This window comes from Lytechinus variegatus, chromosome 3 (genome assembly GCF_018143015.1).
Source record: "Lytechinus variegatus isolate NC3 chromosome 3, Lvar_3.0, whole genome shotgun sequence".
NCBI lineage: Eukaryota > Metazoa > Echinodermata > Echinoidea > Temnopleuroida > Toxopneustidae > Lytechinus > Lytechinus variegatus.
In genome coordinates this window covers 22,193,382-22,337,560 of record NC_054742.1, presented here as the reverse complement: position 1 = coordinate 22,337,560, position 144,179 = coordinate 22,193,382, and the positions used below count along the sequence as shown (strand labels likewise).

Below are 144,179 nucleotides of genomic sequence, written 5' to 3'. Positions count from 1 at the left end.
GAAGAGGGGCATTTTAAGGCTTGTTTGTAGGAATCCACGAAGACCATGCATTGTTTACTAACCAAATGATGCGAGCGCGAAGCGCGAGCTGAAAATTTTTGATATTCAGATTAGAAAAAGGGACATTTTAAGGACTGATTCTAGGAATTCATACTTCACCAATCCACTACTGCGAACGTGAGCACGGACGGGAAATGTTTTATATTAAGACCATAAAATGGGGCAATCACTATAAGTAGTCATGAAAAAGAAGCATACTATTAAAACAATATTAAACTCGAAGTGCGAGGAAATATATTTGGCAGTTTGGTGTATGTGGTGTGGTGGTATATGGTATATGATTATATTTCTCGGTAAACAGATAATGCGAGCACCATGAACAATGAAGACATAGGCCCTGAGCAAATTATGTCTCATAAAGTTATGAAAAAAATGTTTCTTATGTTATATAACATAACATAATTATGATATAATATAACATTACAATGAACAATAATGTTTTCTTTCCCACTACGTTTTCTTCCTTTCTCTCTTTTTTTCTCCTTTACCCCTTTTTTTTTTTTTTTTTAGTCAGCCGATTGGGGGGGGGGGGCACGTGCCCCCCATGCCCCCCCCGTAGTTACGCCACTGACCAAAACGTTGATTGTAAAATTGAGTGAAAAATATTTTGATGGTACACAGGAACCTCTTATCCGACTCGACTACAACGATTCAGTCTTACATGGTATAGGTTCGTTGTTGAAAACTAGGCTGAAAACGTAGCCTATAGACTGCCCAATGGGCAATCAATCTGTGCTGAAATCATTGATGTATCACCAGAGTCAAAATGAAGATGAAAATATGTTGTTTGGAAGATTTAATATCATGCAAAATGCAAGAAGCACTAATAAAGTAGGCATATCGGTAGCCCACCTCAGCTATATGGTGAAAATAGGCCAAAAACGCACGATTTCTATGTGCGCACCATATTGAAAAGGGGGCTGAAATCACAGTCTATAATGTCTTTTCCAATTACTGACATATATTTTCTTAAAGTAGAGATATAGATAAAGACAATGATATTATGCTTGAGAGGAAAAATATCAAATAAAGTACACTAAAAAAGAAAATAAATTTCTGAATCGATTTTTTACAATTTTTTATGCGAGAAATCTCCAAAACTAATGATATGCAAATTTCATTACGTAATTTGCATATGTAAACAATAATTTCTGTTCGTGAAATTTTGCATATCTCCTGTGCACTACTTGAACAATATATTGTGAAAGTTTCATACAAAACAAACTTGATTTGGCTGAGATATTCTCCCTTGACTTCATGCTATGTGTAGAATGTCTGAAAAATGGCGAAATAGACCCATTTTGTAGTGACGTCATATATTACGTCATTTCGGAGGGAAGACCACGCATAGAACCCGGCAGCAATGCATTTTTGTAAACTTCAAGGTCCATGCCATCCAGCAATGGGGTCATTTGCTTGTCCGGCTTTCGGTTGAATAAACCTCCTGGGCTGCCGGACTAGTTTGTTTAAAGCAGCAACAAACGAGCAGTCTTAATAGCGCCACCTGAAGTCTTCAACCACTGACATCTGGCCAGCAACATGCACGATTCTGAGCTGTGTAGTCAGTCTCGTAGTAAGTATAATCCCACCTGGATGATAACACACGAATTCACGACTCAATTTATTCATACCGCACTCAAAGTTTCAAACCAAGTACTTTCTTCTGAAAAAAGCCCAAACCCATTTGGGTTTCGCGGTATGAATAAGATTATAGACTAATACATTCTCTGTATTATTGATTGTAATATCAAAATGTACTGTATATCAGACTAGTTATTAATAACAATCAATGAGAAACCGAATAAAGTTTAGGTCAGTTTGCACCCCCTTAAACTCTTTCTAAAGAAAGCACTTTTATAATCCAAAAACATGTTGCGACAATGAAAATAAAAACCCGGTGAACATTATAAAAGGAGTGTTTGGGGAAGGGTATAGGCCCGCCATAGTTGATCTCGAGTTGATGCTCGCCGTTCAAGGTTTAAATGAATCTGCTATATACATTTTTCTTTAGCCTATTTGAATATAGATTTTATTTTCAAGACACATGCGTATAAAAAAGGGACAGTTTTGAAATGTCATTAAAGAAATTGTCTCAAATTATTATATCTATATTTTGATGTTAATCGATGCTCTGAGATGTTATCTTTAAAATGCCATTTAAAAAAAAAAAAAATTTTGTTCATGCTTGAGCGAACACGGGACGTTTTTGTCGGGGTTCAAAAAGAGGCTTACGCCAAAATTGCAGAAATGAGAAATTTTATGATTAGACTTTTGGCTAATCAGCAGATTTCCTCTTAATCTTTTTATTATCTTTGCCATAATTTTCGAATTATGCTGTCAAATTTCATTTACAAATTTATTTATTTACCTGAAATTATTTTCTTTATCATTTTAACTTCTTTTACTTATGATTTTTTGTCATAAGTAAGAAAAGAAGACTTTTTGTCAACCCAAGTAAGAAGATTTGCATTATTAATTGGGAGAATTTGTAATTATTCAAATTCTTTTATCATGTGAAACAAATTATGTTATGGTACCTATAAAAGACATGAATCCTATTTTCAAAGGGTTATTGAATCCTTCACCAGGCTTAATTATGTGCTTGACAGGACAAACAGAAAAGGATTTATGTCTTTCAATGGCAATGGTGTACTGAGTCAATTTTGAAGGAGCAAGATATGACAGATCCGGTAAAATGTATAAAAAAAAGTTGAAAAGCGAGCAAGCAAACGTTCCACTTTTTTATCAAAATATTAAATTTTGTGATTTTGACATAATATTCAGAAAATGATATCATATTTCATTTTTTATGTTTTATTTCATTTTCCTTTCCATTTTTTTTTTCTTGGTCATGATTTTTTTTTTGAGGGGGGAGCACCCCGAGTCCCCACCCATCAGTATGCCACTGTTCAAAGGCACCATAACCTTTGTAGCACGCAATGAAAGGATTTTTTTTTGGGGGGGGAAACACGCTCTCCCATACTTAGGATAAAAAAAATTTCTTGCACAAAAAAGGAATGTTCAAAATTACCTAAAAGAGAACATATTAAAAGGAACAACAACAGATATATTCAAGCAAATAAGTAAATTTGGAAATGAATTTTGTCTGCATAATTCAAAAATTATGGCAAAGATAATGAAAAGGTTAAGAGAAAGTCTGCTGATTTGCAAGAAGTCCGATTATCATATTCATTAATTTTTTATGCAATTTTGGCGCAAGCCTCTTTTCTAACCCCAAAAAAAATATTCCGTGTTCGCTCAAGCATGAACGAAACTAAATCATTTTAATGGCATTCAGAGGATAAGACCTCAGAGCACCTATTGACACCGAAACATAGAGATCATAATTCAAAACAAAAAATTTATAGACTTTTCAAATCTGTCCCTTTCTTTGATACGCACTGTATAGTGATCAGTATACTTACCCATTAGTCAGCGATCTTTCTGTCTTGTGCCGTATTTTTTACCGCTGTCTCTACTGCGGGGAGGGGGCAGTGAATGGAAAAAATGATTAAATTGATTTATCAACGTGATCTGTATTCCTTTTTGTTATCTTAGAATCACATTTTCTTCTTAATTGCTATCTGCTTAAATGGCTGTATATCCCATAGTTGAAATTCTAGTTTCTCAGTCAGGTCCTGCATGGATGTGAGAGGTGGTGGGGGTGCTGTCTGCCACACCCTTTTATTCGGTGGATATGACAATGATTCACCAGATGGCCTCAAATACTAGTTGGAGTATCTAAAAAAGAGAGGGAATGTATACCCACTTTCAGGGGGCACAATAAGGGGGAAAAGGAAGGGGAATGGAAATGGAAGGAAGAAGAAAAACAAAATATGAAATCTAATGAACCGAGGAGTATTTAACTGAGGCGCCGGAGTCAGACTGTCGGATGCTTGGGCGTATATAAGTTTTGGTCCTGGGTGCCCTTTTGCCCTTATAGACACTCCACCAGTGGCGTACCGTGACCCCGAGGAGACAAAGCATTGGGGCACGGCATTGTTCACAAACAATGCAGTGCCCCCCCCCAATGCTTTGTCTCCTCCGGGTCACGGTCCGCTACTGCACGCCACTATGACTTTTCACACAAAATAATTATATCCCCAATTTATAACTTACATAATTGCGTGTATGAAAACACAAAATATGATCTGTGGCGCATATATCTCACAATAAGAGAGTACCATACGCTAAAAGATATATACATGTAATGTTAGAAATGACATTAAAAATATTCCTGTTACCTGGGAATAACTATAAGGAATGAAATGAACAATTACATAGTATATGATCATCGGTTAATCTTGATTAGTACAGACACACACACACACAGACTTTCTTAGAATGTGTTTAAATGTATATTTATTTGGTGATGATGAAATATCAAACTGTGTACACATAACAATACTATTTTACAGGTTCAATTAAACATGCTAGAAATATAGGATGCATTACTGAAAAGGAGAAGAAATTTCCCCATTTCTTCTTAATAAGTGTTGATTTTTTTACTCATAAATTTTAAAATAATTCCAGGCATTTTGCCTATGATAATATTTCCCATGTATTTTTATCAATAATAAGACACCATGAATTATAGTCTAACAGTACAGCTTCAATAATAAAAGGCAGTATTCTGTGTCCATAAAGCACAATAATAATATGCATACCCTCTAACCTTGAAACTCCGTCTTTAATTGAGCACAATGTTATTTAGCTACATATGTGTTGATCTGTTTGATTACTTCGATCATTAAAACAATTCTTTCAACTCAATAGATTTTAATTACATGCGTTTATAAAACTCCTAAAGGCCTGGTAGAACTCTAAATAATTGTAGGAACATAATTATATCAATGTAAAACCATTCCGATTAATTTCACCTTTCCCGCCTTATTTTGTCTTCGTTATAATTTGATTTTTCTTCTTTCACTCAAACTAACTTGTGCCAAGGGTTTCATTCTCCTTGAAGTTCGAACATCTCTACTTGGTTCACCTTCGTTGCTTTATTGTTTCATACAGGGAACATTGAAGTTCTACGATTCGTAAAACTATTTTTTTGTTACACAAGGGTTTCCGCACTGATGAACTGTTTTCATACTGTATACCAAATCAGACCAACGTTGAATTTCAAACCTAATTTCTTATGTTTAATGAATTTAAATCATCTGAATATAAGGTGTTTCCCCCGACTGGTTACGAAATTCGATATCTCTAAATTAAAACAGAACAAAGAGATGTCCTATGGACCACAAGTCGTTCGTAAAGCATGGCCATGGGAAGCGAGGTGCTGAAGAAGCCCCAAGATTTTCTTAGGGCCGGGTGCTGCGTGTAATATTCTCCATAGGCAGCACCCCCCCCCATTTTTTTTTTGCTTGTCAAATTTATTGGGACAAAAATGACCATCATCTTTTAGTAAAACTATTTTTTTTAACCAAATCGTTCCCAGTGTCCTGTCGTAGAGTTTCTTTACCAAACTCAGATAAAATTATCAATGTTCAAGTACAATCATTTTGATTTGAGACCTATTGAATAACCGTTGAATTCCCTCCCAAATAGCAATCTAAATTTTGTTTTGTTGGCAAGATTTGTATAACTCGCAATTTGCTTGCGTATTTTGATAACATGGCAAAAAATATTCAAGTTCACTCAGCACACGAAATAAATATAATTTTTTTTCCATTTATTAAGCAATTACAGAAGTGCGTTTCCGCAATTGTGATGTTCAAATTTAATCAACACAAACAAAATTAATTATAGGGCATGCATAATGTAGTTCGAAAAATTCTTTTCATGTAAATTTTCACAACTCTTGCACCTTATTTTATGATTTCTTTCCTATTATTATAGTTCATAAAGACTGCTGAGTGACAGCTGCAAGTTGCCTTTTGTTTTGCTTTGCTTACGGTCCGTCAAATGAATAAGTATTATACCGTTCGCTTTTCATTCAAAAGGAAATGGAAAGTGAGACTATCACGAACAGTTACGAAAATCACATGTACACAGATAATTCGAAATTTTATTTAATGAAAGTGCATGAATGGCGACTGCGCAAATATACATCAAAATAATTGTTCAAGGTTTTAAATGCGTTTTTTATATGATTCAATAATGAAATTGTTTGCATATAAAGTATTGTTTGGACTTGTTACCCTTTTCGTCAATGAAAATGTAAAATTCGAAATATTGACCAAATGTGATGCTGTATGTGCTATATAAACACGTTATGCATAATTGCTAAAAACATACAACTCTCAGATATATACAATCATGTACTCATACACTTTTTTTAAATACCACAAACTAGGGGCCTACTTTCATACCCCACTGAACAATAGTGAACCAATTTTAATGTTATACTTATCGATACAAACCACAACTAAACCGTGATCTAACCCGATGAACAAAACAAATTTGGAAAAAAGCGTGAGCATAGACAGGGGCGCCGGAAGCGGGGGGTTGAAGGGGCAGATGCCCCTAGTAAAATGGTAGGGTCAAGAAAAACAAGATGATGCGAGTAAAACGGATCATTTTATTTCGCCACGCTTCAGATTATCACAATTCATAATCTGACAATGTTTTTAGCTTTTAATTATCAAATATCAGTAAAAGTAGCCACTGGAAATAAGAGGAGACAAATCGAGGGGTCCTAAGCGACCGCCTCACCAATTAGCGGCGCAACTTAGGAAAAGGGGAAAGAAGAGAAGAAACAGAAGGAAAAAACAGACAGGAGAAAGGAAAGAAAATGAAAAAGAAAAAGAGAGAGAAAAGTAAAGAAAATCCAAAATATGGGAACGGGAGTATAGCAAATAATGAAACTTCAGGTTACTGCATATACTGCATAAAAACTCTTTCTTCTTGCTTTAATTACCTGTTTAATGAGATAGATATCATATTTGATAATTAAGGATGATATGGCGCTTTTTTTTTGTTTCGTTTTCAAGACAGTCAATATTCTAACTGAAATTTACTAATTTCAAAAAGCTTTTATAAAAAAGCTTCATATCCTATTCGCATGAAATATAAGATATTTATCGGGCCAATTCATGATTTCCGGCACGCGTGTTATGATAAGCACATTCGTTTCGCTTCCCAGTTTATGAATTTCTTCGAAAAATATTAGTATTAATATTCAATATAAAAAATCATGTAAGCTAAATTAAAAGAAATATTTTGCCGTATCACCTATACCAATTTGGGGATGTTTCCTCTGCAGACGAGTTTTTTTTTATATAAAGTTCAGCCTCCATAGTTTTGACCTCAAACTTATTCTCAGTCTACACACGTCTTTTAAAATATTCAAACCTAGAAATTCTAACATAAAATATCATTATCCTCAAATATTTTTTCCAAACAAAGATGACACAACTATGTAAACGCTGACTCGCCTTAATCTGCATCTTCCTGTTATACAATATCACTTTCCCTCCTCTCTTTTATTTGCTGGATCGGCCCCTCCTGAAAAATATTATTCTTTCAGGTCTGAATATCAACCATTTTCTGGTCTTGTTTCGCGCTCGCATTTTATTTTGATAAGTAAGACGAATATTGTCCATAACGAAAGATCCTTTTATGCTTCAATATTTTTTATAAACAAAAAATCAGCTCGCAATTTGCACTCGTATTAGGACCATTTTTTTAGGGCGCGATACGCTTCCTATTAAAGATTACATTAATATTTGGAAATCGTAATTTTTAAGGCCTAGATATCCAAATTTTCAGCAAGAGCTTCGCTACTTGCTCTATTGATTTAGTGAGATACGTAATATTTCCATGTATCAAAGACTGCATAAAACGTCCCCTTTCGGATCGGTATATGCAGCTCAATTATTATTATTTTTTTTTTTGGGGGGGGGGTGATTTCTCTGAGGTACCCAAAATGGAAGGTATTTAAAATATTCCGTTTTCAGGAATGAAAATCAACATTATTTTCAGCGCGCGCTATACGTACATCATTAAACAGACACGTATCCTTTTGATTAACTCATACCGAATCATAATGTTTCCTTTGTTAGGCCATAGGCCATTGTAATCAAAATTTGAGCTGGCGTTTTTCGCTCTCAATTAGGTCGTATGAGATACATATTTTTATTTTTACAAATACTGTTATATTCTTGTTGTCGTTGAACGGAATGCGAAACAGTGCAAATGTTAATTGGGGTGAAGAAAAAAATACAGATTACAACCTAAATTTAATTGTTTCCATTCTTGACAAAAATAGAATCATTATACTCTAGCATGTTTCCAAGAAGTAATCAACATTATTGATAAACTATCAATGCTTTTAATGCAGATAAATATACAATAAATGAAACGATCATGAAACCCAATAGCATAACTATGCATTTATAAAGGGTCATGGAGATAGGGCGGGGATCTAACAATATCATTAGGTATGATTTAAAGCAGCTGGAAAACCGACGGAGTTTTGTGCGACATCCATGTCAATAAGTCAAGAAATAGGCCCTAAATTTACTTCAATCCAGCTATTGATTACACGAAATCATACTCTACATTGGAATGAATAAATTTTTAAATATTTGATAATTTCACAGGCTCTTAATTCTGTTACAAATTTTCGTACAATAGTTAATTTGTTTTTGCTATGGATTGGATGTAACGGATATAGGCATTAAACAAATTTGACGACTTTCAAAGTCGTCATACGTCGCTAGGACGTCAAGTAAAATATTAAGACGAGTTTCATGTGTTGTTCTTAAAACTTAGATTAGTAAATTCGAAAGTTTCGTTTCAATTGCATACATACAGACTTGACTTAATACAATTACAACACTGTAATGTTTTATTACCCATTATTTTTACAAGAAAGCAAATTGTAACACTCTTGCCGAAATTTTCTGTTAATAGCCATGTAAATAAATAAGTTGGTAAAGTGAGTGATGTACTTAAGCTGAAGGAGGAGATAGGTGATGGGTCCTCCAATTGTTTGTTGATGAATCTTTATGAGTTGCATTGTCGTAAGATAGTTGTAGGCCACGGTGGGGAGCCATGTTATGAGGAGGACAGCAGTGATGACCAACAACATCAGAGTGACACGGTGTTCTCCCGTGTTAGAGGATGGTTTTGCATCGGTTTTCTCACGTGTAGCACGACTGGCGTTTTCGTTCTTCCCATCGATGTTTGAATGGGACACTGATAAATCATTAAGTCCATTTGAAACATTGCTTACCTTGCTTACATTCATCCTATCGTTGTATTTGTCCTCGAGCTCAAATCCTGGATTGACGCAAGAATGAGCTGCATTGTTCTGAGTGACCAGGTTATTTTTATCAGATACGTTGATATTTGTCATTACCACTGACACCGAGGTGTTGATGCCAGATGCGCTCAGAGAGGATGAGGATAGTTCATTGCCTGCCAACTTGACATTGGTACCTGTACCTCTTTGCCCGCCAAGTACTGTCTTACGAGCCTTCTGTGATGCACGAATCACTAAGAAAATTTTCGAGTAGAGACCTACAACCGTGGTGCAGCAGATCAAATAAATGGCTGCTTGTCCAGACGAGTAAATGTTTGCAACTAACTCGATCTGGCCATACAGATCGCAGATCAGGAGTCGTGGTCCCAAATAGTAAGCATGCCCAAAATAAGCGATGGGAGCACAAATAACAACCGCAAGAAGAAAGCATACGAAAGACACCAAGATACTCGACTTCACACTCCACTGCCTCGAGAAGGGATAGCAGATGGCTCTGTGACGATAAAAAGCTATCATAACAGTCAATAACAATGATGTGAAGATCCCGATACGACTTGAAGTTCCTCGTATTTTACAAGTGATGTCGCTGTTGCCGTAGAAGTATTGTAGCAACTTGAAAACGTTGAAGAAAGAAGCAGCCATGTCTACAAGAGCCATAGCCATTATCGCAACATCGGTTACATTCTTTACCCGACGGCGTCCATATACAACAAGGATCACACCATTTCCTGGGATCCCAAGGAATAGAGAAAGAAATGACATTATTAAAGCCATGTACTTATGCATGATGCTATCACTTAGCAGTCTTATTCGATTATAAGCCAGTATGCAAAGTTGTGAGCAGATGGATAGAAGCACAGACTATTATAGCTACATCAAGCGATAATTTTCTGATTCGTGATGTCTCTGAACTTTTTCTGATTTTTTAAAAATTCAATTACATGACGAAGGCCATTTTACTTTTTCAGAATAGAAAATGATACAGGCATGAAGTGATACGAAAAGTAGATAGAAAGATAAAGCATCATATTGAGAATACTACCTCAAAACGATAGAAGGTGATTGGATGACCATGCTGCCCAATAATCATGCGATGAGCAAGTCTTTGAATGAAGTCTTCTGGTCGTTATTACGTTAATTGACGGACTCGGAGATCTATATTGTCATGCCAACCATGAACCCATGAGCTTTGAAAATTCATCCCCCGCTCACGGACAAAGAGATGTTTTATCAGCTTCCTTTCCCTAATCAAACCGAATGATTTTCTATTCACAATTATTTTTCTATCTTCATCCCTTTCTCTTGTACCCACTGCACTATTATCTTCTTTTGTATTCTTTAATTCAATTGAAAAAAGCCCTCTGATCTTTTGGGTATTTATCTGTCAGACACAATTCTCCGAGAAAAGGAAGGAGGGACTAATGTACTCTTCAAAAAATTTACAATCATCTGCAATCTAAAAATTTTGATGTAATGTAGATTTCAGTCGGGTCGGGTCTATCTTAAATAAATAATCTAAATTAGTGATATATGTTTTAGGCGCTTAAGTGACAAGTGTTATGTTTTATCAGCTTCCTTTCCCTAATCAAACCGAATGATTTTCTATTCACAATTATTTTTCTATCTTCATCCCTTTCTCTTGTACCCACTGCACTATTATCTTCTTTTGTATTCTTTAATTCAATTGAAAAAAGCCCTCTGATCTTTTGGGTATTTATCTGTCAGACACAATTCTCCGAGAAAAGGAAGGAGGGACTAATGTACTCTTCAAAAAATTTACAATCATCTGCAATCTAAAAATTTTGATGTAATGTAGATTTCAGTCGGGTCGGGTCTATCTTAAATAAATAATCTAAATTAGTGATATATGTTTTAGGCGCTTAAGTGACAAGTGTTATGTTTTTTTCTTCAAAATATATTCTGTATGCCCTATTGGGTCTTGATCTAATTTTCTTTTTGGATCTCAACATTTTCTTAATTATAACTTTCTCTGACCCCCCCCCCTCCTTTGGGCTGGCATCGTAGAATTCTACTTGTATCTATATATCTTTTCTAAACCAACATGCTAAATTAATACTGTTTTTATTTCACTGCTCGATGCTCTACTTTACAGATGTAGCCTACATGTACATGTATTTTAGTTCTAGCTGTCTTGACTCAAATTCATGGTGCGCATATTATGTTTATTATCTCTATACAATCATGTAGTAACTAGTATATACTTATCTTGTTTGTATTTCATGTCATATGATTATGAAAACTACAATGTGTTAGGAATGTATGTGGTTTACGTTTTAGACACGTCGACACGCTCTGAAAACATGAGTAATACCATAGAGTTACCAACCGCGTAGCCAGGATTTAATTTTGGAGGGGGCGGTAAGTGCACGCGAAGCGTGCAAACACTTACAGAGCGCGCGAAGCGCGTTCCCTAGGGGGTGGGTGCAGGGAGGGGGAATTTCCCCCTCCCGCGCGAAGCGCGAAGCTTTCGGTGTTTCATAAATTTAAATGAAAAGGAGCCATCTCTCTTGTCTCTAGTACCTATATCAGCTCCAATTCAGTTGACGATTTTGAACCTTGTTTTCAAAAGTGATTGTGAACGCACAAAAAAGGAATACAGTGGAGGAAATTAAAATACTGATAACCCCGCGTGAAGCGCAGAAGCTAAAGCGTTTTATCATTTTTTTCCATGGAAAGGGTCCCGAGAAAAGGGTATTCTCAGAGATATATTGAATACTTCTCTTGGAAAGATCAGAATTGATTACAAACAATTTAGCGACAGTGCATATCTTTAACTCGCAAAACAGAGGAGAAGAAATGTATTTGTCGGGAGGAAAATATTCCTCCCGCTCAAAGCAATGACAATCTGAAATTTCAAAGGGCGGACGTTTCATCAAATGCAGGTATCTTGTACCCCATCGGCTCTAATTCAATTGATTTTCTAATACTATTGAACTTCATTACAAGGAAAATAGTGCGCAAAAAGTTGAAACTTCTGTGATTTATTGAAATTATATAAAAAAGGATGACTAATTTCTTTGACTTATCCTGAAGCGCTTCATTTTTGAATCAAAGAAACGTAAGTGTCATTCAAAATTTCAAACTAAGGGCGCAAAACAGGACAGGAGATGAATGTGCAGGGAAATGACATGAAATTTAATAGAATTTGATAAAGATTGTAATTTTTTTATTCAATACGACACGAATTTTATACCTTCCTCTTTTTGAATTAGGAACCTGTATGCCCCCAAATTATGGTTGTTTAGTAATGAGTTGAAAAGCGGGAGAAAATATAAAGATTTTACCTGCCCGGAGCCGACCAGACCAGAAGTTGCGCGATCAATAAAAAAAGATAACTTCATATACTTCGGCCTAACTTTACTCTAAATCCATGCCCTATATACATTTGAACTTTAACTGGTAAGAAACACATATAGCTGAGGTGGAAAAATAGGGTTAGAGAAAGGGTGGGGGAAACAATGGAGAACTTCAATATTGTCATTCAACCGCGCAGCGCGGAAGCAAAATTCATATAGAATATAGAGCAAGAATGAAGGAGTTTCTCTTTTGAGAAAAATATAAAAAGGAAAAAAAAGACACAAAGCTACCTTTCTCCCCTTTTTCTTTTCTCCTCTCTTTTCCCTTCTTTTTTTTCTTTTTGGGGACGTTTTTTTTTTTTTTTTTTTTTTTGGGGGGGGGGGGGGCGACCGCCCCCCCTGGCTACGAGTAATATATACTTTTTTATGTGCAGATCAAGTGCAGATTATGCTGCGCGTGCGAGCCGGGCTGTGTTTGATTTGAAGCAAGCCCCGCTCTCCATCCTGCACGCTTGCGTTTCTTTTTCTTTTTGTGCTTCATTTGTTATGCTTTTGTTTTACATATTTATTGTGTTGTTACATTTGTTAAAGCGGAATTTATTTTTCACATGTATATTTTGTTAATCAAGTTCATAATAGGTATCTTTGTGATGTCATAGGTATGTACTTAGATATTTTTTCTTACTTTGTTGTCCATTAATGAGAATGGCGGTATTATTGTTTCATATATTTGTTCATGTGTGACTTATTTTCATATTTGAGAATATGGTATCAAAATTACATTCTTTCAGTTGTCGCGGATTACAGGATTTCTACAAGAGGAAAAAAATATTTCATTATATGAGAAGCATTAAGAGTGAAGTTGTTACAGAAAACTCATGCAGACCATCTAGGGATAAGAATCTTTGGAAATCCCAGTGGGGTGATTTAGCATGGTGTGCAAATTATTCTTCCAACAGCAGGGGTGTAGGTATCTTTATTAGGAACTCGGTTTGTGTTAAAGTGATTTCTATTTTTTAAGACCCACAAGGTAGATCTTTTTTTATTTGAAAGGCAGTGTTAAATGAATTGAATGTTACAATAGTCAATATATATTCCCCTAACAAAGATTAATCCTGACTTTTTGCTACAAGTTTTTGCAGAAGTCGACAAATTATATAGTCCGATTTTAATTGTGGGTGAAGATTTCAAAGCAAGGTTTCCACTTTGGCGAGTTAACATCGCGAGTTATGGCGAGTTATAGCGAGTTGCCAAAATGAGGCACTCGCGATAACTCGCATAAAGCTCACCATGAAACTCGGGATAACTCGCGACAACTCGGCATGACTCGGCGGAGCTCGTTCAAGCTCAGGACAACTCTCCTTGAAGTCGTGAGCAGTTTCAAAATTTTTGAACATGTTCAAAAATTTTGCTAACTCGCTGTAACTCGTGCTAAACTCACCTAAACTCGTTGTATACTCGCAGTACTCGTAATAACTCGCCACATCTGAGCATACGCGAGTGCGTTCCGAGTTATCAAGACCGAGATACGAGCATTGCGATCGTTTTACGAGTCAAGTGGAGGTGCCTACGAGATTAGCGCGACTTTAGATCGAGCACCCCGAGTTACAGCGAGTTTCGTATGAGTTTATTCAGAGTGCGTGGCAAGGGCTCAGAGGCATGCCAGCTGAATGATAAATGTCCAGTGATCTATATTTTCCCCAAATATAAACCCCTCAAAAAAAAGTTTGGAAATCTGATTTTGGCCATTAATTTCTCCCAACTCCAAAAGTTACACATTACATATTTGACATCATTTAAAAGGTCATTAGATTTTCTTTACAATGATACCATGCTTGTTATGATCATATCATCACGAAAAAAGCAGGATTCAAAAGTGTTGGATGAAGTTTGAATTGAAAAGCTGCAAAACGAGCAAAAAAGTTTGGAAATCTGAGTTTGGCCAATAATTTCTCCCGACTCCAAATTTTACACACTGCATATTTGATATCTTTCAAAAGATCATTTGATTACCTTTAAAATGATCCCATACTTGTTATGATAATGCCATAAAAAAGAGTAAAATTGAAATGTGTTGGATGAGGGCTGAAGTAAAAAGCTGCAAAGCGAGCAGAAATAATCATGGAGGGTCAATACAGAACATGATTCTTTTGTCTGTGTCAATATAGATGGAAATCCATTGGCCCTGTTTTTTCATTTCATAATGTTTTCTTGTGGTTTATGTTTGTTTGTTGTGTGTTTGCTCGTGCAGAGGTATGTTTGATTCCATTTGAATGTTGATGTTAAGGTGCATGAAAACAATTGCTGAGAATCTCACTCATCATCATGGATGAAAAGAACAGTGACTTTCAATATTATGTCATTTCGCAAATTCTGAATTTTGACCTTGCCCTACATTTCAAGGCACTGCACCTCCATGTAAGCCAAAATCACATCACGGAAAGTATCATTTTAAAGAAAATTAAATGAACTATTCATTGATATTAATTTAACATTGATATTTACTAAAACCAAGGCGGGATTACCGATCAAACTCAAAAGAAACCGCTTAAAAACTCACTCATCACCACGGAAAGAGGAACAGTGACTTTCATTAATGTGTCACTTTGCAACTTAATTTTGTATTTTGACCTTGCCCCACATTTCAAGGCAATGCACGTCCATGTGAACCACAATTATATCATGTAGGGTATCATTTTAAAGAAAATTAGATGATCTAATCATTGATATTAATAACAATTGATATTTATTAAAACCGAGGAGGGAGTTTATTTTAAAGTGAACATTTTAACTGACCCACGCAATGTACACTTACTTTTAAAAAGGCTGTTGCCACTGCATTATTACAACGTTAAACAAATAAGGAGAGAAATATGCCTCGATCCAAAAGATCCAAGAGTTGTGGCCATTCAGGTAGGGAAACAGCGAAAGAAGATGACATTCAAACAAGGGTAGAAGAAGTGCAGGAAGAGACAATTGAAACGGAAGAAAAGTTCAATGACGAGCAAAGCCAAGGTAAAAGAACAAGACATCAAACTAGACAAGGTCCACGTGGAGCGCCTCTGACAGTCTAACCTGCATCACGCTATCCAATATAGTAGCAGTGCTGACTTTGAAAACTACTATAAAATAATTAATTCACAAAAACACCATTCATACAATGATACAATACTACGTTCATTGACAATAAATGACATTTGACCTTGATCATGTGACCTAGTCTTCAGTTGTCAGTGATACTTGATTACCCTATATCCACATTTTATAAACTGTATCTAAACTTTGAAAGTTATGACAGCAATATAGTATTAATCTCCAAAATGGCCAAAGTTCAATAACCTTAAATGACCTTTGACTTTGGTCATGTGACCTGAAACTGGCATGAGATGTTCGGTGATACTTGACTACTCTTAATATCCAAGTTGATGAATCATATCCATAAGCTTTCAAAGTTATGATGGTAATTCCACAAATACCCCCAACATGGCCAAAGTTCGTTGACCTTAAATGACCTTTGACCTTCATCGTGTGACCTGAAACTCTCACAGGATGTTCAGTAATACTTGATTACTCTTATATCCAAGTTTTATGAATCAGATCTATAAACTCTCTAAGTTATGATGGTAATTCAACAGATCACCCGAACATCACTAAAGTTCATTGACCTTTAACCTTAGACATGTGACCTGAAATTCGCACAGGATGTTTAGTGATACCTGATTACTCTTATGTTCAAGTTTCATGAATCAGATTCATAAACTTTCAAAGTTATAATGTTAATTTAACAAATACCCCCAATTATCCAAAGTCCATTGACCCTAATTGACCTTTGACCTTAGTCATGTGACTTGAAACTCAAGCAGGATGTTTATATTCTTTAATAACCTTATGTCCACGCTTCATGAACTAGGTTCATATATTTTCAGTTATGATGACATTTCAAAATACAACAAGCATAACACTGAAAATTTCATCAAAATTTGATGTAAAATAAGAAAGTTATGACATCTTAAACATTCGCTTAATTTCACAAAACAGTTATATGCACACTGGCTGGTATATGAGGAGACTATAAGACGCCATCCATTCACTATTTCTTTTGTATTTATTGTATGAAATATTCTAATTTTCTCCTTATTGTCAAGTGATACAACAATTAATTCCCCCCTGAAAATGTGGAATTAGCATTATTTAATACATAGGTTCAGTCATGTTGGTCCTTATTGTCAAATCTATAAAAAAAACAAATATTGTATAATTCAAACAATAAGAAACAAACGAAATAGTGAGTGATGGACATCATCGACTGTCTTCACCTAGTTGTGCATATCACTGTTTTGTGAATAATAAGCGAAAAATTAAAATATCATAACTTTCCTATTTTATATCCGATTTTGATGAAATTTTCAGCATTATGCTAGTTTCATTTTTCTCTATTTATTCAAGTCAGCATTGGCCTGGGGGTGGACTTGACCTTTAAAGGTCAAGTCCACCCCAGATAATTGTTGATCTAAATAAATAGAGAAAAATCAAAGCACCATAACGCTGGAAATTTCATCAAAATCGGATGTAAAATAAGAAAGTTATGACATTTTAAAGTTTCGCTTATTTAAAAAAAAAACAGTGATATGCACAACTCAATGATATGCAAATAAAATTATGAGACAGCCGATGATGTCCATCACTCACTATTTCTTTTGTTTTTTATTGTTTGAATTATACAATATTTCATATTTTTTTTACAGATTTGACGATAAGGACCAACTTGACTGGACCACATAGTATATACAATGCTAACTCCACATCAGAGAGGAATTGATCGTTGGCTCAGTTGACAATGAGCAGATGAGGATAAAATTAGAATTATTTCATATAATAAGCTTCGCGAGCGCGAAGCGTGAGCGAAGATTTTATACTGTACATTGCCATGAAAGATTAAAAAAATTATTTCCAAGTCTTTCCCTTATCTTATTTTAGTCACTCGCCTTCCTCTTATGTTTTTCCTTCTATTTCCCTCTCTTTTCCCTTCTTTTTTCTTTTTTTTTTCTTTCTTTCCCCTTTTTTCTTTTTTTGCTCCGCCAATGGGGGGGGGGCGGCCCCCTCAGCCCCCCAGAGAGGAATTGATCGTTGGCTCAGTTGACAATGAGGATAAAATTAGAATATTTCATATTTCATATAATAAAATACAAAAGAAATAGTGAGTGGATGACGTCATCAGTCCCCTCATTTGCATATCGACCAGGATGTTCATATAACTGTTCTGTGAAATTAAGCGAAACTTTAAAATGCCATAACTTTCTTATTGTACATCCGATTTTGATGTAATTTTCAGTATTATGTTTGTTGGATTTTTCTCTTCTTCTTCAAATCAATTTTTTGTTGGGGTGGACTTGTCTTTTAAGTTGAAAAAAAATGGAACAGACTATTAACTGCTGGCAAATGAGGAATCTTTCTTTGATTGGTAGAACTTATGTTATCAAGTCGCTTATTTTGCCTCAACTTTTATACCTTTTTTTCTGTTCTTAGTATCCAAGTTCCTTCTAAATTTCCTTCTTAAAGGTCAAGTCCACCTCTGAAAATGTTGATTTGAATCAATAGAGTAAAATCAGACAAGCACAATGCTGAAAATTTCATCAAAATTGGATGTTAAATAAGAAAGTTATGACATTTCAAAGTTTCGCTTATTTTTAACTAAATATTTATATGAACGAGCCAGTTACATCCAAATGAGAGAGTTGATGACGTCACTCACTCACTATTTCTTTTTGTTTTTTTATAGTTTGAATTATATAATATTTCAATTTTTATGAATTTGACGATTAGGACCTCCTTGCCCGAAGCATAAAATGTTAAAATAATGGAATTCCATGTGTTCAGGGAGGAATGAAACTTCATTTCACATGACAATGACGAGAAAATAAAAATATTTAATATTTCATATAATAAATTACAAATGAAATAGTGAGTGAGTGATGTCATCAACTCTCTCATTTGGATGTAACTGGCTCGTTCATATAACTGTTTTTTTGAAAATAAACGAAACTTTAAAATGCCATAACTTTCTTATTTTACATCCGATTTTGATGAAATTTTCAGTGATATGCTTGAAAAAAATTAATTAATAAGAAGTAATGAGCGAGTGAAGTGAGCGAGCAAAAAAATTGACATTTTTATTACAAAAATCCAAGTTCGTGATACATTTTAAAATAATATTTGGAAAATAATGTTATGTTTCACCCTTTTCCCTTCCTTTTCTTTTTTTTGTTATCGTGAATTTTTTTTATTATTTATCTATATTTTCCCTTTTTTTTTGGGGGGGGGCAAAACGCCCATGTCATAACAGTAATTTCTTAGCTTTATTTTTATAACAACATAAATGTGTAATAATTTTATACGCCCTATTAACTTAATAGTGTGAGCGCGAAGCGCGAGCTAAACAATTTTGAAATTTAATGTATTTTGTCCTGAAAATTCAGTTGAACATTCTAGGCAATGTTTGTAAACCTGAAAAAGATGCGTATGTAACTAGATAATCACTGCGAGTGCGAAGCGCTAGCAGAAATTTTTAAAATGCGTTCTGGCCTTGTCGAAAAGGGACATGTTAAGGACGATTTGCAGTTAGCCATTAAGACGATACATATTTCAATGCTTAAATAATGCGAGCGCGAAGCGCGAGCTCAATTTTTTTTGACGTTCCGGTCTAAAAAAATAACGTTCTATGCACTCTTTTAAATCATGAACGGTAGAAGTATATAACCAAACAATTGATGCGAGCGCGAAGTGCGAGCGGAAAAAAGATATTTCAAACCTAAAAACGGGACACTCTCTTCATGTTTTGTAAATCATGAAAAAAATTGGGTATAACTTGGTATCTTCCTACATTAATAATGTAAGCGCAAAGGGTGAGCATAAAAATATTTGATATTCTGATCTGAAACTGGATATATAGGCTCATAATGATTGAAATAGAGAAAAAGCTGCGTATCTGAATAAACATACGTGCGCGTGTTTCAGATTTTAACCTATGGGCATTCTAAATACTTTTTTCATCATGAAAATCAATAAAGCGAGCGCGAAGCTCGAGCTTGAAATATTTGATATTCCAATCTGAAAAGGGTCAATTTAAGCTCTGTATTTTAAGCACTTTGTAGGAAACTTATGAGGTGGATATAAATCAGTTAAAAAGGGTTCTGATATGTTTCATTATTATTACTTTGAGTTTTTACATAGGACAGGGACATTCTAAGAAACATTATGTCATCATATGAAAATTATGACTACCTTCCTATTTCAGTTCCTAAGCGGGAGATGAAACTTGTCGATATTCCATTCTGAAAAAAGGGGAAATTTTCTTTATTAAATTAATATATTATCTATTGATTTAATAAGGCTAATGAGAGCGTGAATTCTGTTGATTTATTGTGGCCTAAAAACTGGACATTTCAAGCACTTTTGTAATTGTAAAGTAAGATGCATGAGTTAATATATTTTCAACAATCAATACGAGCGCTAAACTGTCGTGAAATGGGGATTTTTAGTAGTTTGTTGTACATGTAGAATTAATATTGAGATATACATATCAACTCACCAATCAAAATGCAGGCGTGCAGCTCTAGCTATTACGTTTTGAAAATTTGACCTGAATAGGGATATTTGAAAACTTTATGGAATACAGGAAATAATAGGTACCTGACAAATCAAATTTTGCGAGCGCGCAGCGCGAGCAGAAAATATCAATATTCAGAAGATAAAACATAAATTCTTACATAACACTTTTTAAAATTCAATCTGTAAATGAAACAAGATAATGAAAGTTCGAATATCCGAGCTAAAATATGTTTTGTATATTGACTACGAAATTTCACATATAAGCTCCATATTAAACAAGCCTTATATAAATAATCACCTAACGCGAGCGCGAAGCGTGAGCGAAAATTTTATACTGTACAGTGCCATGAAAGATTAAAAAAATATTTCCAAGTCTTCCCCTTATCTTATTTTAGTCACTCGCCTTCCTCTTATGTTTTTCCTTTTTTTTCTCCTCTCTTTTCCCTTCTTTTTTCTTTTTTTTCTTTCTTTCCCCTTTTTTCTTTTTTTGCTCCGCCAATGGGGGGGGGGGGGCGGCCCCCTCAGCCTCCCCTGGATCCGCCTTATGGACCACTATGCATTTGCCCTATAGCTCAAAAGATGGGTGCAATATCTTCTTGCTCATGTTGATTACAGATATACTTCTACATGGAAATATATTGAATTGTTATTTTAATGGAATCTTTTCATCAAGATTAAACTATTCTTTTGAAAGCATATGCCCCTGAAAGTGTTTTAAGATCTCTTGGATGTACACAACTTGCAGTATCTAACCCATTCCTGACAATATTTCATGGGAGAAAATACATTGCAATAAGTTCTAATGTTCGATAGACACTAAAATTCAAGATTAAAGGGAAAGATTCCCATTTGAGTGAATTTCTTGAAACATCGGTTCAATTATATTTTGTGATTATGAAAAGGTTTCACCCTGTGGCAAGATTTTTTAACTATTTTAATACAGAAGTTTAATGCCAATTTTACTTCATCTAATTTCAGAAAAATGTTTGGTGATCCGGATGATAAGTTCATATTCTACTTATTTTTATTATTGAAGTACTTCATTTTCATAAATTCAGCAAAGTTGATCCAAACTTTTGAGCATTTAGATCTTTTGTTAAGAAACAAAAATAAATTGAATATTGTGTGGCCCCCCAAAAAGACACAAACTCGCGGCTCATTTTAAGAAATGTAAGTTTGAATTATAATTTGTGTCATCTGTACATGATGTATCATTGTATGTATCATGTTTACAGGTTATAAGCATACGAACACTTGCCATCAAAGCTGTGTAAAATATCACGTCTGTGCCATTGCTTAAAACATTCCGGCTTATTATTGATATTATTATCATCATTATTATATTTTTCTTTCTTTCTAATGATGTTATGATTACTTGTAAATAGATTCATTATGTTTTATTTGTTATTGAATTTAATACTTTGTCTGTGTTGACCCAATAAAACGTAAAAATACACAAAAAGCATATTTTTGTCGCTTCATGAGCCTTCACGAGTATTGAGATTATTTTAGACAGCAATTTCTCTTATACTACTAGTACTAGTATAACAACATAGTACCGATTATCATATAACACAATAGCGTAATAGCTTGTCCAGACTGGACAAGCTACAACGATTTTCACATCCTACCGGGTACCTATCTAGCACCTGGGTCGAGAGTGGCAAAGTGTGGACTTTACGCCTGGCCAGTACTGTGTGCGCCTCACCGGCGACTGACTAGAATTATACTCTGGATGTGCACACATTGCGTGCGGGAATGACTGATTGAATTGACCGGGGTAATAATATTCTGTAATAAAAGCGCTTAAAGACGCGTCGTTCCGATGTAACAGCGGATTATTATTATCAAGAGTAATGTTTCATGAAGTCAAATGGCTTGTGGATGCGCCATGGTGTAGCGGTTCTGACTCTCGCCTTGTAATCAGAGGGTCCTGTTTTCGAATCCCACCCTTGCCTAGCGCCCTTTGGCAAGGCGTCAATCCACACTTTGCCACTCTCATCCAGGTGCTAATTAGGTACCGGTATAGGAAACAACCGTCATTGTGGCTGGTTTAGCAAATTTGCGCCTAACACTGGCTGCTTGGAATGCTATAAATCCAGTGACCGGGTAATAATAATTGCCAATATAAATATAAATATAAATGCCAATATTATTATTATTATCATTATGGCTCACTTTCAACGATCGCCTTAATACCTATTTCAAATACATGTTTTAGTTATAGACGTGTCCGGTTGCGTAACTACGGGAGAGGGGCACCGTGTCCCCATTCGTCTAGCCAAAACAAAGCAAAAAATAAAAAATAAAATAAAAAAGGGGGAAAAGGAGAAAAAGAAGGAGAAAGTAAAATCAGCACCATGAGTGCTGATTTTCTAGTTTAAAGGTCAAGTCCACCCCAGAAAAATGTTGTAAAAAGAGAAAAATCAAACTTGCATAACGCTGAAAATTTCATCAAAATCGGACGTAGAATAAGAAAGTTAATATGACATTTTGAAGTTTCGCTTACTTTTCGCACAACTGGAAATGAGACGGTCGATGATGTCCCTCACTCACTATTTCCTTGGTTTTGTTTTTTATTGTTTGAATTACACAATATTTCGTGTTTTTTTTTTTACAGATTTGACAATAAGGACCCACTTAACTGAACTTATATTATAGTATCAAACAATGGCTAATTTCACATGTTAAGGGAGGAATTGATCTTGGATTGTTGAAAATGTACAGAAAATTAAATTATTTGATATTTCATACGATAAAATACAAAATAAATAGTGAGTGGAAGACGTCATCGGTCTGCTCATTTGTGTACGGCTCAGCAGAATGTGCACTTAACTCTTTTGTGAAATTAAACGAAACTTTTTTTTAATAAATCACCTTTTTCATAAAAAAGGGAATCAATTGGTTATCAGTTCTAAACGAACGTAATACAGGGCAACATAAATTGAATACAGTATAGGTATATAAACAAACATAAAACAACAGATAATAATCATTTACATATCAAACGCGTCAATTCAATTCATAACAAAATTCATACTTAGAGTGATTAGAAGGGGGAAAGAGGGGATATGCTATCCCCTAGTTTAACTTAGGTTGTTCTGATTTTAAAATGAGTTCAATGTACTAACATATGGTATTACAAAAATATATGAATTATGCAATTACAAATACAGATAAAGTGTAAATTCACATAAGTATGCTTGAATCTTGAGTTTATATTTTATATAATATAAAAGGTGCGTGATTTTGTTCCGCAAATTGTACGATATAATTATTACAGTCTGGCGTACATAATTATAAACAAGAATGGTTGTAATGAAAAGAGATTAATGATGGGAAGAATGAGGAAGCAAGGGCTGGTGGAAAAGAAATGGTGTGGAAGGAATAGGTTGGAAACAGGGGCGGAAATCTCTCCCAAAAGGTACGGGGGACAAGGGTCTGGAAAATTTGACAAGCAAAAAAAAGGCTATTACCTACATTTAAGGTCATTTCGACGAAAATATATTTGACAAAAAAAGGTCATCTCGTCCGAAAACGCACGTTTTATTCCCATTTTGAGTGGTACATTTTCTTAGCATCTCCAAAGACCAAAAATAGTAGGGGACATTTGATATTGTGTCCCATCTACTATTTTGAGTAGGGGGGACACGTCTCCCCTGGGATTTCCGCCCATGGTTGGAAAGAAGAAAAGAAGTAGTTTTCACCGGTTTCCCACAAAAGGCATCATGCATGGCTGATCGTCAACAAAACGGAGTGTCGAGTGAGTTTAAACGCTAGCCTGTAAAACCTCTTCATTTTATGAAATAATTGAAAATTCAAGCCTTATTTCAAATAACCATAACTTAATTATTTCTTGACCATTTTCTGTAATTGAGGTATCAAACTAAAGTTAATGTTAAACAATGGTAAATCCACATGTTCAGTGAGGAATCAGGCGTGGATCCGGAAGGGGCTGAGCCGTTCCCGGCCCCCCTATTTTTTTGATAACCTGCAGAAAAAGTGTACTCTTTAACTTGATAGAAACTATGAAACACAGAAAGAAAAGTAAGAAAGAGGTATTTTACCCATGATTTGTAATTTCCAGCCTCGTAACGGCCGGCCTGACCTCGAAAGGAAACAAGAAAAAGGTGGGGGAAGAATTGGAAAATAGACTCTACATGTACATAAAAATTTTCGCTTGCGCTTCGCGCTCGCATTGCCTGTGTAGTGAATCCCATTCAGAGGATTAAATGGCACTTTATATATCCAGTTCTGAAATTAATTCGCACACAATATTTAGCTCGCACATCAAGCTTTCATTATTTTGTTTGATCTACACTCCTAATAATGTAACAAAATTTTCAGCTCGCACTGCGCGCTCGCATTGTATAGTTTGTGAAATACCCTCTTTGGAAATTCTTACCAAAATTAGTCTAAATGCTCCTTTATCATGTCAGTATATCAAAAAATTAAGCTCGTGCTTCGGACTCGCATTTAATTGTTTGAGACACACAGCTTGTTCTTTTATTCAAATAAAAACGCGCTCGGACTGTCCAGTTTTGAGGTCGGAATATCAAAAATTTTGAGCTCGCGTTTTGCACTCTCATTATTTAATCTGTGATACTTGTATCCTCTTCATTAATCACTAAAACAGTCCCAATTGAGTCCCTTTTCACGTTACTATAATAAAATTTCGGCTCGCGCTTCGCGCTCGCATTGGGTACTTGAATGCTTATCTTTGTTCATGATTAAAACTACTCAGAATCTTTTGGTCTATAAGGAACAGAAATAAAATATAAAAATAACAATAAAACTAAAAGAATTTAAAACTTCAGTCTTTAGTTAGGACTACCCCCTGAAAAACCAACAAAAATCAGATTATAGCGGCCAATCGAGAAAAATATTGATGAAAATTATTTTCGCCCCCCTCCTATTGGCGAAAGCTGGATCAGCCCCTGGGAATAAACATTTTGTTTCACATGAAAATGAGGAGAAAATTAGAATAATTCATATTTCATGCAATTAATGAAATACAACAGGAATAGTGAGTGGATGATGTCCGACAGTCTCCTCATTTGCATACTGACCACTATGTGAATATATTACTGTTTTGTGAAATTCAGCGAAACTTAGCAGTGTCACCCGGGGGGGCCACTTTTATCCACGAGTGGATACCATGCGCGACCATTGGGTCTCGAAAAGGACCCTAAACACGTAATTTCCATATTCTGAAAATGCACCCCTTAACAAGTATTGGCGTGTGAAACCCTACCCTTAACAAGTATTGGAAACAAAACGATACTCTTGGTAAATATTCCCTGAAATGAACCCCTAAACAAGTACAGGAATGTTTATTATTACGTGTCCTTCGGTCGTCGATCGGCTTTACCTTACTTTGGTTTAGTGCGACCCCACCTTCTACACCTCGCGCAAATAGGACTCTAAACACGTAGTGTTGGGTCAAAAAGGACATCCTTTATAAAACAATTTAATTTTGTTTTATCATCCCCGCAAATTCCACCCTAAACACGTTATTTTCCTAGCGAAATAGATACCCTTTTTTCATTATTTTTGTGTTTTTGACACCCTTATCACGTTACGTACGTAACGTGCCCTATCGTGAAAAGGACATCCTTTTTACGTGTTTTTTTGGTCACGCATGGTATCCACTCGTCAATGTAAGTGGCCCCCCCGGGCAGTGTCATAACTTTCTTATTCTACATCCGATTTTGATAAAATGTTTAGTGTTGTGCTTATATTATTTTTCGCCTTTTATTCAAACCAACTTTTGGTTGGGGTGGACTTGTCCTTTAAGGGACTAATTTCCAAAGAGTGGTCGAAATGGTTTATTTTGGTAAAAAAAAATGGCCGAAATGTCATGAGGATGCAAAAGAATTACATTCTTGGAATCAGCACAACATTTTATCACAGATATTCAACCTTTGATCCCCCATTAAAAATTCTGAAGAAGCCCCCTATCTCCCAGACCATGGAGTAGGTCCCATGCCCAGCATTGGCGGCGGGAGCCAATTTTTTTTTTTTTTTTTTTTTGGGGGGGACGCAGTAAACAAAGTTGACAAGCAAGGGAGGGAAGGGAGGGACTACCAAAATCAAAATTTTTTGACAAGCAAAAAAAAACAGGTCATCAAAAAAAAAAAAAGGGGGAGATCGTCCCCCACCTCAATTTAGGGGGGGGGCACGTCCCCCCCCCCGCCTATGATGACCAGACAAACCCCGATCAAACACCAACCCTCCGACTGGGCCCGTTGCAGAAACAATTAATTGCTATCAATTGTAACTATAATAAAAAAAAAAATAAAGTGTACCGTAACTTGATTTTCAACCAATAAACAGCGCGCATTTGGGACTTACGATTGATTTTTTTTGCTTGCGTTTAAACACTACTCTTTCTGTATATACAGCCTTGCCCTGGCTCCAGCTCCAGGATCAAGAGCGCAGGGGCCTGTTGCATGACGAGATGAGCGATACGTAGGAACGTCCTAGGACCATTCTTCCGAGATAGGAAGATTGGCGACAAATCAGCGCTTTCCGTTTCACGAAGGCAATTTTGTCTTCCAAGTTCGCGACATCGTTTTATATCGATAGTATCGGAAAAATATTTAGTCTTCATCGTCACCTGAACCTTTTATTTAGGAATGACGAGTTTTCTTAAAATCATTTATTTCAATAAAAAGAGATCAAATGATGTTTTATTTATTACTGATTGTAGAATTGATGTATGGAGCTTACTTTATGAGGTAAAAAGAGAAAAAAAATTAAAGATTCACAACATAACTGAATAAAATCGAAATTTTCATTATTTCCCTTATTTAGAACACGGTGTCCTTTTAAAGACACCTTTCATTGATATTTCAACGAAAGAGACCCTTGCCCGATATAAAAATTGATTTAACTTAGTAATTTAGACATTTTAGTAGTTCAGTATTCTATATTTTATAGAATACTTATATATGATGACAATTTTGCAAATTATGCGTTAATATGTTATTTGTTGAGGTAAAAATAGGGTTTGAATGGTGTAAACAAATTCAACAGTGTCTGATTGTATGAGACTAAAAAGGAAAATATGAGAGGCTGCGTGTGAAATATGTAATTTATTTATTTTATTTGTTAGATATAACGCAAGAAATACAAATGTGAGTGTTTAGAGTATAAACATACCTCAGTTGCATGATGAGTATCCGAAGACAAGGAAAATATGAACATTGCTTCAAACATGGCCAAGTAAATAAAGCAGTGCTATGCAATAATAATTAAAACCTAGAAAAAGCTGTGTAATCCGCAATGGAAAAAAATACCGTTAACCGGAAATAATGCTAAAAATTACAACGATCATAAACGTTGGTCATATTTAAAGTTGATCACTGAATTAATGGAAATTTATATAAGAATATAAGGTTTAAGAATATACAAAATATATATAACGTGATTCTTTTGGGGCCTACCCTGCGATTTGAAATGCGCCTCTTCGTATGGACTTTTCATAATCTTTTCTTTGTGAACTTATCTTCATTTATATGATTGTGATGGATTCGTAAGCTATGGGCATAATCTGTATCTTAAATTCAATTAGCTATTTCTGCAAATCTTTGTTTTGTTACATCTCAAGTTATCCCAAATCCATTCAAGAATTGATTTATCAAGCTCATCAAAAATAATAATTATAATGAAAATGAATAAAAACAAATGATTTAGCATGTTTAACATCTTAGTTTTACTTACATAATTACTTTTTAAGAAATTTGTTTTCATGTTGTTTATTAATCTATATTGAGAAAGCATAAGGAGTCAGAGAGGGAGTGCAGCCCATTTCATAGTTCAAGTTTATTTATTTTTTTAATCGAAAAGGGGTGGGGATAGGACGTATAGGGAGAATAAAAGAAAACATATTTTGAAAATATTTGGGCTTACATTACCCTCAGAGAAGTTAAAATGACTTCCGTTTTGGTCGTCTTGTCGACCTGAAAAGTGATGACAACTAGCCCCCATGTAACAAAATAACTTGGCGCCATCCCAGATAAAACGCATCAACCCCCTAAAAAATATGTTTAAAGGTGATATGTCAGTGTGGCTTGCCGTAACCGCATTTTCTCTCATTGCCGACGGTGGCGGGCGGTGTGCAAAGAAGATCATGCCTACGTAGGACATGTCTGGAGGTGTCTTTCCAAGGACCATTCTTCGTATCGCCCAAATCGGCTTTGTGAAACAGTTGAGCGATATCTCGTTCTTACGTAGAACGGTTCTACGAAAGACCATTTCATGCAACAGGCCCCAGATTACGCAATATTGCTGAGTCACTGTATGCTGCGACAAGATAGGGCCTAAAGAAGAGTGTTGTATTTTTGCAAAGAATTTAACGTTAGGTAAGAAAATATTTGGAATACTTTGTTAAGAATTGATATGGGAGTGAACGAAAATGGTGATATTTTTTTAAATGAAACTTGTCTTTAGTTAGTTTTAGATATATTTAAAACAAGGTTTAATATAGCCTCCCTCGGTCAGTACCGTACAGTTCCGGTACCGGTACGTGTTTTCTCGCCTCGCACCTCGATCCTGCCGCAGCGCGGTGCGGCGCCTGGCCTGGGCAGGGCAGATTGTGTTGACAGTATGAGTAGCCAGGCAGGAGGCTTCTAGATCTAGAGAGTAAAAATCATTTACTAACGTAAGCTTACTCTCATACGAAGCCAGGTCTTCCTGGTCATTGACCCACACGACGGAAGCCAAAACCTGAAACTTAGTTTCACCCCCGAGATTTCTACTTTCCTTCTATAAAATCTAAGATCTAGATCTAGCCTAGACCATTATTGTAGACAGGAATAACCGTCGTTTCTGGGGATTTATTCAACAATTTCTGACATTTTACTTCAATCCCCATTCACCGACGGTAATGTGTCAGTACGAGCCTGCATGTGTAATCTGGTCCGACAATTCGGTGGACGGGTTTTGTCCAGATTTTTTACTTCTTTTAGATTCTAAATGACATATTATCTTGGACGAAGGTCCACTATTTTCGTTAGACTCTAATCTTTCTATTGATACTATATACATTTTATAATTCGAAAATATACGTTACCGATGAGTTATTCCCCGGGTTATTCCTTATTTTTTTACTTTCTGCCGGAGAGGAAAATATGGGCTATTTATATGGCAGCCGTCAACGAGTTGTGCTTTTATCAAGGCTTTCCGATTAAATTTTCGATATCTTGGCCAATCAATGCGAGCGACAGGTTCCGAATGCACACACATCGATATGTCCAAGCGCAAAGCAGCGGCACAAATCGCGATAGGTAGCGACTGGTAAATATGTCTGTAATGATGATGACGTCATCCAAGATGGCAACTTACGTTGACCAACGAAAGGATCGAAGATGACGATGTTTCGATCTTCATTTCAAAAGAATTAGCGGTAACTGCGGTCTAAGGTACAATATTTCTGAATTTTAAACATGTTTTCGTAAGTATGGATGTGATTGCTTTTTCATAATATGACATTTTATGTACAAAAAACGATCGGAAAATCGGGTTTCCACTGTTAGATCTAACGTTACTGCTAAAATACGTTGTCTGTACGTACGGGCCTCCAAGCTTTTCTGTCTATGTATTGGTGAGTGAGCCAACGCAGTTCAGCGGAACAACCAAAATACAGAGACTGAAGCTTTTGGTCTAGATCTAGCCCTAAATCATGTAGGACATGGGATAAAACTTCATGTCCAACATTTCTACACTCGTTATTTTTGAACGAGAATTCATAAAAAAATGAGAAAAATATCGTGAAAAGATGGCGGCGTAAACATCAGGCAAGTCTCTTCCGTCTTTTCACGATATTTTTCTCATTTTTTTTATGAATTCTTGTTAAAAAAATAACGAGAGTGTAGAAATGTCGGACATGAAGTTTTATCCTATGGCTATGTACATGATTTAGGGCTAGATCTTTTAGAAGGAAAGTAGAAATCTCGGGGGTGAAAGTTTCAGGTTTTGGCTTCCGTCATGTGGGTTAATGACCAGGAAGACCTGGCTTCATATGAGAGTAAGCTTACGTTAGTAAATGATTTTTACTCTCTAGAAGCCTCCTGGCTAAGTATGAGTAGGATGGGGCACTCATTCAATGAACAAGGTTATGATCCTTGTTCTCAGTTATATCTCCATGTGTGGCAAAATAAGGATGGCAATGTTTGGCTTATTTTCTCTTTTTCTTTGGGACAAATGCTTGATTTTTTACACTGACAGTTTCTATTACACCTATTCGTCCTACGGAACTTGGCCCTTGGCTTAAGTAAATTTGATTCTTTGAATTATTTTTTCTTAATTAGAAATAGAGATTAAAAAATGAAAATTTTCTTGCCATATTATTTTCCACCAATAGAAGGCGTACACAAAAATATGCCAAAAATTCAAGTTTTTGAGCACTCTAGTAAATACAAAAATTATTCCCAAGTTACTAATGAAAAATAAATTGCAACTGTATGGAAATTAGTAATTTTGCACACAAAAGTGATATTTTAATCATCATCACGGCCTCAAAATTAATGCATGCAGCCTTTCTCATCAAATTCCCCGGATTGTGTGCAAATAGACCAAAAGCTTCAGTCTCTGTATTTTGGTTGTTCCGCTGAACTACGTTGGCTCCACTCACCAATAGGCCCTACTGTTTTTTAAGCAAAATTTACAGTTTCATGGTTTCCATTATCAGGGAAATATAAGTAATTGCATACCTCGGACCGGAGTTATTGACAAAAATCCTCTGGATGATCGAGAAATCTTTCATCTAACACATTTTCAACTGAGCTGATGGTTTTTCTTTGCAAGTTGCCATCTTGAATGACGTCATTATCGTTATTAACTTTTTAATGTCTCGATATATCAAATGCCGTCTGCTACCTGTGATCGTAGCGGTTTAGCTCACATGTGAAGCAGATCGTATGATAATTAATATCGAAAGCAATATCGATATCACATTCGTAAATTGTTGACGCCCTCTCCGTTCGTTTGTGAATATTTCATATTTTGGCTGCCATTTTGATTGTTTTTTCCAGTATACCAAGACAAGTAAACATCGGTAAACTACCATTTTCATCAATATCGTTGAAAGCATTTTAATCATTGAATATTAAATATTGAAAGTTTGTAGTTTATAAATCCTTAGAGTGTAAATTTGATGTGTAAAAATACATCAGAGTGTGGACAGATGAGTGACAAAAGGGAGGACGTGATAACACATGCGAGCTCACACGAACACTCTACCGTCGTATAATGGGGATTACAGTAAAATGTCAGAAATTATTGAAATAAATCCCCAGAAACGATGGTTATTCCTGTCTAGTGTGCAAAGTGAATGAGTGCGCAGACATGGGGTACCATTTTTTTTTTCATTCTGAAAATGACTGCCAGAGGTTTTTTTCAAGAAAATCCTATATTTTCTATCATTTTTTAATGAAAAATTCGGTTCACCTACTCATAAATAATATATAGAACATTATTAACTGACAGAATTTGTGAAATAAGAAGATATTCATTTTAAATCTTAACTAAAATTGTCAGATGTGCAGATTTGGGGCCCACCATCATACTAAAAATTGATAAAACTTCGCTTGTAACTTGAATTTTTTCAATGACTTTCTAAAATTGATCATCTGGACACACAACCTGGCCGGACATAGTCTTGAGGACTCCATGATGATTACCATGACTACCGTAGGCCTACATACTTCACTACCGCTACACTACATACGCCATGATTGTGTCTCTAGTTGATAACATTCTTAAACCTAATTTCTTGTACATTCTTTCTAGACAGCTGGCAGCCATCTGTTTCAAGAAGACTTTACATTTTGTTATTTTTCTGAATTCTCGTACACAGATGGCTCCCGATCGTGCACCCGCTTCCTAGTATTAGGGGGTTTGCAATGCAAAAAACTTCCCGACAGGTTCTTTGATTTTTCACTTTATTATGAATAATTACATAAAAAGAACTAGTAGATCCCAGCTCAGTAAAGTTAATGATTCCCTTTTGGCCCTAAAAGCACCAACGTGAAAAAAATCAACTTAAAAGGAAAAAAAAAGCAGTGACTTACTTCAAGTTCGGCTGACGTAAACTCCCAGTCTATCTGATGGTGTTATAATACACAAACATATAGCCATTGGAAAAACTTTTGGGTCGAAACCATTGCATTGGCCAATCAAATCATCCCTTCTGTATCGAGTTGGATTGCTTGTCTCAACATTCGTGATTTGTAGCTGGTTCGCAGTTCCCCACACCTATTTATTCACTGCCAAATCCCAAATGGCAGACGGGAATTGTGCATGACTCGCTTCCCCTATTTTGAGATATTTACAAGAAATGGCAGGGAGTGAGTCTGTGTTGGCTGGTAGAGTTTGCTTAATGTCTTTTTTTGCATGACACGTTTCCTTTTTTACCAGAAAGTGACACAGTTTGTCACTGGTTTTTAAGAGCGAGTATTTATCGCCCGATGGTTCGGGTAGGTGTAGCGGTAGTGAAGTGTAGTGGAGCCTAAACAAACCATCGCCTGAGGTAGTATGGTGATTTATGATGAGATTTGAATTAGCTTGGATTAAGTAGTTCATATGATGCATAAAATATAATTATTCCATTTGTCAAGAGTCATGATTGTAAGATTAGAATGTACATGTACATGTAGGTAATATTTTGTCGAAAGACTCATGTAATTATTATTATTACTATTTATATTATTTTTATAGATGTGACATTGTTGAAGATAGTCATGGGGTCAGACAGCTGGGAGTGGTTCTGTGGGGTCAACAGTTCTGACCTCCACTTCTTTGATGGCTTTGCTTGGAATAAGGACCACATAGCAAACAACACATGCTTTTCAGATGCACTGGATGCTGCCCCACATGCAGTCTTTCTTGTCGTCTTCAGTTTTTTGCTCTTTGTTATGGGATGCTGTACAGGGTACCGAGCTATCAACACCAAGTATCTCCTTCGCTACAAAGGCCATGCCTATAAATGGATGCTTCTTGGTATTCTCCTCCTTGTCCATTTAACTTCCATTGCTGAAGGGATTTTAACAGATGAAAACTACATAAATGGAAGTCAACCAACACAGCCACATTTTTACCTGCCTTCAATCACAGCATTTGTGGCATCATTTATGTCTCTGATTTTCTACCATCACATGGAGTTATGGCAGTGTGCTAGTATGTCATTGGTTTTAATGCTGTACTGGACTCTTTCTATCCTGGGCGAAGTAGCTGTTCTCTTAAACCTGATCAGTCTTGGCCAAACTGGTTATGACTGCATGAGGTTTGATCTTACCATCTGTACCCTTGTACTTTATGGCCTGATTCTCTTGCTAGAGTTCAACATCATCAGAATTAATGTAAGTCATGAAATAGTTTAATCCATTTTGCAATCTTATTTATCATCTTAAAATTAAATATGCAATACATTCATATCATTTTGATTAAGTGGTTGCATAAATAGAAATCATATTTTGAAGTGCTTAGAATTGAGACCAAAATCTGAATTCTAGACAAGTTATTTTGTACTCGTTTGTATTGCTTTTACTATTCTTTACTGTATCCTAAGACGAGCAGTAATGCTGAAAAGATCTTCAGATAATGTAATAGACCTGTATGAAATTTATTCACACAGATACATTCTTGCAGTTTCAACTCTCTCTACTTGATTACTTCTTGTGTGTAAATATAGGTTTGTGGATGCTGCCAGAATGGAGAGAGTAAATCATTACCCAAGGACCTAAGAGGATTAGACATGTATTACCTCGATCAACATGTGAATCTTCTCTCACAGGTATACAATGATACCTTTAAATGGTACTAATGGTCTTTAAACATAAATGGTCAAATAATAGTTTATCATAGATGCTCTACATATATAGCTCTGCTTTACATGAGGCCTACGTGTAGAGCTCTGCTTTACAATACTTTCACAATTACCCTTACTCAAGCACTCATGTACATGTACATGCATGTTAATAGGTCCCCTCCCCTACCACTACTATAAACCATGCATCCATCGTTATTTATGTCTTCACAAAGAAATCACTTGAGTCAAATAGGCACTTTGTGCATCATGACATGTACCATCTTAAACTTATGTTGCCAGAGATATCAGTTGTCTCCATTTAATTGCAGTGACACTATACCAAAGGACAGGGATTGTAAATTACATGTATCTATTTGAAATTCATATGTTGTTCCCTGATAAATCCCAAACAACTTTGTAGCCTTACCTAAAAAGTTATGACTACTATTACTAGTTCTTGCTTATGCTACTACTAATTTAAGTAAGGCAACATTATGACTGAAAATATTTTCATTGTATTTTTTCTTAGGTAACATACTGGTGGTTAAACTGGTTATTGAAGGTGGGTTACAAACGTCCACTGGAAATGTCAGATCTGGGTGATCTACCACTCATCCATGAATCAAACTACAACCATAACAGATTCAGAGATGTCTTTGAAAAAGAAAAGGCAAGTTTTGACATTCTTAAGAACATTTTTCTAAATCATATTCTTGATTTAATTTTTGATTTTCAACAAACATATTTGGCTTTATCCTCCCTTCCAAATATCCTTTCTCTCTTGTCTCTTGTCTTTGTCTCCTGTCAGTTTGAGTTATAAAACATGGGCCTGTTTCTCAACACCTGGACAAGTTATTCATATCTTTACCTACCAACCACTAGTTCCAATCTTACTAAACTTGTTTCACGAAGGGCTTCCTTACTAGAATCCCTTGATATCGATACTATCAGTAAAAAGAGCAGACGAGACATACATGTATCCTTAGTCACAAAATAGCGTAATTAAAAAACAAAAAAATTATGATAAAATTGCAAATATTGTAATGAATTTGGAAATACATCTTTTCAAAACAATAGCAGAGGTAAATTAACCCTATGCATCATACATACTTAAACCATGGAGACTGGAGCATTCAATTGATAAGAAAATGAAATCACATACATGTACATATGGATGTTAAGATCGGTACCCCTGGGATATCAAATTTTGATAGTTTGCGAAAGTAAATCATAATTGAATTTGAATTTATTTTCATACTTAACAAGATAACAAAAAATAACACAATACAAGAAATACATCAGATTACATAGAAAATACAAAAGATAATGGCAGTAAATAAAGTGAAATATGAAGGAACCTGCATAAAAAGCAGAACTTGTAATGTCTGCAGGTTCCTTAAAGTAATTATGATGGTTTATTTTGCAGAATGATGATAATTATAAGGGTTTCTAATGATTCCAAGTATCAAAATATAGTTTGATATAAATTTTTTAAATCTTTAGACATTGAAATAGACGATTTGACAAATTATATGCATTAATTAGAGTTAGAATTTATACTCTTGTTAATAGGGGTCTAGAAACGACAAATAACGGCTCCAGTTATGGGTGGCCTGACGTGGTAGAATCTTTATTGATTCAATTATTGTACTATTTGAAAATGAATGGTTTTGTGGCATTTTACAAAAAGTTTGTATAGTTTCTTTTTAAATATCATTGAATGATCTGTTCCATTTGTTTTGTTATGTAATTTCAACTTCTATGATTGATTACGTAAGATCATGATTTTCAAATTTTGAGGCACTTTTGCTTGTTATAGTCTAGCCCACATGATGCCACTACATCATTAAGAAAGAAGTTATGACAGGTTTGGAGTTGTCATAAATATTTAGTGAGGTTGTTGTACCCGATCTTGGCAATGAGGGCTTTGTGAAACGGTTTGCGGACAAATAGCTCACTGTCTTCAATTTTTTTAAGAAGTTAGACTTATGACGGTGTTGAGAAACAGGCCCCAGAGACCACTGCTAATGCCGGGCACTAGTCCAAATCAAGGCACCAATGAGATAAATAAATTTATTCTGCATATACCTCAGTAATCTTGCAATCTGTGCAAGTAGATTGTGGTCTTGACCCAATTCAGTTGATTGCAGCCACATTATTGCCTACATCAGTGGTTCTCAAACTTTTTTTTCGAAGGGCCAGATGAGACTCGATATAAACTAGAAAGGGCCAGGGTGAAGTGGATACTTATAAGGAAAAAATGTGCACGAAGCGCGAAGACCCTTAGTCGTAGATGCTCTCTGGTGCAATCTGGCCCATAGTTTGGGTAAATTTAATCCAACAAATTTGTAACAGTTTCATATGGAACACAGGCAAAATTAGAAAAGATTTCACAATACAGCGAGAGTCAGTAATGACCACAAAATTGTATTTTGTTAAAAGAAATGTAGATTGTACCTTTGTCAATTTTAACACATACCTGGAATTAAAGAGGCAGATAATGTTTTGTAGTAGGTCTATCGATATTTTTGTAGTCAAAGTCGATTAGCCAACACATTGGCCTTGTGCTCCATTGCGGCAAAATGAAACCATACTGGTTTGTCCATTCTTCATGGAAAACATGATTTTCAGCATCCACCCTTCTTTTCTTTGCAGAAATTGATGCCATTTTGACCTGGCTAATAATGAATGACTAATGTACCCCTGAGAAAATCTGCAGAACTGAACTGGCAATTGAGTTTACGTTTTAACCAAATTGATCGCGTGTTGGAATGTGTGCGCAAGTGTTTTCAAATACAACGTTGATCAACGTTTGATATGAAACTACTACTTTTTTCAATGTAGCGCAGCACTGGTGATCTAATAAGAAAGTAGAACAGACAAAAAAGACTCCAATAAGATTTGTTTAAAAGTCAAATTAATTTGACTGCCATTACTTTTATTACGGCTTCATGCATACACAATGTAATCATGTTGAGCATATGTTTTCATGTTGTGACTTAAAAGTGATAAAAAAAATGAAAACAGCAGTCTCGCGGGCAGGATAGAGAAGCTCCGCGGGCCGTAGTTTGAGAACCCCTGGCCTACTTGTATGAAGAGCTTTCATAATAATGGCAGTCTCTGTTACAGAAATATTGTGAATTTTGAGACAGTACATGTAAATGGTAAAAATAACCTTCATGATATAAATCCTTCTTCCATTTTCTCCATATTTTCACATTGATTGCTCTGTAAAGATTTTTTTTAATAAATTCAATCAGTAAAGTTAAAGTAGGTTATACACTCTCACAAGCCAAATTTTCTGCCTATTAACCCTGAAAATATTAGTTCTAAAGTTTCTCATGCAAAATTTGATAATGTTATTGTACATGTAGTTTATGAATATTCATGAGTGCACTGTTGTTTACATTCACTTCCATGCTGTTTTGTCTGATTGACTGGTTCACTGCAGCAGTGGAGTAAAAATACTGAAGAGAGCTCTGATTGGACAATGGGACTGGGACCATAGTTTTATATACTACTGGTATTATGATCTTATCAAGGTTGCAGTGTATGATTTCAACTTCTTTTCTCTAATGACAGCTATTAGCCCAGGGCTCTTGTGCCCAAACCCAAGGCGGTGGAGGTGTGTCCAAATTGGGAAAAGATTTTTCCTCAATGTTTCCTGACTTTTTCTTTCAAGTCTAAGTGCACAAGTCACCACAACTCCCACTTATGTTTTTTTTTAGATTATGTTAATTGTAAGCACATGTCAGACTCAACCTTTCTAAAAAAATTGTCATAAATATGAACAAACATTAAAAACTCTTTCTAGCTAATTTTGTAAATTGATATTTTTACTTTTACTAATTAAAATAAAGGAAACTCATCTTCTTAATGTTTATTAAAAAAAAGTCAAAGTGATTTTAGTAAATCGAACAATGAAATAATGAAACAAAACATTATCCTAATTGGACTTTTTTATTTCTGCATTCAAGGTCTTAAAAAGACCTTCCCCCTTTCTTAGATTTATTCCATAGGCGTCATGCATGCCAATCATTGGCACAGTCAGCATTCAAGATCTGATAAAGACCTTCCCCCTTCCTAGCTGTATACCAAATAGACCTACCTGGTTAGGGTAACATCACAATTGCCATGCCAACCATGCTTTTTGATCACAGAATACTGTCCTATTGATTGGGTTAACTCACATTAAATACAAAACCTTATGAGAACAGGATTTAGAGCAGAATTGTTATTTCACACATGTTTGTATATTAAACCAATAGTCGATGATACCATACAATAAAAGAAAATAATAACTGCAATTTCTTAGATTATTCCATAGGCGTTATGCATGCCAATCTTTGGCGCAGTCAGCATTCAAGGTCCTGTAAAGACCTTCCCCCTTCCTACATGTAGCTGTGTACCAAATAGACCTACCTGGTTCACATGTAGGGTAACATCACAATTGCCAAGCCAACCATGCTTTTTGATTACAGAATACTGTCCTATTGATTGGGTTAACTCACAAAACCTTATGAGAACAGAAAGCAGAGTAAGACACCATTCTCATTTTACTTTCTAAAACTAGTATACTAGAAATTGGTTCAGGAAACCAGTTTGGAAGATTGCTTTTCCAGCGTTCTCATTTGACCAACCGAAAGTGGTTTTTAAAAACCACTTCATGAGAAATGGCCTTGTTGCTATGGGAATGCTCTCAGTGGGGGTGACATCTTTCAAGCGAAAGTCAAAACCACAGAGTAGACATTCTACACACTGTGCAGAGTAGCACGCCCAAAATGTGTGAAGATTGCTTCCTGAAGAATGGTTTTAGTCTTCATTTACGCTAAAATCAGTTTAATGAGTTAAAGTGATCTTGAATACTAGATAACGAGGTGTTTTTCCAAACTGGTTTGAAAGATCTTCTCCAAGACCGCTTTGACCTTTCTCATTACACGTTAAATTACATGTAGTTTCCAGTAAACTAGTTTTAGGGCGGTAATGAGAACGGGGTCTAAGTGTATACATATTCATGTAAGTACATGTAGATGAGGCTAACTTGCTACGTTGGCTTAGCCCTAACTATTGAAGTTAAAGGAAAATATGGTTCTTGATAAAGTACTGTAATAATAGTTATTCATAAGACTTGTCAGCACACTTTCCATCTTAGATGTTTAAGGCACTTCAGAGCATTACAGAAAGAGAAGAAGAAGGAGAAAAACACAAATAATACATGTTTGAATTTTAACAATGAAAAGAATATAAATGGTTAAAAAACATTGTATTTATGAATGACTTGCATTTATTGATGAATGGACTTTGAATCCACTGAACAATAGAACTTTGAGGGGAAAGTCTATCTCAACGTTCTAAAATTATGCGCTCTTTGTGTTTATTCATTCATTTATATTTATTTTATTGACATATCAACTTACATTGTTCATCTGGCCAAACATATTAACAAGACCAGGGGCAGTATTCTGAGGCCATTTTATCTTAAAATCTTTTATTGAATTTGGTATCCAGAAATTTGAAGAAATGATAATTCATCTTAGATAAATTTTTGTCTTTCATATTTTAACATGATATACAACAGAGCAGTGCCTGTGTAGACATGTCCATTGCATAATCTAATCATTGCTACACAGATGATTGCTTTCTGGATGTTGCTTTGAAGAAAAAATCATTTAAACATAAAATAGGGCGGGGGCTATTTTATCTCTTTGTGATAAACTTTTTCAATATTTCTAGGTGATTTATCATTTTGGTCCATATTTTGAAATGAAAATTAAGGAAATTGAAATTCATGTAATCATTGACAAAAATACTCCAACATTATTCCTGTAGATTCATAAAATATTTCAAAAGATTGGCTGACTAACATTGTGATGAAATGATGTGACATCTAAAACAAACAAAAAGAGACTTATTCATTTTTTCAAAGAAATCCCAGTAAATTGCATTAGTAATGCAATGCTTGCTCATTTGAATTTAATAAATTGACACTTTCTCACTCCTTTGCCACACCTGGTAGAGAGGGTTTCATTGGTTGAATGGGATGAGAGTGCTATAAATTTGCATTTCTAATCAGGTACTAATATTGTTCTTAGAACACCTAGTCAAATAAATTTTAGGGGTTCTTTATCTCACTGAATAACAGAGACATTTTATTTTATCTGGAGAAAAAAATGAATCTCAGATTACAAGTTGCCATAACCCTGGTAAAAACCTGCCAACTTATATTTTTCTTATAAATTTGATTTAAGAACAATTGAAATAATAGTAAATAATAGCAGGGCCCGCTGGGAGAACAGTTTTCGGAACTGAAGTGGCTACCCTGGGTAAATATACCTTTATTATTATTATTATTATTATAAATAAGATAAAACTTGAGTGGTGCAGAAGAACTTCATCCTGTACCTGTGTCTGACCAGATTTTGATTTCTGGTCCACGTATATTGTGCTCATGCGCAGATCTAAGGTACATGTAAGGAGCTCCTACTGCATTGGAAAAAATCCTAACAATGTATCAACTTTGTCAAACTTTAGGACATTGTCTGCGTAATTCTTGTTAAGGTTAGGATGTGGCAAAATGTTACCCTTGGGATGAGATGTTTCCATACTTTTTTACATTTTTCATCATATATTACACTGTGTACATGTACTATGCATGAAGAATGCTTTTCAAATGCTGCTGCTGCTGTTGTTTGTTCAATATTATGTCATTACCATTTGATGTACTTTACATCAAGAATAGGCCTTAATGAAGATCACAAAGAGCTGTTCTCATGTAATTCAGTATAGGACCTGTAGAAAAAAGTGGTATGAGCAGGATCCATAAAAACATCATGCATATTACATGTAGCTGGCATACTTTGTAGTACAGTGAAAAATTTTCATTGTTAAGTTTTCTTCAGATTGTACTCTGTGTCTTGTTTCAACACAGTAATCATATTCACAAACAAAATTTTGCATACAGAGGAGTGATTTGTGCACAATCGTGCTTCCTGGTTTGTGCAAGCCTACATGGGACTGTTGATATGTACTGCAAATACTTATCGTAATGTGTCTTGTAAAGTACAAAGTGGGGATTTGGGGACTGTCTCCTATTGTTTTTTTATGAAAAGATTTACAGTGAGCATAATAAATCTTTAAAGGAATTCATGATGCTAAATGTAAAGTGAATACTCAGTTTGCTGCACACAACTCAACTTTGTTCACTCTCTGAGTATTCATTCAGGGCAGTTCCATAAAATAGTAAACCTTTTGGTCAAAATTTCAAAATCCTACAAACAGAACAAATTAGGTATCACTTGAAAGCTAAGACACTGAATGTATAAATCTGAAAGAAATAATTTCAAACAATGTATCGTTTCATTTTGGCAAGGCATTGAAGTCACCATAGCACAAACTAAAATGTTCCTTATTTTAAAAGGTCAAGTTTGCAACAAGTTTTAAACCTTTTAAAAGCTTTGAAATGATCAAATTTGAATGTTGTCCAAGTTGTTATTATGTCAGGTTTCTAAAAAATAAGTTAGGTTTTTTCTATTCTTATATTTTTTAAACCAAATATATTAAAAGCAGGCACTTTCAAATGTACGTCCGACCCCCTTTCACATACACTTTTTTTCTTACAAGCAAATCAAAAGTAGATAAATTTTCCCAAAGTCAGATGCAAAGCAAGCTTGGTTTGTTTAATATATGCCAAAAGGTAGCTCACCACTAGTCCAGGATTTCAAGTTAAGTGGGGTTCGGACGTACAACTTTTTTGTACGTCCGACCCCTTTGAAACTTTTTTTTTATGAAGTTATCTTTCACTGCTCAGATGTTTTTTGCAAAACTTTAATATCATAACATCTTTTACTCTTATCAATCTTTCAAAATTGAATACAAATTTCAATTTTAATCTAGTTTAAAATGACCTTTTTTGTATTTTTTTACCCAACAAATAGTGGGGGCAAAATTCACCTCCATCTTTAATATTTTGCATGATAGTTCTCTAACACACCTTGATTATTGCTGTATAGTCTTATTGGTTTTTTCATTGAAATCTTGCACAAGTTTTGAGACCAATTTCACAAAGAATAAGATTTTTAAATGATGATATCTTCAAGAAATGGTGATTTATTTGTGTTTTGTGTGCATATTCAATGGAAACTGCCATCCTTCATCTCAAATTATCACATAACTTAATGAATTTAGTGGTAATTATGACTGAATAATAGCCTGCAGTAAATTAAAAAAGAAAATCAAAATCAAAAACCTACAAATTCATGAGAAATTTAATAAACAAAGAAGTTCCATATAAAAGAAAAAATTGCCACTTCCCCTCAATCTCAGGTACAGCAATTGCCCCTCTATGGGAAATAGATCTGCCCATTTGCTATAATAATACATGAATGTCTAGACTATTCTACCTTTGCCTATAGGGGTGTAAGTTATGAAAATGTGAAGAGTTATTCATTTAATTTTGACTTGTTCTCATTTCTTTTTTCTGCATCAACCTTATTCAAACTTGGCACAAATGATCCTTGGTTGATACCATGTGGGATCAGGGGGATCAAAAGGTTAAAAGATAAGAGGCCATTCAGTCATTTTTTGAATACTTTGTTTAAATCATTTTTTTTGTTTGCATCAATATTGTTCAAACTTGAAACACAAATTCAGTGGGTAATACAATTTTTTGGTTGATGAAGATGATAATTTCTAAGGTTATTTAGGAGTCAAAAGGTCACTTTTGATCATTTTGTTATTTCAAGGTCAATTGTTCAAGCTCTCAAGGGGTCAAAAGTTAACTTTTGATACCGGTAGTTTTTTATTTGTATTGTATTCAAATATATTCTAACTTGGAACAAATTATCAGTGGGTAGTACAACATATTTGTTAAAGAGGATGGAGAGGTCAAATGTCATCTAGGTGTAAAAATGTCAAATGACATATTTTTGCATTAATTTTGCCCAAACTTGGAACAAAAGGATCAGTGGGGAAAATTACATGTGTTCTTGAGAATGGAGAGATCAAAGGTCATCTAGGGGTCAAAAGGTCATATTGCATGTGTTGTTGATTGCAACATCAGGGAAGACTCATGGTTCATAACCAACCTTATTCAAACAAAGTTTGTAACAGGATAAGTTTTTTAATGTTGAAGAAATTCTTTGTCATGTCTTTTGCAAACCATTAAAAAAGATACATTTTACTTGAAGTTTAACAGTAAAAAATATCCTGCATTGTGTGAATAGTTGAGTTGTTTCATTATTGATATGATCTAAAAATGTAGATATCAAAATGGAAACATTTTAAACCCACTGACTCATTTGTTATAGATATGAGGAGCATTTTGCTTGACTGTGAGAAAAATCAGTATGGGCGTCGGACGTACACTGTCTGAATGCATGTCAACTTTAATCAAGCATAACTCTTCACCAGCTTCAGATTCATTTGTTAATTCCATCTTATGTGAAAGACAACCAAACAGTATGTATAATTAAAAAATCCAGTTTAGAATGTCTATGTTTTGTGTAACTGATCTTCAAAGGGGGTCGGACGTACAGTGTGCAAATATTTTGCACAATGTACGTCCGACCCCAAATAGATCAGCCTGTATCTAAAACAAGGCAATGCCTATCAATTTCTTTGCTTCATCTCTTTTAAGATTCATCCTTTAGGTAACAGCTCATATTACAATTTTAGTACCTGCATCACAAAAATCACAGAGATTTTGACATGAACTCTAAAAGCATAAAACCTGTTTTCGTCTGATGTACGTCCGACCCCTCACATTTTTGCCCATATTTTCTATTCTTCATATTACTGCCTATTCCTGTCATGGTGTAATGATAACCTAGGTCACATGTTATGATATACTAAAAAAAAAATAAAACACTGCTATCAAATCAAAGGAGATACAGATCTTGAATGTGTCCGAATGTACGTCCGACCTTTATGGAATGACCCCTCATTATTGTCATCATTATCCATGATAGTGAAGTTGCTCTGATTGTGGCTAATTTCTTTTTGTAGTGCTGAACTGCGAATATCGTTTATGGCAAGCAGACAATTTATCAGGATATGTTAAGTGCCTATTTTAAAAGAAAACTTTAAAACCACTTTAACACGGTAAAGCCACTTTTCAAGCATAAATTGGGCTGAAAACTATTTGATATTAGCTACATGTACATGTATCTGACATTTCAAAGTGCTTATAATCAAACTATGATTCTAGAGAGAGGGCACTTTAGAAAGGCACTACTTGGCAAGGAATATGGCCAAGTCACATGGCTTAAATTTAGATTTAGATATACATGTATGTTTTGTATTGGAGCTAATATGAATGGGGCATGGGGCTGGGGAGTTCAATGACATTTAGGAAAGTGCAACCCATAATATGCTAATGGATTTCCTGAATATTTGATATCCTAATTCTTTCTGTACTCTCCATCCTCTTTCAAAAAATCACTTGTTATGTATCTATATCATAATTTCTAGCTTTCATAATTATTTTGTATATTCATTCAAACTCCTGTTCAAAAACTGACTGAATTGTTGATATCAATTCTCCAAAAGGGTAGAAGTGCAATAAAAATGAAAATTAAGTCTCATTCACATTGAAAGGTGTTTTATGATAATACGTAGTAGAGGCATCTTTGACCTCATTATAAGTAGCAATGAAGAGTGGAAAGAGGGAGGGGAATAAAAAGAGTGAAACTCCATTCTTAATATTTCATATTGGACTTTACGTGAAGCCATAAGGTCACCCACTTATTTATTCCTAGGGCTTTAATCTTTTAATTACATGTTCTGTAAATTTTCAGAGAGTACACTTTGGACAGAAAAAAATTTGACAACATCGGAACATGTGCTGTCTGGAAAATAAGTGAAAACAAAAAATTGAAATCCATAATTTATTGTTCGAAATAGACATGAAATGAAATACTCCGAAAATTTGCTTTGCCCAATTGATCGTGGGCCCGACAGCCGCTGTGCAGCGTCAGATAGACGAGGCTCTATCCCTTTAATCATTGAACGCCAAGCAGGGTAGCAGTAACTCCCATCTTTTAACGTCTTTTGGTCTGACACGGCCGGGGTTTGAACCCCCGACCTCCTGGTTGTGAGACGGACGCTCTACCAACTTGAACATAGTTTGTTGCATTGATGTAAGTGTTCCTGTACTAAAAAATAGTATTAATCAAGTATGTCTAACAATGCATAAAAACACAGACTTTGGAGAAAACATTTTTTTTTACAGAATTGAAACTCCATTTGGGGTGCATTGTCATAAAAATCAAATTATCTGTACATGTAGCTATTTGGGTTTCAGTTTTAAAGGTAAATTCAAGTTGTGATAACAATTTCAAAATGAGTTTCAGTTTGTACATAATCCAATGAAATGACCACTAAAGTTTCTGTTTGTATAAATAAAAAACATGTGCCAAAGGATTCTGGAAGAAATTGTGTAATGGCTGAGAAATTAGCAAATAAGCACGGGATTCGGGTCAGGCGTCGGGTCAACATTCAAAGCAATAATGATACGTGCGCTTATCTGTGTTGGTAATCTTTAGTGTGAACATTTTTCAGCGTAGATTTCAAGATTTCACAAAGTTCAGTTTATGTAACTGTACCAGATCTAGATCCTCGATATAGTGACAATTAAGCCTGATTTTACCGACTTTCTTGTGAAATCAGTGTTTACTGCTACTACTTTCATTTATCTTTAAACAATTGTATTTTAATAAGTTATTCAGATTAGCAACAATGTCTCATGATAACTAATGGTAAATATACGAGGGCTTGAATCTGGAAAAAACAGAATGAGACAGTAAGTTTGGTTCTAAAATACCAAATATGGTCACTTTTGAGAAGTAAATGTTTATCATCTCACCTGCATAGCAGAGTGAGACTGAGCACCTGAGTTTCTGGTCACATGATCAAGGTCAAATGTCATTTAGGGTCAATGAACTTAGACCATGTTCGGGGAATCAACATCAAAATCTTAACCTAAAGTTTTGAAATTTCATCATAACTTTGATAGTATATGGACCCAGTTCATGAAACTTGGCCGTAAATGTAATCAAGTATTACTGAACATTTTGCCTAAGAGTCAAGTCACATGGCCAAGGTCAAAGGTCATTTAAGGTCCATGAACCTCGATCTGGCCATGTTGGGGGTATTTGTTGAATTACCATCATAATTCTGAAACTCTGAAAGTGTATTGTTCTAGTTTATAAAACTTGGACATACATGTAAGAGTAATCAAGTATCATTGACCGTCCAACGCGAGTTTCAGGTCACATGACTAAGGTCAAAGGTCATTTAAGGTCCATGAACTCCTGCCATGTTGGAGGTAATTGTTAAATTGCTGTCATTACCGTACTTTAAAAGTTTATGGATATAGTTTATGAAATGTAGACATTTTCCCTAGAGATTCCCTCAATTCCCTTTGTGCCAAGACTGTTTAGATCTAATGACTCGTCTAGAACGACCTTCAGTACGTAGCCTCCGGAGGCACTCTAGATTTTTGGTACATCTATACAGGGTATAAGATGAGACAAAGTCCAGAAGAAGTTACATAAAACTTATGATTTTTGTCATTTGTGTCATATGGTATAGTATGACTTCTTCATGTGGCTCTTTGGATATTACAGTAGACCTACATATTTATTCAATAGGATTATAACAATCATTGCACTGTTAGTTAAAAAGTAAAAAAAAGTAAAATTAATTTGGAAAGCAGCATGCTCTAATTTCAAGCTTGATTCACATTCACATTCACTGTACATGCACTGGGATGAATGTGTCTATCTCTCTTTTCACTGACAGCATTCTCTTTGTCAATTGCTTTGTGTGCAGACCTCTTTGAGCAAACTTTTGAGCTAGAACTGATAAACCAGTGTAAGCAACTTTATGTGTATACTGAACTGGTCCATGCAATAGATGAACTAACAAATAAGGGAGTGGGAGTATGAAGAAGTCTGTTTACATAGTCATGGTCTTGCTATCCTTGAAATATACTGAAAGCTAAGGAAATGTATTGAGAAATATAAATACATGTAGTTGCTTAAATCTGTGTACATGTACATACTCAACCTTCCAATGTGGTTTAGAAATGAACTTCAATTTGCTACATATATTTGAACAATCAGTAGATGTTTTCACTGATATCAATGCTTCTCGGTACCATTACAGTCTAATTTGTGTGAAATCTTTTTTTGCTCATTCAGATAAAATTCAGTAACAATTTGTGTGCAAAGTCATTGGGACATGACAAGGCATTAAACCAATTGTTGAATCCACTGTGAAGATTTTCCTGGTGGGCCACAGGGACAAAAATAAGGGTTTAATGTGTCTAATGTTAGTAACACAATACATATAGCTTGGTCTAATTTTATTTTTTTCATGAAATGAAAAGGGATTGATTTAGAGTCCACAATATTTGGATAATCATCAATTTGATAATTCATTTGAATTTATCTTCAGACCAATAACACCAATAGTCAATAATCACAATAGTAGTACTTTTTCTGTTTCTGTTGAAGTAACTCCTATAGGAACTCAGCAGTACCATACCTTTCCAGGATTTGTAGTTCACTGCACCGACTGAAACGTCACTGAACTTAAGCATTCACAAAAATTTTGCCACAAGCATATCAAAAATACAACATGTAGTCTGATGACCACAAATATTGTATGTTTGATATACTTGGTTCAGGGGTTCCTATCATCAAACTATATGCCTCCCGAATTGAGTATGATAAGTGTACTACATGCAGATTAACATGTCACATGGTGTAAAATCATACATGTAGACCCTATGAGGAATGTAGATGATGTACAATAGCTTTGAAAATCTCATTGGTAATATTCACATTATGATCTGTTATATTTGCTAAAAGTTTTCTTTTCCCTTTTTTTTCAGGAAGAGAAGGCAAAGGTTGGGAAGAAACCAGGAATGTGGACTGTTTATCTTAAAGTGTATGGAAGGAGAAACTTCTGGGCAGCTCTTCTCAAATTGGTTGGTGATTGTATGGGATATATTGGACCTCTTGCAGTAGGAGGGATTACACTTTATGTTCAGAATATCACCACTGGCAATGAACCAAAGGTGAGAAAGTATTTCTCATAACATAACAAGTGAATTTTGAATTTAAAGAATGGGGATCAGGATTCACAAAATATTGTGGGCTTGTGAGCTTTCTCATATTTGAAGCAATTTGTTCTCAAATTTCTCCTGGAAAAAGCTATATGTAAAGTAAAGAAGGAAGGTAAGAAGTGTGGAGGAGCCGTGGTGTAGTGGTTCTGACTCTCGCCTTGTAAACAGAGGGACGTGTGCTTCAATCCCACCACGGTCTGGCGTCCTTTGGCAAGGCGTTAATCCACACTTTGGCACTCTTGACCCAGGTGCTAAATGGGTACCCGTGAGGATGTGGAAGTTATTGTCATTGTAGCTGTGTGTGCCTCACTAGTAACTGACTGGAATACTCCCCAGGGAGTGGAGGATGTGCACACTTTGTGCGGAAATAACTGACTGAATCCAATGACTGGGGTAATAATATATCTGTAAGGCGCTTAGACACACCGTTTCAACGTATTAAGCGCTATATAAAAGCGGATTATTATTAGTAAAGTATAAAATCCTTCATGTTGTGTAGGGTATTTAGATATTTTTATGGCTTCATAAAATCCATATTGAATATATACATTTTGTAAATTAATAAAACTGAAATAAAGTTTTTCGAAACATCAAATTCATTTAATTCCTTTTTGTACTTGATTTGTACAGAACATTGGTTTCATCACATTCTCAAACTTCTTTGCGAATGGTTTTGTCTTGGTGGGAGTTATGTTCTTTGCAGCTTCTATTAAGTTCTTGTGTCTTCAAACTCATTACCATTGGGTCATCTTGGAGAGTATGCACGTAAGGACAGCTATTCAGGTAAGCACATTCATCCCAAAGTTCCTCTTCATAATCTTTTGGGTTTTTTAAACATTAGCAATAAAGCTTGTGTAAATCATTGTTTTATTTAGTGATTGTTTGTCATATCTATTTCATAATTATACTTTTTAGCAAATATGATATTTGATACAGCTGTTGAAGAATTCAGTATTGTTTGTTGGTAAGAATGCCATTTTAATTATTAATTCTGTTTTTTTGTTTATACTGATCACTTAAAGCAATGCTTCAAAGATTGATTAATTTTCATTTCATGACTAATATCTTTGTTACAGACCATGGTTTATGAGAAGTCACTTCGTCTGTCTACCTATGCCACAACAGGTGGGATGATGACTATGGGACAGATTACCAATCACATGTCCACAGATGCCATGTCACTTCTCTTCTGCTTTCAAATGATGCATTACTGTTGGTCTATTCCTCTTCAGGTATTTGCATATTTTATTCAGTAAGATCAACCTCTAGCCCATGAAAATTAATCTTTTAACACAGTACCATTTCCCCATTTTATTCTGCTTTTAGAAGATGCATTACTGCCGGTCTATTACTCTTCGCGTAGACTAACATTAGCCCATGAATATCAATCTTTTGATACAGTATCATTGTCAAATTTTATGAAATCTACAATGGAGGATAACTTTTACTATTAATGATGGCTACTATTATAGTCTTGAATGTTGTTGGTTATTGGTGTCTTTTTTTACTGATATGTTGATCAAGAATCTCATTTTACTGTTCTGTTCCTGCCCATTATCAAATTAATTGATTCTTCCATAAACAGCTTCAGCCTTGTCTTGAATTTCCTGCATTTCTTGCTCTATCCCACTATCACCACAAACTGTGTAATAACACGAATGAAGCTTGACAGTATAAATATACTGTAGATCTCTAATAACAGCAGAGGAAGGATGAAGAAGATAGTAATGATTATCATTCAAGACATTTACCTTCCAAAATTACTTTTATGTTGGAGATGTACATTACTACTAATGTTGTGGGAAAAATATATAAATATTTGTGGTTATGAGAGGAGGCCTTCAGGAGTTCAGAGAGACAAATATCTCCAAGGAAATAATATCCAGTTATGTAACATTCTGTTGAGCAAGTTTGGTCGTGTTTTCAAAATCATGCACATTTCTTTATCAGAACAGAATATTTGTCTTCTCAAAACACTTTGTGGAAAGCTATTCCATCAACTGGCTTTTTACGAATGAACCTTAAAAATTTAAATTACAGTGCCACACATCAGACTGCAGAATAGTTGTATTTCAAAGAAGCTAAGTCTTAAACTAAGGGGTCATACAATCTGAATACTGCTTCTGATTAGAGGGGCATGGGGCTAATCATTGTCCCATCTTACTTCACAGATTTTAAGTTGAATGAATGGTGTATTCTTCTTTCCCTAATTTGTTTGGTGCCCTCCTTTTTAAACCCCTTCCCCTTCTTCTGCAGTGTTAACAGAACTAGATAGTGTGTGAACATTTCTGAATGTCATGCACAGTACAATTTCCCTTTTTGTACTTTTGGTGTTTGGTAAGACACCAGCAACACTAAAATTGGATATATGATAAATTTTAACTGATCATGATAAGGATATTTCTATGATTGTGTAGGATGGTTATTTTGTCATTTTACTATTTTGTTAATTTCCTTTGACTTGTGTTTTCTTCAGGTGTTTTACATTTCTGTTCTGTCTAGACTTTAGTTCATTTGCATTTCTTTTCAGCACTGCCCTTGCAGTCTGGACTTAGGTTATTTGAGTTTAATGATATTCAGTTGTCATTCATTCATTCTACTCTGAATGCCTTTCCTCTGTTTCTCTTTTGTCATCTTCATTCCTTCTCTATTCTCTTTTCAGGTGTTCCACTCATTCCATCCCTCACCTGACTCCTTAGTTTCTACTTCCATTATTACATAATCACCAGACATCTTTGTCATCTCATCTCATTCCTTATTGGTTTATCTTATGAATTGGGTTCTTACATTTTAGTTTGATCCTTCCATTTTCTTTAGTTTGATTGGTTGTTATTTCTGATTTAAATATTCATGTAAATTATAGAATGATTTGATTTTAGCTGAGGCAAAGCAGCCCAGACATTAAACAGTGCACTACCAGACTTCTTCGGTTACAGTTCTATTTATTTGCATCTTAGTTTCACTATTTCCCCTTCAGTTTGATAATTGAGTTTGCTGACTTAGAACTTTATTTTCTACCTCTAAACCTATAATTTTCTGAACCTTACAATTGGATATATTTGGATGGGCAAATCACAATTCTGTGTATATCAAAGAAAGAGAAACACATTTTTCATGTTTTTGTCCTGCACCAGATCACTGTGACATTAGTGTTGCTGTACCAACAACTTGGATTATCTGCATTGCTTGGGTCTGCAGTGTTTGTTTTCCTGCTACCATTCCAGATGAAGATTGCTAGTCTCATGTCCAAACTCCAAAAGACAACCCTTGTAAGTAAAACCAGCATCATGATTTAGATTCTTTGTGACTTTTGTGTACTTTATCTCAATTTATTTTTGTTTTCCCAAATTAAATTGCAAAGCCTAGGTGAAATTGTTTATAAATTATACTGAAGATGCTTCAAAGGCAAATTTTAGTCTATTTGCTTGTTTTTTGTTTCACCTGCATAGCAGAGTGAGACTATAGGCGCCGCTTTTCCGAAGTGTTTGAAATGACATCAAAACTTAGAAAGTATATGGACCTAGTTCATGAAACTTGGCCATAAGGTTAATCAAGTATTACTGAACATCCTATTAGTTTCATGTCACATGACCAAGGTCAAAGGTCATTTTAGGGTCAATGAACTTAGACCATGTTGGAGGAATCAACATCAAAATCTTAACCTGAGGTTGAGTTTTTGAAATGTCATAACTTAGAAAGTATATGGACCTAGTTCATGAAACTTGGACATAAGGTTAATCAATTATCACTGAACATCCTGCATGAGTTTTATGTCACATGACCAAGGTTAAAGGTCATTTAGGGTCAATGAACTCTGGCCGAATGGGGGTATCTGTTGAATTCCCATCATAATTTTGGAAGTTTATGGATCTGATTCATGAAACTTGGACATAATAGTAATCAAGCATCACTGAAAATTTTGTGCAAGTTTCAGGTCTCATGATTAAGGTCAAAGGTCATTTAGGGTCAATGAACTTTGGCCGAATTGGGAGTATCTGTTGAATTACCATCATAACTTTGAAAGTTTATTGGTCTAGTTCGTTAAACTTGGACATTAGAGTAATCAAGTATCACTGAACATCCTGTGCGAGTTTCAGGTCACATGATCACGGTCAAAGGTCATGTAAGGTCAATGAACTTTGGCCGAATTGGGGGTTTTTGTTGAATAACCATCATAATTTGTAAGTTTATTGGTCTTGTTCATAAAGAGTGGACATAAGAGTAACCATGTATCACTCAAGATCTTGTGCGAGTTAGAGTAGTTTTCAAGGTCAGCACTGCTGCTATATTGAGCCGTGTGATGCAGGTGAGACGGCCAGAGGCATTCCACTTGTTTTTTCTTTATGTTATCACAAACTTGCTCTACCTCAGTATTAACCTGTTTGGATATGTATCTCTGTTGCATTTGAAGTTGACATCCCCCCTCATGTTGGAGTATTGAGCATTTGAAACCAGGCAAGACAAGATTTTTCTCTTGCTGTTGAAATGACACGAACCAGTGTTAAATCTTGTGAGCTTTAGATTTCTTATTTCATACACCCAGAAAGGATCTCATAAAAAGTATGTCATAAAAAAATTGAATTATTCAACAAAAACCTTGAATTCTCAAGCTGCAAACCAAGCAGCAGAGCTGTTCTTTAATGAAGTCAGACTGGTGCAATCCAACATCGTATGAACTATATGTGTAAGTTTCTCGTAAATTTAAGACCCATTTGTATCTTGTCCCATATATGCTGTTCCCTGATACTGGTGTATTAGGCACTTCTGGAAACAGAAGGTTCAGTTGCATGAGATTTGCACATCAGATATTCAATTAATTTGTCGGATGAAATGAAAATGATTATGGTAAATTTTTAATTGCCAACATTAGTAACTCCTTTAGATTTGGCTAAAATATCAAAGGTATAAACAATGGTTCTTAAAGCATGGTTTGAAGGGATAACATTGAAAATTCACTCACATTAGACTTCCATTTACATTTATGCATAATACACATCGTGCTGTCTACAATGAATAATCATAATGTCGCATGTCCATGTCAGTAGATATGAAATGTGATCGTTTGAGTTACAAGGGGATTTACAAGAATTAAAAGAATTTTCCAGAATATGTGAGTGAATATCAGATATGATATGTATCATAGAAGCCATACAATATAAAATATCCATAAATTCTTAACATCTTAATTTGAATTCTATTTCCTTTATCAGCACTATTCTGACACTCGTCTTAAGTTGTCCAATGAGATGTTGCAGGGTATCAAACTCTTGAAGTTGTATGGATGGGAGGAACTTTACTGTAGTGCTATTGAGACAGTGAGGACCAATGAACTGTGGGCTATGTTTAAGATCAATGGCAATATTGTTGCTACAAGTAAGACTTCTCACTTTTTGTAATATCACAGATAACATACTATTTAGCATGTGCATAATATTGTGATTAAGTTTAACTGTAGGGTTTTTATATTTACCAAAGGACAATATACAAAATACAATCATACCAATTCATGCACCTTCAAGCAGTGTATTTTGAACTTAGTGTTGGAGTTTAAAGGACAACCCCACCCAACATAAAGTTCATTTGAATAGAAGAGAAAAATCAAACGAGCATCACACTGAAAATTTCATCAAAATCATATGTAAAATAAGAAAGTTAAGACATTTTAAAGCTTCGCTTAATTTCACAAAACGGTTAAATGCACATCCTGGTCGATATACAAAATTTGGAGACTGATGACGTCATCCACTCACTATTTCTTTTGTATTTTATTATATGAAATATGAAAAATTATAATTTTCTCCTCCAGTGAAACAACAATTAATTCCTCCATGAACATATAGAATTAGCATTGTTTAAAGGAAACCAAAACCCAAGAAGAGAAGTAATCTTATTGGAAAGCTAAAATGAGAGGAACAATTTTAAATAAAGTTTAATCAAAATCGGTTATGAAATAAGCAAGTTATGGGAGTTTGAAAACTCTTGTTGATGTACTTTCTATGGGCATCCTCAAATTGGCAAACGTGCTTTAAAATGGCTGATTTTGTGGACAACTCTCCATTTGTTTTGTACACAAATTTTCAGATTTTCTTCATTATCTTTCAAATTGCATCTTGCCTGCTTCTGAGCACAACATATGTCATGTGAAAATATAAACCGTATATGTCATGGTCAGGAGGAGATAATGTGAAATATGCTTCTCTTCTGGGGTTTTGGTTTCCTTTAATACCATATGGTTCAGTCAAGTTGGTCCTTATTGTCAAATCTGTAAAAAATGAAATGTGTAATTCAAACAATAGAAAACAAAAGTGAGTGAGGGATATCATCGACCGTCTCATTTGCATGCCACTGAGTTGTGCATATCACTCTTTTGTGAAAAATAAGCAAACTTTAAAATGCCATAACTTTCTTATTTTACATCCGATTTTAAAGAAATTTCATCGTTATGCTAGTTTGATTTTTCTCTATTTATTCAAATCAAACATTTTTCTGGGGTGGACTTGATCTTTAAATTTTCCAATTCAATAAATGATATATTCTAAAAGTATTCAAATGAATTAGATTGCTTTTATATACATCAATAAACTTTATATGACAAACCAGAGGGTTTGGTATTTATTACTTTAGATGTTAACTCTCATCTTTCTGACAAACATCATCTGAATATTGGACATCTGAACTTTGAAATACCTACTTATAAGTTGTTTATTTTATATATAAAATTATTGATTTCAAAATTCTTTTTTTTTTCAATTCTCTGTTCAGTCTTTATAACATCAACTGGACCCATTCTTGTGACACTTATAGTAAGTATCATCCTAGAGATTGTTACATTTATTAAACTGTTTTTATCAAGTTTATTTTACATGTATATAGTCTAGAACTATCATATATACAGTGGCAGCTGGCAGGGTTTTTTATTTTCTTTTTGTCATTTTTAATTTTATATCTCAGAGCAGCAAAATGAAAAACATCCACAGCAAAAATTTGGTAAGAATCGGTTCACCAAGGTCAAGATATGACCACATGATGTATTATTAGCCTGATTCTAAATGCCTAGAACTAGGCCAATAATACATTGAAACTAATGCTCCTGTGAGATGTGATGTAAGAACAAAGAAATGCAAAATCTTGGGTTTATTTGATGTCCTTTAATTTGGTACTCTCTATCTCCCTGTCTGATAATGGTGTCATGTTATTTCTTATTAATCAAATATTGATGATGTAATATCAAATATGCCAGCTCTATAAGTCAACAAATATGGCCAAGTGATGAAGAAAATCTGTAATTACATTCTTAAGCTATTCATTATAAATGGTTAAATGGTTTTGTTTTCTTAAAAATAGGATTAGTTTTTTTTATAGATTAAATAGTTGATAAGTATTTGATAATTGATATAAATTGAATATTTAGGAAAATCACATTTTTATCAATATCACAAAAATCAAGTAATAAATAGAACAGAGATAATGACTGCTTGTGACTCCTCGTATACCGTTAAAAGGTATATCATGCATTCATGAGAAAAGGCATGGCTTTCAACAATAGCAATTGTATTGAAGAAAGATGTTATCATATTCTGGGAATAGATTATTAGACCACTTCCTTCTAAGGCTCCCATACATTATTATTTTTTCCCAAGTTCAAGGCAAATAGGAAGTGTGTATTAGTGTTTGTTTGTTGATGGGATCAAAACGTATATTTGAAGACAATACAAATATTTATTTTGCAGTCATTTGGAACCTACACCCTTTTCACTGGGAAACCTCTTCTTCCTGATGTGGCCTTTGCCTCACTATCTTTCTTCAATCAACTCACCATACCACTGTTCTTATTGCCTATGACCCTTGCTGTCATGGTCAATGCAGTGGTCAGTTCCAACCGTTTGCTCAACTTCTTCCTTGCCCCTGAAGTGGAAACTGCTGCTACTGCTGATGTGCTAAGGGAGGATACATACCATGATGGTGAAGATAATGGCCAGGTAACCACTATATGCTAAATATGTAGGGGAAGGCGGGGTAAGTTGAGCATAGGGCAAGTTGAGCCACCAGCCCCAGGCCAATAATGAATGAGTCAGACATTGTGGTGGTGTCATGTATTGATGACCCATAGCATAACCCCTAACCCCACCACATTGTTTTCAATTTTGAAACAAAAAGTAGTTTTTTAGAGGGAAAAATATGAATTTCAGCCAAAAAAGTAAAAAAGAGTGTGAAATAGATAAGTGCTTTATAAACACACACATCTTTAAATATAATAAAGACATGATAACTACATTATTAGTCCAGGTATGGATCTTCATTCTTGTCATAGTCTTTTATATGATGGATGCATAATAAATGTGTGGATACAAAATTATCGCACTAAGTTCGGACTGGGGTAAGTTGAGCCATGGTAATTCCTATGGTAATGTATCTTAAAAAACAAACAAACCATAAAAATCGATTGAAATGCAGGCTGAAAGGAGCAAATTTACATGACTGCTCTTTTCCTTTTAAAGGATGTTAGTATTTATAGAGAATTAGCAAGTGAAAAGACTTTAAACAAAAAATTGACATGCTGGTTCTCCCCTCATACATTTTGTACATAGTTTTTGTGGCTCAACTTACCCCAGAAGGTGGCTCAAACTTACCCCATATATGGGGCAAGTTGAGCCATTTGACATCGCTTTTTTCAAAGGTCACAATGACTTTCAGTGTGGGGATAGAAAATTATAGGTGGAAAATATTTCTGAAGAATTGAATTTTAAGGCAAGGTACTTATTTCGACAAGATTATTAATCATATCAATTCTAACATGCAAAAAGCAAAAACTGTCACAACTTACCCCGCCTTCCCCTACATGTTTGTAAGATATGAATGTTTAATATGCACAACAAGCCCGTAGATTTGTCAAATCAATGAATTACAATTCAGATATTATAGATATACCTGGGGTGATCAATAAAGCTGCTTGTAAAGTTATCTAGGACTGCCCAAACAACTTTAAAATGAATTGCATGAATAGCATTATGAAAGAAACTCCTTAATTTCTGACAATGATGCTAAATCATAGAATATATGGCATGCAGTACTTTTAATTTGTTGTCATCATTAGGTTCCTGCTGTTGGTTTCCGACAACCTTCGACCAGTGAGAAATCATCGCTGCTGCAGAATGAAGATACATCGCACAAATATGGATATGGATCAGTTGATCGCCTATCAAGGTTAGAGGTGGCACCCAGTCCAATCCCTGATGATGTAGCTGTTAAGGTATGAAATCCTATTTGCTGCTGTACATCCCAGGTAGAAAGAATGGAATAAACACATACACAGAATTAATTCAAATCAATTGAGTTGGAGCATGTGAAATATATTGTAAATGAGCTCATTTAAAATTTAGGTCTATCAGAAAAGAATGGTAAAGAAAGTGGAAGAGAAAAGATGGAAACACCATGGGTTAAGAAGTTAAGACTTTCATGAATCTCTAAACATTGAAGCTTGGAGTGAGCAGTACAAGTGCAAGAGAATATTACAATACTGATATGCGTACATTTCTCTGAAGGATATAATTATAACAGAATTTTAGTTAGGTTGATTGTTGACATTAAGATATATGGGATATTGATATTTGAGAGAGGGAGTGTTGTGATGTTATAAAAACCTGTTGTGAAAGGAAAAATGACAATTTTAAGAACAAATGATGATGATAATACTTGATGTAATTGTGAGAAAATGAATGTTTGTTTCATTTATAGCTTGTGAATGCAAGTTTCACATGGGATTCAGATAGCAACCTTCCTATCATATCTCGAGCTAATGTGGAGATCCCAGCAGGTAAGCATTTATTGAATAATTAAAATAAATAAAAAATTTCATGAAATTTGTAAGTATACATACCATCACAAACTTTCTGTATACTGTATTTGATAGATTCATACATTTCACAGTGTTTTTTAAGGATATTCTTGTGGGAAACTCAATGACATGTATATTCAGAGAGCTAATTCTACTCACCAGTATACTATCTTTCAACAGGAAATCAACTAGCAACAATTGTCATTTTTTTTTTTACATTAGTTGGTTAATCAGTATAATTTTTGTATATTTTCTGTGTATATCCATGAAATATGTGAATTTGATTTTGGTTCTTTCTTTTTTCAGGTAAACTAACAATGGTAGTTGGTCAAGTGGGAAGTGGAAAGTCATCACTTATTTCAGCTATTCTTGGGGAGATGACAACAATGAGTGGAAGTGTTATGTTTGGCAGGTTTGTTATTTTGTTCTATATTGCACAGGTATTCTTATTTGATGTTGGAAATATTCTGGTGACGATCGTCTAACTGTTCAAAATGCTATGACCTTTGCAATAACCTTAACAATGCGGTTGATAACAAACTCTGTTACATCATAAACCTTGCAGGTATTTCTTGTTTGAGACAAAAAAATCATGAAAAATTCCAAATACATAGGCCCAGAAGTTATATTCTACAAAGTTAAACACCTGTACTGTGGTTTGAACAAAATGTATAACTGATAGTGAACGAACACTAATGTAAATACAATATGATCATGGATATGACCGTTACAGTTAAATTAAGAAAAAGAATGACTTGCTGCATGTCATATGTGCATTAACCAGGGAAACAAAGTTGTAATACTTTCAGTCATTTGTCCTGTGGAAGTGGACACTTGAGGCCTTTGCACATAAAATACACTGTGGGTTGGTACCAGGTCCATTCTGGTACATGGTTATTTATTTCAAGTCTGAAATCAATATTTTGTTTTAAGTAGTCCAAAAGAATTGTTCACTCCTAATATATAGGGGAAGGCGGGGTAAGTTGAGCATAGGGGCAAGTTGAGCCACCCGCCCCAGGCCAATAATGAATGAGTCAGACATTGTGGTGGTGTGATGTATTGATGACCCATAGCATAACCCCTAACCCCACCACATTGTTTCCAACTTTGAAACAAAAAGTAGTTTTTTAGAGGGAAAATATGAATTTCAGCCAAAAAAGTAAAAAAGAGTGTGAAATAGATAGGTGCTTTATAAACACACAGGTCTTTAAATATAATAAAGATATGATAACAACATTATTAGTCCAGGTATGGATCTTCATTCTTGTCATAGTCTTTTATATGATGGATGCATAATAAATGTGTGGATACAAAATTATCGCACTAAGTTCGGACTGGGGTAAGTTGAGCCAAACAGCATGGGGCAAGTTGAGCCATGGTAATTCCTATGGTAATGTATCTTAAAAACAAACAAACCATAAAAATCGATTGAAATGCAGGCTGAAAGGAGCAAATTTACATGACTGCTCTTTTCCTTTTACAGGATGTTAGTATTTATAGAGAATTAGCAAGTGAAAAGTCTTTAAACAAAAAATTGACATGCTGGTTCTCCCCCATACATTTTGTACATAGTTTTTGTGGCTCAACTTACCCCAGAAGGTGGCTCAAACTTACCCCATATATGGGGCAAGTTGAGCCATTTGACATCGTTTTTTTCAAAGGTCACGATGACTTTCAGTGTGGGGATAGAAAGTTATATATAGGTGGAAAATATTTCAGAAGAATTAAATTTCAAGGCAAGGTACTTATTTCGACAAGATTATTAATCATATCAATTCTAACATGCAAAAAGCAAAAACTGTCACAACTTACCCCGCCTTCCCCTATGGTTACCGTAATGGTAACATGAAGGATTGCTGTCTCAGCATTTTGATTTTAAAACACAGTACCCCAGACAGTGACAAAGACTTTACATTGGGGTATGCCTCTATTCATAATAATCTGCATTCTGTAAACATGAACAATCTCTGATATCATATCTAATGATGATTGTTCCGTTTTGTGACTTGGCATGTTGGTTGGTTTTTATTCACCATTAATAATGCATAAATGTAAACAAAATAAACATTACATGATCAAATAATTAAAAACAACATAACAAATTAACAATATAACAGTAATGAAGCTTACAATGCATGTAATACAGACGTAGGGATAGACCCGTTTCAGATTGGCTATTAATAGCCAACCTGTTCTTTCCCAGGGTCCCTAAAATAAATTAAAATTACAATATGAAAATTACAAATAAATACATGTATAACAAATCAATGTAAAAAATGTATAAGAATGGATAAATGAACTCATGGAGCAAGTTCACAATACCCCCCCCCTCCCCCGACAGTCCTAACATAGAGGTAGAGGTAATTTGTTATATAATTTCCCACAACGAAATTGAAATGTCTTGCCTAGAGTATCATGAATTTCACATACTGGTCAGTGCTCAGACAGTTAAGATTTTAAAATGATCCTACCTGCACGGTTTTTGTAACATGCTCAAACAAACAAAAGCAAGTTTTTGTAACATGCTCAAACATGATTTAGTCAAAGAAGACCAAATTATGTCTGCATAGTCAAAATGTGGCAATATTACAGCCTTATATGAAAGATTTAGACTTATTCAAAAAAGAACTCAGTCTACCAAGAAAACTGATTATCTTACTAACTTTTTTGCAAAGGTTCAAAATATGATTATTCCATTTTAGTTCAAAATCAATATTAATACCAAGGTATTTTATAGATTTAACCTGTTCAATAGGAATAACTTGAATTTTAAGATAATGTATTATGTTTCTGAATCATATGTTTTGTACCAACCAACGAACACACAGTTTTGGTAGAGTTTATTTTTAATCTATTTTGCCACATCCAATTTTTCAAAGAATTTAATTCACGTTGTAAAGTATTTTGAACCGAAATGGGATCTTTATCAGAATAATAGATTACGGTATCATCTGCGTAAAGGTGTACTGATTTATTGATACACATAGGTAAGTCATTTATAAAAAGAAGGAAAAGGATTGGACCCAAGATGGATCCTTGCGGCACCCCATGAGAGATGTCAGATGAGAGTGATCCATCGATCATTGTTACAATATTTCTATTACTTAAATAGCTATGAAACCATTCCAATGATTTCCCATCAATCCTAACATAAGACTTGAGTTTACACAACAGAATATCATGGTTGACAAAGCTTTCTGCAGATCAACCGAAAGAACTCCCGTATAGTATCCTTTATCAAGAGACATTAGTAAGTCATCCGTAACTTGTATCAAAGTAGTATTTGTGGAGTGGTTTGCTCTAAAACAAGATTGATGTGAAGTAAGAATCTCCTTTTCATTCAAATATTTGACAAGCTAGCGTTGTACCACTCGTTCCAATAATTCAGAGACCACAGGTAAAAGTGAGATTGGTCAGTAGTTGTCGGGATTCATTTTATCTCATTTCTTTAGTAGTGGTATTATTTTAGCAATTTTCCACCTATATAGTTGGCACAATCCCCAAATAAATTGACCTATTTATAATGTCAAGCTTTTCACAATGTCGGGGCCACATAATTTTAATATGTACGAACTTATTCCGTCATTGCCAACTGATTTCTTATCTTTCAAAATTGTTATCTCACACAATACATTGTTACGAGTTAGGGGCGATAACTCAAATGTACAGTTTTTATTACGGCTATTATTACAACTTGATACAAAACTGGTGTCAACCATATCACTTCTATCAAGACAATTTTGGGCAACATTTGCAAAATGTGAATTGAATCTTAATAATAATAATAATAATAATAATAATAATAATAATAATAATAATAATAATAATAATAATAATAATAATAATAATAATAATAATAATGATAATAATAATAATAATAATAAAGGTATATTTACCCAGGGTAGCCACTTCGGTTCCGAAAACTGTTCTCCCAGCAGGCCCTGCTATTATTGCCCGGCTAAGCTAGGCTACCTTCTCGGTGCACACAGCTTTTTGAGGAATTACTTCCTGCCGGTACCCATTTACCTCACCTGGGTCGAGTGCAGCACAATGTGGATGAATTCCTTGCTGAAGGAAATTACGCCATGGCTGGGCGTAATTTTTTCAAAAAAATTTTCAGCCAAGACTTTAGTATTATCAATCTTGTTAAACTGTTCTTCGATTTATTTGGTAGTAGAGACTTGAGTATATCCCATGTATTTGTTTTACCCTTACAATCTTGAATCAACTCAGAATATTAACTCTTTTTTGTCTTCTTTATTGCATATGTAACTTTATTTCTCAGTCTTCTGTAGTTTATCCAATCTTCCTCTAATTTACTTTCCTTACCTTGCGAGTATGTAAAGGCATGTGCTTGTTAACTACTGCCATAACAAGTCCCTCAAATTTACAAACAGCTTCATCAACGTCATTATATTCTTCTATGTCAGACCAATTCTGCAATTTAATGTCTTCTCGAAAAGCATTCACATCGAGGCCTTTTATCTTTCTATAGCTGACTAGGTTCACATGATTGTTATTGTCATCAGGTCCTACATTTAAGCATAAATGACTCAATGAATGGTCGCTGAATCCAACATCAATGACATGCCATTCTTTTCCATTTTTTTACAATGTCAATGTTGTTACATAACATATGATCTAACAGAGAGCGAGAATTTATAGTGACTCTGGTAAATTGTGTCGTATTAATCTGATGCAAGTCAAAAACATATTAATCAGATTGTACTTACTACATTGTAAAGTACTTAAACCATGAAAAATGTTAGAATTTATGTCGCCAATTATTAAAATATTGCAATCATGCCCCTGAATTGATGACAGCATAACTTCATACAAATCTAAAATATCATTGCCTGCATTGGGAGGTCTATATCAGTTAATAAAGAATAAGGGTTTGCCCTTTTTAAAATCTATCTTCAAAACTATTGACTCCAAAAGGCTGGGAGCTTCTAACTGGGTGAAATCAAGATTATCACAAATATAAATCGCCACTCCACTACCATTTCTACTGCGATCTTTTCTGATTATACAAAAATTATCTACTTGAATTTCTACATTCGAGACACTATCATCAAGTCGAGTTTCATTTAAAGCTATTATATGAAAATTGTCTTGACATAAAAGGTATTTCATCTCATCAAAATGCTTGAGAAAATTAATGACATTTAGATGCACACAATTGAGGCCATTGTTATCAATGAATTTTGAATTAATTTAATTTCCATCGTTTTTTGTACGTTCCTCTTCATGTGGCCTGCAAGGTAAATCCGTAACATTATAAAAAGCCATGTCATGTGAATTGGGAAAGGAAAGTACAATTATACACAGAACGCTTGGGTTATCCCACCTTTATGTTAGTTCCAATCCGTGAATTTTTACTTGATCAAAACCAATCTATTCCATACAAACTTAGTCAATCTGGTTCTGTGAAGATGAGAGAATATGAATATTCTTTTCGTTAACCCCTCTTTCTTTCAGTAAGAGTAGCATTGCTTATGCTGCCCAGAAAGCCTGGCTGCTCAATGCATCTCTCAAAGACAACATCATATTCAACAATGAGTTTGAGAGCAGACGATACCGTAAGGTGCTCAAGTCCTGTGCATTGGAACCAGACATCGAGATCCTTCCTGGAGGGGATCAAACAGAGATTGGTGAAAAGGGTATCAACCTCAGCGGAGGTCAAAAACAGAGGGTCAGTGTGGGAAGAGCAATGTACTCCAACAGAGATATCATCATCCTGGTAAGAAAGAGCTCAGATCATCCTTCCCCCAATACCATGCACTCAGCCAATTTATCAAGATTATATTAAAAGTTCATTCACAAGTTGTATTGTTGGTGAACCGTGAAGGCACTGTTAAAATAGAATATTTTTTTTGATAATGATGAAATTTGTACAAATGACGTATGTTTGGCCTTAAATTTACAATCATGAACAATGACCAGTAACCAACTGCAGTGAAGGTTAGTAGCATAGTGTTATTGTTCGAAGAGAAATTAACTTTTTATGATTGTTCTTTTTAGATTTATAAGTCAGGATAATTGTTTTGCGAATGCCATTAAAGCTATCATTTACAAAATTTACCAGACAGTTATTGCCATTGATTGTGGAGGTTTCAGCTGAGGCTGATCTTAAACCTGTTAATTTAAGCGATGTGGCATAAAGCCAGGTTTGCATGCCAAAGTATATAATCCATTGAAATTTGATTGGCTTAGAACAAATGATTATTAGTGATTTTATGTTCCATTACGTTACTTGTTTGTTGTTTCTTTACACAGGATGATCCATTGTCTGCCCTTGATGTTCATGTTGGTAAGACACTGTTTGAAGAAGGCATCATGAACCTGCTCATCAAAAACAACCAGACAGTTATCTTGGTTACACATCAGCTTCAGTACCTACAAGAGGCTGACAAGGTAGTACCCTTTTTCTTGGTTTTGACCTCTCTCTTAAAAATGCAACAACAACAGAAGTAAGAAGAAGAAGGAAACACGTGAAACGTGTCTTTTATTTGTCATTTTTATTCTTTACAGGTCAGAAAATGTATATCTGGATTGTAAAATTTTAGTCTGCCGTGTTTATATTATGTACCACACGTTATAAATTACCAATACCATTAATACCATCTAGACAGGCAAAGCTAGCTCATGTTGATATAAAAAAAAATTCTCAACATTTTCTATGATATGAATAGATCTTAGTGATGAAGGATGGTCGTATTGAGCATCAGGGTACGATGGAAGAGATAGGTGAAACTGATCCTACACTCTATAACAGCTGGAAAGAAGCCATCAACCAAGTATCAGAGGTAGAGGCAGACCCATCTGGTAATGAATCTGAATCAGAGACTGAACGTAAGAAGCTCAAAAGACAAATCTCAAGGCAGATGACCGTAGAGGAAGAAGAAAAGAAGAAAGCTGGTGAGTCATACATCTTACCATTTACTTTGATACATCAGCTTAGAAAAATACAGTTAGACAGTTTCATCCAGTTTTGTGAACAAACATTTTATTACTGACTTGGAATTAGTAAACAATCAGTAGTTTTTGTTCCCAAGATTATGTACCTTGCTTAACTCTAAAAATGATGGGGGTGTAGAATCCATGGTAAATTGCCATTTCGTCTACTGCCAACTTGACCACTCACCACATGGTCTACCTTCATCGTGGAGCGTTGTGGCCCAGTGGATTTTAGTTATCGGACTTTGAAACAGAGGGTCGTGGGTTCGAATCCCAGCCATGGCGTAATTTCCTTCAGCAAGAAACTGATCCACAATGTGCTGCACTCAACCCAGGTGAGGTAAATGGGTACCGGTAAGAAGTAATCCCTTAAGAAGCTGTGTGCGCTATGAACGCCTAGCTTAGCCGGGTAATATAGGAGCGCCTTGAGCACCTAAACAAGGTGGATATGTGCGCAATATAAATATCCTATATTATCTAGTCTGCATCAACATTTCGTCTAACAACCATTTGGTCGAGTAAACATTTGGTCCAATCATCACTTCGTCTAATCACCAGTTCGTCTCATAACCAGTTGGTTTAATATCAATTTTATTTTTATTCATCTTGCCCAATCAACACTAAGTCCAATTAGACCGTGTGGTATATGGACTAAAAGGCTATTGGACCAATCGGTTAATAGACAAAATGGTGATTAGACTATTAGGATAATGGACAAACTGATATTAGACCAAATGATATTTAGATGAGTTGGTAATTTGACGAATTGGCATTAGACCAATGGAAATGAACAGAGTCTATCCCCTACATGTCTCGCACAAAGATGCCGCTGTGACGTTCAATGACTTTTGCCTATAGAAAAAGATGCACATGATTCTTTAGACAATTAGTAACATCCAGATATGCATTTCAAAGTTATGTAATGTACGTTCACACATCAAACAAAACTGGCATATAAATATTTCATTTGCAAATTCAATTCAAATTATAATATTGCTAAATTCATTTATGTTTGATTATTTTTGTTTTTTTATGAAACAAATCGAGGCCCATATAATTTGATGTGTATGATACTAGGATGGATCCCAGGAAGCCTATCCATTTTGAAGTCAAAAAGTCAAAGTCGAGTTCATGGTGTCATGCATTCATCAGACCCATCTGAAGTCCTTGTAAACGCACTAACTTCAGTTTAACTGGAGCTAGGCTCATATGATTTGGTTTGTTTGATACTAGCATGGATCCCAGGGAGCCTGTTGATTTATAGGTCAAAAGGTCAAAGGTCAAGTCGCCACCTTCCACTTTTCGTGCTTGACAAATATCTCCATTTTCTTTGTTACAGGCAGGCGTATTTTGTGCTCGACATAGCGACACTCTTGTTAAGTTATGATCAAAACAAATTTTTATAATGAATTTCATTTAAAAAAACACACAAAAACTTGCAAAAACAGGAATAACTCAGGCTTTTTAAAAGAATGAAATATATGAGAATTTCTATTTGAATTCATGTGTTATGTTTTAATTTGGCAAGGACATGTATACTGAGAGAGAGTCAAATAATGAGTACACTATTAAATTAACACTTGTTAAATTATGATCACAGCATTAATCAGCTCTTCATGGGTTCATTAATTGACATAAAAGAGTGTCATGATTAATGCTATGTAACCTTGCTAATAAGCTTGAAGTCTGTACACTGCCTAAAGCAAACAGTTTTTAACCAGGGTTTAAGGCAATTGATTCAAACCTTGTTTATTGATAGCACCATTGAATTACCTGATTTATGCTCTCTGTTGCTTTCTCCTTCATCTACTTTATTTTAACTGCAATATTGTCCTACGTTCTTTCATATTCTGTTTAAATCTTTCAAACAGTGGAGAATATAAGTGAGTATAGTGTTGTTGCATCATGACCTGCCTTGAAGCCTGCATGCCTTGGATATTGGATATATTGTTGTAATTCTTTTTTCCCTACCCCCAGTTTGTTTTTGTCTTGTTATATATTTGCCATGGGCATTGCATAAAACTATTGTTGTAAATAATTATGAAATTGATTTCAATTTGGAATGAATCAAGTTGCACAATTTTTCATATTAAAATTCCTAAAGACATAAATCAACACTGCAATATAAAGGCATAGTGATATATCTGAAAGGAAGTGTACATCTACAGTGTATTATGCTGCATAACTGTTTACATGCAGTATTTCTTTTGTGAATCAAGGTTATTCTGTAATCTATTAGAAGAAGTTACCAGACCTGTACTCTTTTTGAAAAATGTAGGTCCTCAGGGGCAGTGAGTTTGTACAAGCAAATGGTTTCATCACAGCCCTGGTATCAATCAGTTACTGTAAAACAATTAATTTTGGTGCTTGGGTGGGTGTATAAAATTTTTAGCAAGTTCAGGTGTTCAAATGAAATACAAATTTCAAACTATGTGTATGAATAGGTATACAAAGCTGCTTATCTTATTATTCACCATGCCATGGTGTACTATTACATTTGGTTACTATACTGATGGAGGGTAAAGATATTTAAAATAAAATCATAGATTGACTATTAAAGTAAAGCTGCACTTGGTCTCTGTTGTAAAAGGCATGGTCAGTGCCAGATGTTCCACAGATTTCAAGGACAGCTTTAGGAGTATTGCATGCTGGGTGATTTTGACCAGAAAACTCACTGTGATTCATTATTCTGAATTATGAAAGTGAGATGCATGTTTTCCTATTTTCATTATTAAAAGAAAAGGTGATTTCAGCTTTTACATAATTGTTCAAAGTTATTTTGAATGGATTTGACAATTTTTTATATTTCTGTCTTTACATTGTTTTTTCATTAGGTGTTGTATAGATAAATTTTATGTGTTTTAGATACAAAAAATTGTTTTGCATTCTTCTTTATTTTGTAAGTGAACTATGTTTATTCATGTTTATGTTGTAGAATGTTGATAATTTGTAAAAAAGAAATTATTTATCTGGTTTGATACTGTTACTTTGAATAGCAATTAAATGTTTGTTTGTAAATAGATGAGGTGTTTTAAGGGGCTTTCAAAATTGCTTGTGTGATGGTTTGTGATCATTTGGTCACTTTATATGTTGCACAGAATCACAATGGTTGTAAGCAGTCACACCGTCAGTTGTGAAAGGGGCTTAACATGATAGGGTTTTAGGCAATGTCCTATATATCAAAAGTATTTCATTACTTAGTCCCTTTTTGAGAACCTCTTAAAAACAGCTCTTCTTAATAAGTAATTTTCTTCATTTTTGTTTACTTCATACTAATTATGTACATGATTGCGGTAAACAATGTGATATAGTGCACTATGGAGAGTGTACTTATAGTCAGTTTGGCTTGTCCATTGTAGAGGAGGGTTTTGCCACACATGGGGAATGTTTCACAAAGATTTTAGTATGACTTAAGTCACAATTAAATGCCGATGCATACATGATATGCAATGCAATGTTATTGATCAATATGCAGTAGTGCGCGTCCTCTTTGCATGATCTGACCAATTCGGCCATGCGTTTTATACCGCGCGCAACTAGACATGTAAGTGCGACTCTAAGTCATACTTAAATCTTTGTGAAACACCCCCATGGAATAGTATTTGGTTGTTCATATTTGACTAAAAGAACTAATCCAGTGTGATATAAAATTTCTCTGTGAATTCTTGTCGATACTGAAAGACCATTCATATCATTCTTGAAAGTAGAAGGTCATGTTAAGTGTTCTGTTTTCTTCAATATGTAGGTAGTGAAGAGGGTAAGCTGATAGAGAAGGAAGAGATGGAGAGAGGTTCTGTTTCCTACAGGGTCTATCTTTATTACCTTGGAGCCATCACATATCCTGTTGTCCTTATCGTTACATTCTTCATCTTGAGTCAGTCTGGCATACGGATTGGAACAAACTTCTGGCTCTCAAAATGGTCAGAATCCAACTTAGAACCAAATGTGAGTATCTGTGCATGAGGAATAAAACAATGCCTGTTTCTGTTTTGAACAGTAGAGTCCCTGATGCATACAACTCTACTGTGAAGTCTTTGATATATGTTCTAGCAATCCCATGTTATGACTTCTCCAATATTTTTGTTTAAAGACTTGTTTTTGACAGGAAAAAAGTGGAGTTCTTCACTGTATTTCTCAGGTCACTCCTTATTATGTATTTGTATGTGGAGCACTGAAATGAAATATTCCTTTAATCTTTTTAAAAATAGTCCAGGCAGTGTTCACAGGGAGTTCAGTCTTACTAAATGTTTTTGGGTAAGAGTCAGTTCTCCACAAGACTCGGAGGTTCCTGGCATGAATCAGGGGCCTGTTTCATAAAGAACTTGCAACTGTTGTAACTTTGCCATTATGGCAACTCCCTTGGTAACCTTGATTTTGATTGGCTGCTGAGCCCCGTTGCCATGGTAGATGCTGTTATGGCAAATGTACAACAGTTGTAAGTCCTTTATGAAAATGGTCCCTGATGACTACAGCGATGTCTTAAATACTGGCACTGCATGCAAATATACATTTTAGTGCAACTTATCTCTTCGCGAAACATTCCCAGATAATATTTAATGTAGGCAGATGATGACTTTTAATGTGGGGATCCATTGGATATCCCTTTATAGGGAATATAGAATTTAGAGTAGATTCACTGCTCTCTCTCTCTATCCAGGCAACCAATGATGATCTGACATATTGGATAGGTGGTTACGCTGGTCTCTCCTTCGGCACCATTGCTGCCCAGCTGATAGCATCAGCTCTCTTGGTGTTTTCATCTCTCATAGCAGCTAAGAGTCTTCATCTAGCTATGCTTCATACCATCATCAGGGTGCCCATGAGGTAGATTGCATTACCTTTGATGTAGCTTAGAAAAGATATAGAGGAAATAACATGTAGGAATGTAACTGAAATGATATTAATGATAGTTCTATATTATACACATGTTTGGGATGCTGATATAGGAGTTCAGCAAGGATTGATTTATATGGTGATACAAAATATACAATACTTCATTCATAGCTATAATTTTGATTGATATTTTAAGGGAAATTAAGATCTCCTTTGTTTGTGGCATTTTACTCTGATTTGCTTTGATTTATTACATAATCTTTAAGACCTAAAGTCTATTGAAATTTGGTCTACAATTATACAATTTTGTTGTATTGCCATAGCAATTATTGCTGATGTAGAATAAGGTTTTTTGTTTAGACATGCAAAATGGGGAAAGTAATAATTGGGTTTTATGTTGATACAAGATAAACAAATTTTCATTTTAATTGATGATAAGCAATTGACAATGGGGTAGTTAATGATAGGTGTTTATGTCACATAACAAAAACACCTTTGGAAACTTCAGCTCAAGAAAACAAGAAATGAACCTTAATGTTAAGATTCCTTTCATACAAGTACTGATAGATTTTTAAAGTATATAATATTATCAGTACAATTAAGATAAAGAAGAGAAAGAGTACTTCGTGATGAGGTCATGTATTTAGTTCCAACAACACTTATTCAAATTATATATTGTCAGTATGTATACAGGTATTTTTTTTATATAGCAGAATTGATTTGAATACAATAATGTCTCTTCTCAGATTTTTTGACACCACACCCATTGGACGTATCATCAACCGTTTTTCCAATGACACTCAGATAATTGACATGGTGAGTAAGAGATTATAAAGTATTTTATTCAGAACTCAAAAAATTGGTTATTTACCTGATATCGATCATGCATATTCTTTTAAGTAATGTTTAAGGTGCTTGCCTGTTTGTTAATGTAACCTTTTCATATATTTTAGCATGATCTCAGTATGAATCCTTTTCTTTGAAATTCAAAAATTTCTTGTTCAAATGAAATTAATTCAGCCTTGCACAGTATTTTTTTCATAACTGCCAGTTTGTATTTATTAAATTTTTTTTACTTGAATCTATTTGGTAAAATAGAATCTCAGATAAAAGGGCAGGGCAAGCTGACTTACATTGCGTGTGATATATTTTTTTCTCCTTTAAATAATGGGTAATTTAGAGTTAGACAACTCTAAGATCTGTAAGTTTTTATACTCTTCCTCCTCTTTTTTTTTTCTTCTGTTTCTCCGACGTCCCCCTTTGCACTTTTTCCACTACTTGAAAAGTCATTGGTGGAGGGGAGCAGTCACCTTCACCCTGTGTTGCTACCCTGATAACAGATATCGTGTGATTGCCTTGTTATTTATACTATAATTATTATTCCAGAAATTGATCAATACTTTGAATGGCCTGCTTGGTAGTGTGATGAATTGCTTGTCTGCCATCGTCGTCAATGCAGTTGTGACACCTATCTTCTTAGCAATAGTGTTTCCTGTTGCCGTTGCATACTTATTTCTTCAAAAGTACTTCATCACTACTTCGAGGTATGATACACTGATATGTCCTTTTATTCATTACAAATGTAGTTCATGTTGTGTATTTCAGTATCTTGTTCTCAATGATCTTAGTATTTTATATTTTGATATTCAGTTTTCAGAACAAGTATGTGTGGATTGAAATCTGATTGTTTTTGTTTTGTCTTTGGTTAAGAGAAAATGAAATTTCAAAGTATAGTAACACTATATTCCATGTGTAGATTTGGTATCACCTCTAAACTGATTGAACAAAAGTTTGTGTTGTTTTAAGCATAGTTTGTTGCAAGAAACAGGCGAAACTTTTCTCTCATGATAACTAATACACAAGAGGCAAATATGTGCTGGCCCTTTAATACCCCTTCCATATTTAGATATGAAGTGAGATCATGGTTGATAAATAATTTGATAAATTATGTACTGTAGAACTATACTGAATTATATCTTTATGCAACAGGGAACTTCAACGTCTTGACAGTGTATCTAAATCCCCGGTGTTTGCCTATTTCTCAGAGACATTAGGTGGACTGGCTACCATCAGAGCATATAAGTAAGTCTACTGTACTTTCTTTAATCCTTCTCTTTTGAGAACTAATTAGGATTAAGGGTTTGTTCATGATGTACATTTATATCCATTGTGTCGTTTTGTTAATGTTTATTATTGATAAATTTGAGGACTTAATCATTATTAGATTGACAGATGAATAAATGAATAAATAAAGAGTAAATGAGTAGATATTTTAATTGAATGAATAACTAAAATCTGGAGGAGAAATGGGGAGTATTAAATGATTTAATAACTAATGAATGCGTGGGTAAATAAATAAAAAAGATATATAAATGCATGGATGAATAAATATAACCTGATCAAATTTTGAAAAATTTATAAAAAAGACTCAATAAAGAAAGGTGTCATAAAGCAATATTATGTGCCCTTCATGGATAGGTTGTAAATTATACAAGCCTTTTAAAGATTATTCCTAACCAAATTGAGGTTAGATTTTAGTTCTTTGTTATCTTTCCATGAGAAATTGCTTGAACTGCACTTATATAATGTAATATATGATTATTAAATCCACTTTGCTTGCTGTTAATTATCTTTATGGTAGGAAATTAGAAGAGTGAATTTGCATAACATATGTAAGTGCTGCTTAGTGCTATTGTATATGCATTGTATAGTACTGGACAATTGTTTATTTGTTCTTTGAAAATGAAAATGATCAAGCAAATTGTCCGTAATAACAATGTAACCCAGTGAATAAGATTTTAATTTTTTTCTGATTATAGTTCCCAGAAGACTTTCTATCGTACAATAATGGAGCGTATTAATGTCAACAACACGGCTTATCTGTACCTTCAGACTGCCAACAGATGGTTGGCAGCAAGGCTGGTAAGATTAAGAAAACTGCAATTTATTATGTTTCAAGTTGTATCATGTCTGACTTTAATAGTGGTTCACTATAAACTATTAACCCTAAGAAGACTGGGGGAGGTGCTGTTTCACCTCCCCCCCCTCAACATTTTTTGCGTTAAATCCGCCGCTCAAAATTTTTTGAGCGCGTCGCTCGCTGACTTTTTAATTTCAAGTCTTGCGCAACTTTTGAGACCAATATGGTGACTCCCGGATACGCGGTGCCGAAATTATGCAACATTTCATAAGTGCATGCAGACCCAAAATTACTAAAAAACATGAATTTGTGTACAAATCCAATGCAAATAGTGTTTTTAGCCAAAATTCATTAATTTATCATTTTTCCTTTCACTGGTTAAAATCAAATAATTTTATCTTGTTTAGGGTCAAATTAAAGTTCCCGACAATTTCCATTGAAAAAACAAAAAGTCGAAAAACAGAAATTCATAAGAAATTTAGAAAACAATAGAATACATAAGAAAACTGATATTTTTTTGAAAAATAAATTTGATCAGATGCCTATCTAGAGTATGTGAAACAAAAATTAGCATTTTAGAGGCATTATTTTATTAATTAGAGTAAACTTATGATTTTATGCATAAATTAGCATAATTAAAGAGCAATGAGATTTTTTGCAGAATTTGATATTATAGTTTTGTAGATAATGCCATAGGTAATGCACACGACCATTTTCGTCGCGATAGACCGCCGAGATCATAAGGGGGGCTGAATCAGCCCCCCCCCCCCCCCCCGTCTTCTTAGGCGTCGAAATAGCCCAGTCTATTTAGGGTTGAAGCATTCAACGATCTGTGTTCAGATTTTTAAAAATCTCAATAAATAATGATATTATCAAGACTCGTTGAGTTCTAGACCCTGCTATATTGAAAGATGATAAGATCAATAAAGATAGAAATCACTTAATTTTTGCCAATGGTTTGTCTTTGACTTAAAGATACAATTGTTAAATATAGCATATTTCACATGTAGGTCTATTAATTATATTCCTGGGCCTCACCTATTGTAGAAAAATGCTAAGATATCTAATGAAAAAATGAATTCATCTTTAGAAACATTTAGCAGTTGAAACCTCTTTATTCTTACAGTTCTTATAATTTCAAGAAGAAAGGAAATAAAACATACTGTAAACAACCACATTGCACAAATAAGAAGAATATCAATATGATTTTAAAACAATTTTCAATGTTGATTTTGTTTATCTCTTGTTTCGTAGGACTTTATTGGTGCTCTTGTTGTACTACTAGCAGGATTAACAACAACCATTAGTGCAGTCGTCTTTGGTGGTGTTCCTGCCAGTGAAGTAGGTTTAGCCATCAGTTATGCTCTTCAGGTATGTATACACCCCAAGTCAGGGTTGACCATAAACACTCCGATTTGTAAGGCTGACAGCTCCATCTGGAAAAGAGCAATTAACGATGTTCCACAGTTAAAATGAAAACCGTGTCATTTACACCAAATTTTGTACAGAGTTACTTAAGCACCTAAATATTCCAAATATGCAGTAATTAACATGGGTGCATGTGCTTGGATATTTTGCTATCGAACTTTGAAGTTCACCCATTTGAAAGGTCACGAGTAATACACAATAAAAATATTTTTGCATTTTTAGAACCCACAAGATCACAATGTTGAGTTTATACCTCCATTACTCAAAATCCATCTGAATTTCACCACATTCTTCATTAAAGTTCGAAATTATATACTTCAGATTATAATTCACTTATATTCTTATATTACTATTCGTTTGCTCTTAAAAGGGTAGCAGCGCCTTCAGTTTTGAAAATAAGGTGTGAAAGACGAGAAAAACATATCGACATTTTATATAACATTTATTTAAGAATTACAATAAATACTGTACTTTATTTTAAAACCCATGTCATTTTCACCAAATTTTTGCATTTTGCATGGTTGCAGAGAAAAGTATGTTCAAGTGGTGTGAACATTGGGGATTCATGTTCTTGTTTTCAAGCTAGCAGCTCTTTTTGTTGGAGCAAATGTGCTTTTAAAACACAAAAAAAAAGATCAAGGCTTGTATCTACATAAAGGAAAATTCTACACCACTATCCCATTTAATCAAACTCGAGATCGTATTCGTCACACTTCGCAGCACTGCAGAGTAAAGTATTCTGTAGAGGTAGAATCATTAAAAAATTTGGCCCATAAAATATTTTCAGCTAATATATTTGTAAAATTAAGCATCAAGATTTGCTGTTAGGGTGATCCTGACTGGAAAAATCAGCTGATACTTGTAGCTTATTAGGACGTCGGCATGCAAGGGTATTGAAAATGAGCTCAAGATAGGGATGCATACAAACATAACTGGGCGATGTCCTTAAATCAGTTCTAAAATGAGTCGTTGGTCATTGTAGATGAACTAAAACTTGATTGACTTACCTGATGACTCAATTTTGGCTCTGATTTTAATCTCTTTTTGAACAAGTCAAGAAAAGGAGACCAAAAGCATGAATATGTTCAAATACAATGACTGCAGTGTGTTGCCAGTTAGAAACACACATTGCTGTATTGTAACTTACAAAACACTACAGAGAAAATAGGAATTATTAATCACTTTCATGTTATTTGAAAATATTATAATCTTCGTTTTTTTTTCTATCAAGGTGTCTGGATATCTCAACTGGGTAGTACGTAGTGCAGCTGATACAGAGATGCAGATGAATGCTGTGGAACGTGTCAAGTATTATAGCTCTCTCAAAAGGGAACAATACGAGGGTATATATATCTCATTGACATGTCTTCAAGAATTGTACATAGTATAAAACAACACCATAACATTTCTTAATCTGCTGCCTATTGGCAATGTGATTAAATGCACATCATTTCAAATAAACACTATTTATTTCTTAAGTTTTTTGAGAGATGAGAGTTGATAATTTGATCTAAAATTCTTAGTGTATGAATGTCTGACTACTTACAAGGGCTCTAGTGAGATTCATATTTGATTTCTTGTCAAAATTTATAATGAATATATCATAATTTTTTATTTTCTATTCATTTTATAGTGGAAGTAATCTGATCAGATTTTTGGGCAACAATGTCAATGTTCAAGTTAAAGTTGGCAGATGGGAGCAACAAGATCTGATTAGATCTTTAGGTTATGGGTATGGGGGCGGAGATGATTTGATTAGATTTAGAAGTTAAAGTTCACATAGATCACTGTATACATGAAATTTTTCTTGTGATATCCAATGAACCATTGATTAATTAAATTTAACTTTGCTCATGTATGGCAGTGTCTGTGATCTGATCTCAGTTTAAAGGTCAAAGGTCATTTTCACCACAACTTTAATCAAATGGATCAGTCAGAATTTATTATAGTTCAAATATATGTTTCATCTTGGAAATCTGTTTTATTGTGATTTTGACAATAAAAAAATTAATGTTCTTTATATTTAATATCTGTCATTGTTGGAAAAAATAAATTTTGATGGAAGCAGTCAAGATTCTGTGTTTTCAATATTTTTTTCTTGTATTTGTTTACTTATTTTCTCATTAGTTGATTTATTTTTTTGTAAAATTGATTCATTCATCACTTATGCATATGATTATCAATATGATATAATGTAGTAATGACCATTGACCATATTACTAACTTATTCTTCATTTATTTTGTTAGGATTGGAGCCACCTCTCAATTGGCCTCATAGAGGTCAGATTTCAATTGATAATGTGAGTGTGAGATATGCAGCAGATTTAGACCCAGTACTACAGGAGGTATCGGTTAACATCCAGGCTGGAGAGAAGGTAAGCTCAGCTGTTTACTGCCGCAGCTATAACCAGAGTCACCTTACCAGACAGTGGTGTCTTTATGCAAGAATCCTACAATCTTCTTTTTCATTGCTAATCCTCAGATCATTCAAATTAATATTTTTTTGTGAATGATGCATAATGTCTGTTGATGTCACTCTAAAGGCACTTTGCACCTTTCATAGTGCAGATTTCATGCTTTTCTCATTTACTGTAAAATGAATGTTGTTTTTCATTTGTGAATAAGCATCCTTATTGTTTTCAAAGTTGCCACTGCTGCTATATTGAAAGCATGCGAGACTGCCAGAGGCGTTCCACTATTGTTTTTATTGATATTGGGATGGAACATGAAAAGGATTCCTGTGAGAGAGATATAGATCTGATGGGTGTTTCATAAAGCTGTTTGTAAAGTTACGAACGACTTTACGCACGACTGGAACATGTACTTATAACTCAAATACATAGGGATATCACAGAGCACAAGAAAGGATCACCAGTCGTTCATAAAGTCATTCGTGTCTTACGAACAGCTTTATGAAACACCCACCAGATATTTAATGATGCGCCCATTATGACACATTTTTTAGTGCAGTAGAAACCTGCTGCATATTCTAAGAAAAAAATGCTAGGTTTGCTCTTTTCACTTATGCTTAAGATGAATGGATGCAATCAGAGAGTTGGTTTGGGAAGTTTCGTATAAGTTAATTGCAGAAGAATTTTCACTCTTTTGAAATAAATTAATATCTTTGGGCAACAATAGTCTGTGCTGAAATTGAAAAAGATATCAGGCTTCTTGTCCTAGTTTGACAAAAAATCACTGCCCATGCTTTGAATGATATCTAATCTGAACTGTCATATTAGAAATGCACATTATGTGGAAATTTGATATCTTTATTTTCTTGCCCTTTTATAGGTTGGAATATGTGGTCGTACTGGAAGTGGAAAGTCATCTCTCACCCTAGCTCTCTTTAGGATCATTGATACATTTAGAGGTATGCATGATTTTATTGATTGTACACTTGTATACAAACTACATCCTCTATGCATATATATACCTTAAGGGCACTATTATTCAACCCGTTTGGAGGGTTTCCTCAAATATATAGAAATACAGAATTTACCTGAATTTCAGACCCGTCTTATTTCGAAGAGCAAATGCTGATTATTCTTTTTCCGTTTTTTTTTTCTTCAACCAGTCAACTGTGTGCGCGGGCGATCAAATTTTACGGCGATCATTTTTGGCACTAGTATTCAACCGGTCTGCACTAGTATTCAACCTAGAATACCTAGAATAAGATGGCCCTGTCTCTCAATCTGCCCTCGTCCCATCTGACTATGGACTAGGCCATTTGAGATGAGACCAAAAAGGGAATTAATCAAAGCCAGAGACTTACATAGATCTAGATCTAATTTAGCAATCGAAGCCCTTTTGAGATTTGCTGTCTATCCTCACTAGGTTGAATACTAGTGCAGTTCAGTGCAAAAGGCAATCGGCGCATAATTCGATCCTACGCGCATACAGTTGACAGATTGATAAAGAAAATACCGACAACAGATTACCCTGAAAACAACAAAGGTATGAAATAAAGATAAATTCCCAAGTTCTAAATATTTTCGGGAATATGTCAAAATCTTTGAATTCTGCCGGGTTGAATACCAGTGCCCATACGGTAGTGTGTATGTAATAACTTGCAATATGATTCATTTGGTAGGTTTTAGATTGGTCAGGTACACTCTCTTTTTCATTGCACATTTCATTGTATGGTCACCTCTATTGGACATACCAACATTTTTCTTATGTACAAATTCCCATTGGTTAATGTTGATATGAAGAGTGCATTATGGGAGAATATTTTGATAGAGATTTATGCTAGGTTGCCTGTATTTGAATGGTCAAATAACATTTTGCATTTCCAATGAAAGATGTATATGCCACATTCCTAAAAATGTTCCACCAAACCCAATTTATTTGTCCATTGTACAGGTCGTATTTTGATTGATGGGATAGACATCGCCACTGTTCCTTTGACTACACTTCGTCAGAGACTGGCAATTATACCACAAGACCCAGTACTCTTCACTGGAACCATCAGGTTAGTCAAAAATTTCTTATATGCACACCTTGTGTCTAGTGACACAATATTTGAAATGGTGACAATTGCTCTGGGCTTTACTTTGTCTAAAATATAGGGTTAGTGTTAGCGGTGCAATAGGGTATTATGTTAGGTTTAGAATTAGGCTAAGGATAGGATATAGTGTTCAATCCAGAATTGAAGTTTGTAATTCTATTCTTGTGTAGAATTTACATTGGAGCAATTGTCACAGGAGCAAATGTCATAGAACCTTATACACAAACTGTTATGTACAAACTTATACTATACCTAAATGGGTTTGTATGCCAACTTGTACTATGCACAACTGCATATGTACACATCTCCTAACCACAATATGACATGTCAACATTTTGTTCTTAAATCTAAAAATTTATAATGACCTTTTCCAGTAATAAAGTATAGTGTATTATTCATTTATTTCATATTTGTATATATTTTTCCTGAATAAATTCAAATTCTATTAAACATCATTATCATATGAGCTAGATTAATATGTATGCATGTAGTATCTTCACAGAGATTTGCTTTATCTGTAGTCTATTGGTAGCCAACACTGTTTATGAAGTTTACCTTCTCATGGTTTACTGGACTCATGGTAGTGGGTTTTTTTAAAGTTTAATTTGTTTAAAAGCTTACAAGAACAGCCTTTTCTTGAGAAATGAATGGCAAATGATTTCATTAAACTCCATATTTTTCTTGTGCTCTAAAACTACTGTACATATTAATTCAATCTCTATTCTAAATATATTTATATCTTGATAGACGTAATTTGGATCCTGAGGAGAAACGCACTGATCAGCAGCTTTGGCAGGCCCTGGAAATTGCCCAGCTGAAAGATGTTGTTGGAAATTTGGAGGAAGGCCTAGGTAATCACTATGAAACTAATTTTGTACTTAACTGTGCTTACACTCACAATTCACACAAGCACAAGAAACGAAGGTGTGCCATTGGTTGTGGTTTTAATCTCATCCATAATTATATTACATAACAAGTATAATCACCAACATAATTCCCATACAAGTATGGGAATAGGCTTAATAATCTTGGCGGTTACAACATTAATAAGTTGGTTGTTGCGAGACTATATTTTGAATACATATTAGTACGATTCTTAAATCTGAAAATCACCATCATAAGTTCAATGTTATAACTTTATATAATGGGTATACCACTTAGACTGGACGGCTTCAGCATAACTACTTGGAAGGACCCGGATATATTTTATCCGATAATTCATTCACAATTTACTCAAGCGTCCGCACAAGTTATCCCTACCCGGGGTGCATAATGACGCAAACAATATTATTCCTCTCTGCATAGGGTGCCCACCTCTACAGACAAGGACATTCAAAGGGCACAACATTAATAACACTATAACAATAACAATTCCTGTCCACATGATAGGTGTCAACCTATATTGACGAGGAAACAAACAAGGGCACAACATGAAATAAATGGTGCATAATTAAGACGCAATGGCCAATTAAAAGTGGATTGATTAACAGAACAAGTGTTCTCAACAAAACCACAACTCAAAATGATTATATTTTCTCACTAAACTCATACAGAATGCAAGTAGAGGTTTCTTTCCCACGCCTCTGATGCGCGGTAACTTCCTAAGGAATTCTATTTTGTAAACATTGCGCAGTACAACGTGCGGTCACTTTATACGGAGCGCCGCTAATCTTGGTCGTGGCACCGCGCGAGAAAATGTGCAAATTGCGACTGTAAATCATTTGAGCGATTTAACACCGCTAAAATTTAATATTTACAGTATGAAGGAGTGTATTATACCTATCATAACTATGAAACTAATTTTGTACTTAACTGTTCATATTAACAGTATGAAGGAGTGTATTATACCTATCATGTCATATTTTATTAGTGATGTTATTTCTAAAACAAGGCACTCATAATCTTGCTCTGCTATGCAGGTGAGACAAAATTACTGTGCATTCTGAAAAGTGTCTGGCCTTTGTCAGACCCGGTGTCTTCATCCACTGCTTCATATAACTGAATGTCGACTATTGTTTCCCCATCCTTTTCAATAAGTATTGTCTTTGGTAATGTTTCAAATGAAATTCCATAGTTTTGGTTTATATATTGTGGTAAGAATCTCTGCCTGTCACGCTGAAGACTGGGGTTCGATTCCTCGCCAAGGAGCCATATAGCTGAAGACTTGTTTGAGAGTTTGAAAATAAAATAAAGGTCTCAACAGGAATATCAAGTTTCATGTCATCCTTTTATTTCTTCATTCATTTTCTTCTGTATTTTGACATGAAGCAAATTCCAATTAAATTCCATGAAAACTGTTGGTAGTAACAAATGATAGTAGAGTCATAAGTGCAAGAGCAATAAACCTTCACATGATTTATGACTTTGACCATAATGGTAAATTGATTCTTTGACCTGAATGTAAATCACACGCCAGATTCAATATACATTGACATATTTAGCACTGAAAAGCTTCTCACTAAAATTGTATATAACCAAGCAACTTCAGCAATCAACATTAAATTACACCTGTGAAATTCATGTACACAATACTAACATATGATTATCTCCTAGACATCATCAATTAGAATGAATACACAATAGCATTATCAGGTGTTTAAATAAAGCGTACTTTCAAAAAAATATGCAATTGACAAACATACTTTCTGTATAGTCTTTCTTCACATACATTAATGCATTAAGTCTATCATGTCAATCAAACCAAATTAGAATCAACTTTTCTTGCATTATAACATTCATAATTCTTTAGTACATATAAATCAATGTTTTGACTAACCTCTTTGCCTCCAAAAATCTAATAAAGTGCAATCCTATTTAGGATGCTTCAGATTGGTGTAGATTTAACTCCCAAAACAAAATCTCCAGCACTGATTCCATTTCATCACCTCTATCCCCTCAGTTGACCAATAGAAACCTCAGGCAAGGCATACACATTACATACATTAAACATGCACTGTGTGTACTGTCTATGTACAATATATACAAAGGTGTGTGTGTGCTCACCCAAGCACATTACATACAGAACTAGGAGATCAAATACAATTAGTCTGATCCTCAGACCCAAGGAGACTCATTCTAAATTGTTGATGGTTTTTCAGAACAAAATAGATTAACAAATTTTGTAGTCAAAACAGCTTTTATAACATATCTACGCTCCTATGATCTTCTCATAATGACTTGGGCAATTACTTGAGTTCATTTTGCAGACATAGATGTAAATTAAAGCAACAGGTTTTGAGATTTCGAAGTAGGAGTAAGGGTATTATCATATTCATTAAGATGGTTTCTATTCTCATTCTCATTCAGAATCCAAGGTAACAGAGGGAGGAGAGAACTACAGTGTTGGTCAACGTCAGCTGTTCTGTCTTGCCCGAGCCTTCTTACGTGATTCTCAGGTCTTGATAATGGACGAGGCTACAGCATCTATTGATATGCAGACTGTGAGTGGGATTAATTTCTTGCATAATAATGTCATTCATTCATTTATTTTTATACATATTAGGGTCAGTAAAAGATGATCCCTATCCTGAAAGCTTTCCTAGAGTAAATCTGACCAGGGGAGGGAAGCACCATTGCATGGACAGTGAGACACATCTATGAAACATTAATTCTGAATTTCTTTCAGATGTATTCTGTCTCTCTGGAAAATATTTTTTAGAGGTTGAGGAGGGGGAGGGTATGTGTCTTCTTGAATTTTTTTTGCATTGTCTTTATATTTCAAATGTACCAAAGCATTCTTCGTAAGTTATGATTTTTGCCTTTTTTTTATTGAAAATTTCATTTAATTCAACAAAATTGACTGACTTTTATTTTTGTAATTGATTTCTTTTATTTCCTTTTTTTTTCTTATAGGATCAAATCTTACAGGATGTTGTGGCTTCAGCTTTTGCTGACAAGACTGTTCTTACAATTGCAGTAAGTTAATCCTTACTACCTACACAAATATTCTCCAGTTTTAAAATCATAAGTAAAAAAAACCCATATCTTTGAGTCCTAAAAACATTTGAACTCGGTTTCTTGTTTTTGTCGAGTGAATAATAGGCAGACTAAGGCTAATACTCTTTCTCATAAACATGAATAATAAATGAGGAATGGCAATCGGCAGCTCCTATGATGGATTTCCATTTGCTTAGGTTGGCTTTGCTCACCATACAAAACATTTAACCCATTAGGGTGACTCCATATGTGTCGTACGGGACATTTAGAGAACATTTGACAGTTTTTTTACAAGAAAAAACTAAAAATATTTCAGTAACTATAGGTGATCATCAAGTACTACCAGAGTGTTAGAAAAACCAAGACTTAACATGACTTGAATTCACATCCTGTATAATACAGATTTAAAATAGTAATGTGTCGTACGGACGCAGAAAAAGTGGCTTATTTAGAAACCTCAAATTTGTACTCAAATGTCTGTGAGTTGGGCAGATAAATTTTATAGAAACTGAACTCAAATTGTCATTCAATTACCCAAGAACAAACACATCTATAAAAGAAAGCAAAATAAACATTTATGAATAAATAAAGCAAATTATAACTTTCGAGAACATTGTGACGTACGGGACATTCAAAATGTGTCGTACGGGACATCTCTAAATTGAAGCCAAACTTTCTCACTTTATATCTCTTTGACTTCTTCAATCACCTTATTTGGCTGATGATAATGATAATCCTATCAAACTAAGACATTCATTAGTTTAGAAACCGCTATTCGCTGAATATTTCTGTCAATATATCATAAACAAAATAATGTGTCGTACGGGACATTTGTGTGTCGTATGGGACACTTGTGTGTTGTACAGGCACTTGCGGGTTGTAATGGGCAGCCTGAATAAAAAATGAACTTTTTATCAATCAGAAGGAGCATTGCCCCCAAATTCTTTTTTATGAAAAATCTTTTTATAAGTAGTCATTCAGGACAAATAACTAAGTAACCTCAATATATACAATCGGGAGCAATATGTTACATTCACAGCATTTTTACGAGTTGAAAAAAATTGAGGTTTTGTATGAAGTTAGATTTTAGTGAATTAATTGATTATTTCCAAACACTATTAAACAATGAATGAATGAAACTTTGTATAATTTATGGGGCTAAAATGTTATATTTTTTTATATAGAATGTATGTCTACATGATGTAATTCCACAAAATATTTTTTTAATGCAGTTTTACCTTTTTCAAACCCATCTACATTTCATGAAACCATATGGTTTGTCTTATTTTCCAGATTTTTTTTACAACTTGAAAAAAGTGAGGAGTTTCAATACTGTGTATAAAAAAATAGTGGTCATCAAGGGAAGTCCAAATAGATGATCATGATGATTGATATGTATCCAGGCTAGGTTGAAATAATTATAAAAGTTTTCTTTTCATGCTCAATGAAAAGAAATTAACCTGCTCTGATCAGTGAAAATCACCAGTTTAGCTGAAGAGATTCACAAAAGAATAAGCCTACATGAAATCAATTAAAATGTTTAGAAGCACCTATTTCATGTTCTATGGAGATAAACAAAGTACTTTTTTAGTTCACTTTATGTTAAATCAATTAAGTGAATTTAAATATGCCTACTATTTATGGTTTCTGAATCCAAATCCTGCAATTAAATGCATTATGTATTGTGTGTCGTACGGGACAACTTTTGATAGGACAATAATTGAAAAATGAAGGGCAGTAATTAGATCCTTAAGGGATAAATCGATCACCCATGAGTCAAATAAAGAGAAACTGATTTTATGAAATTGCATCATCAAAAATAAAATTGTAGGAAAAACTTTTGCATTGTCATGTGTCGTACGGGACATTGCCAAAAATAGGTTTGGAAAAATCAGGGCTGCCCCTATTATGGATCATGAAAATGTTGTAGATATTATTTGGAACCATCAATGATATATTATTCTATTGACCTGCAATATTTTCAACCTTCTTGTGCTTTGCTAATAATTGTTTCAGGCGGGATTTGTACTTGACTATTCAATTAGCAAAATTATTGAAAATTTATAATTCCATTGTTCCCCCCAATTAAAACTATATCTGTTTTTGATTAAAACTCATAATTTTCATAAAATTTAGGTATCATAGTAAAATATTTTTCTACTTATGACTTATTGAAAGCATGTTGAAATTTATGATATTTTTAAAGTTTTAGTGTGGAATCGCCCATTACACCAAATAGTGAAAGAACAGTGAATCATTGTGCATCTATATTAGATCTATTGCTTCTTCCATTGAGTTATATCTTGTCTAAATTAATGAATTTTTAATCCATTATATATGATCGTTGGTTGATACATTGATTTATTAGTATTCATCAGAAATGGCTAATTGATGAGCTATGATGTCATTCATTATATACTCTGATATTATCTCTTATTTCACTCAGCATCGGATTGCTACCATCTTGAATTCAGACTCCATCTTGGTGCTATCAGATGGAAGGGTTATTGAGTATGATTCTCCTGACAATCTCCTAGCTCGGGAAGACAGTGTCTTTGCATCCCTTGTCAAAGGAAGTCAATAAAGAAAAACCCTCCTAAGTGTGAATTCATCATCTTGGAACTCATGGAGTATGATCTGCCTGAGAGTTTCCTAACCTCTGAAAATAATATCTTTGAATACTTGTCAAAGCTAATCACTAAAGACTCTTTTTACAAGCAGATATATATGGTATGAAAAGTTACTATTACATTGAAATATTGTATATATATGAATGGCACAAAGTTAAGTTGAAAACAGCACTATGAACCCAACTATGGCCACAAGTTACCTCAAACTTGATCCACATACATTGTGTTACATAGTGCAGATCATTGGGTATGAATCTGATAATCTCTTTGTTTTAAAGATCATTTCTTCTTTTCAAAGGTTGCCAGTAATTATTATCCACTAATTCAAACTCAGAGTGATTATTCTTGCAATGACTCCCTCATTGTGAGTCTTGAAATATAAATGCTTCAATAAATTACTATTAATATCTAGCAGAGCTGCCAGCATTACATGTTTGCTGTAATTATTACAGTTTTACTGCAAAATAACAGCAATATACATACTTATGATTTCCTTACAAAAATATTGATAGATTTTATTGAGAAATCGTCTCTATGTCTTTATTTATAAAAAGAGCCGTGGTGTAGTGGTTCTGACTCGCCTTGTAAACAGAGGGTCATGTGTTCGATTCCCACCGTGGTCTAGCGTCCTTTGGCAAGGCGTTAATCCATACTTCGCCACTCTCGACCAAGGTGCAATATGGGTACCCGGTAGGATAATGATAATAAAGATAATGTCAGTTTGATTTTGCCAGCATCATAATGTGGCTGCGACGAATGCAAGGAATGCTCCCCAAGGAGTGGAAATTGTGCACTTTTCATGCTTGATTGAAATGAATCCAATGACCGGGGTAATAATATGCTGTAACGTGCCTTGGGCCATTCTGGGAAAAGCGCTTTATAAAAATTGGCTATTATCATTATTATTTATTTCATAAAACTTACACAAGTGCAAGCGATTAAAGGAATGTAATTACAGTTTTAGGGATCACTCATTCCCAGAGATAAGCAAGTGTGATTTAATGTGCCATAAATTAATAAAGAAAATAAGTAGTGCAATCATGAATATTAAGGGTTTTCATTTGAACAGCACAATTAGTACATGTACACATTTTACGGGTAGTATTAGAACATATTCATATAATACAATATAAAATCCAAATTTTCTTGCATTGTTTGTTTGAATTGATTTTTACATTTGTTCTAGTGTGTACCTCTCTTATTAAGGTCATATTCATAAATGAATGTGAAATAAAAATGGTGAAAATACTAAAGACCCATCTTAGTCTATTTGTTCACCTATAAAACTTCATGAAGAAAAAGTTATTTCTTTGTAATATATAATAAACATGGTTTGTTTTCACACATACAATGACAGATATCGACTGGAAAAAAATTGTCAGTCATGACATTTTGCTGTTGCTATTAACCTCTTAGTTACCAAAATTATAGTGAGAGAAATGTTTTAATATAATGCTATTTCATATGGAGGACAAAATTTAAGTTTGAAGGGAAAATGCATAAAAATAGTAGCTGACAATGTTATATGCACACAAGATGACCTGAATATCATTGTTGCTATCAGTTTATTGCTAGCAAAAGCAAGGCATGTAATTTAGGCACAGCTGTTAACATTGAAGTCTTAAAACCACTGCAAATGGATAAGTGTAATTTAAGAGCACTAGGCCAAGATTTTAAAAAAAAGCTTATTTGGGGATACTAAACTGGGATCAACATAAAAAAATTATCCAAAGGCCAAGATTTTGAATTATCAAGATAATTTTGAAATCTTAAATCCTTATTCATTCCAACTTAAATTTAATGGGAATCAGGTATCATTGATGGCATGAGTCTACTGATATATGTGGGTTAATGGGTTAAGGTCAATGGTCATTTCAGACAAATCAAATGATAAAACTGTACATACATGTATTTAAAAAAAAAGGTAAAATGTTTTTATTTCAACACTGCTAGTACATTGAATTGTGTAATGCAGTTGAGACTGCCAGGGGCATCCCACTTGTTATGAAATGTGTAATTTTTTAGCCAAATAACCATTATTAACATTCATTATGAGTGAATGAGTTTGTTGTTTTCATTTGTTTGAGAACAATGTGTGTGAATTTATACGATGTGAGTGCCCTTATCAAGTAGATACTTTCATTTTTCAAGAGCATAGTGTTTCAGTGTCCTACTCATTGTTGTAAAGAAAAATTATTACATTTTTTCTTAGATTACTTTTATATCTACTGTAATTGTCAATATAACAAAATTATATTGAGACCAGTGATTTAGTTCCATTGATTACATGCGCAAATGTAGAAAATCATAAATACTTTTTTCTCCATTTATCTGCAAATTTATATTTTGTAATTATGCATAATTTGTATATATATGAAGTCAAATTAAACACACATGATTATTCACTTTCAGTGCATATAGTACTTACAAACAAATCGGTTTTCATGTAATTCTATTTTGCATTAACGTTTGGTATTATTGGTCACAAAATGTCTATTTTTCATCAATGCTCTTTCATAATTTGTAGTGGATATTTGAACCCAAATAGACTAGGCTATTTTGATGCCTAAGAAGACGGGGGGGGGGGGGGGGGGGTAATACCAGCCCCCTTATGATCTTTGCTGTTAATCATGCCATTGCAAAAAAAAATTGGCATGCGCATTAGCCATGGCATAATCTACAAAGCTATAAGATCAAATTCTTTGCCAATTTATCATGCTAATTCATGTGTAAAATCAATAGTTTGCTCTAAATAAATGAAAAATTGCCCCTAAAAATGTTAGTTTTTGGTTCAGACTCTTTGTAGGAACCTGATCGAAAAATATTACATCACATTTTTGTATGTATTTTATTGTTTTCGAAATTTCTCTGTTTTTCGACTTGTTTTTTCAATGGAAATTGTCGGAATTTAAGTTGACCATAAACAAGATGAAATTTATTGATATTAATCAGTAAAAGGAAAAATAATGATACGCTTATGAATTTTGGCTAAAAACACTATTTGCATTGGATTTATACATGATTTCATGTTTTTGAGCAATTTTGGGTTGGCATGCACTTATGAAATATTGCGTAATTTTTGAACCGCGTTACTGGGGGCCACAATTTTGGTAAAAAGTCAGCGAGCAATGTGGTAAAAAAAATTGTGCGTGGTGGATATATGGCAAAAAATGTTTGAGGGGGGCTAAATCAGTCCTCCCCCCCGTTATGGGTTAATTAGATTTACATTTTAATTGTAATGGTCTTGTATGTACATGTATCTACTTACTGTCTTGTTATTACAATGTTTTTTAATATATATTTATATCCGCCTGTTTTATTATACAGATATTGCCTACCTATAGTTTGAATATAACATTTCCATTCCCCGATGGAGTTATATTTTTCCCAAGGGAAAATATTTTCCCGAGGGAAAAATATAGCTTCGGAGGGGAGTTGAAATGTTATTTATTAAAACGATAGACCAGGCAATATCTGTTATATTATATAGTATATGTGGATTTGCCATCAGAAATTGCATTTATCATCTGGTTCAAGAGCGAAATTCTTGCTACAGCTCTGATCCGTCTACGTCATAATAGATTTTTTTTAAATACATCAAGCGCGTTCTTCATGCACTCGACGCGTTAACACTAGCTCGTACATCAAATAAACTATCTTGTTGCGCAACTTGTATGCAGCAAGTGACGTCACCTTAGTGGATATAACGCCGCAATTGAAAATACTACGCAGTATATTCCCTGAGGTGACGTCAAAACCTAGAATATAACAAATGCGATCCTCGCAGCTATGGTCACGTGATGGCGTATTGACCTATCACTGATTCGAATCTACATAGCCTATGTAATATTATCTATTTTCCCCTTTTTTTAAACAGGAATATATTACATTTTACTAGTAATATTTGGCAATCAAAATCAATTCAAAGCAAGAATATAACTGTATCAGATAACAATAGAGAGATATAAACTGTGACCAGGAATGACATTTTTTATTAAGAACAGTTACTTCAGATTTTGTTTTACTGTTATTGATACTCAACATGTTATTAATTGACATAATTCAAATATCTCAAAATATGCAATATGCTTATGAAAATGAGAACATAAAAGATAGTGAGGCTTGATATTTATAGTACTGATTTCTGTCACTGATAGTATACGACGTTGTGGTTAGTGAAAAGTTACAACTATGGTTGACATATGCAGTGTAGTGACAGTATGGGGAGCCAAATATGACAAGTTTTATTGTAAGCTGTTGGAAATAAGATAAAGAGATAACACTATATTTACAGTTGATTGCAACTTATTGCATATTGTACCCAAATTGAAAAGAAATGGAACAGCTATTGTAATGGATTTTTTTGTCATGTTTACTTTATTCACCTGTGTAAATGTTGGATAAGGATACTGATGTTCAAAACATTCATAGGAATAAGAAGGTTTATTTTGAATGCACTAACTGTAATGACCTCAATTACGTAGATATTTTAGATCATAGAGAGATCAGTCTCATTGCTCTAAGGATAATCTCTTTACCCTAATACTTGGGGGGCCATAATTTTTTTTTATTGGTACTTCATAATGCCTCAATATTTCAAAACAAAATTTCATGACCTTTTCTCTCCTGATACCAAATTTATGGCAACTGGACTTACCGTGCGGATGTCAGATTACGTTAACGTTTTAAATACAATAAGAAATAATTACCACAACCAATATTTTTCTTTCAGGAATTGATGAAGGAGTTTTGAAAGACGTTTGTATGAAAATTGCTATTCACAAGGCTTTAATAGAGAGAAATACCAAAATCTATGATTTCTTGCATAGACTGAAAATTAAGAAAAAAATATAAGGACTTGTAAATTTAGCTACACAACTTTGTAGATTACATAATTCTTGACCCTTTTGCAAAAATTTGAGACAATCAGGCGACCCATGGCAGAGATCCGGGGGGGGGGCATAGTGACCCCTCTCCAGTAATAGCAAGCTTTGCAATAGTATACCCCAGGAGTATTAGGGTTAATACAGTGATAGAAAGAAATACCTTATGAATGAAGTTTGATTTTGAATTTTAATTTAGAATTCTTACACAAGGGTATATTGAAATGTACTCTGAGTTTCATGTAACAATAATGATTCAATAACTTGGTAATGATAATGTACATAGATTGAAATGTACATATACACTGTGTAGAAGGTAATTTATTTCATTAATCTGTCTTGTACAATGGATGAATCACAATACTTAAAATCCAGCTCTCTTGATTGGCTGTTCCTATTCTAAGTCAATTCTAAGTATTGCAGTTTTTTTTTTCTTAGTGGGTTTTAGATCTGCATTGACCTTAATATGCACACTTGCTCTCATCATTATGTAGGAAATGGCTTATTGTATGATTATATAATTGCAAGCATGAATGTGATATTTTTCATATTTGAGCCACTGCAAATATTGGTCACAAACTGAACTCTGATAATCAGAGGATACTTCATATAAGATTCATGCAGGTAAAAAAAAATTACCTTTTTAGTCAATGCTAGTATATGCATTTATATATCTTTGTATACTTAGGACAATGTAGACTAATTTTTCATGCAAATTGGATTGATTTAACTCAGTTATTTTTTTTATTTTTATATCTATAAAGTGCATATAAAATAATAGGAGAGTTTTGAAGTCTTTCAAAAAATTGTTTCAAATTATGATATGTATATTTTGAGGTCAATAGAAACTCTGAAGTCTTATATTTCGAATGCAATTAAAAAAAAGTTTTGTTCATGCTTGAGCACACACAGAATGTTTTGGTTACGGGTTCAAAAAAAGATCGTGCCAAATAGCAGAAAATGAGAAAGTATGGACGATCAGATATCTTGCTAATCAGCGGACTTCCTTTTAAGCTTTTCATTATCTTTGCCGTAATTTTTGAATTATGCTTTCAAAATCCATTTACAAAGCAATAACTTACATGAATTGGTTTGTATTTTCATCTGTTATCTTTTTGCATTCCTTCATATGTAAAAAAAAAGAAAAGGTTTTTCAACCCAAGTAAGGAGATTTGGATTATTAATTGGAGAGCTTGTAATGTATTCAAATCCTTTCATTGTGTGCTCCAAAGTTTATGGTGCCTGTGAAAAACCTAAATCTTTTCCTGTAAGAATTCGTATTGTCCTATCAAGCACCGTGTCCCTGGGAAGCGGGGGTGTTCTGAAGCTCCCCAGGATTCCCTCGGGTTAATGCATGTATTAGTAATCATAGGTAGCATCCCCTGGAAAACTGTTGCGTATGTTAAAAAGTAAATATCTAACAAAAATTGATAATGCAAATCTCCTTGCTTGGGTTGAAAAAAAAGTTTTTTTCTTATGAAAGAATGCTAAAAGATAACATAGATAAATGAAAATACAAAACAATTCAAGTAAATAAATGCTGTATAAATGATTTTTGAAAGTATAATTAAAAAATATGCAAAGATAATGGAAAGTTTAAGAGGAATTCTGGTGATTAACAAGATGTCTGATCATCAATATTTTCTCATTTTCTTTCTGCCGTGTGCACTCCAGCATGAACAAAACTATTTTTTAAAAAAATATTTGAAAGATTAGACTACAGAGCATCGATTGACATCACAATTTGAAACAAAAATTTCACTATCAAAACTGTCCTGTTTTTTTTTTTTATATGCACTGTATTGAAGGTAGTATAACATGTATTCATTTATATATCTTTCAGTAGCCAAATGAATAAGTAAAAGTAGAAAACAACAGAACAAGATTCAAGAATATTATTTTTTCATTGAATTGAGGAAATGCTTGTAATACCATATTACTGCCATGGTGTAGGTTAGGATTTCTGTAGCCTGAAGCCTTATTACTATTATGTTGCTTTGCTGATTTTGTGTACTAGAAAATATTAACACCTTAAAAAGATGACAGATTTAATGCAAAAAAATGTGTCGTAAACATAGAAGAAATATGTACATGTGTGCCCTGAAATTATATCAAATAATTGATAACTTAAGCAATTATTTTCTTTTTCAATTTCCAAGTTTCTTTTGAGCATTTCAAGGGCAAAATCACTGAGCCCCTGTGTAATATTTCCCTGCAGGGGTAGAATATGCTTCCGCTTGGATAATCAGATCTTCTTTGCAGGAATGAAAACATTGGTTTGTGCCAAAGTAAAGCATGGCAGTAGGGAAGTCAACTAGTGGTTACGACTCTTGTCTTTCAATTTTTTATGGGAAGAGCAGCTACAGTCGGGGTGATAAAAGCAGCACCTTGAATCCTCAGGCAAAAAACCCTTTATAAAACTGGTGGGTGTGGGCTGAAAGTATTTATAGCTTAATAAATAGAGTAGAATTTACTGAGCAAAATGCCGAAAATTTCGTCAAAATCGGACAACAAATAGCAAAGTTATTGAATTTTAAATTTAGTAATATTTTGTAAAAACAGTCGTCATGAATATTCATTAGGTGAGCTGATGATGTCGCGTCTCCTCTTTTTCTTTTGTATTTTATTATATGAAATTAGGTTTGTTCAAATTTTTTCTCCAAGAACTAGAAAAATTGAATTGACAACTGATTTATTACATTAGATATGTACATGTATTGCTACAACTTATTTCATTATAAGGGAGACATTTTATTCACACAAGTATGAAATAATGAAAAAAAATGTGATTTTATGTAATAACATAAGAAAATGGAAAGTGGAGATGTGACATCATCAGCTCGCCTAATGAATATTCATGACTTTTATCACAAAATATTGCTGAACTTTAAACTTCAATAACTTTATTATTTGTTATCCGATTTTGATGAAATTTTCAGCGTTTGCTCAGTGAGTTCTACTCTGTGTATTAAGCTATAAATATTTTCAGCCTGGACCACCACTTTAAGAGCCACTTAAAGAACAACTGGTCAATATAATCACCTATGAACATTTAATGGTGAGTATTTACCACGAGAGAGGATCACCAGTCATTAAAGTCACTCTAAATTACAAATAGCTTTATAAAACGCCCTCAGCTATTATTATATAATTATATTATAACGTAGTTTGAGGGGGGAAAAAGGAATCGGAGGAAGGCTGGGCGGGTGGTCTTTTGCTCGGTCTCTCCATGGACCTACTAGCTAGTAGGTCCATGGCCTCTCCAACTATTCTCAACCTTTCACAATTGTGAAAGGGCGAGTACATTGCTATAGTTTTGTATAAAAATGGTATAGAAAGAAAATTACTCTATAGATTTTTAACGGTATGTTATTATAGAAGTAAAGAAATACTTTGTGATTTTGAATGAATTCATGCCGACAACTAAGTCTATCTAAATCGGATCCTTTTTGGGGCATTAATGTAATCGTATAATTGTGTTCAACTTAGAAATACAACTCTAGTTTATTAAAGTTTAGATTTTGTTTAGAAGTGATGTGTATAAATTGGATTTAAAAATGATATAAATTTACTTTATAGTTTGATATTAAATCATGATCATAATTAAAAAATTGTTTGCTTAAATCATATATTCTTGTGATATCATTTTTAATTCTCTGGCATTGATTGACCCATTGGGGTATAATGAAAGGATAATGTTTCCTACTCTATAAAAAAAAATGACTGAAAAAACAGTGATTTATATGTGCTGATATATTGGGAGGACATTTTCCAATCAGCCATGAAATCTGAGGAAAATAACTGTTCATCACAAACACATTTCAGTTCTTTCATTACTTAATCATGTGTATATTTGCCATGGAATCTATTTTTCAGCAGACATGAACATTTTGTGGAATCAGCTTATAAAGAATTTGAAAAAGGCTTTACAGCTAGTGCTTAAGTAAAGAAGCTTTGAAATGTTATCTATTGACTTTAAAGTTGTATGATATATACTTGATACATAACCTTGCGAAGTCAACATATAAAATTTATGTTGTACGAGGTACATTGTAGAAAACCTTACTCAACATGGTGGCATATAACTTGTAAACTGACTTGTCAAGATAGCATATCTTGTCAAGTGAACATGTTACTTTCTATAAGTCGACTTGGCTAGATATATCTCACCTTGTTGACATAAGGCTAGTAAATAGAAAGATGAAGTGTATTGCTTAGTAGATAACTGAAAAGATTGACAGGGACCCTTAATTTGAGCATCCATTGTACATGAAACACTAATCTAGTGGAAATGGTGAATCTTCATATGAGAGAAAATGAAGAATGAATTCAACTAGAACAATGTCATCAATCAAAATTCTTGCAGTAACTTAAAAGTTTGTAATTGATTTGGGCTTACTGTTCTGCTTTCAACAGAAATCATAAATAATTTGCCATTGACCAATTCAGTTTGGGTTTAGTTCTATCATGGTAATTTCTGATTTAGAGGCTTCAAGGATGCCCAAAAAAGTTATATCATGCGCTGAAATAACAATGTACCTGGCTCATTGCATATCCCATTGAAAGTGCTTTTATTCTTTCCCTAGTTATGAAAGTTCTCTCAAATTGGGTTAAAATAGTTATAATTTGACATTTTTATTACCCCAAGTATTATTTCATTACAAGCACAACAAATGCAAGCAAATACATTTACTTATTCAAGTTTAAAAACTCTTTTTAATAGACATTTAAATATACATGTATGTCTCGTATTGTGCACAATAATTGTACATCTCTGCCAGTCATATTTTTTCACTAATAATTAGATAAGGGCTCGACACGTCATACTATAATATCAAATCTTCATGTGGGGTCATCATACTAAAATAATAATAATTGACGATTTACATAATTTTATTACAATGATTCATACCATTATTAAAATGCATGGAAGCAATGAGAAATATAAATCTTAAAAAAATAAAACAAAACAGTACAGCAGGATGAGCCTGGAACCTCGTTACAGCTGTAAAAGAAAAATGACAGCTTCTTGTCAGCAACAGATCTGAATACAAAACCTGTCAATGAGACACTGGTGTCCATGTCCTGTCTGAAATCTTTTTATTAACTGCATAAGAGTGATCCAGACCAATTTGATAGAATTTGGGTAACCTTAGTTTGCATGGATCTAGCAGGATAAGACACTGTTAATAGGTGAGTATTGTCCCTGAAATGGTATTGTGTTCAACCTGGCTAGATCTACCACTACCCCAAAACACCAGGATGAATACAACCAAACAGCTAACCTGTTTATGAAATTCTTAACAAACACATACTCTCTTAATACACCACCTCCTACACAAGGATGTACAGTACAGCCCTAATTTATTCAGTACATGTATCTACATGTAGCATACGAGAAAACATGCTGTAATCTTCTAAATTGGGCATCTATAATAAAGACAGTTATCTTAATTAATGCCCGTACAAAATAGCTATGAAATATCTCATTTTTCAGGGTTTTGAACTTTCTTCTAAGCCAGTTTCAGGAGAGTATAAAATAACTTAACCTCTGTAAACAATGAGATTTTTATTTGGATAATCATAAGCCATTGTAATTCAGGTCAGTTGATAGATACAGTACTGTACCCAAGGGTTATCATATCATTACCATGGTAATGTGTATGTGTTTTTCAGAGACCCAATAATCTATTATCACTACTGTTGATGTATTTCAGGTATAGAATGTAATTCATATAACAATGGAATGGATTGTATCCATGACAATTATTTGGGACTTTCAATAGGTTCATATTAAAGAGGTAAAAACATGTACTTTAAAAAGCTCATTATACTGAGTTACCATAGCTGATTCACTTGTATGAACCCATAAATACAAGCATCATGTAAACCTCCTCCACTCGAAAAATGAATAATTATTTGAATATATTATAGGTACCACTAAATGCAAACATTTAATAGCAGCATCAAAACCCACACAAATGTAAACAACCATACAACTTACAAGTAATATTAAATGCTTTTAAATCCAAACATCAGTGGATGATATATATACCAAAAGACACCTCGTCACTAAAATGCAGCAATTTTCGAACATGGACCATATGAATCACTGCATATATAGTTTTCTCATTCATTTTCCACTTGTGTGATATTTATTGTTGTGTATAAAAATATTAATACATATTCACTAATATTAAATTGATTACAGAATAGGGACCATATATCTTCACTGCATGTAGTTTATTTTGATTCATACATATAAAGACATGGATTGCCCTCTCAGTCTTGAATGTCAAGTGGTATATTTGGGGAAGAGTAGTGAATCATCAGTATCAAATTCAGGTTTCAAAGAAAAAATATATCTTGATTTTAGTAATTGTCAAGTACATGTACACATAATCAGAATTAAATTGCATGACAGCGCCAAATCCTTGTCAACTAGATGTGAAAAAAAGGATTTTGTTATTACTTCTAATCATGTTATTCAAACATCAACTTTGTTATTCAAACATCAATATGGACAGCACACATTTTTCAATCTTTTTTTGAAGGTGTGTGTGTGTTGCTTTTATGTAAGAATGGAAAAGGTAGAATTTACTGATACCTAGAAGGATCAAATATACTGTATATTTCTTACCCATGACTTTCCATTGATATCTTATATGTATTCTTGGTTCAAATTTCAATGAACCTCTTTTGTTTGCCTTTTCTAATCACAGAATTAAACATCATTAATTTTCCAGGCCCATATAGACATTCAATAAATCAGGTGATAAATTAGTACAGTTTTATAACAATTGACAATCAGATATACCAGTAGAATTGCTAGACTCTGCTCAGAAGACGCCACTGTTGACTCAATCATTGTATCACAACACATCAAAGTCTTATCTCAGCTTCCTTCAAATGTATGGCAGATTTTCCCTGATTTTCAAACACTTGATCCAGCTGCTGCCTTCAGGATACATTTTGATGATGCAATCCATGGTCAATAAAGGTGTACTCACTCCAGGTACACATATAGAAACAAGTCCATTCATTCTGATATAATTAATTTAACATCATTGAAACTGAGTTCCAAACGAAGGACCCTTTTGATCCAACTGTGATGGGTCTTCCATTTGTGGGTTAACTAAGAGATGGAGAAAAAAAAGAGAATAAAAAGGATGATAGTATCACTGATAAATCGTGAAAAGACACAACTAGCACATCAATGATGTGGAGTTCATCCGGCATCTCGCAACACAATTTAACACAATTTTAATTTCAGCACAGTTGACACTGTAGTGAATTATACCAATTGGTGACATAAATTGAGGATATAGAATTGAAATTGATGAAGAAATGTCAAAGTTTTTTTACTCTGTGTAGAACATTGGTGAACCTCATGTAGCTCTCAGATGAAACAAAAATAACCAAAATCAATCAACAAATAAGTAATTTTTGTGAGTTTTGAAAATATATGAATAAATAGCAGATTCAATGAGTTTCAAAATTCTATGTTTAAATTTTGTATCACCACCTCGAGCTATCATATAAAGCAAACAAAATTGAAATTGATCAACAAATGAAGAAAAAACATTTTTTTATAATTTATGAATAAATTTTGCATGAATTAGAATAAATAATTTTCCAGACAAAATTTCAAAATTTTGTGTACATGTTTGGTGAACCTCATGTAGCTCTACCAAATGGAAGAAAAAATATCAAAATCTGTCAACAAATAAAGAAGAGGCATTTTCTGTGATTTATGAATACATTTCGCATAAATTAGTGTAGTTTTCTACTGAACATTTTCAAAATTCTGTGTAGAAGTTTGGTTTCAAAATTCTGTGTAGAAGTTTGGTGGGTGGGCCTCATGAAGTTCTACCAGATGGAAGAAAAAATATCAAAATCTGTCAACAAATAAAGAAGAGGCATTTTCTGTGATTTCTGAATAAATTTCGCATAAATTAGCATAAGTAATATCCTACTGAAAATTTCAAAATTCTGTGTAGAAGTTTGGTGAAACTCATAAAGTTCTACAAGATGGAAGACAAAAAAAAAGTAAAAATCGGTCAACAATTAAAGAAGAAAAAGCATTTTATGTGAATTTTTAAAAATATGAATAAATTAATTTTGCATAAATTAGCATAAAAATTGTTCTGGTCAAAATTTCAAAATTCTGTGTAGAAGTTTGGTGAACCTCATGAAACTCTACCAGATGGAAACACAAAAATCAAAATTGGTCAATAAATAAAGAAGAGGTAGCAATTTTTGTGAATTTTGAAAAATGCGCATAAATAGGCATATTTAATGAGTTTCATAATTCTGTGTAGAAGTTTTGAATGCCCACCTAGTGCTATCATACAAAGCAAACAGAACTGAAATCGGACTTGAAATGGCGAAATAGTAGCATTTTAAAATTGTAGACAGACGACGGACGCCACGCCACAAGCTCATCTTGCCCTTCGGGCCGGATGAGCTAAAAATTATATACATGTAGGCAATCCTGTTAACTGTAATTTTATTTATTATAAGAAATAAAACTAGGCACAATTTGCATTATTTAATTGAAAGTTACAAACAGAAATAAAATAATGATCGTTGATAATTTTTGTCCATACATGTACATCTCTTCTCATTGAGTTTCATATCAAAACTACAGTTTTTATGATAGTGGAATGTTTGATGATACTTAAGTATGAGTGCATTCTAAACTGAAGCTTTAGGACAGACAATTGAGAGCTTAATTTCTACTCTATTAAATGGGGAAAAGCTAATATATGTAGAGCATACTTCTCATAGCACTTTGAGGTTGCATACTCCCAAAGGGAAACATACATATAACACTTCTCACCTGGTCTGAACTGCTCTGCAGACATTCTTGTCATGAGAATTCCAACACCTTCGATCATGGCAAGCAGAATCCCACCTAAAATATGACAAATTTGCAATAAAAGTAAAACATAAGATAATAAAATAAAATCTGTGCTCATTTGTTTATAAAATTTGATTTCATAAGAAAAGCTTATCATTTTAACAAATCACAAATCAACAAACAAATCTTTTGGAGATATACATTTAAAAGAAAGTCAAAATACATGAATACCCCTCCCCATAAAAGTAAACAAATAATTGAATACGTAAATACATGAATAAAAATAAAAAAATAAATAAAATATTAATAAATGAACTAAATAAATGAAATGAAAATATTAATGATACAACAATAAACTCATAATATTGTACCTTAACTTAAAAAAAAAACCTACCAATCATTGCAGAACCTGCCATAGCCACAGCCCCATCTGAAATTTAACACAGAAGACAACAGTTACATATGTAGTTCAGATATTTTGTTTGTATCAGGGCTGGTCCAAGCTATTGTCCCCTCTGAAGCAAAAGTTAAATCTTTGCCTAATTGAGAATATTGTATGTCATTTTGCAGCTTTTTTGCCCTCTATTTTTTTTCTTCTGAAAACGTGAAGTTAATGCATACTAAGGTCATGATTCCAAGAAATCAATAACAAGCATGATGTACAGTCCAACACATTTTTTTAACTGCGAGATAATGCAAGCATTTGAGAAAAAAGTTGATTTTGAAAATTATCTGGTGTCCAACAGGCAGTGTCCCGTATGTCACAATTCAGCATGTGCTTTTCTTTTAGACTATAATTAAGGAAAACATGAACAGGTCTCATTACTCTTTGCAGCATTCTGATTTATATTACTATACATCCCAAAATGGAAGTGAATTTACTGAATTGAATGAATGTTTAATTATCTAATTAAGCTTTGTGACGTACTGGACAAATGTGGGATGTAAGGGACACACCACATTTAGGATTTTTATGTATTACTAATCAGGATTATTTTTTCAATTAGAAGCAAAAATAAAGTTAAAGGAGAATGAAACGTTTGGAACAAGATAGCTTGTGTGAAAACAGAAAAATCAAAGAAACAGATCAACGAAAGTTTGAGAAAAAACAGACAGATGAGAAAGTTACGATCATTTGAATATAGTGATCACTAATACTGTGGAGATCCTCAAATTGGCAATGCGACGAAGATGTGTGATGTCACTTATGAACAACTCTCCCCATTACTTAAAGAATACATCATGGATAAAGAGTTTGTATCACCATAAAAAAGAGCAAAATATACATTTTGAGGGTATATTTTAGTCCATCGAAGGGAAAGTTGTTCACACGTGACATCACACATCCTTGTCGCGTTGCCAATGGGAGGATCTCCATAGCATTAGTGATTGCAATATTCAAATGCTCATAACTTTCTCATTATTTGTCTGATTTTTCTCAAACTATCTTTGTTCTTATTCTTTGATTTTTCTGTTTCAACACAAGCCTACTTATTCCAAAGGTTTCATTCCCTTTAATTGAAATACCATATAATCTGTTATTTTCGCGGAGGCTTTATTTTTGCCCATTTCGTGAAATGCCGATTGGCTGCGAATTCAACAACGTGTAAAATTATTGACACATTTAGTAGTCGGTGCCAATGTCCCCAATAGCAAAGCTTTTCTATTTCAAACATCCTCTGTGTTGAAAAAAATGAGATATGCTCCTATCTATGTACAAAAAATAAGGTTGAGAAAGTACAGTTAGTAATTCAATAAGTTAGCTTCACTCACTGTAATATTACAATGTATTTTCAATGAAATAATTTGATTTTATTGTCATCTGATTGACTCTATATGTACATTTATACACAGGTACACTTACTGTTGTTTGCATACCCAGTAATATTCGTAAGTCACATGACCAGAGGTTTTAGAGGAGTAAGATTCTGTTCACAAAATTCGACATTTTTGCACTTACATGTAAGCCGACTAAATGAAAAAAGTGAATCTAACAAAACTTAACTTCCAAAGATTGCTTAATTACATATCAAACTGTGACATGAAGATTTTCAGATCTAAAGGTACAAACAAGGCAAGAGCAATTTTGTGTCTTGTCTACTTATGAAAATAACCATATCGTGATTTTCGAGGACACGAAACAGAATTGTATCGAAACTTCATTGTGAAATGACTGGGATGGAATAACACTTGTCATAAGAACCTTGCACGTAAACTTCAATGTTGACCTGAAAATGACCTGTGACCTTACCATGTGACCTCGGATAGCAGCATAACATGCAGGTCAACTAAGTACATCTACCATCCAAGTTTTGTTGAAAAGCGACTTACGGTTGCTGAGTTACGAGTTAGGTGTCATAAGAGAGTCTTGCATGTAAACTTTCACGTTGACCTGAAAATGACCTTTGACCTTACCATGTGACCTTTGACTGCAGAATAACACGCAGGTCCCAAAAGTCCATTTACTATCCAAGTTTGGTTGAAAAGTGACTTACGGTTGCAGAGATAGGTGTCATAAGAGGGTCTTGCATGTAAACTTTAATGTTGACCTGAAAATGACCTTTGACGTAACCATGTGACCTCTGACTGCAGCATAACATGCAGGTCCCCAAAATGCATCTACATGTACATGTACCATCCAAGTTTGGTTGACAAGCGACTTCCGGTTGCAGAGTTAGGTGTCATAAGAGAGTCTTGCATTGAAAATTTAACGTTGACCTGAAAATGACCTTTGACCTTACCATGTGACCTCCAACTGCAGCATATCACGCAGGTCCCCAAGTCCATCTACCATCCAAGTTTGGTTGAAAAGCAACTTACGGTTGTGGAGTTATGTGTCATTAGATTTGTGACGGACGGATGACATTTGGATCCCTAAGTCTCATCTTCACCTCTGGTGGGTGAGACAAAAAAGTGAAATTTAAGCTACTTTTTTCAGACTTTCTGTTCTTTACAAGGACATATTTATGTACAAGGCATGTCAGCATGGGGGATTTGAGGAGCATATTTTTTTACCATGTTTTGCACTATTTTTGATTCTCTGAAATGCTGTGGAAGTGTTTGGTACATCTTCCGAAAATGTTGGGAACCCCGTGATTCGAGAAAAATAATGTATGTGACAAATAATAGCTCATACAGTAAATGATATTACATCAGAGGTTAAATATTTGGTAAAAAGCAAATAACAAAGTTATGATTTGTAATAAATTACAAGGGTGCATTACTACATGTAGCATACTTGTTAAGATACATACATGCATGTCTTATGTCATTAATAAAATCTTTCACATGAAGGTCATGAAGTGTATCATGTTTTGTTTCATCATATACTACAATAACAGAAATATTTATCAATCATAAAAATACATGTAAACGTGAAACTTACTTTGATTTACATCCAGTTAATTGTAAATTTTGATCAAATTTCACTTTCCCCTTTCGTTTGTCATATTGAATTATTTGCAAGACATCTTTGATATTCATAATCTCGTAAAGTGTTTGTTTTGTTTCATTGTATACTCTTATAGAAATATACATCGATCATGATAATCCATGTAAAACTGAACTTTGGATTACATCCAGTAAATTATAAATTTTGATGAAATTTCACTTTCCCCATTTGTTTTACACATGGAAAATTGCCCCATCGTCACAATTTAAGCTATTGCATGACCTACCATTGTAAAGCTTAGAATCTCTTCTTTCATCTGAAATTAGTAAGATTATTTTTAATTCACGCATGAGAGAGCAAAAACAATTTGAAGAGGGGATACCAAAAAATCATTTGGCGGGCTGTATCTTGGTTTCAAAAGGAAAACCATGTTTTTAAAAAGTTCAATATCTGCCCTTTGATTTGATACCTCAATTACAGAAAATGGTCAAGAAATAACAAAGTTCTGGCTATTTGAACAAGGCTTGAATTTCAATAATTTCATAAAATGAAGAGGTTTTACAGGCTAGCGTTCAAACTCACTCGACACTCCCTTTTGTTGACAATTAGCCATGCATTAAGTCTTTTGTTTACCGTGCAATAGCTTATGTGGGGTACCGGTGAAAACACGTTTATATGATGAAATTATGGAAATACAAGCATTGTTTCGAGGGAACATTACTTTTGTACTTCTTGACCATTTTTTGTGATTAAGGTATCAAATAAAAGAGCAGATATTGACATTTTTAGGCATGTGATTTTCCTTTTGAAATTCAGATACCCCCTGCCAAATTAGTAATATGCTACAAATGATTATACATGTAAATTCATCTCGATGTGTATTCCGTATAGAGTAACCTGTATCGTCCAATGTTTTATTTTGATTTATGTCACCCTCTTTATCTTATTTTTTTTGGTTTATCTTTTATTTTTTATTTTATCTCTGTTTTGTGATTTTACTGCTTTTGAACTGTTTCAAATCATTTCCAATTACCTGTACATATTGTGATTATATGTGATTTTGAAGACCAATAAAACACATAATTAAAAAAAAAAAAAAGTTTTTGGTATTCTTTCTTCAAATTGTTTTTGCTCACTCATGCCTGAATGAGAAATAATTTAAGTAATATCAGATGAAAGAGGGGATTCTAAGCTTTACACTGGTACATATGTACATTGTAGGTCATTTGTATATTGTATTTGTGATTAAGTTATGATAAATCATCGCTTAATCTCGGTTTCGTTTTTTACGGGATGCACTGTATAATAGCTTTTGATAGTGCAGACATTTGAAAACGTTTGCAACTCTTTTCAGAAAAAAAAATGCAAAACCAAGCATCGCTAAAAATGCATGCATTACATGTATTTCCTCCGCACACTCTTAAGTAAATAAAGCACTTCAAATGTACCATTATTTCTGAAATATTGATAGTATGGAATGAGGGGTTTTTTGCCTTTTTTATGACTTAAGTCTTATTCTAAAACACGAAACATCTTTGAAATTTACTTGATTGATTTATTTATCTATTTATTCAATCATTTATTTTTTCTACATATTATCAATATCATTATTTATTTTTTGGCCCTTTTTCTGTCAGAATGAAGAGCACTATACAGTGCATCCCATAAAAAAAGAAAACCATAATTCAGTGTAAGGTTTTTGCATCATAATCATAAACTTGCTTCATGAGATGTAAATCAATGAAAATATATGCTTCCCCCTTTCCTTTAAAGCCCATCTCGACATTCAAAATGCACACATGACTGAGTTAGAATGATGGAAACTCCTGCTACCAAATTTCCCTTTGCACAAGCAAATCCCCATTAGGACTGGAACTTTCTGGCTTTAACTGCTATCTATTCAGAAAACAAAGTTCATAACTTGCAATTTGCATATCAATTTTTTCCTATTTCACACGAGACACAGAGACAATATGCGTAAAATATGAATGATGGATGATCGAAAAAAAGTTGTAGAAATATATGCTTGATTTCTACCTATTCAATGGAATACACTAAATTTCTGATTCCTTTTTTCTGGGACACACTGTATACCGGTGATTTCATCCTACATATAATTAAATCTTACTTCTTGCAGCTAAGACGGCACCTGTCAGAGCTCCACTAGTGATTGAATTCCATGGGTCTTCTTTCTTTCTTATGTGGACCAATGCACAATCAAATGTTGAGAACAAACCTCCCCATACAGCAAAGTTACCTGATTAAAAGGGAGGTATAAAGAAGTAAAGACTTGCACAAGAAAAACAATTAACAATTTGATGCAACTATGCATATCATATTGAATATATGATATGGTGTAAAATTACTTTTGGAGCTACGTTATCACAAAAAAAAACCCAACCATTTTCTACAACACTGGAATGTTATCCAGCATCTACATGTAACCACACCTTGCCTGCGTCATTAAGTAAAACAGCTTGAGCTAAATAAGTGTATAGGACCTAAAAGCCAGAAACATCATGCTGCAACGTGGATGTTGTTAAATAGTTACTTCATTTTGGAGTACTACATGTAGTATTCAAAATACAAGAATGTAATGTGAGATAACAAAAATAAAACAAGTCCATCTTAATCTAACAGCTTACTCTCAAGAATTCAATAGCATACATGTATCTTGTGCGGCCATTTCATGGTTTACATGTACATGGCACACCCAGGCCTAATAACACATGACTGCAAATATCATGCAGAGTGATGTGCTAGCTTTGTGTCTGTAGCCAACCGATAAAAGTCACTGAATTGGCCAGATAACAGAAGAAAACACGCTTTGAAATTTATACCTCGGTCACATTTGCTCTACGGCGGCCGTACAGCAAGTAAAAAACAGCCATTTTAACATTTTTTGTACCAGCTACATATCGATGGTTGGAATTAGAATTAATAAAATAGCTGTTTTCAACTCGCCGCAGAGCAAACGTGACCGAGGTATCATGGAGGGGAAAGGTTCAGCAAATAATGGTCAAATTTTAGAATAAGGAAAATTCTTCTATTTATGATGAAAAAATATTATCCATCAATTTGGTGAAATTTATTACCGCAAAAGGTGAAATGACTTCATATAAAGCCAGCCTTGGCTCTCTGCTATTACGTGGTGATTCATCCTTGAAAAAGAGATACCTGTACAGTTGTGTCTTTGAGAATCGTTAAATACTATAACAAAAAAAAAATGTTTTGTACATAGACTTGAAAAGCAAAAAAGGTCCTGACTCACCTCCAACTACTGGTGCTTTGTGTTTCACAGCAAGAAAACTACCAATCAGTCTGTGTCTGTACCCCTGCAAAAATGAAGAGAAGAATAAATACATGTATAAAAGCGTAGACCTACAATTCCCAATTCTAGAATCTATATGTATGAAGCTTCAAACAAAGATATACATGTGTAATTTGAGCCTTCTGTCAATCATAGCTGTAATCTCCAGTTCATCATTTTCATAATTACTATTCATGTCATAAACTCAAACTTATTCAAATTCAAGAGTAAATTGATTGATAAACCAGTCAAACTGTGCGTATAGACCTCTGGATGAAAGGTACAAAATGTGGTGCTTATAGAAAGTTGGAATTTATGGACCTGTCCTACAGTTATCAAGTGCTCATAAGAGAAACAGACATTTTATAGACGTGCAAGATGGTTGTTTACAAAGAGTGGATTCTACACAAGGTTTGGGTGTACTTACAGCAGGTGCATTCCTTGCTCCAATAATAGCATGAACAACTGATCCTCCAATTACTCCCATAGAGAAGGCACCTCCACAATCATCTACAATTCGCCATGGGCTGTTTGAAAGCAATGTAAAAAGTGTGACCAGCCACCCCAAAACCAACAATAAGGCAACAGGTAGATTTATATCTACACCTGTATACATAGCCAAAATAGTCATTTGGTCTTTGGTACAATATATGGTATCTTTTTTTTTTTCTTTAGATTACAAAAAAAATGTTTGCGAATTCGCACCAACAGCCATTACCTTGCCCATTCTGCTCCTCTCTTTATAAAACTCAAAACTTTGAATATAACTGATTTATATCAGTATCAAACAGCAGTGTTGGGTTACTTGTATTTTCACAAGTCTCAGTTGAATTGAAAGATATGGTCATGAAATTGCAAGGAATAATTTTCCTAGTATCGCATCGTAATTTGCTCCACATCTTTTTAAGACTGCTGTACATAAAGTCTATTGTATAGCATATTTTTACATTGGACTGTAATAGTTGAGGGCTTTGGTCTTATGACTAAAAATGCTATTCAAATTTGTAAAGCAAAATCATTCCCTGAATTGGTATCAATTTAAACATATACTCTATCATATCTGAAAAAAATGAGCGCAATAGTTGTATATAGATGTGACACCACGACTGGTACAATACAAAATAACGAGGGTGGAGGAGGGGGGGAGCAGTACACACAGTCTTTGGCAGTCACATTTCAAAGGAGAATAACTTTGGTATACAGAAGGCTACAGAGTAAATTTTGGTCTCATTTTTAAAGCTCGAGGTGAGTAGTATAATAATCCTACATTATTCACAATTCATTTCAAATTAATTAAAATTAACAAAAATTACGACCTTTGACGACCTATGATTTTGGTCTCATTTTACAGGTACATACAACAGGTAAAACAAAAAGCCTCAACATGCATCATAGAATCATTAATTAATGATGATTTGTTTGAAATTTGAAAGGGGGAAGCAATCAGAAGATACTGTGTCTGTAGAATGTTTGATTCTGTAAGCCCCATTCAATCGTACATAAACCTCATACATGTACATGTTAGTCATGCGTGTTCGTCGGCCTATCAAGCAATCTCTGAATGTGTCCAAAAGTGACCCAAGTCAGAGGCTACACATTCGGAAAATTCACAGCCTGCGCAATCACTGGATGTGAGCTGGACTGCTCATTGAGCTAGACAAAGCCAATCGATTGCACAGAACACCCAGTGTAGCTACATGTACATGTACATGTAGCCTGCCACGCAGGGCGGGATGCAGCAATATTACAGAGAACAAAATAAAAGATGATTACAACTATTGAATTCATATTTCTAGTGTTATCCAAAGACAAAAAGGAGGCTTCAAGAATAAAGTGTCCGGATACCTGACCCGCAACCTAGTAATTTTTGTATTCACCAGGGCAGAGTGCTCAAAAACTTGAATTTTGGGCATATTTTTGTGTACGGCCTCTATTGGTGGAAATACATGTAATATGGCAGTACAATTGGAGTATTTCAATATATTTTTATTAAGAAAAAATAATTTAAAAAATCAGATTTACTTAAAGTTAAGAGCCAAGTTATGATAAATAGCTGTATGGTCGGGGGTCCTAAAGCTGCGTGGGTCCTAAAGCTCCACACCAATCATCACACATGCAGTTTTCAATGGCAAATGCGCAATCTGTATGTGGAACTGTGACTGCATAGTGACGAACATTTCCTATTCATTTTTTTCAACAGATTTCAACAGAGGCTGCAATAAATCTCTAAATGCAGAGAAAACCATCACCTGTTTGGAATTTTGGAGTTATATTCACTATAATTTGATATATCCTATAACAATGTGAACATATTTTACAAATTGAGGCACAGGAAATACTTTTTTTTGCATGATAAAATCCAGTGCATAGCTTTAGGACCCCTTCTACATCGGGCGGCAAAATCAAGAGGGGTTCGGAAAATACGGCGGGATTTTCGTATTACGTGAGTTTTGCGCAATTTTCTTCCTATGATCTTTACAATATTTGCCACAAATTAGTGAAAGATAATTTGTTCAAATCGTCGCCAGAAAAGCATAATGACGTTAACTCAAAAAATTTCGACCTCGGATCGATTTTTGTTTTACATACATTATCATCTTTTAGAGCTTTTCTTTCTCTTTCGTTTGGTCTAATCGAGAAATCACAAATTTAAATATTTTTTAAGATATCAGAAACATATTGACGTTAACTCTTTTTCGCGCAATTCCTGAGAAGCATATTGATGTTAACTCGTATTATGTTTGTGCGCATCATGATCTGCACATATTTTACGCTACGCGCACTGACGTCACAAGCAATGCCACGCTATGCACACTGACGTCATAATGGATGAACATGCGGTTATTAGTGATCAGCTATAGGTATCAGCTGATTTTTCACATGTTTTGCAATCTAACTGCAGATCCGATCTAGCTAATTAGCTGAAAATAATTCAGAGAGACTAATGTTTTTTCAATACAATATCTGAATACTTTTCTCTGATCTTAAGTGCTGTATACATGTACATGTAGCATGATGAATATGACCTCGTATTCAAATAAATGGTGGAGTGGTTTGGAATATTTCCTCACATTGATACAAATGCCAAGTTCAATTGAATGCACAATAAAAAATTTATTGAGAAGTTTGAATTAGGTAGAAATAAGAGCTCAATAGCAAAAAGTCAAGATCATCAACCCATATCAATTTTTGCATGATGATTATGAAATATTCAGGTGCTAAAGAAACTGTGCAAAAATTGGTGAAAATGAAATAAATTTTATTTTAATTGTGGAATGCCAATAATAGTTTCTGCAAGCCTGAAATATCAATACACATACATAAACAAGTGGAATGCCTCTGGCCGTCTCACCTGCATCACGCGATTCAACATAGCAGCAGTGCTGACTTTGAAAACTACTATCACTCGCACAAGATGTTCAGTGATACTTGGTTACTCTTATTTCCACGTCTTATGAACTAGACCAATACACTTACAGAGATAGGATGGTAATTCAACAAATACCCCCAATGTGGCCAAAATTCATTGACCTCACATGACCTTTGACCGGATCATGTGACCTGAAACTTGCACAGGATATTTAGTGATACTTGATTACTCTTATGTCCAAGTTTCTAATATCAGATCAATAAACTTGCAAAGTTATGATGGTAATTCAACAGATACCCCATTATGGCCAAAGTTCATTGACCTTTGACCTTGGTCATGTGACCTAAAATGTGCACAGGATGTTCAGTGATACTTGATTACTCTTATTTGTTTAATGTATTGCTACTTACCGGCAAGAGCCCCGGTACGTAGCGAGAAGGAGTTTCGGCAAATATTACTTCAGCAATGAAGCGATGTTTGCCGACTACTTCGAAATCCAGGGTCAAACACGGTCTATTGTACGAGGTTAGTATACTAACCTCGTACAATGTGTAAGTGGGTAGGACTATGGTATGCTAATGCTGTACATAGCACACACTTTAAAAAGAATAATTAAAATATCACATTTGTGACCAAAATTACTAATTTCCATACAGTTGCAATTCAATTTTCATTAGTAACTTAGAATAATTTTTGTATTGATCAGAGCGCTCAAAAACTTGAATTTTGGGCATATTTTTGTGTACGCCCTCTATTGGTGGAAGTTATATGGCAAGAAAATTTTCATTTTTCAATCTCTATTTTCAATTAAGAAAAAAATTATTAAAAAATTAAATATACATAAGAGCCAAGTTATATGATGAATAGCTGTAACGAAAACTGACAGTGTAAGAAAATCAGGCATTTGTCCCATAGAATAAGAGTAATGACTTTTTTGGTTATCATTGTAAAGGGGAAGTATTACTAATCAGATATATAACTTCACCTTTTAAAATAGTGATTAGAGTTTGCAGAAATCAGCTCTCAAAAATGACTTATTTTCATGGCATATTTCTGCCTTCGTCCGTCCTCTGGCGAGCTCCAGCTGAGTGACGTCACACCACGAGCAGTGAGCAGCTGAGCTGACAGCAGCCCATTGAAGACGATCTTTCCAATCAGCGTTTTTTGCTCTTAGAATAGTTTATTCCTCTCAAGATTGGTCTTATTACATAGATAAAAGTTTGAATTTTCTGAACAGTAAAATGAAATGCACATTTAACATATTTTGGTAACCGATATTTAGCTTAGAAAAAATTATTTGTTTTCAAGAAATATACGTGAATAAACAAAGCATATTTTCACTTAGAAATCATGCTTGCACCACATTGATATAATTATCAATATAAAGCATAGACATTCGTCTTCACAACTGAATAAAAATTATGAAATTTAATTACGTAGCAAGTTCAGGAACCACAAAAAACACGGCAATATATGATCGCGAAATGATTGGAATTGCAGTTGGATTGCCGAAGCATTGCGAGGCAACAGCAGCGAACGCACTTTGTTCATATATCGTTATGAACTTGGTCCAGATAAGGATACAGTCTGTGGACAAATCTGTTCGCACGAAGGGTTTTTTTTATGAGTGCGGGGATCCTGGTTCGAAACTCGTTGATTTTTTTTTTTGGTTCTGGATTTTTTTTTTTTAATTATATTCCTTCCCCATTCCTATCAGCTCTTTTTTCTCTTTTTATTTTCATGTGAGATTCTATTCAGTCCTGTATTTATTATTAAATCTTACTTCTTAATTGCTGCTTTTGATTTTCAAGTTCTTGATTAGATTCTCTACTTATATTATTTCGGCAGCGACTCACTCAGCTCACTCACTGACTGGAGTGGAGCAACACAATGACGACTGCAGTGGACAAAATTGGTCTTGTACAGTCCACAATTCAATAAAAACGGGCAAGGGAACACAGTTCTGATTCACGTTTGGTCTGAAGTTGTCAAAAACAGAAATTGAATATCACATTACATGAAGAAAACGGTAAATTCGGAAGATATTGAACAGGTCAGTAAGGCGATTCAGTGCATGATGCACAGAGAGATGATGATGAGCACGTCGATTGTGTGACGTCATTATTCTCGCCCGTTTTCGGCTGCGTGATTGTCGGTCTTGGGGGCTGAGAAGGGTGTCTAATAATTTCATTTCTTGCATTTCCACGACATCTATAAGACTTTTTAGTGACATATTTGTGTATAAAAAGACAATACCTTTCCATCCATATATAATTTGTCTATAATCATCACTTTCGTGAATTTTTCTTCGTGTGTCTACTTTAATGATTTTTTGAAGTGTGTGCTCTGTACAACATTGGCATACCATAGTCCTACCTATAGATTCACCACAGGCAGGGTGGTAGCAGTGAACAAGTGGTTATATCATAACCTTGTTCATTTGAATGAGTGGTTATGATACAGTATATGACTTTCAGTCCCCAAAACGCCCCAGGCTAGGCATACCATAGTCCTACGTGTAGATTCCCCACAGGCAGGATGGTTGCAGTGAACAAGTGATAGAGTACAGAGTAAATACTAAATATACCCAGTTGTTGTGTGTCCGGACGATCGATTTTAGAAAGTCATTTCAAAGAATTTACAACTTTCATCAAAATGTTAGGAAATATTATAGAGAACAAATACATTTAGAAGATGATTTCAACTATTGAATTCATATTTTTAGTGTAATTTCAAAGATAAAATAGAAGGCTTCAAAAATATTAAGTGTCCAGACACCCGACCCCCCATAAATCACATCATAACCACTCATTCAATGAACAAGGGTATAATATAACCTTGTTCTCTGTTATATCTCCATGTGTGACAAAGTAAGGGTGGCAATGTTTGGCTTATTTTCTTTTTTTCTTTGGGGCAAATGCTTGATTTTTTTACACTGACAGTTTCCATTAGATCTGTTAATTCATACTGCTTGGCTTTTATTTAAATTTGATTCTTTATATTATTTTTTCTTGATTAAAAATTGAGATCAAAAATGAAAATTTTCTTGCCATATTACTTTCCACCAATAGAGGGCGTACACAGAAATATGCCCAAAATTCAAGTTTTTGAGTGCTCTGGTGAATACAAAAATTATTCCCACATTACTAATGATAAATAAATTAAATCTGTATGGAAATTGGTATTTTTGGTCACAAAAGTGATATTTTAATGATTTTTTAAAGTGTGTGCTCTATACAGCATTGGCATACCATAGTCCTACATGTAGATTCTCCACAGGCCAGATGGTAGCAGTGAACAAGTGATCATAACATGATATTGATAAATTAAATGGAACCCGACAGTCACAGTGTCAAAAAATCAAGCATTTGTCCCAAAGAAAAAGAGAAAATAAGCCAAAATTGCCACCCTCATTTCATCACACAGGGAGGAGTAACAGAGAACATGGTTATATCATAACCTTGTTCATAGAATTAGAATGAGTGGAATATACCACCCAAACCTAGGAATCCAGAGTAGGATGGGGGGCGCTAATGCAGTTTTGCACCGGCCGGTTACCAGCATACCTCATCACCAATATTTGTTCCCAAATGTCATGACAAGTCTCTCAGTCACATTTCGATGTCAAGATATCCACCACTTTTCAAAATATCGTGATGGGGGGAATGGCTGTATTTCGGCTTCGATCTCAACGTCGTTGATCGACACGGCGTAGACATAGCTCCGCGGATCGCTTGGATTCACTGTGCACCGTAATGTTGATATGAACTGAAGTTAGCAACCAAATCATGCGAACATGATTCGCATGCTGCATGCTGGCAGTTTGTTCGCCACATTTTCGCATGATTTGGTTGCTAACTTCAGTTCATATCAACATTAAGGTGCACGGTGAATCCAAGCGATCCGCGAAGCGATGTCTACGCCGTGTCGATCAACGACGTTGAGATCGAAGCCGAAATACTGCCATTCCCGATCACAATATTTTGAAAAGTGGTGGATATATAATTATATTGACATCGAAATGTGACTGAGAGACTTGTCATGACATTTGGGAACAAGTATTGGTGATTAGGTGTGCTGGTAATCGGCCGGTGCGAAACTGCATTAGCGCCGGATGGGGGTCGGGTGTCCGGACACTTAATATTTTAGAAGCCTTCTTTTTTTGTCTTTGGTTTGGATTACACTAAAACTAAAGTATGAATTCAATTGTTGGGCATAATCGTGATATAGTCCCCAAATCCAAAAGTGGGGATTATTAGATTCACACCTACCAGAACGCATGAAAATCACTTCCTTTCTCCAGAACAGAGTCCCCAACTCTCGCACAACAATGTGGCAAAATGATTACACACACAAATGAAACACACAGTATATAAACACTAGGGTTCTCTCCCTATTATATACTCGTGATACAGTCCCCACTCAATGGGAAATCAAGTTCGATTTTCACGGCGGTGGGGACAGTTTAAACAGCATAGTATACTCGTGATCCAGTCCCCACGCTATGGGATACACAGTTCGCTTTGTACGCAGTGGGGACGGTTCCAACAGTATAGCTATACTCGTGATACCATCCCCACGCTATGGGATACACAGTTCGCTTTGTACGCAGTGGGGATAGCTCCAACAGTATATATACTCGTGATACCGTCCCCCCACAACATCAAAGCGTGCTCGTTCAACAAGAGGATGGGGACAGTTTCCCGATGCAACGTGACAAGGATAAAACACATTTGGGTATGGTTGCGGAAGTTGGGGGAGGGAAGGGGGGGGGGGGGGGGGGGGGAGGGGGGGAAGGACTTCAGCCCCTTCCTTTTTCCAAACATAAACGTAAAAATATGACCAGAAGATTGTGATTTACTGTGCATCTTCAGTTTCCAATGTAACTTTACCCATGAATGTAATAATTTTTGATCGCCCACAAATGCCTTCATATGAAGCACAAAAGTGCAAAGTCTTTTTCCAGACCCGGTTAATTAAAAATTATAATACAAGTCCAAAGTCTTTTTTCCAGACCCGGTTGTTTCAAAGTCATAATATAAGTCCAAACTAAGATACCATAATGATATTCCAGTGGAATAAAAATTAAAAATCGAGTTTAGTCTTTTCTCCAAACCCCGATATTCCAAAATTATAAATAATACAACAACAATAACAGTATAACTATAAAGACAGCCCCCCCATAACATGGACATATTTATAGCATAGTCTTTCAGCCAGACCCAGTTATTTTTTTCCAGAATAACGCTAATAGTAATAATAAGAATAAGAAAAACTCAATATCTAAGACCAAACAATCCTTCAACCTAAAAACCTATTTTAAAAAGAGGTTTTGAGCGTTTTCTTTATTCCAGACCTAATCAATTTTCATAAAATATGAAAAAAAATCTTCTAACGTGACACCCTATCATATTCTTATTCTTGTGGAATTACACAAGTTTTAAAACATACTCTTTCCTCCAGATCCAGTTATTTAAAATCAATTTAAACAATCTTAAAAACATAAGACTTTGTCACATCCTTATTCCTGTGGAATAAGAGGAGTACATGTATTATGCCTAGTCTTTCGTCTATAGACCTGGTTATTTAAAAGATAAACAAATATTGGAAAAAACATCAAAGCTATAAGACCAATCTTCAAAATTAAACCCAAAAGTTAAAATGCTTGGATTTAGAGTGTTGTCTTAACCCCACACCCAGTTCTCTTAAAAATACAAATTAAGCATAACTTTAATCTTAAAACTTGTTTCCCATGATTTCCTATTTTGAAATAACTGTGTCTGGAGCAAAGACTACACCATATTTCCGTGCTATTCAATGTTGATAAGATTGCGAGGTTTAAGTCTTGTCGTGTTTTTAACGATTTTTTAAAACTAGGTCTGGAGGAAAGACTACACTATATTTCCATGTTGTTCGAAATAAATATTTTTTTATTATTATTAACTTATTAGTAGTAGTATTCATTTTTATTTCAAAGATCTGGGTCTGGGTGAAAGACTACGCTATATTTCCATGTGGGGCTTTGTTACTTTTCTACTCTGGTCTTGAAAAAAAGACTTTGAACTTATATCACAATTTTTTAAAACAACCGGGTCTGGAAAAAATACTTTGAACTTATATCACAATTTTTTTAATTAACCGGGTCTGGAAAAAGACTTTGCACTTTTGTGCTTCATATGAAGGCATTTGTGGGCGATCAAAAATTATTACATTCATGGGTAAAGTTACATTGGAAACTGAAGATGCACAGTAAATCACAATCTTCTGGTCATATTTTTACGTTTATGTTTGGAAAAAGGAAGGGGCTGAAGTCCTTCCCCCCCTCCCCCGCCCACCCCCCCCCCTTCCCTCCCCCAACTTCCGCAACCATACCCAAATGTGTTTTATCCTTGTCACGTTGCATCGGGAAACTGTCCCCATCCTCTTGTTGAACGAGCACGCTTTGATGTTGTGGGGGGACGGTATCACGAGTATATATACTGTTGCAGCTATCCCCACTGCGTACAAAGCGAACTGTGTATCCCATAGCGTGGGGATGGTATCACGAGTATAGCTATACTGTTGGAACCGTCCCCACTGCGTACAAAGCGAACTGTGTATCCCATAGCATGGGACTGGATCACGAGTATACTATGCTGTTTAAACTGTCCCCACCGCCGTGAAAATCGAACTTGATTTCCCATTGAGTGGGGACTGTATCACGAGTATATATTAGGGAGAGAACCCTAGTGTTTATATACTGTGTGTTTCATTTGTGTGTGTTATCATTATGCCACATTGTTGTGCGAGAGTTGGGGACTGTGTTCTGGAGAAAGGAAGTGATTTTCATGCGTTCTGGTAGGTGTGAATCTAATAATCCCCACTTTTGGATTTGGGGACTATATCACGATTATGCCGTATTGTTTTCCAAATGACTTTCTAAAATTGATCGTCCGGACACACAACCTGTCCGGACACACAACAACTGGGTATTACAAGTCACACAGAAACTTGATTATCACCATGCAAAATGCATGCATGAACATCGCTCACTGATTCCAACTTAAGATTAAGTCAAGCATAAAAATAATATACAGCAAGCGCTGCCCAATCTAGCAAGCATGGCATGGCCTGGAGCGGATACGAACTGCTCCGACTGAAGGGAAAGTCTTAGGACTCTTTGTCAATTGCCATAGGGCAAGTTGCAATGAAATTGAAACAAAAATAATTCATAAATTCTATTTCTTACCAAGGTTCACGTGCGTATTCCTCCATTTCTGTATGAATAAATTACGCAATAAGCGTGTCGATCGACGGTACTTCTGTGCGCGCGCTTTACGGATCGGACACGCGACGCGACCGAGATATTTTGCGCACGTTCACATTCACAACGCAAACGTGCGCGACGTGAGCATGCATAACATTGTAGAGCAGATCCAACGCAGTCTGTCATAGAGCGTTGAGACAGCATCAGTATCTTTTTCTCATCGTCTGATTGGATACGATTACGGTACATGTAATTAATAAAGGAAAAAGAAAAGGGTGATAAAATCATAAAAAGACACGAACAAATCAACAATAGAAACATGACCAGAAAAGGACCTGGTAATCATCCGGGGGGGGGGGAGGGCATGCAGTCAAATATATAGCCTTAGATCTATATCCATAAAAAAAGTAATCTATCAAAAAGCGTTATCTTAGAGATAAAACAGAAAGCAAGAAGAAGTCTTATAACAGGCTTCGTAATAAGGTCAAAACAGCTACTAGACGACTCCAGAAAAACTATGGAAAAAATATCGCTAAGGAGTTATATTGAATCCAAAGAAATTTTGGCAATATGCGCATTTCAAGACAAAAATTAGAACTGGAGTGTCATCTCTTAGTTAGGAATCCACAAACATGCAGCTGAAGTTGTTCGAGGAGATCGCGATAAAGCAGACATTTTACTAGATTATTTTTCTACAGTTTATACCTCTGAGCCTCCTGGTGATATTCCTATCCCTGCTCAGCACAATATAGTTGAAGATTTTGGTGAAAGTGGTAAATGAAGTAGTGTTCTTTCTTTGCTTTCCAAACTTGATGGCCAGGGCCAGATGGGTTCCATCCTAGGATTTTACGTGATGTAGCTCCAGCAATGCTCTACCTTTGAGTATCATTTATCAGACCTCTTTACAGAAAGGTGTTGTTCCCTGTGACTGGAAATCTGCCAATGTGAGTGCTGTTTTTAAAAAAGGTGATATCGCTTGCATCAATTATTATATATAGGCCGATAAGCCTCACATGTATAGCTTGTAAACTTTTGGAATCCATTTTACACAATGAGATCCTTGATCATATGAATTCAAATAGATTTTTCAGTGATAGGCAGTATGGGTTTTTGCCTGGTCGTTCTACTATGCTGCAGTTGCTTAATGTCGTTGATGAGTGGTCTAAAGCTCTTGAAGAAAGGGGTACAATAATTTATTGATGTAATTTATTTAGACCTTTGACAAGGTACCTCACCGTCGACTCACTTGAAAAGGTCCGTAGTTTTGGTATAAATGAACATGTGGTTAGTTGGATTGAGGCATTCCTTGTTGGAAGGAGACAGAGGGTGTGTGTGAATGGCGAGTTCTCAAGTTGGGGTCATGTAGAGAGCGGAATTAATTCCGCAAGGGAGTGTCCTTGGCCCCGCGTTATTTTGTTATATACATCAATGATCTTCCAGATGTTGTTACTGAAAGTAATGTTTATCTTTTTGCTGATGATACCAAGCTATTCAAATTTATAAGAGATCAGAATGATTGCAATTCACTCCAGAGTCTTGACCATCTAAATGATGCTGGTCAGAAAAATGGCTGCTGAAATTCAACCCCAAGAAATGTAGTGTACTCTCTATTGGTAACATGCAGGACCGGCAGGAAGCTTTTCCATACACTTTAATGAATGATGCGCTTGAACATGTCACCTCCGAAAGGGACTTGGGTGTTGTAATTGATGATAAACTCAGTTTTGAAGAACACATGCAATCAAAGATAAACAAGGCCAACAGGCATATGGGCTTGATCAGACGAACTCTTGTTTATCTTGACAAAACTAACTTTGCTCTGTTATACAGTATAAGTCGCTTGTCCGACCACTAGTTGAGTATGCCCATGCTGTGTGGAACCCTATACTAAAGATACATGCATTAGAGAACGTACAAAGAAGGGCAGCAAAATTAGTCCCTGAATTATACGGAAGCTTTCCTATCCACAACGACTTAAACAGTTGAAAATCCCAACTCTGGCGTATCGAAGAGTTAGGGGTGATATGATTGAAGCATATAAACACTTTAATAGTTATGAACAATGTACGAAACTTAATCTTGAAGAAAAATATATTGAACATACCAGAGGTCACAGTAAAAAATTGTTCATACCAAGGACAAAGACCCAAAATTATAGGAATTCTTTTTATGTTAGAATACGTAAGACATGGAATAGCCTAAATAATGATGTTGTCACTGCCCCAAGTGTGCACAGTTTTGAAGCTGCCCTGGTTTGGGCTGGAAAAATGAGCCAATAAAATATGACTACGAAAGCCCTGTTCCCGGAAGTGAGCCAGCCGTCTTGAGGAGGAAAAACCTAACTGAATACAGAGGCATAACATGCCTACACTCAGAAACTCCCCTAGGTATCCCTATATAGGTAAAAATTTTGTTCAGGATCATAAACATTGCTCCCTATCTAGCTATATTTCAGACGATCCACTCCCCGCTCCCTCGATCTCGGCCGTTGATTGCGCGATAGCTGCGAAAAGGATCAAAGGCATGAACGAAAATTTGTTAATACATGACGAGAAAAGGATTTGGTAATCCGCGGTATAACTGTTGACAACAAACTTTCGTAGAAATATCACATTGAACATAAATTATTTGACAGCGATCTCACGCAACATTGGCCTAATACTACACTGAAATTTCTTTCTCCACGACGAAGACTATTACTGCTTTATTCTTCTTTAATCTTACCATATTTGAATTACGGCATTCTTGTTTGGGGCAATACCCACCTAGTTTTATGAAACAGTGCTTTTATTGCAAAAGAAGTCTCTCAGTAGAATTAATCATCCTTAATTTCTTTCACATACAGACCCATTGTTTGCTGAAAACAAGCTGCTAAAAATAAATGATCTATATCTGTTCCACTTAACCCAATTTATTTGTAAATATAATAACAATTCATTGTAAATAGTTCATTTCACAATTACCCTACGAGACAGGCGAGTTTTATTTACCTCTTTTTAGAACATAAAAAACCATTTATGTATGATGGCCCGAGATTCTAGAACTCCCTTACTGCAGATATTATTGAAAGCCCATCTACTCTGTTCTTTTGAAATTAAACTTAAAAATAATTTTCTGAAATCATACTGTTCAATTTGAAAAATCATATCATTAAATTTACCATGTCATGCCTTCTTGTTATTATTATTTTTATTATCCGCGCTTTGAAGTCCTACTCTATTATCTTTCTTTATCTCTTTTCCTTTTTTTCATACCCCTTACAAGTGTATGTTTCCATTTTTTCTTGTTTCGTGTTCTTTGTTTTTTGTTTTGCTGTTCTGAGTGTTCTCTGTTTTTCACCTCCGTGTCCGTCTTCGTAGGCAATAATCTACAATTATTTAGAGGGGTGCACAATACATGCTTTTTGGTGGATCCCTCAATTTTCTCAGAATTTAATTTTATGTTTATGATATTTTGCTTATAATACTCTATTATGTTTTACTTATAGATAAATATCATATATTGTACATGCCTTAATTTAGATTGTCTGTATAAATTAATTGTAATTATTTCAACCACTTTACTTTATTCTGTTGAAAATAAAATAAATTGAAATTGAAAAAAAATGACTACTCGCGAGGTTCAACTTGAATTGCACCCCTAATACCACCTGCTGCGGGCCTGCGCAGGCGCGGTGGCGAGTGAAAGGTCCAATACTCGGTCTGCGCCTTTTCCCGCAAAGTGCCTTTCTTGCAACTCTGTTAATTAGTGTGTGATAAATCAACTTTAAAAAAAAAACGGTGTCCATGGAGCTATCAACACAGAATAATGATGTTCAGTGGCGTAACGGGGGGATGCATGGGGGCACGTGCCCCCCCCCCATCGGCTGACAAAAAAAACGGGGAAAAGGTGAAAAAGAGGGAGAAAGGAAGAGGAACGTAGTGGGAAAGAAGAAAGTATTATTCATTATAATGGTATATTATATTTTAATTATGTTATGTTATATTACACAGGAAACATTTTTATCATAACTTTATGAAACACAATTTGCTCAGGGCCTATATTGTCATTGCTCCTGGTGCTTGCATTGTCTGTTAAAAGAGATATATGTAAAAATGTTGTACGAAACTATCCCGTTTCAAGTCACTATACACCAAATATATTATTGTTTTATGTAGTGACATACGCTTCTTTTTCATGACTACTTAAAGTGATTGCCCCATGTTCAGGTCTTAATATAAAACATTTCCTGTTCGTGATTACGTTCGCATCAGTTGAATAGTGAGATATGTCTGCTCTCCGTGCATTCCTAAAATCAGTCCTTAAAATGTCACGTTTTCTGATCTAAATATCAAAAATTTTCAGATCGCACTTCGTGCTCGCATCCTTTGGTTAGTAAAATACGTATGGTCTTAGTGAATTCCTACAAACAAGCATTAGAAGCCTCATTTCAGGTCTGAATTTTCTAAATTTTCAGCTCGCGCTTCGCGCTCGCAATATTTGATTAATGAGATACGTATGGTAATCATGATTACAATGACTACTAAAAGTGCTTCATGTGTTCAGATGTAATTCTAACAAAATCAGCAAGCGCTTGGCACTCGCATTATATGACTATGGTGAGATATATATACTCTTATTGGATTCCTTTAAAAAAATCCTGTTTGGGGTCAATATATACAAAATTTCAGTTCGTGCTTCGCGCTCGCATCATTTTTTTTTTTCAATTTCTTTTTCACCCACAGTACGGTGTTCTATTCAATAAACAATCACTTTACATGTACATCTGCTTTCACAATCAATATGGCTTCAGTTTACATTTGTTTTCAGTCAATGTACAAAAATAATCAGATAGTGAGTGTTTAACAGTATTACAACAAAAGCTGATAATACAGTCTTATTATAAAATGAATCATTTACAGTACCAAAAGCAAAAACATAGCTTTAATTTATGTAGAGAACGAGAGATAAAGATGCAAAATTGTATCTCGCAAACCGTTGGAAATCTTTTCGACATTAGTCGAAAAGATTAATAAAATTTGACCAACACTTTTCAAAAGATGCTTGCTGCATATTTTCACATGAAAAAGCTTTTTCGTACAAAAAATAATTCTTTAACTCGTTGAGGATTTTCTGTGGCATAAGACGAATTCCAGCTAATTTGATTTTATATATCATCCATTTTATCCAAATAATCAGTGTATTTAAGGCCCTATTTTACTTAATGGGAATAATTCCAAAAAGAACATTTTCCATGGTTAATTTTAATACTAATTTGCATCTTTCAAACAGTCTCCTTTCAAAGTATGCCCATACTTTTTTAACTAAGTGGCATTCAAAGAACAGATGTTCAATAGTTTCAACTTGGGAGGTACAGAAAGTACAAGTACTACTTGATTTAGCTTGGATTTTGCACAAATACAAATTCGTTGGAATAATACAGTTAATTAAGCAATATTGAAACCACCTGATTGAAACATCTGTCTGCGCTCGCATCATTTGGTTAGTAAAATATGTATGGTTTCGTGAATTCCTACAAAAAAGCCTTAAAATGTTCCTCTTCAGATCTGAATTTCCTAAATTTTCAGCTCGCGCTTCGCGCTCGCAATATTTGATTAGTGAGATGCGTATGTTATTCATGATTACAATGACTACAAATGCTTCACAAGTGTTTACATGTAATTCTAAGAAAATCAGCAAGTGCTTGGCACTCGCATTGGATGACTATGGTGAGATATGTATACTATTAAGTGATTCCTAAAACATAGTCCTTAAGATCTCCCTTTTTGGGGTCAATATACATATATATATACAAAAATTTTGGCTCGCGCTTCGCGCTCGCACTAATTTGCGAGACAGGTACGTATCATGATTACAAAATCGATTATAATGTCCCCTTTTAAGTCTAAATATCGAAAATTTTCAGCTCGCGCTTCGCGCTCGCATTATTCGATTGCTGAAATGCGTATCATGATTACAATGAGTGCTTCCTTAAACTGCCTCTATTAGGTCAGTATACCTGACAACTGAGCGCGCTTCGCGCGCTCACCAAGTGAATCAAAATTTTTGCTGTTGCCCCCCCCCCACCCAATGCCGTGACCCACGGTACGTCACTGATAATGTTAATAGCTCGATGGTCAGACGATAAGGCCAAATTCTTGTGTGAAAACAGAAAACTCAAAGAAATGAAATGAGCGAATAGAAAGTTATGAGCTTTTGAATGTTGGCAGGTTGCTTTTGATGTAGACATCGTCCATTTGGTACTGCGACTAACATGTGGGATGTCTCAATTGTAAAACTCACCCGTTTCATTTCCAAATGTTTCACTTAATTCTCACTTTCATCTGGTGTCCCTATAAATCTGTGTTTTATTTTTTATTTTTCATTTCATGCGAGGACATATTCATCATCGTGTCCAATTATCAGTAAAAGTATCATTAAACGTAATCTTGATTGTGAAGTATCCGTTTGGCCTAATTGGAATTTTTGATTGATGGGCAATTAGATCTCAGGGGATTCAAGCGAAAGATCAAACCGTAACAAGTAACGCGATATATTATATATATATATATATATATATATATATATAGTAAAGAAATGGATGAAGAGAACAATGGTAGGCGTAGCTTAAATCAAGGTTCCCCAGAGCTATCTACCCTTTGGAAAAATTGGTGATGCCGAAAAAATGTAGATAGCTCTGGGGAACCTTGATTTAAGCTACGCCTACCATTGTTCTCTTCATCCATTTCTTTACAATATTTAAATAAAAAAGAGTTGCCAAAAGCTGTTGTACATGTATAACTTTACACATTTATATATATATATATATATATATATATATATATATATATATATATATATATATATATGTATATATGTATACATATATATATATATAATACATACATTTAAAAAACAGTAAGATAATAAAATGAAATGAAATTGTGTTTATTCGGGGATATAATATGAACATTGGAAATGCGTGATACATTAAATCAATATTCATGCTCTTGGGGGCGTGTAGTTGTTTTTCCTCAATTCATTGTTATATTTGACATTTCAGTTTTGGAAGAGACAAAAACAACTTTTTTAACAGAATCGCTTGTCCCGGCCCTCGTGCAAAATCTAGCCATGTAAAATAAGCATACATAACGATTGGCTATCTGATATGATTGCTGAGGAAAAAGATATAACAAAAATAAAAGTATTCCCTTTAGGAAAATGACATCACGTCATTACGTCATGGAGAGGAAAGACGATCGGATAAAATTGTTGCCTGCCTTGCCAGTCTGCGATGTCCGGACTCACAATCATTACTTTCCCGAAGACCGGCAAAGAAAGAGTGTCTCGTTAAATTGTTAAATCTCGTTAAACTCCTCAAATTGTTTTCAGAGTGAAACTGCATTTCATGATGGATTTAACCACCACCGTTTTTGTAACGGAAGATGCACTTCATACCACTCAGTACGATTTTGATGTCGACAATATAACATACCTCACTCAAGATTTCTACTTAACATCACCATCATTGACTACAACAAACAAACCAATTGAAGATGAATACGGAGGTCCCACTAGACTTGATGTGATTCTTGGTGTCGCAATGGTGTTCTTGATCATTCCTACTGTCACTGGGAATGCCCTCATACTCATAGCATTTTGGAAGACTCGTCGTCTTCGCACGTACTTCAATTATTTCATTTGTAGCATGGCGTTTTCTGATCTTACAATTGGCGCCATCAACATGCCCATATACTCTATTGAGTTTTTCCGTGGTCGGTGGCCGTTTGGTCCCATGGCTTGTCTTATTTTCTCCATCATCGATCATGTTTTTGTCCACGTTTCCGTGCTATCAGTGGTGGTCATTGCCATCGATCGTTACAAATCTTTAGCTGATCCCTTAACACATCTCAGGAGAAAGTCTCCTTGTCGTGCTATTATAGTGATACTCACAACTTATCTGATTCCAATTGTCTTGTGGACTTGGTTTGTTCTCTTTCGGAAGCAAGGCAGAAACGAAAACTGTTACACAGGAAAGCGTGGAGAATTTCCGTTTAATTTCGTCACACCCTTTTTTCTCTACCTGATTCCTCTTGTGATTTTAGCCTCCTATTGCATCGCCATCTATAAAATTATTAGGAGTCGAAATTCTAACCGGATGTCGGATAAAATGAGCACTAGTCGGCTTTCACTCACAGATTTGGGTCGACCTCGAGAAAATGAGACCAAACTTAGCATTCTGTCTTCTATGGATGTTAGCGGTTCCGTTGAAAGAGGGACTCTTAATCCAGTTTGCTCGACAGAAGATATTGATCCAGTTCAGATTGAGAGCCATCCAGGATGCAAGCCGGATCTCAACGATGCACCTAAAATCGGTCAGTTGAATAGTGAATCAACTGAAAATATGGACTCTGCAAATCGAAAGGATCTTAGCGTTTGCTCATTTGGCAGTGAAAATGAAACCGTTTTTACAAGAGAATCACTCGCAATATCCGACGAATTCATTGAACAAGGACATTCGTCACATGGGCGGAATGATAAAGAAGATGCAGATTGCGATGTCGATACGCCCACTACACAATCACAAACTTATTCAGCCTCGGAACAAAGAGTTTACACTGCTCAAAACAAAATGCAGTTAAAAGAGCCAGCTAGTGATGGGAGAGCTGCATCAACAGAAGGCCTCTCGATGTCAAAGCCGTCTGAAGAAAACCGAAAAGCCGTTCGTACTTTATCATTCATCGTGCTAGCTCTGGTTGTATCATGGTCACCATGGGTAATCTTTGTATTCATAGAAAATATCTGTGGAAAGAACTGCAACGTGGAAAGTGTGTACCACGTGAGTATCTAATTAAGTGTAATTACATGATTTTATGGAAGTATAAGATGATTAACTCGAATAAAGAACCTCACACAATATTGAGAGAAGAGGGTTGAAATGATCAGGGGCGGATCCAGGATTATCAAAAAAGGGGGAATTTTGTACATAAGAATATTTATTGACAAGCCCAAGTTCACTACCACTAAATTGAGGTTATTTTGGTCCAGGAAAACTTTTACCAAAAAATCCATACTTGCGTATTTATCTACATATTCTCCTTTAAAAATAAAACATTTTTGTTCCTCTCAATGAGGGGGGGGGGTGGGCACGGGCCGGATGTGCTCCTAGCTTGATCCGCCACTGGGAATGTTATCGACAAACTAAGAGAGAGAGAGGGGGATGACATTTTAATATGAAAAAAATATCAACAGAAAATTTTGATAAAATGTGATTCATCAACTTAAGGAAGTTAAGAACAACTCTGTTTTACCAAAGAAAATAGAAATTATCATTATTTTGTTCTAAATAGATTATAAAACAATGCTTTAGATACTGCATAGGAACACAAATATATTTTAAAAACCATAATAACGCAATATCAATTATTCCCAGAGCGCAAAATATATAACCATGTCGTATGGCGTATACAATAAATGAAACTTTAGGCAAGAAGAAGAAAAATCTTAATTATGATTTTTTAAAGAAAATGTGCAATAATTAAGGACCACAATAATATCGCATTCAATATTTTTCAAACTGATAGTGGGAAAATATAGTATTTAATTTATTAAATGATCATGATGAAAATCATTTGTCAATGTAAGGTATTTTTGCGAATTATGCGAATGGTGACCCGAGCTGTCTCGGAACAGTCGGTAGGAGTTATGCCATTACGGAAACTTGGCATACCAGCTCACCCGACTGAGATAGAAGCTCACATCGGATCCCTATCACTCCAAAAGTAAGGTGGTGTTGATTTGGGAGAACACTGGTGAAGGGAAGTTCAAAGTCATGGTATATCACAGCAGCCATTGTAACCACCTTGTGACTATTTCCGTTGGTACATAGGTATTTGTGCCTTTGGATAATGAAATTATTTATTTATTCATTCATTCATTTATTTACTATTTATTGTTGATATTTTGTCAGGGTAGCTGACTCACCGATAAGAAGCGGTCTTCGTATCCATGGGACCTTGGATATAATACATACATATAAAAATATATATTTACAAAATACTTTACGTACGTATAAACAGAACTGTTCGCAGTAAAAGAAAGAAATAATAGACTTAGCACCATGGTGTCGATCGGGGGGGGGGGGGGACGATCCCACAATCTTTCAGGTGGATAGGGGATTACTATTATTATCATATCATTATTATTATTATTATCATTTTGATAATAATGATAATCATGATTATTATGATGATGGTAGTGATGTTTATTGTATATTTACGCATGTATTGTTTTTCTCATATATGAAAGAAACAGTTGTTTTTCGGAAACTGTTGCAAAAAGATGGATAGAGAAATAAATAGATGCAAGATGAAATAAAACATATTCATGTTTATGTTTTTATGACATTATCATAATGTGCGTCGTGGGCTTGTGGTTCGGACTCTTGCCTTTAAAACAGAGGGTCGTGGGTTCGAATCGTAGTCATGGCGTATTTTCCTTCAGCAATAAATTTATCCACACTGTATTGCACTCGACCCAGGTGAGGTGAATGGGTACCCGGCAGGAGTAAAGAGTCCTTGCATGCACTGAGCACCGGTGATGGTAGCTCGAGCTAAAGCCGGGGTAATAATAGCAGCGCTTTGTATCCTCTGGCAAAAAGCGCTTCATAAATTCAGCTGTTATTATTATTATTATCATTTTAAAATTTACCCCTCCCGCAACCAATCTCATGCATGGGGTGTAACTCGTTTATTAAATTTATCACCCTTTTGAATTACACCTAATTATTGTTAGTTTCTAACTTCAGTTCATGATGTGAAACAACTGGAAGGCACAAAATATACTTATAACTTCGGTCTGAGAATCCCCATACACCCACACACACGCTGATGTAAAGACGTGGAGTTTGGTTTTACGACCAAGAAAGAAGGAGAAATGAAAGATAAGAAAAGACAAATGAAGTGAAATATCATAAATATTTTAAAAACCTGTCAAACTCTATCTATTACGATTTTTTTAAATAATAAATGTCAAAAATTTCCCCTTTATGTCATGTATAGCCCCCTAAAAAGGGATGCGATTGGTCCACACCTATAACAATCAGTTTAAAACAAGGGCGACTGAACGGGGGGTGTCCCCTGCCCACTGTTCCGCCGCCCTAGAACAAAACGCTTGGCCCAAAAACATTTCCCGTATGAAAAAATGCCATTTTTCAAAATGAAATGTGCCTCCCTTTCATAATGAAATATCCCATTTGAAGTAAAACGATACATTTAGGTTAGATTATCACAAAGTTTTTGGCTCCCGGTTCGCGCTCGTATCAATCGTTAACAGGCGCGCCGGAACACTTTCAGTTTTGGGGGGGCAAAATCCCGAAGGGGGCACAATATTTTTGACAACGTGAGATACCGAGATCGAGGGGAGAGGCTATGGGACCCCCCCCCCCCCCACGGTAAGGATTTTGTGTAAAATGGAGTATAAAAGTTGCGTTTCTAAGTGCATTCAAAAATAAATTTCTTGAGAATTAAGCAGTCTTGGAGTTCTTTTTGCTCCTTCTGTTTCCTCCGGCCGGCCGGCCCTTCTGACCCAGCCTGGTGTTTCTTCGTGACCAGGGTCGCAGTTCCAGCAAATTACGAGCCTTATTGCAAACGAAATTGTTTCAAACCAGTGTAATATAGGCCTTTTAAAGACTTTAAGATGACAAACATGACCGTACGCAGCCGGGGGCCGCCGATCGAGAGGGCAAAATTAAAAAAATTCACCAAAAGTGTGCACGAAATCCTTCAATTTCATTCTAGAAAATGCAAAAGCTCCCCCATCACAAATCCCCTCGCTCATACGTTTCTTCGAAAATTTAGGTCTTGCAGCCCCACCCACTCCCGGGTTGTTTTTTTTTTTTTTTTGCAAACGTCCATGAATAACAAAAGCTGGGATGAACTAGAGAACATAGCTGCCATCTCGATCTGACTAGTAACAGGTAATGGGAATAAGTTTTGGAATCTAAAATACATAAGTGCTATATATGAGCTGAAATAGTATCAGACAAAACGCCTTCCAATCATGCCAATGAAAAGGGATAGAGGAAATACGGGGCTGTGAAAATATCTTAAGATTTTTTTTTATAGTAGAGCACTACTGTAACGCTTATTTTTTCTTTTATATTATTTACATTTTTATTCATATCTCGGATAATATCTTCTGGTCAAGAAGACACTTTCACAGATGGTTTTATTTTGTTCATGTCCAAACATTATCGCTAAGTTGCTTTCGAGTGGGATTCACCATTTTTACAAATTATAAATTATAATCCTCTACACATGATTATTCTGAGTGTAATTTTCTGATAACATGTCTATATTGAGTTGAAATGACCTTGGTATTTTCTTTAGGGCACTGAATTGTTATTATTATTTGTTTGGCGTCACCTGTGCCTGGGAGGCGAAAAGCGAACTGAATCACTATGATCCACAGGTCTCTCCTCCCGATATAACTGATTGGAGGGGGGGGGGGGGGGGTGCAGGTGGACCTCGACACCGGGGTTTCATCCCACTCTTATACGAATAGTGCAGTGGGTTCTTAACGTGCAAAGGTGGTGACTCTCCTCTACACGGGGCCTCCATTTAACGTCCTATCCGAGGGACGGAGTGTTTTCCATTGTAACATAGCCTGCATCTATGAAACATGGGAGAGAAATTTACACACAACGCACTGACTTCAGTCATCCGCCCAGGTAGGTGGACTCGAACCTACGATCTTTGGTTCGACTTCGACGGGCAGACGCGTTCCAACACCGCTTTCTTGTTATCACTGTATTAACTAAATTTAAATTTAGTTGAAAATGAAATAATTGAAACAAGTTTCTCGAGATGTTATGGTTTCTGGGCTTGATAGCTATGACATAGATTCCATATCTTGCTCGAGTAACTAGCATGACTAGTGTTCACGCGCGTGAGTTATATCGGGTCCGGTCTGAGCGTTTCTGGGCGACCGCGCGTTTGTTAGACGACACAGCCAGCATCATACCTAATCATTGGTGGACCACTATCAATTTGCCATTCGCTTTTAGTCTGAAATGCATTCATTAAAAGGTTAAACGTTATCACACTGTAATAAGATGGAAAAGGGGCTTATCAAAGCTATGTTTCACAGAGGAACTGTTCGTCAAAAGACGCGAGGCTTACTATGATAATGTATTTGCCCCGTCAGGGGCAAAATTTTTTCATTTTTGACAATGGAAATGACAATTTTCATGCAGAAAAGTGCCTTCATTTACTTTTGTCCTTAAATAATTTATCATTTTTCATCTTTCAGGGGGCACGTTGGGGGGGGGGGCAAAATCTCGTTTTGCCCCCCCAAAATAAAAGTGCCCCCCCCCCTGCCCCCCCGCTTCCGGCGCCCTTGATCGTTAAGAGTAAGATACCCATCCTTGTTAATGGTTACAAGAAAGCTTATAGAATGTCCAGTTTCAAGGTTGAAATATCATTTTTGGCTCGCGTTCATGTTTGTACCAATAATTGTTTAGTAAGCTACTGATTCTGTTCCTGCATATATAAAATGATTAGAATGTCCAGTTTTCAGGTTGGAATATCATAAATTTTCGGTTACACTTCACAATTCCGAAGGTTCGTAATTCCGAAGGTTCTTTATTCCGAAGGTTCGTAATTCCGAAACACGTTAATTGCCTATACCTCGATGTTCGTTAATCCGAAAACGAAAAAGGGTTTGTTAATCCGAACATTTGTGGCGTAATTCCGAAAACGAAATAAGGTTCGTTGTTCCGAAGGTTCGATAATCCGAAAACGAAATAAGGTTCGTTGTTCCGAAGGTTCGTTAATCCGAAAACGAAATAAGGTTCGTTGTTCCGAAAACGAAATAGGGTTCGTTATTTCGAAGGTTCGTTAGTCCGAAAACGAAATAAAAGGTTCGTTAATCCGAAGGTTCGTTAGTCCGAAAACGAAATAAGGTTCGTTAATCCGAAAATTAAATAAGGTTCGTATTTCCGAAAATGATATTAATTCATTTTGGTAACAAGAACGGTGCTGTTCTTGCAAGATAACAGAATATTTTGCAATGATAAACTAACAAACGATGATATAATTGTGTGTTGTGGCCAAAGCATGTATTGATTTAAGTGCACTTATATGCCAAAAAGGGCATTTTGGTGCAAACGGATATTTTAACCAATATCATCTTTGTAAAGAAGTTGTGTGTTTTGTAGTAATTAAGTTGAGCAAAGTTTTTTAATTGATTTCTGATTGATAACATATATATCTAGGTGTTATTTTTCGCAAGCAAGCGGTTTGGAAAAAAAATCAAATCCGAAGTTATAAAACTCGCTTTTTGGTCAATGGACTTAATTAGTGTTAAAAGGGCATTATTGTAAGATGTTGCGAGCGAATCACGAGCTCAAACTTTTGGAAATTTCATGTAGGCCTAATGAGACATAATAATAACATTGGTATTATTTACCAAGGCATTGTTTTTATTTTTATTACTAGCAGAAGCTCTTATAAAGAATGACATCCCCAATTTCAACGAAAACTATAGCTCGCGCTTCGCGCTTGCATTATTTAACAAGGGCTTATGATGTTATTACATATTTACTTTATTTTTATAATAATTATTGGCTATTAGAAATACCCTTTCAAAGTAACAAACAAACAAAAAATCAACTTTAAAGCCGTGCCGATCCGGGAAATTATGGGTGAAAAAAATTCGCCCCCCCCCCATTGGCGAAAGTTGGATCCGCCGGGGGGGGGGTAGCAGGGGGCACTTGTACACCTAAAGAAATAACAGGGAAATGCTATTTTTCCAAAATGGGAGATTCCTTTTTTTTTTCAAAATCAATACTTCATTTAAAGTATACATTTTAGATTAATTTTTAGGAGAAGCTCTTATTAAAAATGACATCCCCTCCAATATAAATATTATTATCTGGAGGTTACTCGCAAACGACCAACACGTTTAATCCCCCAGCTGCATCTTTAAACCATTTGCTTGGGCAGCATTTGCTCAGATAAAATCGAAATTAAGCGTATGTTTGATCCGGGCGCCTATTCTTAAATCGATACATGCTTTGGCCACAACACTCACATATATCATCGTTCGTTAGTTTATCATTGCATAATATCCTATTATCTTGCAAGAACAGCACCGTTCTTGTTACCAAAATGAATTAATTTCATTTTCGGAAATACGAACCTTATTTAGTTTTCGGATTAACGAACCTTATTTCGTTTTCGGATTTACGAACCTTCGGAATTACGAACCTCATTTCGTTTTCGGATTAACGAACCTTCGGAATTACGAACCTCATTTCGTTTTCGGATTAACGAACCTTCAGAATTACGAACCTCATTTCGTTTTCGGATTATCGAACCTTCGGAATTACGAGCCTCATTTCGTTTTCGGATTAACGAACCTTCGGAATTACGAATGTATGCGAAATTGGTTGCTCGAATATCGCGCTTGCATAATTCAATTAGTGCGATATGCAATCCCAGTAATGAGTCGCTATATGCAGTCCTTAACGGGTTACTTTTCTGGTCAGTACATTTAAATTTCAGCTCGCGATTCACATTAACTCTTTAGTAAGATACTTTTTTTCATGATTACAAAAACTGCTCGGAATGTTTGATTTTATGTCTTATTACATAATTCCAAAAGTTTGAGCTCGCGAGTCGCGCTTGCAACATCTGACAATGATGCCCTTTTATCAGAACTAATTCACTAAAAGCGAGTTTTACAACTTCAGATTTGAATTATTTTCCGAACCGCTCGCTCGCGAATGATCCTAAATATATCTCTTATCAATCAGAAATAACTTCAAAATAGCTTTGCTTAACTGAATTATCATAAAACTCACAACTAATTCCCATATGATAATCTCATGGTGAAATTATCCAAGATGCCCATTTGACCTAATTATAAGTGTCGTTTTTGGCTTTGCCCCCCCCCCCCACGAAAATACGTTTTCGCCGCCCCTGGTGTGTGTCCCGGGCGCGCACGCGTAAATGTACACTGTCTCTGTGTCTGGTTTGATGCCCAAGTACATCATTAGAATTTATTAAATTCACCTTTAATTATTCATTTGCTCTGACAAATACTACTTCCAAAAAGATTTATTTTCATGCATGTGACTTGAATTCGCTCATTGAGTTGGAAGCAACCCATCGTTCTTAAAGGTCAAGTCCACCCCAGAATTTTTTTTTTGTACTGAGTAGTTTTTGACACCTTCAATTCATAAACAAAATAAAATATATATAACAAATAGAACTTTGAAACATAATATTTTCATGAATGTTACAATAAGACACAATGTCAGACATCTTCCAATACATAATTATAAATAACATTGATGATAATTATATGCATCAAGAAGAAACTTCTACAGAAAATTCCAACATATTGATTTTTTTCCAGTGTCAAATAAAAAACATAAGAGAAAAAAAAAACATAAGAGAAATTTTCCCCCCCAAAAAAAATAAATCATTAATAAATCCTAAACGAATTGAAGCCATCAGCATATATATTTTGACCCATCTCCTCGGCCTCTTCACCCAAGTAAATTCAAACACAAACTCAGCCTTTGTCATTACCCCCCCCCCACCCTCCCTTAAACACCCCCATCCCCTATCCGGTGGAGAACTGGCTCTGGGCTCCAATACATGGTCTAATATTTAAGTTTTCTCATTTAGAGAAATGGATTGTAAGAGTCCCCCTCTTTGTTGCTAATTTCTTTTATTCACTTGGATCCCCCTAATACTATTTTTATTTCAATCAATGAAGGAGTTTTTTTTAAATTCTCGGTTTTTGTAAATAAGATATTTAACTAAAATCAAGACATGATTAATTAATTGATATTTACCTTTACTTTTCTCCTGCTTCCCGAAAAGAATTTCCTGCCAACTGAATTGATTTATTTCAAAATTTAAACTTCTTGCACATAGATCCCATAGTGATTTTGAAAATTCACAAGTATAAAATAGATGTTCATACGTTTCTTCTTCCTTTTCACAAAATGAGCATAAATTGGTCGAAATAAGACCAAAACGGAAAAGGTGGTGGTTAGTGTATAAAATATTATGCAAGAGTCTATACTGGAACTCCCTTAATCGACTATTCAGTGTGCAATATCTTAGTCTTAAAAATATACCTTCTATTTCCTTATTGGTAAGATCATAATTCGTTCTAATTCTGTCAAAAATAGGTTTAATTTCATTTTTATATAACAGCTGTTCGTATATTTCTTTTGATTTTAAATACATCAAATTAGTCGTTTTCTTACCCAAATTGAAATCGATTCCAGAGTTATGCTTAGCATTTATTTCAATATTGTTCTTCCAACTAACAGGTAAACAGGCATAAATATGCTTAATCTTTTCAACATCATTTGCATCTAAATTCAAATTGAGAAAATGTGTATCACATTTTAGTTTACCGTTATTATCCAAAATATGATGCAGTCTATAAACCCCTTTATCGTATAGAATCTTATCAAATATACAACTCCCTTTATATCGAATAAGCTTATTATTAAAAATCACCACTTTCCCAAACTCTGTACTTCTAATATGTCTTATATTTACCCACTCTTCTAATAACTCCATGTAAAATTTGGAAGCTGTTACTTTCAATAAACTTGGTATATAGTCACATGAAAATAACAAATCTCCACCCAAATGTTTAGTGGCAAAATTAAAGTACCGTTTCCATTTCATATCTTCATCTTTATTTAAAAGTCTTTTAATCCACATTATTCGCTGTGCCTTTACCTGTACAGGGAAGTTTAACATCTTTAATCCTCCTTGCTTATAGTCTAAAAACATTGTATTTCTATTAATTTTGTCTTTCTTACCTTTCCATAAAAAATCAAAAGTTAATTCATCCAATGATTCATAAACCCACTTAGGAACAGGAGTAAGAGACGCTCGGAAGAGGACTTTAGAATAGATATGCACCTTCAATAGTTGAATTTTCCCCATGAGCGTTATATCCCTTAGCTTCCAAAAGTTCAAGAGTGTTTTAATTTTGCTTAAGATTTCTTTGTAATTTATATCTTCTTTCTTATGTTCATCTAAGGTGAAAAATACTCCTAAAACTTTAAGAAAATCCAAGATCTCGCCGAAGGAGAAGTCATAATGCAAATGTTGGCATGAACCTAATTTTAATACTTTAGTTTTGTCATTATTGATTTTTAATCCAGAAAGATTTTCAAAATCTGCAAATAGAACTTTTAGCTTAACCACTGATTGTACATTACGAGCAAAAATTCTCATGTCATATGCATAAAGAGCTAATTCAATTTCTTCAAATTTAATTCCTTCAATCAGATTATCTTTTCGTAATTTATGAGCCATTACTTCAATACACAAAATAAAGAGGTGAGGACTAAGCGGAGCAATATGCCTCATTTAAAGCATCTTTTACTAAATCTCCAATATCCGGCCAAATAAGTGTTGTAAAACTCCGAAGAAAGACCGTCATTTCCAGGTGATTTGTTATGTTTCAATTCTTTTAAAATTTCTAGGCATTCTTTGTTAGTTATTACTCCATCACAAAGTTCTCGAGATGTCTCCGCCAATTTAGGTAATCCTTGAAAAAAATTCATCAAAGAGGTTATCCGAACACACGCACATTACAAATCAAGAAAATTGTTGATTTGAATCAATACAGAAAAATCAAACAAACATAATGCTGCAAATTTTATCGAAATCGGAGGTAAAATAAGAAAGTTATGGCATTTTTAAAGTTTCGCTTATTTTTCACAAAACAGTTAAAAGCACAACTCAGCGATATGCAAATCAGAGAGTCGATGATGTCCGTCACTCACTATTTCTTTTGTTTTTTATTGTTTGAATAATACAATATTTCAATTTTTACAAATTTGTAAATAAGGACCAACTTAACTTAACATAAACTGTTAAAATAATGGTAATTCCACATGTTCAGGGAGAAATAAAACTTGGTTTCACTTGACAAGGAGGCGAAAATTAGAATATTTCATATTTCATATAATAAAATACAAAAGAGATAGTGAGTGGATGATATCATCAGTCTGCCAATTTGCATACCGACCAGGATGTGCATATAACCATGATAACTGTTTTGTGAAATTGAGCGAAATTTTAAGATGTCATAACTTTCTTATTTTTCGTCCGATTTTGATGAAATTTTCGGTAGAGCGGGGGTAAGGCATTAATCCTCATTACCAGGTCCCTCGGAGAAGATCTTAAGAGGTCGGTCCTCGTAATAACTACGACAAGTAAAAGAACATGGTAAAACGTCAAAACTATCTATCAAATCAATTAATAGCAAACAACAATGATCTACTTTATATTTTAACGTATACTGAAAAACCAAAGCACAAAATGTAATGCTGTTCTTGATAGTTGATTCCAGGTTTAGGTATTTCTTTAGTGTACTCCTAAAGTGAGGAAAAATTTAACGGCTTTGACTCGATTAGGAAGATAATTCCAATATCGGATGAAACTGTAATAAAAAAAATGTTCCCTGTATGACCTTCACGTTTTGCTAATACAAAATTGAAATTTCTGGTATCGTACCTCGTACTTATGGATGATCGATACACGGGTAACATCATTGGCTATGTAATGATCTAATGTGTCCGAATAGAATATTTTGCCTTCTTTACAAGCTTTTGCTTTTCGTGGCAAGTCCCTCGTCCATTTCTTGTTTCTTTTCATTGATAAAATTACTGCAACAAATTGTAGTTTTGTTTAATTTATATTCAACATTTGTTACGAAATGTCATTCATTTGTCTGTATTATCTATTATATAGAATATGTATTGTTACTTTGATTGTATGTTGAAAAAATGTTGAACGGAAATAAATAAATCTAAATCTAAATCTTTTATGCGCGTGGGGCAATACTAGTTAATTAGCCCTTTGCTCTACATGGAGTAATCCTGCATTTTCAAGTTCATTACATCCAACGTGTGTTCTCGGGCGTATCCATCACAAGCTGCATTATACAGTGCGTCCCAGAAAAAAACGAAACCGAAATTAAGCGACGATTTATCATAATACAATAGACAAATGACCTACCAATGTAAAGCGTCAAAACTCATTTGGCGGGGGTATCTGAATTTCAAAAAGAAAATCACATGCCTAAATAGTTCAGTATCTGCCCTTTTATTTGATGCCTTAATCAAAAAAAATGGTCAAGAAGTAAACAAGTTATGTTCTCTCGAAACAATGCTTGTATTTCCATAATTTCATTCAATAAAATGTGTTTTTACCAGTTTCCCACAGAAGCTATCGCATGGTTAACAAAAGAATGCATGGCTGATCGTCAACAAAACGGAGTGTCGAGTGAGTTTGAACGCTAGCCTGTAAAACCTCTTCATTCTATGAAATTATTGAAATTCAAGCCTTATTTCAAATAACTAGAACTTTGTCATTTCTTGACCATTTTCTGTAATTGAGATATCAAATTAAAGAGCAGATATTGAACTTTTTACATAATGTGGTTTTCTTTTTGAAACCCAGATACAGCCCGCCAAATGACTTTTTGGTATCCCCTTTTCAAATTGTTTTTGCTCACTCATGCGTGAATGGGAAATAATCTAAGTAATTTCAGATCAAAGAGGAGATTCTAAGCTTTACAATGGTAGGTCATTTGCCTATTGTATTTGTGATTAAGTTATGATAAATCATCGATAAATCTCGGTTTCGTTTTTGTGGGACGCACTGTATATAGTCGAATAGACACTGTATGAAAGCAAAGCACAAAATACGTCCAGACTTTATATTCACCAGGTTTGGTATCTATACAAAAATTTAAAGAACGAATTGGCCTTTTGGCGATTGAGTCTACCTGTCACGTCCATGATAGGTCACTTGTTGAATCAATATACCCAAATATTTTTTTCCGAATCTTTTCTCTCAATACTTGATTATCATATGAACCCCTGAAATCGTGTATATATTTTAAGTTGCCTTTTGAACAATATGAATTGCTTTCTGTTTTCCCACCATGTAAAAATAAGCTTGTTGTGTGAATTTTAAATGGTAATCTGCAAAAAAAAATGCAAAAAATCTCGTTCTCATGGGTAAATTTCTTACTTCAATGTAGATGGACCCAATCCTACATCATCATTTATTAAAAAATTAAGAGATTTTATCTTTTTTGTTAAAAAGTGAAAATCATCAACTATTCTATACAATATCCCAGATTATTTTCTTTTTGCAAATTCATCGGGGTTTTAAATGGAATTAAAGGAATTAGGAATTGATATAATCGGATTAGCTGTTTTCTGCTACACCATGGTGTAGCAAGGTGACAACACGATAAAATATCATGACAACTTGATACCCCTATGCATCTTGATCAGCATCATGATTATTAATTCATAGATATTGTCAATACTGTTCCAAGTATTAGAAAACAGGTTGAGGGGGCAGGAAAGCTACATCTTATACAGGGGCGTAGCTACGGGGGGGGGGGAGCTGGGGGCACGTGCCCCCTTCAATTTAGTATGTCGCATCAATTATTGTTTAGTGAAAAACCTGTCCCTATAAGGATTACAAAAAGTGCTTAGAATGACCATTTTTTTCAAGGTCGGAACTTCGCGTTCGCATTATTTAATTGTTGAAATATGTATCGTCTTCATGGGTAATATAGCAAACAGTTCTTAACAGATCCATTTTCGATCAGGCCAGAACGTTTATTTAAAATTTCTGCTCGCGCTTGCATGGTGTTCGCAGTAATTATCTATAATTTTCAGGGCCAAATGCATAAAAGTTAAAAAGAGCGCGCGCTTCACGCTGTCACTTTTTTATATAAGCTTATGGGATTATTTTACATTTATATTGTTTTTATAAGACTAAAGCTATAAGTGACACATACACACACAGAAAAAAAATTGTTGGCCCCCATTAAAAAGCAACGACCCCCAGTGCCCCCAGGAAAAAAATCCTAGCTACGCTACTGATCTTATAGTCATTAATATTGTATATTTAGTCAGCCAGAGGGGGATCCGGCATTTCATAACCAAGTGGTAGAGAAAGTTTTATCAGTTTCTTCAACAAACTTTGTTACAAAAGCAAATGAAAGGAGTGGAAGGACCTCACTATATAAACACGAAAAATGCCTGGGTGTAGTTTCTATCTTGTATCAGACCTATTAGAATAAAAATACCATTAGAAATGTTAAAATCCGCATCATGAATATTTGAACACTGTCAGAGATAAAAGCGAAGTTTCAAATTACATTTATTACAGAATCCGAATGAGGTGTTTGAATGTCAGGTACATCGAGGTTTTACAGCTTTCATCCATACTTCTTACAAAATCAGCCTCTTTACTCATTATCGAAATACAGGGTAAAAACAAATGGGAGAAATGGCTTTGGTTAATGACTGGGTTGATCTCTCTCAGTCTTAGCTTGATAATATGAATTCTCCTTTCCTTTTTACTGTCTTATCAGTTCCCGGCTTATAATCAACTCACTCTAGTTCCTTGGATTTCGTACCAAGTTTGTACAATTTAGTTGTCCTATTTCTATTCTCTTACAGATACTGTATAAAATATTTTCATTGGATTTAGCTTTCAAGTTATAGTTTGAAAACGAAATATCACTGTCTTTTTTAGAGAGCGGTGTTGGCTCCTAACACGGTAACGCGTCTGCACGTCGGACCAAAGATCATGGGCTCGAGTTCAACCCGGGCGGATGACTGAAGCCAGTGCGTTGTGTGTAAACGTCTCTCCCATGTTTCATAGATGCTGGCTATGTTACAACGGAAAACACTCAGTCCCTCGGATAGGACGTTAATGGAGGCCCCGTGTAGAGGAGAGTCGCCACCTTAGCACGTTAAGAACCCACTGCACTATTAGTATAAGATTAGGGGAACCCCGGTGTAGTGGTCCACCTGCACCCCCCCCCCCCCCGTTATGAGAGAGACCTGCGGGTCGTAGTGATTCAGTTCGCTTTTCGCCTTTCAGGCACATGCAGGTAACGCCAAACATATAATAATCTCACATTCTTTTCGAACGGTAATTTATCATTTGTATAATTCAAAATCTCAATATGTACACCCCTTCAATGTTTGGGAATGACTGTGATACTGATATACATTGGTAGAGATTTTAGTTTATTTACCATTATTACATGCTGTGATCATGAAATTTGGTCCGTGAACGATAGAAGTAATGTAAACCGATCTGCATGTATGCAAATTTGTATGAGGTATGGCCAAAGCCATTATGTATGGTGGCCCTGAAGGGACATCGCATGGCATCGCATAATGGACAGATCAGTGGAATATTCACGACGAAATTGGCGACGAAATTCACGACGTCGCCAATTTCGTCGTGAATTTCGTCGTGAATATTCGCAATTTGTTCTATATGCGATGTCCCTTCAGGGCCACCATAATATGTTATGACCGTTGACTTAGAGACTGGAAAATTCTGTCAGGTAATATCCACAGGGCCAAAATGACGGGCCATTAATATAAGCTCTTATCATACGGAATTAGCAAGAAGAAACACCAAAGGATCAATAATTATATGACTCTATCTCAAGTTCGTATGTTATGTGTGAGACCTTGTAAATGGTGACTGAGACACCCCCCACCGATCTTCACCATCTAAAGTAGGAAAAAGTGTTGTAGAGTATCCTTATAGAAATTGATATATCTATATATTCTTGGCTAATAGAGTTAATACCATGCAGAATCTGACTTAAACTGCAGCTAATCTCTTTGATAGCAATTCTTTGTAGTGACTGCCAGTTTACAAAGGGAACAACTTTCACTCGCAAAAATGCTATATGCCTACTATGTAATTTGTGTGATGCAATCGTGAATAGGTTGCCTCCAGTTGCATTGTCCATTATTTTTTAACACTTTCAATAGCAAACCTGAAAATTGGATTTCTATTTGGGCCAATAAGAGTGACTCAAATGAAATATCTGGCAATTCCCCCTCCAGGTCATATTATCATATTGGTCTGAGCACATTTCTGTTGTGATTTCGTTTTTCATAATACTTACTATTCAATAGATCAACTTTCTTGACAAAACAATCCAATGCCAAGAATAAACTATAATCTGAAAATTCATATGAATATTGAAGATGTTCCTAAACTTAAGGGCAGTGTGTATATTTCCTGTTGAATTAATCAGTCTAGAATATACTTCTTTGAAAATGGCGTATAGTGATGTCTTTTCTTCTAATAAACAGAGAGGACGATAAGTATGTTTGCAAATAGTTTTTTATGTTTTTTTTAATAATAATAATAATAGCCAATTTTTATAAAGCGCTTTTCCCAGAATGGCCCAAAGCGCGTTACAGCATATTATTACCCCGGTCATTGGATTCATTTCAATCAAGCACGAAAAGTGCACAATTTCCACTCCCTGGGGAGCATTCCTTGCATTCATCGCAGCCACATTATGGCGCTGGCAAAATCAAACATACAATATCTTTCGCATCCTACCGGGTACCCATTTAGCACCTGGGTCGAGAGTGGCAAAGTGTGGATTAACGCCTTGCCAAAGGACGCTAGACGCTTTTATTACATTTTTCTAAATTGATAAGTATGGCAGCTGGTTTGTTTTGTTATACCTTTCTAAGGCTGAAAAGAATATTACATTGGTAAAATGACTCTTGATGTATCCACGAAATACTACGTATAAATAAAATAAAGAACGCCTCTGGCCATACGGAAATGATTGCTCATACAGACTTATACGTAAAAGCTGCGTGTTTTGTGTCGTTTCAGGTGAGTTTCTTCTGGGTATACGTAAACAGTCTTTTGAACCCTTTCTGCTATGCCGCAGCTAATCGCACATACCGACGTGTCATTAGAGAATTCTTCAGAAGGTAGGCGTCACCAGAGATGTCACCATCAACATTTTCACTGCCAATCTGTAAACTCGACTTGGTCAAGATCTACCTATTATGGGGGCTTCGATGCCTCCGTCCATGTACCTCGACAAAGGTCAATTTTCCATGATCGGCAGCGATTTGTCTACCTTCATCATTATCCTGGTCAGAGTCACAAGGAGGGCACGTAACATGTTTCAGTAGGGAATCAGAGTGTTGTCGACCAACCAACTCGAGAAAGACTGATCCCAACTACATCCTTTACTTAAACATAAGAAATGTGAATGGGCCTGAAGACAAGTTGGCAGTTAAGTATTGAAAACCAAACCCTAATATAATATAACATTGATGCTATATTTTAAATTTAAGTGAGGTATATTCAAGCCTGCTAGTTGTCTGCTATACATTTGAAGGGTAAATATAAAAGTCATCTTTACATTGTTTTATTTATTTCCCTCACGAACTTCCCCGAAACTAATTCTTCATTCTGGCTAATTCGAATCGATCACTTTTGACCCTACATGCATTAGGGCTTTGCATTCAACAATAATCAAATACACCCCCCCAAAAAAATAGAAATAAAGGGGGATGCGCTATTTAATGTTGATGAATAGTGTGATACTAGTATTTATATAAAAATAAACATTTATACGTGCAGTGGTGCTTAAAAGATGGTACCAGAAAATGTGAATATTCAAAGTGTTCAAGTTCTACTATGTTTTAGATATTTTTATTGTAAAGTCAGACGATGAAATATTACATTCAATAAAGCTTGTTTCTGTGGGCTCACCGAATATTGTAGTGTTATTGCCTACATTCAACACTCAACATAAAGGAGTGCATTTTGTGGTGGGTTTCACTAACTTTTGAGCACAATTGTGTGTGTGTATATATATATATATATGCATTTATATATATATATATATATATATATATATATATATATATATATATATATATATATATATATATATATATATATATATATATATATATATATATATATATATATATATATATATATATATACTGTATATATATATATATATAAATGTATATAAGTTTAAAATATGAAACGTTTATTTAATGTTTAGCATGGTTTTGGAACGCTGATGAGCGTAGAATAATTTTTAATCAATGTATATAGTTGTATAGGGAAGTTCAGTAATCGTTTGTAATTTTCTTTAATATGTATGTAAGCACTATTTGCTGAGAAATAACGATGTTTACAACTGTATGTTTATGTTAGTTATGTATCTTGAATTGTTCTTCACTGTTCGGGTATAAATAGTAGTGAAAATCACCATAGCTGTTGTTGAAAAGATTTATTTCATGAATTTAACTAGTTTTAAAAGATGATTAAATTTTACGGCCTGACAATCTCCCTCCTGAGTTGTTGAGCATGATCGAGCTCCATGCTCGGTTGTGAGCCAGGCGATATGCTTGGTAGTATAAGAGGATTCAGAACGAAATTCTGTTCAATTTATAATGGAACCTGCTGCGTCAGGATGAGCTTGATTGCTCCTCAGTAAAGCTAAAAGAACTGAATGCCTCGCTTCCTGCTTGTCGTTATTGACGCTTACGCTACTATTTACAAGTACGCCTGGTCGGAAAAGCAGAAGTACTGACTGGGAGAATTAGTGAGAGTACGGAAAATACTGACTTTACGGAAATACGGAAAATACTGACTTTACTGAGATACGGAAAATACTGAATTTACCGAGATTACTGTCAACCGCGTAGCCAGGATTTCATTTTGGAGGGGGCGGTAAATGCACGCGAAGCGCGCTCCCTAGGGGGTGGGTGGAGGGAGGGGGAGTTTCCCCCTCCCGCGCGAAGCTTTCGATGTTTCATAAATTAAAATGAAAAGGAGCCGTCTCTCTTGTCTCTAGTATATCAGCTCCAATTCAGTTGACTATATTGTGATTTTGAACCTTGTTTTAAAACTGATTGTGAATTACGCACAAAAAAAGAATACAATGGAGGAAATTAAAATAATAATAACTCCGCGCGAAGCGTGGAAGCTAGAGCCTTTTGTCAATTTTTTTGCCATGAAAAGGATCCCGAGAAAAGGGTGTTCTCAAAGACATATTGAATAATTCCCTGGGAAAGATCAGATTTTATTACAAACAATTTAGCGACAGTGCATATCTTTAACTCGCAAAACAGAGGAGAAGAAGGATATATGCCGGGTGGAAGATATTCCTCCCCGCGCAGAGCAATATAATTCTGAAATTTCAAAGGGCGGACGTTTCATCAAATACAGATATCTCCAATACCCCCATCGGCTATAATTCAATTGATTTTCTAGGATTATTGAACTTCATTACAAGGAAAATGGTGCGCTAAAAGTTGAAATTTCTGTGATTTATTGAAATTACATAAAAAAGGATGCCTTATTTCTTTGACTTATCCTAAAGCGCTTCATTTTGAATTATAAAGAAACTTACGTGTCATTCAAACTGAGGGCGCAAAACAGGACAGGAGATGAACGTGCAGGGAAATGACATGAAGTTTAATAGAATTTGATAAAAAGATATTGTACTTTTTTATTTAATACAAGAATTTTATACCTTCCTCTTTTTAAATTAGGAACCCGTTTGCCCCAAAATTATGGTTGTTTAGTAATGAGCTGAAAAGCGGAGAAGTTGACTTTATGGAGGTGACGGCAGAAATTGATAAAAAGACTACCCGCCCAGAGCCGACCCGACCAGAAGTTGCGCGATCAATCAAAAAAAGATTACTTAAACTTCGGCCTAACCTTACTCTAATTCCATGCCGCAATGCATACATTAACTGGAAAGAAACACATATAGCTGAGATGGAAAAACAGGGTTTAGAGAAAGGGTGGGGGAAACAATGGAGATCTTCAATATTGTCATTTAACCGCGCGCAGCGCGGAAGCAAAATTCATATATAAATTTAGAGCAAGAGTGAAGGAATTTCACTTTTAAGAAAAAAATAAAGAATGAAAAGAAGAAAAAAACACAAGGCTACCTTTCTTCCCTTTCCTCCCTTCCCTTTTCCTTTTCTTCTCTCTTTTTTCCCTTCTTTTTTTTTTTTGGGGGGGCGTCTTTTTTGGGGCGACCGCCCCC

The 144,179-nt window shown here is 34.7% G+C and overlaps 3 protein-coding genes across 5 annotated transcripts; 2 read left to right on the top strand and 1 right to left on the bottom strand.

Annotated features, from left to right (window-relative positions):
- Window positions 1-28,484: 28,484 nt before the first annotated feature.
- LOC121410513 (ATP-binding cassette sub-family C member 9-like) lies at window positions 28,485-85,948 on the top strand. 2 transcript variants are annotated; one of them, XM_041602661.1, is made up of 33 exons: window positions 28,485-28,568; window positions 32,923-33,563; window positions 33,896-33,997; window positions 34,542-34,682; window positions 47,907-48,092; window positions 48,771-48,923; window positions 49,217-49,372; window positions 51,275-51,409; window positions 53,351-53,513; window positions 54,903-54,943; window positions 55,871-56,119; window positions 57,235-57,390; window positions 57,876-57,954; window positions 58,282-58,387; window positions 63,457-63,718; window positions 64,255-64,392; window positions 64,671-64,896; window positions 66,807-66,818; window positions 68,681-68,880; window positions 69,593-69,759; window positions 70,515-70,584; window positions 71,155-71,312; window positions 71,758-71,850; window positions 72,588-72,690; window positions 73,943-74,059; window positions 75,348-75,459; window positions 76,364-76,491; window positions 77,408-77,486; window positions 78,479-78,587; window positions 79,371-79,474; window positions 81,930-82,063; window positions 82,476-82,538; window positions 85,006-85,948. In XM_041602661.1, exons 2-33 carry the CDS (start codon window positions 32,946-32,948, stop codon window positions 85,141-85,143), a joined length of 4,698 nt encoding a protein of 1,565 aa, XP_041458595.1. In that variant the 5' UTR covers window positions 28,485-28,568; window positions 32,923-32,945; the 3' UTR covers window positions 85,144-85,948. The 2 variants fall into 2 exon arrangements, with proteins under 2 accessions (XP_041458595.1, XP_041458596.1); XM_041602662.1 differs by lacking the exon at window positions 66,807-66,818.
- A 7,345-nt stretch (window positions 85,949-93,293) lies between these two features.
- On the bottom strand, window positions 93,294-116,343 carry LOC121410512 (mitochondrial import inner membrane translocase subunit Tim17-B-like). Of its 2 annotated transcripts, XM_041602658.1 has the most exons (7): window positions 116,235-116,343; window positions 106,064-106,163; window positions 105,598-105,661; window positions 104,455-104,583; window positions 99,330-99,365; window positions 98,915-98,989; window positions 93,294-97,207 (listed from the first exon to the last, which is right to left on the bottom strand). In XM_041602658.1, exons 1-7 carry the CDS (start codon window positions 116,258-116,260, stop codon window positions 97,137-97,139), a joined length of 501 nt encoding a protein of 166 aa, XP_041458592.1. In that variant the 5' UTR covers window positions 116,261-116,343; the 3' UTR covers window positions 93,294-97,136. The 2 variants fall into 2 exon arrangements, with proteins under 2 accessions (XP_041458592.1, XP_041458593.1); XM_041602659.1 differs by lacking the exon at window positions 99,330-99,365.
- Window positions 116,344-123,371: 7,028 nt separating this feature from the next.
- On the top strand, window positions 123,372-141,874 carry LOC121410511 (muscarinic acetylcholine receptor M5-like). The gene is made up of 2 exons (XM_041602657.1): window positions 123,372-125,070; window positions 140,981-141,874. Exons 1-2 carry the CDS (start codon window positions 123,640-123,642, stop codon window positions 141,083-141,085), a joined length of 1,536 nt encoding a protein of 511 aa, XP_041458591.1. The 5' UTR covers window positions 123,372-123,639; the 3' UTR covers window positions 141,086-141,874.
- The last annotated feature ends 2,305 nt before the right edge of the window (window positions 141,875-144,179 follow it).

What these genes read in the sequence shown, in the direction of transcription:
- LOC121410512 (XM_041602658.1), bottom strand. Translation starts at nt 116,260, where the DNA reads ATGGAGGAATACGCACGTGAACCTTG. An exon ending in TGCCGTCTTAGCTGCAAGAA is followed by an intron (nt 99,366 to 104,454) that starts GTAAGATTTAAT and finishes GTTAAATTTCAG; the next exon opens with ATGGGGCTGTGGCTATGGCA. An exon ending in TGCAGAGCAGTTCAGACCAG is followed by an intron (nt 97,208 to 98,914) that starts GTGAGAAGTGTT and finishes TCCATCTCTTAG; the next exon opens with TTAACCCACAAATGGAAGAC.
- LOC121410513 (XM_041602661.1), top strand. Translation starts at nt 32,946, where the DNA reads ATGGGGTCAGACAGCTGGGAGTGGTTCTGTGGGGTCAACAGTTCTGAC. An exon ending in ATCATCAGGGTGCCCATGAG is followed by an intron (nt 69,760 to 70,514) that starts GTAGATTGCATT and finishes GTCTCTTCTCAG; the next exon opens with ATTTTTTGACACCACACCCA. An exon ending in ACACTCAGATAATTGACATG is followed by an intron (nt 70,585 to 71,154) that starts GTGAGTAAGAGA and finishes TTATTATTCCAG; the next exon opens with AAATTGATCAATACTTTGAA.
- LOC121410511 (XM_041602657.1), top strand. Translation starts at nt 123,640, where the DNA reads ATGATGGATTTAACCACCACCGTTTTTGTAACGGAAGATGCACTTCAT. An exon ending in ACGTGGAAAGTGTGTACCAC is followed by an intron (nt 125,071 to 140,980) that starts GTGAGTATCTAA and finishes GTGTCGTTTCAG; the next exon opens with GTGAGTTTCTTCTGGGTATA.